Source organism: Stigmatopora argus, chromosome 1 (genome assembly GCF_051989625.1).
Source record: "Stigmatopora argus isolate UIUO_Sarg chromosome 1, RoL_Sarg_1.0, whole genome shotgun sequence".
In the NCBI taxonomy this organism is placed as follows: Eukaryota; Metazoa; Chordata; class Actinopteri; order Syngnathiformes; family Syngnathidae; genus Stigmatopora; species Stigmatopora argus.
Window position 1 is genome coordinate 31,315,852 of NC_135387.1, and position 115,000 is coordinate 31,430,851.

At 51.5% G+C, this 115,000-nt stretch overlaps 14 protein-coding genes across 23 annotated transcripts; 6 read left to right on the plus strand and 8 right to left on the minus strand.

Moving 5' to 3' along the window:
* Positions 1 to 2,080: 2,080 nt before the first annotated feature.
* On the minus strand, positions 2,081 to 9,311 carry LOC144087056 (synaptophysin-like). The gene is made up of 7 exons (XM_077617332.1): positions 9,182 to 9,311; positions 7,289 to 7,354; positions 5,641 to 5,765; positions 5,333 to 5,531; positions 5,052 to 5,243; positions 4,662 to 4,961; positions 2,081 to 2,721 (listed from the first exon to the last, which is right to left on the minus strand). The coding sequence occupies exons 1-6, from the start codon at positions 9,197 to 9,199 to the stop codon at positions 4,674 to 4,676; spliced, it is 888 nt and encodes a 295-aa protein (XP_077473458.1). The 5' UTR covers positions 9,200 to 9,311; the 3' UTR covers positions 2,081 to 2,721; positions 4,662 to 4,673.
* Positions 9,312 to 10,583: 1,272 nt separating this feature from the next.
* LOC144087046 (voltage-dependent L-type calcium channel subunit alpha-1D-like) lies at positions 10,584 to 24,975 on the minus strand. The gene is made up of 46 exons (XM_077617321.1): positions 24,771 to 24,975; positions 23,940 to 24,129; positions 22,969 to 23,074; positions 22,437 to 22,576; positions 22,211 to 22,356; positions 21,927 to 22,079; positions 21,605 to 21,801; positions 21,425 to 21,528; positions 21,208 to 21,350; positions 21,004 to 21,133; positions 20,858 to 20,884; positions 20,618 to 20,778; positions 20,218 to 20,443; positions 19,918 to 20,125; positions 19,704 to 19,824; positions 19,033 to 19,105; positions 18,853 to 18,916; positions 18,717 to 18,774; positions 18,537 to 18,633; positions 18,304 to 18,433; positions 18,169 to 18,228; positions 17,991 to 18,097; positions 17,808 to 17,895; positions 17,633 to 17,740; positions 17,513 to 17,565; positions 17,280 to 17,426; positions 16,992 to 17,193; positions 16,366 to 16,524; positions 16,170 to 16,280; positions 16,009 to 16,092; positions 15,243 to 15,263; positions 15,023 to 15,151; positions 14,877 to 14,942; positions 14,704 to 14,795; positions 14,475 to 14,634; positions 14,136 to 14,263; positions 13,955 to 14,051; positions 13,693 to 13,795; positions 13,480 to 13,581; positions 13,284 to 13,408; positions 12,935 to 13,224; positions 11,997 to 12,209; positions 11,622 to 11,917; positions 11,390 to 11,502; positions 10,965 to 11,300; positions 10,584 to 10,887 (listed from the first exon to the last, which is right to left on the minus strand). The coding sequence occupies exons 1-46, from the start codon at positions 24,787 to 24,789 to the stop codon at positions 10,684 to 10,686; spliced, it is 6,087 nt and encodes a 2,028-aa protein (XP_077473447.1). The 5' UTR covers positions 24,790 to 24,975; the 3' UTR covers positions 10,584 to 10,683.
* An 852-nt stretch (positions 24,976 to 25,827) lies between these two features.
* Positions 25,828 to 28,274, plus strand: LOC144087064 (pancreatic progenitor cell differentiation and proliferation factor B-like). Of its 2 annotated transcripts, none has more exons than XM_077617345.1 (5): positions 25,828 to 26,087; positions 27,144 to 27,258; positions 27,613 to 27,690; positions 27,764 to 27,839; positions 27,947 to 28,274. In XM_077617345.1, the coding sequence occupies exons 2-5, from the start codon at positions 27,204 to 27,206 to the stop codon at positions 28,074 to 28,076; spliced, it is 339 nt and encodes a 112-aa protein (XP_077473471.1). In that variant the 5' UTR covers positions 25,828 to 26,087; positions 27,144 to 27,203; the 3' UTR covers positions 28,077 to 28,274. The 2 variants fall into 2 exon arrangements, with proteins under 2 accessions (XP_077473471.1, XP_077473480.1); XM_077617354.1 differs by lacking the exon at positions 25,828 to 26,087 and adding an exon at positions 26,127 to 26,303.
* A 5,795-nt stretch (positions 28,275 to 34,069) lies between these two features.
* Positions 34,070 to 38,999, minus strand: LOC144070869 (tumor protein D54-like). Of its 2 annotated transcripts, XM_077595367.1 has the most exons (9): positions 38,738 to 38,999; positions 38,154 to 38,221; positions 37,609 to 37,757; positions 37,257 to 37,304; positions 36,340 to 36,441; positions 36,211 to 36,237; positions 34,498 to 34,524; positions 34,369 to 34,417; positions 34,070 to 34,293 (listed from the first exon to the last, which is right to left on the minus strand). In XM_077595367.1, exons 1-9 carry the CDS (start codon positions 38,754 to 38,756, stop codon positions 34,285 to 34,287), a joined length of 498 nt encoding a protein of 165 aa, XP_077451493.1. In that variant the 5' UTR covers positions 38,757 to 38,999; the 3' UTR covers positions 34,070 to 34,284. The 2 variants fall into 2 exon arrangements, with proteins under 2 accessions (XP_077451493.1, XP_077451483.1); XM_077595357.1 differs by having other exon boundaries at positions 34,070 to 34,417.
* A 2,519-nt stretch (positions 39,000 to 41,518) lies between these two features.
* On the minus strand, positions 41,519 to 46,833 carry dnajc5aa (DnaJ (Hsp40) homolog, subfamily C, member 5aa). Its single transcript, XM_077617380.1, has 5 exons — positions 46,664 to 46,833; positions 44,562 to 44,683; positions 43,203 to 43,416; positions 42,958 to 43,129; positions 41,519 to 42,043 (listed from the first exon to the last, which is right to left on the minus strand). The coding sequence occupies exons 2-5, from the start codon at positions 44,669 to 44,671 to the stop codon at positions 41,934 to 41,936; spliced, it is 606 nt and encodes a 201-aa protein (XP_077473506.1). The 5' UTR covers positions 44,672 to 44,683; positions 46,664 to 46,833; the 3' UTR covers positions 41,519 to 41,933.
* A 665-nt stretch (positions 46,834 to 47,498) lies between these two features.
* On the plus strand, positions 47,499 to 51,998 carry LOC144087074 (voltage-gated purine nucleotide uniporter SLC17A9-like). Its single transcript, XM_077617367.1, has 12 exons — positions 47,499 to 47,682; positions 49,018 to 49,215; positions 49,352 to 49,491; positions 49,581 to 49,680; positions 49,801 to 49,925; positions 49,990 to 50,083; positions 50,721 to 50,817; positions 50,903 to 51,025; positions 51,245 to 51,366; positions 51,455 to 51,510; positions 51,633 to 51,662; positions 51,737 to 51,998. The coding sequence occupies exons 1-12, from the start codon at positions 47,621 to 47,623 to the stop codon at positions 51,928 to 51,930; spliced, it is 1,341 nt and encodes a 446-aa protein (XP_077473493.1). The 5' UTR covers positions 47,499 to 47,620; the 3' UTR covers positions 51,931 to 51,998.
* A 587-nt stretch (positions 51,999 to 52,585) lies between these two features.
* LOC144087097 (uncharacterized) lies at positions 52,586 to 59,236 on the plus strand. The gene is made up of 7 exons (XM_077617401.1): positions 52,586 to 53,208; positions 54,158 to 54,428; positions 54,528 to 54,585; positions 54,665 to 54,743; positions 55,707 to 56,149; positions 56,212 to 56,361; positions 57,196 to 59,236. The coding sequence occupies exons 2-7, from the start codon at positions 54,295 to 54,297 to the stop codon at positions 57,661 to 57,663; spliced, it is 1,332 nt and encodes a 443-aa protein (XP_077473527.1). The 5' UTR covers positions 52,586 to 53,208; positions 54,158 to 54,294; the 3' UTR covers positions 57,664 to 59,236.
* pkig (protein kinase (cAMP-dependent, catalytic) inhibitor gamma) lies at positions 52,786 to 90,007 on the plus strand. Of its 2 annotated transcripts, XM_077617478.1 has the most exons (4): positions 52,786 to 52,790; positions 86,323 to 86,357; positions 88,931 to 89,106; positions 89,685 to 90,007. In XM_077617478.1, exons 3-4 carry the CDS (start codon positions 88,959 to 88,961, stop codon positions 89,783 to 89,785), a joined length of 249 nt encoding a protein of 82 aa, XP_077473604.1. In that variant the 5' UTR covers positions 52,786 to 52,790; positions 86,323 to 86,357; positions 88,931 to 88,958; the 3' UTR covers positions 89,786 to 90,007. The 2 variants fall into 2 exon arrangements, with proteins under 2 accessions (XP_077473604.1, XP_077473614.1); XM_077617488.1 differs by lacking the exons at positions 52,786 to 52,790; positions 86,323 to 86,357 and adding an exon at positions 86,633 to 88,310.
* Positions 62,489 to 69,917, minus strand: LOC144087157 (double-strand-break repair protein rad21-like protein 1). 4 transcript variants are annotated; one of them, XM_077617522.1, is made up of 13 exons: positions 69,730 to 69,848; positions 67,780 to 67,958; positions 67,583 to 67,709; positions 67,101 to 67,164; positions 66,853 to 66,929; positions 65,861 to 65,950; positions 65,686 to 65,796; positions 65,469 to 65,543; positions 63,956 to 64,170; positions 63,795 to 63,855; positions 63,514 to 63,737; positions 62,974 to 63,087; positions 62,489 to 62,889 (listed from the first exon to the last, which is right to left on the minus strand). In XM_077617522.1, exons 2-13 carry the CDS (start codon positions 67,930 to 67,932, stop codon positions 62,692 to 62,694), a joined length of 1,509 nt encoding a protein of 502 aa, XP_077473648.1. In that variant the 5' UTR covers positions 67,933 to 67,958; positions 69,730 to 69,848; the 3' UTR covers positions 62,489 to 62,691. The 4 variants fall into 4 exon arrangements, with proteins under 4 accessions (XP_077473648.1, XP_077473655.1, XP_077473640.1 ...); XM_077617529.1 differs by lacking the exon at positions 67,101 to 67,164 and having other exon boundaries at positions 63,649 to 63,737; positions 69,730 to 69,917; XM_077617514.1 differs by lacking the exon at positions 67,101 to 67,164 and having other exon boundaries at positions 69,730 to 69,917.
* Positions 71,397 to 76,057, minus strand: LOC144087152 (EMILIN-3-like). Its single transcript, XM_077617501.1, has 4 exons — positions 75,943 to 76,057; positions 75,711 to 75,833; positions 74,442 to 74,818; positions 71,397 to 73,041 (listed from the first exon to the last, which is right to left on the minus strand). Exons 1-4 carry the CDS (start codon positions 76,053 to 76,055, stop codon positions 71,411 to 71,413), a joined length of 2,244 nt encoding a protein of 747 aa, XP_077473627.1. The 5' UTR covers positions 76,056 to 76,057; the 3' UTR covers positions 71,397 to 71,410.
* Positions 78,984 to 80,921, plus strand: LOC144087132 (sterile alpha motif domain-containing protein 10-like). The gene is made up of 5 exons (XM_077617465.1): positions 78,984 to 79,061; positions 79,134 to 79,330; positions 80,232 to 80,400; positions 80,506 to 80,655; positions 80,738 to 80,921. The coding sequence occupies exons 1-5, from the start codon at positions 79,049 to 79,051 to the stop codon at positions 80,758 to 80,760; spliced, it is 552 nt and encodes a 183-aa protein (XP_077473591.1). The 5' UTR covers positions 78,984 to 79,048; the 3' UTR covers positions 80,761 to 80,921.
* ttpal (tocopherol (alpha) transfer protein-like) lies at positions 81,048 to 85,511 on the plus strand. 4 transcript variants are annotated; one of them, XM_077617439.1, is made up of 5 exons: positions 81,048 to 81,874; positions 83,033 to 83,276; positions 83,615 to 83,808; positions 83,908 to 84,018; positions 85,100 to 85,511. In XM_077617439.1, exons 1-5 carry the CDS (start codon positions 81,707 to 81,709, stop codon positions 85,331 to 85,333), a joined length of 951 nt encoding a protein of 316 aa, XP_077473565.1. In that variant the 5' UTR covers positions 81,048 to 81,706; the 3' UTR covers positions 85,334 to 85,511. The 4 variants fall into 4 exon arrangements, with proteins under 4 accessions (XP_077473565.1, XP_077473571.1, XP_077473555.1 ...); XM_077617445.1 differs by having other exon boundaries at positions 83,033 to 83,253; positions 83,908 to 84,026; XM_077617429.1 differs by having other exon boundaries at positions 83,033 to 83,253.
* A 245-nt stretch (positions 90,008 to 90,252) lies between the features above and the next one.
* Positions 90,253 to 93,370, minus strand: ada (adenosine deaminase). The gene is made up of 11 exons (XM_077617415.1): positions 93,150 to 93,370; positions 92,789 to 92,850; positions 92,577 to 92,699; positions 91,858 to 92,001; positions 91,676 to 91,791; positions 91,397 to 91,521; positions 91,234 to 91,305; positions 91,064 to 91,165; positions 90,928 to 90,995; positions 90,731 to 90,860; positions 90,253 to 90,568 (listed from the first exon to the last, which is right to left on the minus strand). Exons 1-11 carry the CDS (start codon positions 93,195 to 93,197, stop codon positions 90,464 to 90,466), a joined length of 1,095 nt encoding a protein of 364 aa, XP_077473541.1. The 5' UTR covers positions 93,198 to 93,370; the 3' UTR covers positions 90,253 to 90,463.
* A 3,538-nt stretch (positions 93,371 to 96,908) lies between these two features.
* nol4la (nucleolar protein 4-like a) lies at positions 96,909 to 111,588 on the minus strand. The gene is made up of 11 exons (XM_077617389.1): positions 111,214 to 111,588; positions 104,915 to 105,070; positions 101,098 to 101,209; positions 100,794 to 100,903; positions 100,390 to 100,469; positions 99,921 to 100,164; positions 99,678 to 99,860; positions 99,272 to 99,460; positions 99,033 to 99,149; positions 98,798 to 98,957; positions 96,909 to 97,617 (listed from the first exon to the last, which is right to left on the minus strand). Exons 1-11 carry the CDS (start codon positions 111,556 to 111,558, stop codon positions 97,397 to 97,399), a joined length of 1,917 nt encoding a protein of 638 aa, XP_077473515.1. The 5' UTR covers positions 111,559 to 111,588; the 3' UTR covers positions 96,909 to 97,396.
* Positions 111,589 to 115,000: the final 3,412 nt, after the last annotated feature.

The window sequence follows — 115,000 nt, forward strand, 5'->3', positions numbered from 1 at the left end:
GAAAGTGAAGAAAAGCTTCCACTTGAAGAGAATAATTTCAAGTTTATTTCCCGTTGTTTTCGTTTCACACAGAGTAAGAATACAGCGGAACGAACGGTGGATGTTCTCCGCGATACTAACGGTATGTCTACGTACGTACGTCATCCACGATAAACACGGCACGAATCCCCAGGTGTGTCACAAGACGTTGTCATTCACCACTAAGCACAGAGTATATTTCGTTTCATTTCCGCATATTTAGAAGAGCTACACAGAGAGAATCAAAACTGCCCGACAAGGGGGACGAATCAACGGATGGAAAAGAAACGGAGAAGGGGGAAGGGTATGAAAGGGAACGACGTCGGGAGGGCCCAATTAAGCTGATAATAACAATAATAACGATCAATTTTTGCTTTATTATTCCCTTCTGGCTAATTCTGGGGCATTTCTAGCTCACTTCCCCTTCATTTTCTCTTAATTCCTATTGATTCTGGGGCATTTATGTGTCAATTTGGGTGACTTATACATTTTTTGGGGGGGGGCAAACTCCATCTATTTCTTGAACTGGACATTTTTCCTAAATATAAGAGCACATATTTCCAGATCTGAAGGTTGAAGAAGGCTCAGAAACGACTCCATTACCTCAGGGTACTTAGGAGGAACAACTTGGACACCAAGCTTCTGATAACCTTCTATAGAACCAGAGCATCCTGGCGTACTGCATCACAGTGTGGTACGCTGGAAGCACGGCGGCTGACAAAAAGGCCATGCAGAAAGTGATTAACACTGCCCAGAGGATTGTCGGCTGCTCTCTGCCCTCACTGGAAGACATTGCCGGCCCTCGTTACCTCGGCAGAGCCGGGAACATCATAGGGGACCCTTACCGCCCTGGTCACAATCTGTTCCAGCTGCTGCCCTCTGGTAGACGCTATAGGTCCCACAAATAATAATATTATAATAATCTGACATAGGCCCTGTCGTCATCATCAACAACAAAAGCCTACTTGTCATCACACCCAGAAACTGCGTATGACGAAATTGGTGGTGCTTCTTCATAAGCTGCGTTTACTTGGCAAAAGACATAAATAAGTGATAGTTACGGACTTGTAATTTGGCATTCTGCTGTTATGGATACAGGTCACTTACCTCTCACTCTCTTTCACTTACCTTCAGTCAGCCAGTAGGAGGCAGATCTCCACCCAAACATCTTTTCATATTACCTCAGAAGGGAATGTGTGTTGTGTTACCGCAAGTTTAGAGTTCTGATGGATGTGGGGGGAAAAAAACTGTCCTTAAGCCTATTTGTCCGTACTTTGTGGGACCTATAGCGTCTGCCAGAGGGCAGCAGCTGGAACAGATTGTGACCATGGTGGTAAGGGTCCCCTATGATGTTCCTGGCTCTGCTGAGGTAACGAGGGCTGGCAATGTCTTCCAGTGAGGGCAGAGAGCGGCCGACAATCCTCTGGGCAGTGTTAATCACTTTCTGCATGTCCTTTTTGTCTGCCGCCGTGCTTCCGGCGTACCACACTGTGATGCTGTACGCCAGGATGCTCTCTACAGTGGTTCTATAGAAGGTTATCAGAAGCTTGGTGCCCAAGTTGTTCTTCCTAAGTACCCTGAGGAAATGGAGTCGTTTCTGAGCCTTCTTCACCACTGCCGTGATGTTTGTAGACCATGAGAGCTTATCCGTGACGTGGACCCCCAGGAATTTAAAGGACTGGACCCTGTCTACACATACTCCATTTATGAGGAGTGGGGCCAGATCTGTGCCGTGTTTGCGAAAGTCCAGGATTATTTTTTTAGTTTTCGTGGTGTTCGATTGTTCAAAGTACGGACAAATAGGCTTGAGGACAGTTTTTTCCCCCCCACATCCATCAGAACTCGAAATTTGCGGTAACACAACACACATTCCCTTCTGAGGTCATATGAAAAGATGTTTGGGTGGAGATCTGCCTCCTACTGGCTGACTGAAGGTAAGTGAAAGACAGTGAGAGGTAAGTGACCTGTATCCATAACAGCAGAACGCCAAATTACGAGTCCGTAACTATCACTTATTTAGGTCTTTTGCCGAGTAAACGCACCTTGTTGGGAAGCACTACCAATTTCGTCATACGCAGTTTCTGGGTGTGTCATCTTATTTGGGCTCTCCCGGTGGGGATGCTTGGCAAAACTCCCTTTCCTATAATAGGGGCCTCTTGGAAGGATTTTATCCCCGCCTGGAACCGATCCTCCCCGTTCCGTGAGCGCGAATGGACCAAAAACCGGGCGGGGGAAGAAAAAAACCGGGATCCCGGCAAATGATATAGTTCTATTTCTATACAGATAGCATATTAGAGCGTGGATATTTACACAGCACAGACAATACATTCTCTCCAGTCAAATCGAACTAGGTTGTTCCTCCCCGGAAGTAGTCTTATTTTTTTTCCTCTCCAACGCATGAATGTTTTGGTTTTTGTATTCAAGTTTTTCCGGCGCCAGCCGAGGGACGAGCGAGGGACGCCGAGGCCCTCTCGCCGTCCGTCCCCCCCGTCCGTCCGTCGTCTTCTACACTTAAATACATCACGAGAAGAAACATCATGTTACAGCAAAGAGCGCCCCCTGCTCTGCCCATCCCATGCCCCGCCCCTTTCCCTCCCCAAAGCCCGCCCACTCCATTCCACTCCACTCCACTCAAGTCAACTGACATGTACACAAAAGAGACTAAGAGACGAGTGCAGAAACGCCAGCGCCGGCCAACTCGGCCTGCAAAGATGAGCACAAATGAGAAGGTCAAGTCTTTCTTTTTCAACAACAACAAAAAGAGGAGAAGAAAAAAAATCACACACAAATACTTTTGCTGTTGGGGTTATTCTGGATAATATTATAGATGTACAGACACTCCCCTACTTAAGAACGAGTTAGGTTCCGAGCGATTGTTCGTAAGTTGAATTTGTTTGTAAGTTGATTCAGTGCTATATTTTGTATTATAATTTATGTTTAAGGCCTATATAAGTATATTGAAGGTTTATGTAAGTGCATTTGTATGTTTAAGGCTTGTATAAGTAACCTGCATTGGTTTGCACTGAAAAAAACATTTAACGAACGATCGTCGAATGATTCAAGTTGTATTCCCGTGCAACGCTCACCATTTTCTCACGCGCACCAAGCTTTGTTATTATTGCCACTTTCGTTTCAAATAAAATGGCTTGCCTCTTCCTTGCACTACCACCCTCACTAGAAGCCTTTCGCTTTTCACCAACCCTATTGAATAATGGATGCACGGGATATTTCATGATAAAAAGGTTCTTTGCGCACTGGAGATACGTTCACGCACTTCCGCACTGCAACGAACTGGGCAGAGGAAGGTGGATGCTGGGTGAGCTGAGCTCTCACAGCGCCAGGCGTCGTCGGTATTAGTAGCGGAAAGAAGCACTACAAGAAGGAGCCGAAAGAAGCCAGGCTCACAGAACAAAGAAAGTTGTAAAAACATTCAAGTAAAAAGTATAAAGTACAAAGTAAAGGTAAAGAGGAATGTATTAAGAAATATTAAGGGCTGTAAAACACGAAAAACATAAGAATATACAGAGCTACTGTCACTGGCTTCCGTGTGACGGCACCATCTTGGGGAAAAAAAAACCTATGCGCAGACATGTTCGTATGTACCGTTGTTCGTAACTCGAATGTTCGTAAGTAGGGGAGCGTCTGTATGCATTTTAATTACTTTTGTATAAGCAATGTTCCCTCTAAGCTGCGCGCGTGGTGCGCAATTGCGCACTACTCTCGTCTTCTCCGCGCACAGCAAATCATATGGAGCGCACAAAATAAAATCCCTTTTTTTATTTATTTTTTATTTATAGCTGTGAGGCCGACGCGCGAACCGCTCATCCGCCGGGCCACCCATTCATAGATATTAATCATTACATTTTATTATGACTAAATTATTTATGAGTAGTAAACATGCACCTGCTTATGGCAGGTGTGCTACTGGTGTGTGTCCATAGCGAGCAATGATGATGTTGCTCACACCGGTACTCGGTGTGCTCAGGGAGGTTGTCTTTCTGCCCAGACAAACCAAAAATTAGAGGGAACATTGTATAAGAGTGTCTTTAATTTGAGACTGGGGCAAACTCGAGGTCACCCTCCAGGACAGCTGGCTCCAGCTTGTTGACCCTCCAAGGACTGAGATAGACCTCGCAAGCCAGACACCCAGATGCAAGTTCGCAATGAAGATCTGCGAAGGACTCATAAATTGCTTTGACTTGGATGCTGGCAGTTTACCTTCTAAAGAAATGATTATGCTTATACTGCAAATTCTTACGCAGGTGTTTTGGTTTCGATCTAATATGAGCCGTTGTTTTTTGACCTTAAGGGTGTTATTGGGTTAGCTTATCCAATTGTTTTGAATCAGATTCTATTAAATCTTTTGAGTATGTCGCGACTAAATGGAGAGAAGAGCATGCCGCTCTTCAGAATCCTCTTGAACGAAGACGAGTTAGGAGTGATTCTCCTTGCAAGTTGTAACCAGTGTATGTTTAAAGATGTCTTCCCGTTTGATTAAATTCTATTAATAATTAATCCATCATTTTCCTTCGCCCTTAAACCCTCATTCTCAATGGAGAGCGATCAATTAGCTTAGCACGCCTCTCCTGGGGGACGCGGAAGGTGGGAATTTGGGCCCGATCCCGTCAACCCTTGTCACTCACCGTCAGCGGGGCTCACATCTGATTGGAGTAGGAGGTGGGCTGCTGCTCGTAGCCCTGGCCGTACCCGGCGTCCTCGTTGTACCCCCCCTGCTGGCCGTACTCGGGCTGGTACCCCCCCTGGGAGCCGGCGTAGGGGTCCTGCTGCTGCTGTTGTTGCTGCTGCTGGCCGTAGGCGTCGGGGGCCGGTTGCTTCTCCTGCGACGGCACGTACGTCCCGGCGAAGGCCGCCATCCAGCCCGTCTCCTTGAAGACGAACCACAGGTTGCCCAGCCACAGGATCAGGTTGATGAAGCCGAAAGCCTGTGGTTTTTTGGTGGGACGGGGTGGTCGGGGCTCAGGGTCAAGGCTTTGGGTTTGGTTCTCGAACGAACCAGGCCCACGGCCACTCACCACCGAGGTGTTGAGCCCCGAGACCTTGGGGTCGTAGACCTCGCGGCAACGGTTCTCCCGCTCCTCGCAGGCGGCGATCAGGGTGATGACCCGCTCGGGATCGGTCGCCGTCTTCACGTCCGACAAACCCTTGGCCCAGGCGCAGGCCGACACCAGCCACATGAAGGAGAACACCGCCGTCACCGCAAAGTCCTGGCGTGGAAGGGGCGAGGAGTCAGGCTACGGCCGGGGCCCCGCCCCCCGGTTGCCCCCGGTTGTCCCCGGTTGCCCCGCCCACTCACGATCTGCGGGCCCTTGTTGTTCTCGCGGTACTTTTCCAGCACAAAACAGTAGACGGAGAGCGCCGCCATGGAGTAGAGGAAGGAGAAGACGCCGATGGTGACGAAAAACTCGGCCGAGGACGAGTAGTCGCCCACCAGGAAGAGACGCTCGGGGTTGCCGCCTTTGCAGGTGGGCGCGTCAAAGTAAACCTGATGGAGCCTGAAACAACATGTACGTTCTTTTGTGTTTGGAGGCCACGCAAGGGAACATGACGTTTTAGGCCAAAAAGCACAGATGATTTGACCAAAATGTAGTTGACTTGGCCTACCTGAAGGGATATTCGAATTGTACTTCGATGCCCAGGTCGCTCTCCGAGCGGTTTTTACACTCCACGCTCATCTTGAACATGCCCGAGTAACTTCCGCACGTGGAGAAGGCGAAGATGGCGAAAATCTGCCGGCGCAAACACAGACGGACACCCTTAAACATGGGACGTTCCCACTCAAATCAAACCACTTTTTCTGACCAAAATGTACCTTGAAATGAAAATGGACAGTAGGAGACCAACGAAGAAAGAGTGACCCGAAAATGCAAGAAAAAAACAGGAGGGAATGTTATTCTGGGATGTTACTATATAGAGACTGTTGATCTGAGTTGGCAATGAAGATCTACAAGGGACTCATAAATTGCTTTGACTTGGATTCCGGCAGATGGCGATAATCACAGTTGTTTTTTGACCTTAATGGTGTTATTCGGTTAGCTTATGCAATTGTTTGAATCAGATTACATTAAATGTTTTGAGTATGGCGCGACTAAATGGAGAGAAGAGTATGCCGCTCTTCAGAATCTTCTTGAACGAAGACGAGTTATGAGTGATTCTCCTTGCAAGTTGTAGCCAGTGTATGTTTAAAGATGTCTCCTTGTTTGATTAAAGTATATTAATAATAAACCTATCACAAATCAAACCACTTTTTCTGACCAAAATCTACCTTGAAATGAAAATGGACAGTAGGGGACCAACGAAAACAGTGTGACCCGAAAATGCAAGAAAAAAATGGAGGAAATAAGCTCAAAAGTGCAGGAGGTGACCCCAAAATCAACCAAAAAAAATCACCAGTGAACAGAAAGTAACCCCAAAATGCCCTAAAATCACCTGGAAAAGAAAAAAAATGTACAAAAGTGACCCCAAAAATGCACTTAAATAAAGAGGTCGAAAAAAAATTGTAAGTGACCACGGAATTCCCCAAAATGTACAGGAAGGCACCCAAAAAATGACCCGTAAATACCCCACAAATCAACACCAGGTGGCCAAATGAAAAGAAAATGACTACAAAAACGCCGTTAATTCAACAGAAACAAATATTTTTAAAAATGTACAGGTAGGGGTATATGCCAATATGCTCCTAAATGCACAGGAAGTGCTTCCGTGTATGACCCATAATAAACAATGAAAGGTAAACGGCCCAAAACCCAATAGGAAATGATCCAAAAGTTCCAGGAAATGTACCCAAAATGCCCTAAAATCAACATACAAGTTCCAGGAAATGCCATGAAGATGCTCCAAAATGTACAGGAAATGACCAATGAACAGGAAGTGACTACAAAATAACAACCCCCCACCCCCCCAGTCGACGCCGATCCAGGTTAGCTTAGCTCGGAGCTTTGCGGAGACTCGGCAAGTGACACAAAGGCAAAGATAAAACGCGGAAGATTAGACTATTTTTAGCCACGCCCGGCCACACGGACAGGCCGAGCCGATTGGACGGAAAATCCAGCTATTAATCTCGGCCAGGCGCTCGACCATCTGTCAACGAAACCCCCCCTGCCGGCCAAGGTATCGTTTGGCGCGTGGGGCGTCATGACGTCCGCCTCGACCGTCCGTGGCGGCCCATGTGTCAAAGGTCACTCGGTGAGAAAGCGCCAAACGGCGTTGGTTTTTGGTCAGTGGCTGAAACTGAAAGGAGAGAGAGACTTACCCATTGGAGGACTTTGATAAACCCCAAGGGTTGCTTGATTATCGTGAACTGTCCTTGGGCCACCAACTGTCAAACGCAAAAAGGTACAAGTCAGTGGCGTCGCCCTTCAAAATAAGGGTCGTTGTAAGATAAGATTGTAAGATAAGATGACAAAGACGTTTGGCAATTGCTTGTTCATATTGTATCAGTTTTTGTAAGTATAGCAACATCGTAATCACAGAAACTTGAGAGCGATTCATCAGAATTTACCCAAAGTTTGGTCGTTGTCATAGAAACTATACTATACCCTGTTTTCCTATATAAAGACTGACTGTTCATTCGGAGAGAGTTGCAAGGACAACAGATTGTGAGCGTTTCACACCTGTTCGAGCTCTCTCCCCATCCTGCAGTCTGGTAATAAACCCATTTCCTATTAAATTGATCTCACTCTCTCTTAACCTGCTCTCGAAGCGGTTTTTATAGATCTATCAGTCGTCCGACGGCAAACACAAACGATAGACAATTTGAAATCACCAGGCACTACGCCGGGAGGAAGTCGCTCGCCGTGGACGCAGACTTCAAAATAAAAGCATGATTTCTCTGGCTCTCGTTTTGAAGCTGGGGAGCGTGTTTATCGGATGGTGGAGTAGCCAGTTAGGAATCTTCTCTATTTTCATTTCCAATTGTTTTTGTATCCATTTTGGCTGGCCAATTAGGGGGTCTCGGCGCCATTTGTGACCACCAACCCTGACGTGAGATGATCATTTTGTGCTTTGACGTTAAAATATTTCACTCAGCTCCCTCACAGGCACCCTTTTCCAACTTAAGGGGCCCGTTGACACAAATAAATGACTCCCGCCACTGGACCAATCACGTGGCGTCCAATCATCCCGGCGCCGCGATGTCCATAGACTCAGTGACTCGCGTTCATGACGTCCAAGCCGTTTAGACCCGGAGGGCCCCAGCGTGGTTCGGAACGTCGTGACGCCATGGATTTCCCTCCAATATTTTGGCCCCTCCCCGCATCATGGGCCAACGAAGCTGCCGCGGATTTGCTCGTGCACGTGCGCGTGTGCGCTTGACATTCCAATTAGACAAAGCGGCTTAAGTGGCGCAGCAGCCATTTGTCGAAGGCGCCGAAAGAAAAGAGATCGAGCGAGAGAGAGAGGCGATATTTGTCCTTTGGGGGGCGCCATTTTGGGGGGGGGGGGCGCAGGTGAATGCGACAACCGCAGAGTAGGCGCAGCGTCAATCGAGTAAATGGCCGCCTGCCCGCCCACCCGCACGCACGTACTCACGTCCGTCGAAGAGAAAGAAGATGGCCGCTACCCCCCCTCCCCCTTCCCCCCACGGACGATCAAAGACGTCCCACGGCACGAGTTGATCGCTAGCGTCGACGTCCAATCCAATTTGCGCCGGCATCACGTTCGTTCGCTGCCGCCCTCCCACTTGGAACGGATTGGACGTCTGGCGCCGTCAAGGGAGGGGAATGAGTTAAAAAAAATGAGCAGCAGGGGGGGTCATCGGGCCTCGCTAGTCTGCTCGTTGTCCTAGCAACAGCGGGCTAATTGACGTCCCCGCTAATGTCCTTGTGGTGAATCCATTTACACTCGTTTTTTTTTTTAAAACGCTTGGCGTGCACGCGCATCTGTCGCATCTTCACACTGCAGCAGCATCATCACACGCGCGTACGCCAATCACCCCTACGCGCACGCGCCAGGGTGCAAAAGAAATAAATAAATCAATGCTAAATCCCATCCCATCGTATTCTCATGCGAGCGCGCTGCGGCATCCGTCCGGTGGTTTCGACGTGCGTTTACCGACGTACGAGGGAACGTGCACGCGCACGTGAGAGGACATAGCTTCTATTTTGACAGGAATAACCAAAAGAAAAAGGAAAAGAAAAAGGCTCACCTGGTTGACGACATCCATGTTGGCCGCTGACTCGCTTGCTGATAAGAGGATGAGAGGGGCGGGGAGGGAGGCGGATCGACTTCCGGAAGAGCCCGGGGAGGACGACGAGCAAGAGGAAGAGCCGGCCGATGCGTCACGAGCACCTGACGTCACGGGAACTGGTCCAATTGTCACCGTTCTCGTACGGCCGGGGCAGCTAGAGCCGTGAGCCAGTTATCCCTTGGCGGCCATCTTGCGTCAGAGCCATTCGTCAACATAACATTGGAGTCAATGGAGTGTGGACTTTAAAATAAACATATTTTTTAACCAAATTAAAAATATGTTGGTTATGAACGGCATATAATTATATCGCTTATTTCATACGATTATAGCCGTGGAATTCAATGGTGTGTAAAAATCAGTGGTGGTCAGTGCATTTTCTCGTAGCGCCTTCAACGTATCAATCCAACCCTCAAAAACTATTTTTTATGGCTATAAAACCTCTACTGCAGCTACAGCTGCGATACATAAAAAAAAATCAATGCACAAAAATGGGGTAAAATCCACTTCCTAGCAGCATTTAGTGATTAAATACAAACACTGGAGCTTTTCAGATATCAGAACCGGGCCCACAATGGAAATATGATTTCGGAATATAGCCATATTTTACTCACCAAAAATCCTTTTTTAACTGTACACAATATCCATCCTCCTTTCTTTCTTCCTTCTTTTCTATCGCCATCGAAGCTAATGCTAAAGTGGAGTCTGTCCTGTCGTATTTCTGCCATAGTCCGTCTTGAAAATGGCTTTAAATCAACACAACAATATATTTGCTTGTGCAGCTCGCTCCAAATACAGTTTGGTAGCTCTGGCTAATCACTAGCTTGGTGAAAGCGATGACGTGTCCCTACGCCTGCGAGAAGGCATTGTGGTGTTGCCAACTTGAAATCTGATTGGTTAAAGCAACAGTCTTAGCGACGCTTGTTTAATGCAGCAGAGCCCGCAGAACTGATTGTGAAGGCCTTGAGGCAGATTTCTGACCCTGGCAACAAATAATGGCTGAAATGTGATTGGTTAAATGCTTCAATATGAAAACACACATCTGGAAGCAGTGCAAACAGGGGGGAAAGGCAATGAAAGGAAGCTAACAGACCATTTGGAAGTATTGATGGACAAAATAGAATATATGATTCAGATATTTCTTAGGCCAGCAGAGAAGGCTTTGAAGGCCCTGACCTGACGGCCCGTCACTGGTAAAATGACTTCATTCCCTAATTATTTTTTCTATTTGTTTGATTTGGTGGCGTTTTAGGTCCCTTCCTGCTGAATTGGCGGCCGCTGACGTCATTTCCTGTTGATTTTCGGCCGAGCGTCCATGAAGATTTTGTCCGCAAGTTGAAAATTAAAGTGAATGAAAGCGATATTTACAGCAAATCCATTTATTGGTGTCCAAAGGAAATAGAAAAAAATAGGAAATGGACGACAAGTGCTAAGTGCGGCGGGCTAAAAGCACGTTTTAAAAGTCAGTAGGAGACCACGCAGTTCATCTCGTCGGCCAGCTGGTCCTCCAAGGCCGAAACGGGGCCGCCGTTTCGGGCCAGCAGGTCGGCGGCGGCGTTCTCCATCTCGTCCAGGCTCATGTGACACGCCTCGGCGATTTCCCGCTTGGCAAAATTCACAAACTTGGGGTCCTTGGCGTAGATGCCCAATCCCTCCGAGATCAGGATCTGCAAAGGATGCTTTTCTTGTATAATGACGATACACGGTCAGGCATTCCATTCAATCGAAAGACCCCGACACTTACCGACTCCACCAGACTGTCGGCGCTGCCTCGGTCCAGCAAGCCCCGGTCGGGGGGCGGGACCCTCAAGCCGCCGTAGGTGGACGTCCCGTCCCAGTAGCGCGAGCGACGGCCCCCGGCGGGGAGGCTGGCCGAGCCCTCGCCCCACAGAGGCCGACTCAACCCAGTGGATTCGTCCAGCAGGACCATGGGGCTGTAGATCAGCTTGCCCCGCCGCCCGGATGGGGCCGCGAAGCCCGGGGCCGGCGTGCTCCCGGCCGCCACGCGCCGCCGGTTAGCCCACGACGCCGACGACGAGGACGAGGCGCTGCTGGGCCGGGAGTCCAGGCTCTGCTGCGTCTGGGGTCCAAGATCACAAGAGGAACTTTAGCCGAACGGCTGTCTTTTGGGGAGGGTGCGAGATCAAACCGCCGGCCCCTCGGCTTTACCTGGAGGCGGGAGCTGGGTCGAGGGGCGTGGCTCCGATAATTGGGCGGGACGGCCATTTCCTCCACGCTGCTCTGCGGCCTCAGACACTTGAAGTTAAACGCCGGTTTACGGCCTGAAAGGGCAAACGGCAAGCCAAATCAAGGAAAATACAGTTTTTTCCAGGACATCTAAATGTAACGACCGGCGTTAGCATCTAGCGCTCAACACATGCTAGCGATCTCTACGGTTAACCTTTGGGAACGGAGGGCAGAAGCCTCCTCCTGACAAACTTGGCGCCGCCGTGAATTCCGTTGTAGCCGTTGACCACGTCACTTCCGTTGCTAACATCACCTCCGTTACTAACGTCACCTCCGTTGCTAACGTAACTTCCGTTGCCGACGTCTCTCCCGCCGTTTTCCCCGTACGCCGAGTGCCCGTTGACGTCGTAGACGGGCGTGGGGCGGACCCCCGCGTCCTCCGCGGGCGCCGCTTCCGTCTCGTAGATGGGCTCGGGCGGGAGAGGCGAGGCGGGCTCGGCGTACGAGTAGCTACGGGGAGAAAGAACGCTAGCTGAGCCGTCGGCGTGGATGGGCTAGCGCCAAACGTCAGCGATGTACGTCGACTTACAGTGGCTCAAAGGTCACATTTGCAGGCTCTCCCTCGTTGCCGGCGACTTGCTGGGGGGCGACGGGGACGGCAACGGGGATGGGGACAGGGACGGCGACGGCGGCAGGGAAGACGGGGACGGGGACCGCAGGGATGGGGACGGCGACAGAGGCCTCCTGCGCCATCAACTCCAACGTTTCCGGAGGGGGAGGAAGGTTGCTCGCCGAATCCGGCCTGTCAGACACACAATTGTTAAACAGGTGGCGACTTGAAATCCGCATCAGATCCAAAATCCTTAGAGATGGGTTGGGTGTGGCCCGAAAGGGTCCCCCACCAACAGGAAACTACATGGCCCAAAATTCCAAGAAAGTGGTGATGTCAACAGGAAGTGACCTAGAAACGCCCCAAAATCAGTAGCGAGTCAATCCCTATTAAAGTGGGAGATGACCTTCTGTTGATTTGGGGTCACTCGCTATTGGTTTTGAGGCATACCGGGGTCACATCCTTCTAATGTTGGGATCTTTTCCTGGTGAACTGGTTGGCTGACTCTGACTTTGCTCGGACGAGACCCTAACTCAACGGGAAGTGGCCTGGAATTCAAGTTAGGGCTCGCTAGGGTTAGCTAGGGGCTAGCTATGGCTAGCTATGGCTAGCTATGGCTAGCTATGGCTAGTTATGGCTAGCTAGGGCTAGCTATGGCTAGCTAGGGCTAGCTAGGGCTAGCTAGGGCTAGCTAGGGCTGGCTAGGGTTGGCTAGGGTTGGCTAGGGTTGGCCAGGGCTAGCTAGGGCTGGCTAGGGCTGGCTAGGGTTGGCTAGGGTTGGCTAGGGTTGGCCAGGGCTAGCTAGGGCTGGCTAGGGCTGGCTAGGGCTGGCTAGGGCTAGCTTGGGCTAGCTAGGGCTAGCCAGGGCTAGCCAGGGCTAACTAGGTCTAGCTAGGAACTGGCGGATGGCCACCCACCTGCCAGGAAGAAGAACCTCTGACCGGAGCGGTTGTTCCGTCACCACGGGCTCTTCTAGCGAGGGGCCCGGCATCGGGCTGGGTACAGCCTGCGCCGCCTCCACCTCGCCGGCGGTCGTCGGCGCCATTTCCAGCGTTTGGGCCGGCGGCGGGGTGGGGATGGTTCCGATCCCGCCGCCCTCGCCCCCCTCGCTGTGGAAAATGTCGTCGGCGCCCTCTTCGTCTTCCAGGTCGCAGGCCATGGCCAGCCGCATCTCCGGCGCCAGGTCCTGCAGCGTCCGCAGCCCCTGCTGACAGGGCACGGCGCCTTGCCTTCCCGAGTCTTTTGAATCGGCGTGGCGGCGCTCACCTGAAGGGAGGCGGCCTTGTCCTTCTTCTTGGACTTTCTCTCCCTCTCTTTCCTCTTGCGGTATTTCTTAAAGTAGTCCTGAATCAAGAAGCTGGCGTAAATCTTGCCGCACGTCACCTCGTCCCCTGCCGAGGGACGACGCAGTTGGGAATTGGCCGGCGCCGACCACGACCCGGCCGGGACCGCTGCGATCTACCTCGAGGGGGGGGAATGATCTCGTCGATGAGCTTGGGCTTGGTCCGCTTCCACAGTTTCTTGATGATCAGCTTGAGCTCTTCGTTCTGTTGATCGATGGCCCCTGAAAGACAATTGGGGGGACATTGGCGGGGATCAAAAAGAGGGCGGGGTCTCCGTCTGGACAAAAAAAAAAATAGGACTGCACAGTAGAGAGTGCGAGATCAATGACGACCTTCAGTCTTGATCTTGAGCGACGTGCGCACCAGAGCGAAGAGGGTGGCGTTAAAGGTGACCGTCCCGTCCGGGTGCAGCGGCACGTTCATGGAAACCAGCCTCTGAAATGGGGGAAAAAATGGAACAGTTTTAGCTTCAGTTTTTTGGGGGGGCGAAACTGTAAAGACCGGCCCCAAACACGGGCCTATTTTTCAATGACATTGAGACAACCAATGAAGTTCTCAATGGAATCAAGGATGAGGAATGTAAAGTGAAGGTACTTTGCAAGCCACCCGGTGGGGACAAAGTTTCCCGAAACCCAGGGGGGGCTGGATCCGCCGCAGCATGGTCACCACGTCCATGTGCTTGATTCGCCCGCTGCCACAAATCAATCAATCAATATAAGAGACGTCGGGGTGGGTGGTTCTGGCAAAAAGGACCGAAGGGGGGCCGGCTCTTTACGTGGCTTCCGGATCGTAGTCGGACCAAACCCTCTTGAACTCGTCCAGGTGGTGCGTTCCCAGGACGGTCCAGTCGCGGGTCAGGTACTCAAAGTTGTCCATGATGACGGCGATGAACAAATTGATAATCTGGACGGTGGGGAAAAGGAAAGGACGTCTGGTAATCCGGACAATTTGGACCTTGGTGGCAAGGGTTAGGTAACCTGTAACCTGTAACGCTTACACAACGACACTCGTAGACCAAAAGAATAGAAAGAATCTTTCTTTTGTCAGTGCAAAATGTGCTGAAACCAAGCTCAAAACGGGCCAATACCTTTTCTCAATGGATTTGGGGACTCACCAGGTAAGCGCAAAGCATGAAGAAGCTGATAAAGTAGATGTAGGACAGGTTGCTGCCACAGGAGTACTCCTCGCCGGGCTCGGTGTCCGACTCCGGGTCGCAGCGGCGGCCCGGCAGCGCCGCCAGCATGATCTCCTGCCACTGCTCTCCGGTGGCGCACCTGACCAAATGCGGGAGTTGAAAATCTGGGGTGGACAAATGGAAGTCGGCGAAAGAAATGAAGGCTGACCTGAAGAGGACCAAGACCGCCATGAAGAAGGTCTGAAAGTTGCAGTTGCGGTTGATGTGCGTGTCGTCGTCCACGGCCACTTTCCCGAAGGTCTACATTCCGTAACAAGCGTCTCAGCTCAAAAGGTGGTCGATCAAAAGCGCCGGCGACCGATCCCAAACCTCGCCACTTACCTGCATGCCGATGACGGCGTAGATGAAGAAGATCATGGCGATGAGCAGACCCACGTAGGGCAGAGCCTGCAAAGCGGAAAGGAGACTCGGCTCGATGGCCATTTTTTGGGGGGTCGGGGTGGTCAACTCTTCCGTCTTCGCCCAACCTGGAGAGACTTGACAAACGTCCAGAGGAGGGTTCGGATGCCTTCGCCTTTGCTGAGAAGTTTGACCAAGCGCAAGACTCGGAACAGACGGAAGAAGGTGATGGAAACTTTGCCGCTCTCGCCTTTGCCCTGGAAAAAAACAGGAGGAGCCCCCGAGGAGTCCCCAAGGAGCCTTGGACAAAGCCCAGAAGACTTGATGGACGCCTCACCGAGATCTTACCTCGCCGTGACCTCCCCCGCCCTGCCGCCGGCAGTCAAAAGTCAAGGGAGACATCCGGACCGGTCCAGAGCCAGAACCAGAATGGAGAAAGCTCGTTTTAGTCACCCGAGGGCTCGCCAAAGTGGTACTCGGACATTTCGCCGGCGGACGTTTCGCCGAATGGACGTTTCTTCGGACGGACAGTTCGCCGTACGGATGTTCCGCCGAAAAAATTAGTGTTTAATTTATTATTTTATTAAACAAATAAAAGTGGGAATGTTTCTCATTGTGTTGTTTTTTGTCCCGAGGTTGAAAAACATATACACACACACGATCCGGGGGCGGGGCGAACGCGCAAATCCCGTTTCGGCGAAACGTCCGTTCGGCGAAACATCTTTCGGCGAATCGTCCGGTCACGCGCCAAAGTAACCCTTAGACGTCTGGCGCCATCAATGGCGGGCAACCAGTTCACTTGGGGACACTTAAGGGTCACTCCCTGTACATTTGGCAGCCCTTTCTTGATCGGGATTAGGCTTAGGGGCTTCACTTCCTGTTGAGTTCAGGTCATTTTCGGAGGATTTGGGGTCTTTCCGGGATTTTTCTGCATTCATATGTGCCTATTTTCCCTATTTCTGTTCATTTCAAGTCACTCGCCGGCTAACTCTTTGGCCGCCATTGACGGCACGGGACTTCTACTCGACCAGGAGGGGCCGACAAAGGAGGGGCCGACAAAGGAACGGCGGAAGCGATAGTGCGCCCGCCTGACGTCCGAGCGCGCCATACTCACGCTTAACTCAGAGACGGCGATGTCCAACACGCTCCCCACCACGATCAGTGCATCGAAGGAATTCCACGGGTCAATGAAATAATGCTGTGGGGGGCAAAAGGGGGAGGGGGAAAAAGGAATTGGGGCGGGGTCACCGGTGCGAGCGAACGGTCAGGTCTTACGTGCACTCGCAGAGCCAGCAACTTGATGATCATCTCGATGGTGAACACCACGGTGAAGATCATGTTGAGGAGGTCCATGATGGACGTGAAGAGTTTGGACTGCTCGTAATGCTGCCGAGGCACACGCACGGAAGCTGAGGGGGCGTGGCTTGGAGGGAGGGGCGGCGGCGGGGGCGTCATTTTACACCAGACTCACCTGCACGGCCAGCGTGAGCGTGTTCCCCAGAATCAGGACAAACATGACGTACTCGAATTGGCTGGAGTTGATGATCTTCCAGAACTTCAGCTGCGACGGGTTTTTGGGGATGTAGATCTTGATGGGTTGCGCTTTCAGGGCGTAGTACACGCATTGCCGCTGCGCCCACGAAAAAAGAAATAAGAAAAATAAAGTAGCAAACCACTCAAGGCTCATCATCTTGGACGAGGACGAGTCGGGAGTGATTTTCCTTGCAAGTTGGTAGCTAGAATATGCCAAATGATGTCTCTCTGTTTTATTAAAGACTAATTAATAAACCTATCACTTTTGGTCCTTGGAGAGCTGGGGTCAACACACCAAAACGGAATCCGAGCGCTGCGGATCGATATCTGGAAAGAAGTTCCGTGCGCATGGCATCTGATACCCTTTGCGGGCCGGATTATTCGATGCGTCTGGGGCTGCTTCCGTAGCCAGCGCTATTACGGTTCGATAATCATCCATAAATAATATATATATGCCATGCCTGGCTGCGTCTTTAAAACGGTGCGTCCTTTGTGTGTGTAAAATACAGAAATAGCACTCGTTATTGACACTGCGGCTAAAAATACTCAATCATTTTGGCCCACCTGGTTCTTGTTGAGCTCGCAGTTTTTGAACTCGGCCTCCCCTTGCTCCCGGAAGGTGATGATGACGAAGCCCACAAAGATGTTCATCATGAAGAAGGCGATGATGATGATGTAGATGATGAAGAAGATGGAGATTTCCACCCGGTAGTTGTAGATGGGCCCGTGGTTGATGGCGTTGGCGTCCACGGCGCGGTACAGGAGCCTTACGGGTAGGGTGGGCGGTCATGGGCGAGGGTCGGTGCTAAGGCTAGGCTAACTCCTCACGGCGGACGGGCGCACGCCACTTACTGCGGCCAGCCTTCAAAGGTGGAGACGGTAAAGAGCGCCAGCATGCCCATCAGCACGTTGTCAAAGTTGAAGTCGCTGTTTTCCCATACGCGCTCTTTCACCATGGGGTGGTTCATGTCGCCGTCCTTGAACACCACAAACGTCCCCCTGCAGGACAAAGAACCTCTTGCTTGACGGACGGACCGAGCGCCGCCGCGTTGGCTGCCGCCGCGGGAAAGACCGGCGAGACTGACTTGCACTCGTCGGGAGTGTGTTTGGCTTCGTCCGTGCAGCTGTAGAACCGCCCCTGAAAGATGACGGCCATGGTCAGATGGTGGCGAGGACCAGCGTCGCCATCCGACGACCCCACCGACCTTGAAGAGCTGCACGCCGATGCAGGCGAACATGAACTGCAGCAGCGTGGTGACGATGAGGATGTTGCCGATGGTGCGGATGGCCACGAATACGCACTGCACCACGTTCTGCGCCCCAAAACAACGTTCAAACGGGGGGCGTCCTTGGGAAAAGGGCCAAAGACGGGCCACCTACTTTGAGTCCCTTGGCCCGGTTGATGGCGCGGAGGGGTCGCAGGACGCGGAGAACCCGGAGGATCTTCACCACGGAGATGGCGCTGGAGCTGCGAGGGAGCGAGGGCATTTGAATGTAGACGAATGCCAGGAGAAAGAACCAGGACGAGTAAGGTCGGGGAAGGCCCCATCGGAGGCCACTCACTGAAGAAAGAAGGACGTGAGCGAGACGCCGACCACCAGCAAGTCCAGAAGGTTGAAGGCGTTCCTGCAGAAGGAGCCCGAGTGCAGGAAGGCGCCGTACACCGTCATCTGGCAAAGACACCCATCGTTATCCGGCCTCTGATTGAGTAAAACCTGATTCGGATGAAGCCGATCCTCACCTTCAGCACGATCTCCACCGTAAACACCGACGTGAAGACGTAGTCGGCATAGCCCAGCACCTGAAGGGGGCGGGGCACCTCATTTGAGTCTCTGGGGAGGGGCTAAAAAAGAAAAAGGGAGGCGGCCCGGCTCACGATGTTTCGAAAGGAGTGCGACTTGATGGGGTCCTCGGCCGCCAGGGAGATGCTGCTCAGGATGATGAAGACCAGGATGATGTTGGTGAAGTAGGCGTGGTGGATCAGGTTGTGGCAGGCCACCCGCAAGCTGACGGAGGTTAAAGAGCGCCCGACGTGACAAATCGACGCCCATCCGGAGTTAAGCGGGCCCGACGGAGTGGGAAGAAATGAAGGAGACCCTTTGGACTCACCAGTTCTTCTTGCCCAGAATGAAGAAGGAACTCCCGTCGGGGATGGGCACGATCTTCTCTTTGGGCCCAGAGAACTCCGGCTTCAACGGGGCCACTCCTGCCAGGGGGCGGAGCGGGTTAGTGCTTTTTTCCGGTGGGCGGGGCTCGGCCCGGCCACGCCCATCCCGCCGAAGCTCGTACCCTCCAGGCCCTCGATGGCCCTCAGCTCCTCATTCTCCTGCCAGTCTTCGTCCTCGTTCTGCGTAACGAAAAGCCGGCATTATTATTCGACCGTGGAATGACAAAAAGCGAACGAGCGACAAAAAGGAAAACCTACTCCTCCGTCCTCATCCTCTTTCTCGTCTTCGTCGTCCCAGTCTTCGTCATCGTCTTTTTTCTCCCTGGAAAACGAACGGCCGGCCGGCTTGGTGAGAAACGCCGATGGGAAGGTCTCCCTTAAGCTCCGCCCCCCGAGATGGCCTACTCCCCGCCCCCCCCCGGCGAGCCCACCACTCACTCAACTTTCTTCTCGCCGCCGCCCCCGGCCAAATTGTCCACGGCGATGGCCAAGAAGACGTTGAGCAGGATGTCTGAGGACGCCCGGCGTTAAGTCATTGTTGGGGTTATTCCGGATACTATTATAGATGTATGCATTTTTTTAATGACTTTTGTATAAGAGTGTCTTTAATTTGAGACTGGGGCAAACTCGAGGTCACCCTCCTGGCTCCAGTTTGTTGACGTAACACCTCACCGTATCCTCGGCTCCAAGGACTGTTTACTGGGAGATACACCTTGACCCTTTACCCAGATGCAAGATCGCAATGAAGATCTGCAAAGGACTCTTAAATTGCTTGGGCTTGGATTCCGGAGCAGATGGCGATAATCGAATACCCGATATGCGATGATTGTTGCAGTTGTTTTTAACCTCGATGGTGTTATTCGGTTAGCTTATGCAATCGTTTGAATCAGATTACTTTAGATGTTTTGAATTAGGCGCGACTAAATGGACGGAGGAGGACGCCGCTCTTCAGAATCCTCTTGGACGAGGACGAGTCGGGAGTGATTCTCCTTGCAAGTTGTAACCAGTGTATGTTAAAGATGTCTCCCTGTTTGATTAAAATGTATTAATAATAAATCTATCAGTCATCGTAGTCTCGCCCCTCCCCCGCGGACCCAAAAAAAGGATACAGTTGCCGCAGACGAAGAGGATGACAAAGTAGATGCACACCACCATGTTGGGAAAGAGCGGGCCGCCGTAAGCCATGATGCCGTCGTACATGACGGCGTTCCAATCCTCTCCCGTCAGGATCTGGAACCCACGAGGAGTGGCCCGTGAGCGCGCCGGAATTGAAGAAGAAGCGCCTCAAAACAAGGCAACCGACACAAAATGGAGGACGCCCACCTGGAAACAAGTGAGCAATGCCTGAGGGAAGGAGTCGAAGGTGCTCCTCTTCATCTGCGTCTCGTCAAAGTTGAATTTGCCGCCAAAGAGTTGCATGCCCAGCAGCGCGAAGATGATGAGGAAGAGGAAGAGCAGGAGTAGTAGCGAGCAGATGGCTTTCATGGAGTTGAGCAGAGAGTTCACCAAGTCGGACAGGGCGGCCCAGTGTCTGTAGTTAAGAGTCAAAGGTTAGTCGGGGCTAAAAACCGCCAGGGCAGTCGCCAGGCAGATCGCCAGGCAGGTCGCCCTCGGTTCCTTCACCGGGTCATCTTGAAAATCCGGAGCAGGCGGATGCAGCGCAGCACGGCGATGCCGATGGGCGGGATGAACTCCGACTCCACCAGCAAGGTCTCCAGGATGCCACCGCACACCACGAAGCAGTCAAAACGGTTGAAGAGGGCCATGAAGTAGATCTGCAGGCCAAAGGCGTACATCTTCATCAGCATCTCCAGCGTGAAGAGCAGCAGCAGGATCTTATTGGCTCGCTCTAAGGACAACACCGGCGTTTGGGTTCAAGACCGTTCATGGGTCGCTTTCGCTACATTCTCTTTGTCTTGGGGCCGTTTGCGGGTCGCTTTTCACCGGGTCTGGGACAATCCCGACTGGTTTTTCAGGGCCCTTCCCGTGGATCTGAGGAGGCCTTCCCTCGGGTCTTCCCTACCTTGCATTTCCGTCAACCACTTGGGCTGTCCGTAATGTTCGGAGGCGCTGGCCACCGTGTTGAGGAAGACCAGGAGGAGGACCAGCCAGTAGAAGTTGGTGGTCTTGACGGCCACGCGGCAGTTCTTCCTGAAGGTGTGGTTCAGCTGGCACAGTTGGTCGCTGACAAAAACAAAGAAAGTAGCAAATGAGAAGCCAGCGACCTCAGGTGGGTGAGACGGGTTCCTGGCCGAGAACTTACCAGAAGCTGTTGGCCATCATCTTGGCCCTGTCAAACAAAGACCGCCAATGAAAGATCTTCACAAAGGACAGACCTCCGACTCCAGGACCACATTATCTTGCGTTGATTTGGAGACGGCGCTGGGCGCCGCTGGGCGCCATACCCACATGAGAGAAGCGCAGAAGCCGCTATCATCGTCCAGGTAGGCGATGTCATCGTCCGAGTCCGATTCCCCGTCCTCGCTCTGTTTGTACCAGCCGAACTTCTTCATCATCTTCTTCTTGGCGATGGCGGCTCCTTTCCGATGGGCGCCAAAAAGAGAGAGTTAGAGAGAGGCGCGCTTAAGCGCCCCCACCCTGGGGACCACTCACGTTTGTTGCCTTCTTCGTCCACGTCCTCGGCTTCGATGAGCCAGTCCATGTAGCCGATCATGTCCTCCTCCATCTGCTTGCTCTCCTGGGCCTTCTGCAGTTCTCCGCGAGCCACCGCCTTCTCCCTCTCCTTGGAGAATTCTCTGAGGAGGAGGAGGAGCCAATGGACAGTCGCGTCCACCCTGATTGGACAGGGACTTGCGTCCGTCCGACCTACCCGCTCAGCACTCCCAAAACCAGGTTGATGATGAAAAAGGACCCAAAGATGACCAGGGAGACAAAGTAGACCCAGGGGATCCCGTGACCGATGGCGTCGTTCATCTGGGGGAGGAGCCAAGGACGTCGGTCGGGCGCGCCACGTGAGCCGCCGGCGAAGGAGGGAGACGATTGGCGTTACCCAGTAGAGGACGTCGGTCCAGCCTTCCATGGTGATGCACTGGAAGACGGTCAGCATGGCGAAGAAAATGTTGTCGAAATTGGTGATGCCGCCGTTGGGCCCCTCCCACTTGCCCCGGCACTCGCTCCCGTTGTCCGAGCAGAAGCGGCCGCTGCCGGCGAAGGCGCACGGCGACGGGTCGTCCTCCACCATCAAGCCTGCCCGCAAACGGTCCAACCAGAGGTCGTGACATCGTGTCTTGGCGTTATCCAACCCATCGGTGGACCTTTAGAAATGTCCTTTGGCGTTGGCGTGCTGGTTGGCGTGCGTGCCGGCGTCTCACCCGTGCTAGAGAAGAAGCAGGTCTTGTGCATCCTGCCGATGAAAAGCTCCAAGCCGATGATGGCGTAGATGATGATGACGAACATGACCAGCATGCCGATGTGAAGGAGCGGTACCATGGCCTTCATGATGGAATTCAGCACGATCTGTAGACCTGCCCGCCGTCGGCAAAGGGTCACGAAGGGAAGGACTGGGGGACGACAACGGCGAGGGGGGGAAAGGAGGAGGAGGAAAGGCACTGGGCGGGTACTCCGGGAGGTGTTTAAGGAGGAGAAGCAAACCCACTGGGCACTCCGGACACCAATCGGAGAGGTCTCAAGACCCGGAAGGCCCTCAGCGCCTTGACGTCCAGGCCGCCGGGTTTGCCGGCCGCGTGGTGGGCCTCTCCGGGCTTGTGGTCCGTCATGGCCTCCGCGATCACGCTGAACAGCCTGACGGGGACGTCAAAATGGCGGATTAGGAACTCATTTCACCCCTAAGTGACCATGGCGGCAACCGTGGCGGCACCCACCCCACAATGACGATGACAAAGTCCAGCAAGTTCCAACCGCTGCGGATGTAGGCGCTGGGGTGCATGACCAGACCGTAGGCCAGAATCTTGGTAAAAGTCTCGATGGTGAAGATGACCAGGAAGACGTACTCCACTTGCTCCTGAGCGGGCGGAAGCCCAGAGAGTCAACGGTCGTCGCCCCCTTCCAGATGGCGCTGGCGGCCCACTAACCCCTTGAACCCATCCACCGAGCGCTTAAACCCAGCCGGGCCAATCCTTTGAGCCAAACCCGTCGCTTAACTCTTTTGCCGCCGCCCACCGGGCTCGACTCCTTTGTGGACAGCTTTACCCGCGTTTGGGGGACCCCCGCTTCTGTGCGCCGGTGCTACGGGTACTACGTGTAGCGGAAGTAAACGCACTTGCGTGTACCTTGACAAGAAATGTGTATACGTGTGTACTACCTTCTACTGTCGGGTACTTCTATACGTAGCCTAACCCTTGTGAGTACATGCATATAGCTTCGTAGCCTGTGTGAAATTTGGCGAGAACGCACCAGTTGATGGTTGCTGGCGTTGGAGTCATCGTCGGGGTACGGCTTGGTCACGCCCATGGCCACGCAGTTGGCGAAGATGGCCAGGAGGATGAAGATGTCAAAAGGCCTGGACGTGGTGGTTAAGGAAGGCCAGGGATGGATGGACGGACAGAGGGACGGACGGACGGACGGACGGACGGACGGACGGACAGACGGACGGACGGACGGACGGACGGACGGACGGACGGACGGACGGACAGACGGACAGACGGACAGACGGACAGACGGACAGACGGACAGACGGACAGACGGACAGACGGACAGACGGAGAGACGGACGGACGGACGGACGGACGGACGGACGGACGGACGGACGGACGGACGGACGGACGGACAGACGGACAGACGGACGGACGGACGGACGGACGGACGGACGGACAGACGGACAGACGGACAGACGGACAGACGGACAGACGGACAGACGGACAGACGGACAGACGGACAGACGGACAGACGGACAGACGGAGAGACGGACGGACGGACGGACGGACGGACAGACGGACGGACGGACGGACGGACAGACGGACAGACGGACAGACGGACAGACGGACGGACGGGCGGACGGGCGGACAGACGGACAGACGGACAGACGGACGGACAGACGGACAGCAGGGCAGACGGGCAGACAGACGGACAGATGGACAGACGGACGGACGGACGGACGGACGGACGGACGGACAGACAGACAGACCGACAGACGGGCAGACAGACGGACAGACGGACAGACGGACAGACGGACAGACGGACAGACGGACAGACGGACAGACGGACAGACGGACAGACGGACAGACGGACAGACGGACAGACGGACAGACGGACAGACGGACAGACGGACAGACGGACAGACGGACAGACGGACAGACTTGGCTTGGTGGCGGTCCCCCCCCTGTGGGCGGGCCTTTGCATTTGCCCCACCTCCATCCCAAAGGATACTTCCACTCCACCAGCGCCAGCGCCGCCATGCGGATAGGGTTGCTGAGGGTCAGGCAGCAAAGGGCCCGGGGGGCCCGCAGGGCCGATTGGTTGGCCTGCACCGCCTTCTTGGCCCCGCCCCCTCGCTTTTTGGTGGAACCCGTGGAGCCCAGCGTGTCGGACTGGCCTCCGTCGCCCCCCGGGGGGCCATCTGACAAAAAGCGGTGAAAGTCCCGATGGGAGGGCGGAACGTTGCCTTCCCGCTCATTCGCTCGCCCAATCGTTCGCTTCCTGTTGACTTGATTTGGGGGCCCCTCCCGTGCCCCGCCCAATTCCTAACCCGGTCTTGCAGGTCACTTCCTTTTCATCCTGGCTCACGGCCAATTCATTTCCTGTTGAGTCCTGGACCCTACCTGTGGATTTTGGGCCACTTGCTGGGGATTTGGGGATCACTTCCTGTTTATGGGTCCCTTCCTGTTGATTGCAAGTGGTTTCCCACGGACCCCTCAGCACTTTTTGTACTTACTGATGTTTTAGGGCCCCGTCTTGAGTCACTTCCTGTACAATCAATAGAATTTAGAGTATTCTTGCGCCCATTCCGGTTGGTAACTTGTGGTTTAGCATTTCCAGGCCACTTCCTGTTCAATTTGGGTCAGTTCAATCCTCACGTTGAACTGCGAGAGCCGGCGCCCACGTTTCGGCCCCTGAACTATTTCTAAACCTTGACTTTGTGGCCTACGTGAGGCAAAATGTCAAGACCGGTTTCATGGGGTTCAGTGTTTTTTTAATTTTTTGTTATTTAAACCCCCCAAAATAGTCGTACGCTCCATAAAGATAAGCAGGCGGCCTTACCTTTCTTGCCCGCCTCCATGTCTGAAGTTCAGCCCGTCTGCGATGGCCGCGGGGCCCTAAAAGTTGGCGCGGGTGTCGTTGGACGACGTCCGGCGTGTGGCGTCCGGGCGTCCGGCCGTCCGGCGTGCGTCTTGGCGAACGCGGAGGAAGCCAATTTGGTCCCAGGTGCCAAAGAATGAATGGGGCCAAAGCGCAAAGCGGCCGGATTAGAAGGCTTGAGCCGTTTAGGGGGATGAGCGGGGGAAAGCTTCCGCGAGGGGGCGCTCACGTTCCTCATGGCCGGAGGAACGACTTGCTCAAATAGAGTTTTAGCCTCGCCGGTGTGCAGTACTACAAATACTAGGGAACAAACGGCAAGTGGGGCACCTTCACCGACTGTCGGTCCTAAAACGTCCAATTTTCGTTGTCAGCCATTCAGATTCTAATGGATTGAACGTCTGGCTCCGTCTGGGTCAATATGCAGATGATATGACATCGATCAAATAGTCATTTCTAAATAAAACAAGCAAAAAATAAGCTAGTTAGGACTTGATTTGAATGTCTGGACGTTGAATTTGGTGGGGGAAATCACCCCTAGCAAGATGGCCGTGTTTTCAGGATTCTGCCCTCGACTCAAATGAATTTCTCCCTGCATTCGAAGCAGGTCTGCAGCCAGGTAGTGCGCTTTACTCCAACAAATCCACCAGAGGGCGCCAGTGTTCCTTTGGGGAGGCTTCACATGACGTGACACGCATTCACAGGTCATTTATTTGAACCATTTTTGTGCTATTTCAATTGTATACCTACATATATTTCGGATTTTCTCGATATTTTTCATTATATGCATGTTTTTCCCCTTTCACTAGTCCTCTTTTTGTATCATTGTGTATTCCCTTCACGCTTCTGGGGTCAGGGCGGCGCCCTCTGTCGACGAGGCATGGAAAATTCCGGGATTTGAGTTTGCTCGATGGGAGGGTGGGGCAAGGGGGCAGGATGTTTCCGCTAGTGTGGTGAGTTGTTGTGAGTGAGGCACAAGGTCACGTTCCTTCTCTTCGGGCCCGCCTCTCGCTTTTAGCTCCGCCCCCTGAGCGAATAAAAGTATCGGGGCCGCCTCGGTGCGCCAAACATCGTCCCCCGAACGAGACAAGATCATCCATCCATCCGTCCATCCTTCCTTCCGTCCTCCCCTCGCCGACGTCCATCCGTCCTCGAATCCGAACCCTGCAAATGGGTCTTCGAGACCACTGAGAAGAAGCTCTTCTCCTCTCCTCTGCCATCCGAAACCTCGCAGCCAGTCCGCCAGCAGAGAGCCTTTGCCAAGGGTTCCCACCCACAACGGTGAGTACGTACTAGTTTATAGTCGGACCGGATCAGACCGGAGTTTGTTTACGCGCTCACGGAAGAGAAAGAGAAAGCGGACCACTTGGTGGCCTCCAAAATGGAGCGACCGAACAGTTCTTCCAAGAAATAAGAGATAAGATATGTCGTTGGTGGGGCCAGAACGTGAAGTGGCGGCCATTTTAACGCGTTAGGGAGACTTTCAGGAGAGATAGAGTAAGAAGTTTTTCTTCTTCCCCTGTTTAAAATCCACGCTCCCTTCCTTGCGCAAGTACTTCACCGACGGCGACGGCGAAAGACGTCCAATCTGGTGGCCTCGTCGGCGTCTATCGGGCATCTAGGCAAAGACATGTCCTATATATGTTGTTGCCAATGTTTTGGAGCCCCGGGGGCATCGCATCGTTGTGGTGAGGGCGTCAATCGAAGCATGTTGTTCACCAAATGCAAACGTATGCTTCTGTAGTACAAACAGCAGGGAGAGGATTTAAGAATATGTCACGTTACATTCTTTAAATCTTAAAAATACATTTGAAGAGAGTCCCTATGAGTTTATCTTCCCAATTTTCTGAGCTGAAGCGATTTTTTTTCCCTGCTTCCGGCGCAGCGTGCTTTTATTGTGAAAGGTCGGTTTGTTTTCGAAGAGGGCCGCTGATGCTAATCCTGCCGCCATCTGCCCAAGCTCACCTGGTTTAACTTTAAGATTCATCTGCTCCTCCAATCTGTGCAATCCGTGCTATTTTGTAGTCCCAAAAGAGTGTTTTTCCTGGTGTTTTAGGACCATTTGACTTTTACCCCTAAAATTTCCTGATTTGCCACTTTCCTATCGCCCCGATCTAAACAAGAAATAAGCAAAAAAGGTAAGTATCTGGAAATGGCGACCTGGCAATGCTCCAAAAACTACAGGGAGTGTAGAGACTCACACGAGATCCAGGAATGCCCCTAAATTCAACAGGAAGTGACCCGTCAAGCGCCTGAATGAACACCGGAGCTTCTTCAAGCGCCTCAAGATTGTAAAATCTGGATCTGAGTGTGTTTGTCTTCCTTTTTTTATTCCAGGTTGCTGAATTTCATCCATCGTTTTAGCGGTCGGTTTTCCACCTCAAGTCAAGAAAAAAAATGGCAGCCATTCCATCCGGCGGCTCCCTGGTGGCCACTCACGATTACTACAGAAGTAAGTGGCTCGCCTGGGGCTCAAAATGGCGGACAGTATGCTTAAAGGAACTTTGAAAGTGGCCTCGGATTGGCAAAACAAATTAAAATCTTATTTGGGGCGAGGAGAGGAGAATTGGCCGCCTAACCACGCCCACATGTGAAGGACGCCTCAACAACAGTGGCCCAGAATTGCAATTAAAAATAAATCATGGGGGTGTGGCTTGAAAATGCCCCCAAAAGCCAACAGGAAGTTGAAATGGAAAATCAAGAAGGGCCCCGGAGCTAACTTGCGTTTGCTAGCTCAGTATTTCCAGCCGCTATAGCCTGATTGATGGACGGATGGGCGAAATATTAATTGGTAATTTGTTTTCAGGGCGCATAGGCTCCACCTCCAGCAGCAGCTCTTGCAGCAGCGCCGAATACTCGGGAGAGGTCATCCCGCACCACCCCGGTAAGAAGGCGACGTGGTCCCAATCCCGACGACCCGCCCCCTAACGCTCCGATCCTTTCCCTTCCCCATGCAGGACTTCCCAGGCAAGACTCGGGCCACTGGTGGACCTCCTTCTTCTTCGCCAAGCCCGCCGCCGCCGAGAACCAGAAGTAAGTGGTCTCGGGGAAATGGCTACCCCGGGTAGATCTTTCAAACGTCGTTTCTGCGACGGAAAACGTCCCCGTCCTGACTTTTGCGCTCTGTTTTTTTGCGGTAGAAACGGCATCTACGCGGTGGCCAACGGACAGGTGACCTGCGCGGCCCGGGAAATGATCTTCAAGCGGCGGGACTCCGCCCCGTCCGAGCCCGCCGCCCCGCCCCCGGCCGCCGCCTCCTCCTCGTCTTAGAGCCCCCTCCCCTTCCCCTCGGCGCCGACTTGCCGTCGCGTTCCGGACGGAGATGACGGCGCCGAACGACCAACCTTTTTGCTTTTCTCATTTTTTTGCCTGTATGCTTTTATTTGTACGACGACCAAAAAAAAAAAAGTTTTCCATTTCTATGCGATTTGTCAACATGATGCATCCAAATAAAACATGAAAATTATAGCCAGTTTTTTTTCTGTCACATCTGTCGTCGACGTGGTGGTCGGGAAACGGGAATTGGGATCCAATCGCAGGCGAGGAATGGGAGGGAAGTGGAGCTCAAACCAAAACGTTAATAACTTAGGCAGGATTTTTGGAAGATAACCACGACTTAAATATCAAATCACAAAATCAAACCTGACGGGAGGACATGGGGAAACGGTGAATATGAAGCACGGCGTGCTGTGGAAACTTGGCATAGTACATAACAAAGCAGACGATCCGACACTGGCAAAACATTTCGTGTTGTATTAATAGACAAAACAGGAACTAATTCTCAACCGGCAAAACGGCAAGTCAGGGGGGATAAACAAGAGTGGCAACGCGAACATAAGAACCCATGGAGAAAACTATGAACGCTAACACGGGCATTCACGTTGTGTGGGGGAAAAACTATATCCAATCCAGTAGTATATTTCATTTTTTTCCTCCCGGACGGAGTTACATAATGGCCAGATGTTGACATGCGGTGCCGCCCTTCCCTCTCCCCTGAGCAAATGTAGGTCGGCCAGACCGCAATCCGCGGGTGAGCGGGCGGAGTCCCACCCACATTTTCACTTCCCAAAATAAAATCCCAACTATAAAATACAACTTACCCTGACACGTAAGTGCAAGAAGCCATGGTGACAACGTTCCTGCGTCTGTCCGGTTGTCCGCCCATCCCGTCGGTTCCGTTCCTCGCGAAAAAGTCGAACGCCACGGATCCGTTCCAAGCAGGAGCGGCCATGGCGGCCCCGTTCAATTTGAGCGAGTCGTCGTCGTCGTAGCGTGGCCTCCTAAACGAACGGTCGTCACGCCGGTGGAACCCGTGCGACGCTTAGTCCAGGGTAACGCCAACTATTCCACCATGGATGGCTTTGTGTAGACTGCAGGGGTGTCAAACCCTTGGCTTATGGGATGCTCGGTTTTCGTATGTCCAAGGCTTCAAATTCATCAAGGTGGTCTTAAATGGGTCAAAATGGACAAAAGCCGGCACTTCGATCTGAAATAGGTCCAAAAAAGTCTTGGACATCCACGATCTACAGTCCAGGGGTCTCAAAGCGGTCCTCAAAGGGCCGCAGCGGGTGCAGGTTTTCATTCCAACCCAACAAGCGGACATATTGAACAATTGTAATCAGTTGATTGCAGCCAGGTGCTACTTATTTTAGAAGACCCTGATTGGTTAAAATGTCGACACGATCGGTTGAAACAAAAACCAGGACCCACTGCGGCCCTTTGCGGAATTGGATTGAGACACCTGACTGTAGAGCATATGTGTTAAAGCGATTCCACCGAGGGCCGCAGTGGGTCCTGGTCTTTGTTCCAACCGATCCAGTGCCGACAATTTAACCAATCAGGTGTCTTCTAAAGTAAGTAGCACCTGACTTGAATGAACTGATTACACTTGCAAAAGGTATCCTCTTGTTGAGTTGGAATGAAAACCTGCACCCACTGCGGCCCTTTGAGGACCGCTTTGACACCCCTGGTGTAGACTGTGGAAGCCAGTCCAGTCCAAGACTTTATTGGACCGATTTCAGACGTCAGCAATCGAAGCGCCGACTTTTGTCCATTTTGAACCATTTAATTTGGTGAAATTGAAGCGTTGGACATCCGAAAACCAAGCATCCCATAAGCCAAAGCCTCCATATAACAGGGGGCCACACCCCCTAAACTATTTTCCACTGTGTGGAAACTATTTTCCCCTAATTGTAATACAAAGACCTCTAGTAAGTGTAGATTGAATCCAAAATGAAGAAAACGCTTCATCCATTCCTGATTTCAAATGATGGCAACCAAATCTAAGAAGGTATGACATCATATCGACTTTAGTTTTTGGTACTATGGTTAAAACTCCAGGTAGAAATGGCCCCAAATCAACAACCGAGTCCCCCAAAGATAAGGTTAGACTTCCAATTTGTCGCCATGGGGCGAGGACACGGCGCCCGACGGGCGTCCAATCCGTTCGCCCTTGGCGGCGGCCCACGAGCAGCCATAAAAAAGCTTGACCTAGATTTCTCGGCGCGTGCCGGAACGCAGGGAACAGCTGCGAGCCGGAACGCCGACCCCCCCCCCCGCCTCCCCTCGCCCGCCGTGCCCTTTGCCCCAATCATTTCTGGTAAAATCAAGAAAAAGTGGACAAAGTGTAGCGCCCGACTTGTTTGCATTGGAGTTGCCCGCCCGGCCACGTTCTATTCCCGTCCAAAACGGCGGGGTCGCCAAGGTCGGACCGGAGGGGGGGGGCGCCTGTCTTTTCTAGGGGAAAGTTGAACCGGCCCCAAAAGTCTCACATAAACAAAACGTGCTCGTGCCACGTGGAAGAAAAATCAGGTCAGCTAGCTTCCCATACAAGGCTCACCCTCTTCTCTCTTTTAGGGCATAGGAGACCCTGGAAAATTGTCATTGCGGACTGGTATCTGGGGAAAGGGTCCAGGCGTATCTTCCAGTAATCAGTCCTGGAAATGTTAAGTCTCTACCTGGAGCCATCTGTCCTGGAGGGTGACCTCGAGTTTGCCCCGGTCTCAAATTAAACACACTCTTATACAAAAATAATTAAAATGCATACATCTATAATAGTATCCCAGAATAACCCCAACATGGTTCAACTCTGTGTGTCACGTGCACATATACCAGTACTACGTGTACACGTAATTGCAGTGGCGGTCCGTGCATTTTCTCGTAGCGCCTTCAACGAATCAATCCAATCCTCAAAAACTATTTAATGGCTATAAAACCTCTACTGCAGCGACAGCTGCGACACACACAAAAATAATCAATAAATCAATGCACAAAAATGGGGTAAAATCCACTTCCTAGCAGCTTTTCATGATTAAAATACAAATACGGGAGCTTTTGAGACATTACAACCGTGCCAGGGGGGGTGATTTTCCCGGGAAAAGACAGTGTTGAATGTCAATGACCGTACTGGCAAACATTGCCCGAAAATGGGGTAAAATCCAGCCCAAAACAGCATTTATTGATTCAATACAAATACTGGAGCTTTTTAGACATCAGAACCGGGCCCGGAGTAGCAAAAATTGCACTAAAATGGGGTATAATCCACTTCCTAGCAGCATTTAGTGATTAAATACAAACACTAGAGCTTAAATAAGCTGGAAAATTGTCCGTGTCGAGGAATCTCTCGGCGGGCCATACGTTACAACCGAAAAAGGCAAAAAAGCGTATTTTTTCAGCCTCTTGCTGGAAGTGCTTCATCACGCTTTAAACCAGGGGTAGGGAACCTATGGCTCGGGAGCCATATGTGGCTCTTCTGATGGGTACATGTGGCTCTTCGCTAACCTGTGAGGTAAACTACCGTATTTTCACGACTATTCGGCGCATCGTATTTTTAGCCGCAGTGTCAGTAATGAGTGCTATTTCTGTATTTTAAACACACAAAGGACGCACCGTTTTTTAAAGACGCATATATATTATATATTATATATGGATGAACATCGAAATGCATTAGCGCTGGCTACCGGAAGCAGCCTATTTCCGGTTTCCGGTGCGCAGTGACTGCTGGGATATATAGTCCTTGCACGCTACACCCACACGCTAAAAACACGTTTTTAAAAAGGCAACGGAAGCAAGACTGAGTTGGGTTGTACTTTATTTAGACATTTTACAACTTACTCACGTCATCATCACCCACACATCCATCCAAGTCCTCATTTTCCGTGTCTGAATTGAACAATTGTCCAAATGAGTCATCGAAAACGCTGAGTTTTAAACGTTCGTCCAGGCGGCCACAATCCAAACAGTAGCTAGCTGGTAGCTAGCGTAACTAGCCTGACGCTGCCTGCCACCGTTTGTAAAGCTGTATTGATGTCGATGTATACAGGCCACAATCCATTTGCAAATAGTAGCTAGCTAGTAGCTAGCGTAACTTTTCCAACGCTGCTTTCCATGCTTTGTCAAGCTGTATTGATGTCAATGTATACAGGCCACAATCCATTAGCAAATAGTAGCTAGCTGGTAGCTAGCGTAACCTTTCCAACGGTGCTTTCCATGCTTTGTCAAGCTGTATTGATGTCGATGTATACAGGCCACAATCCATTGGGTGTATTGACAAAAGAACTACTACATATCCCAGCAGCCATTGCGCAGTACTTTGTCTACAGGTAAATTAGTAGAGTCGGTGTACCCTATCGACTGATTCATTTCATTTTATCGTGATAACAATTTTAGTATTGGTCCATATATAAAGCGCTCTGGATTATAAGGCGCCCTGTCTATTTTGGAGAAAATTTAAGACCTTTATGTGCGCCTTATAGTCGTGAAAATACGGTACTTGTTTATGGCTCTCTCTGTCAAAAAGGTTCCCGACCTCCGGGCTAAATCAAATCTTTTGGGCAGCTTTTTGGAAAAAGATAATCCCGTCCGGGTTCAGTTCGGCACCCCCCGACGGCAGCCCACTGGAAAACACGCGACTCCGGCCTTATCGCCCGGTTACTGAGTGACAAATCTATGTTTGTCCTCTCGGGGTCGTGGCTTTTTTTAGGCCTCCGTGCGGCACGCTATCATCATTCGGCGAATCCTTGGCACCGTGTGGGTGACCTGCACTCATTTTTGCACCCAGTGCTCTACTTTTTCAAGCTACCCAATCATTTGTGAGGAAAAGAGACCCTGTTTGCTTTTCCTACTTTTGCACATGAGTGGGTTCAATCTGCTTATCCTGACTGACCTGCCATTGATTCTTTCTTTTACGAACACGATGTAAAGAAGTGAGCCTTTCTTCTTAGCATATCTAATTCTAGTAAAATTTAAGTAAAACTCCTGTCAGGGGTCAACTTTTCTCCAAAAGCCCCTTTAGTCAGGGGCCACCTGCACTTCCAATCCCATGGGATTGGACGTCTATTGCCGTCCAAGGCGGTGTAAGAGTTCAATCCGTCCGAGCATTCGGCGTTCTTTTTGGTTTGTAACTTTGTTTATATTTGAAATGATTTTCATAGGGGATTTTTCACCTTTTCCATTCGAATCCGAAATACAGACAGGGAGCTATGTAAAATTTCAGTTGCTTTGGCGCCCTCATGTGGAAGCTTTTGGAATTACACAACCCGGCCAGAACAAAGGTAACAAAAGATTACAACAAAATTAGAATTCAGTTTTGTGTAAAGTTACATTAAACGAAATCTGCCCAATTTTAGTTAGATTAAACACATTTAATTTCTATTAAACCACCAGTTATGTGTGCTTTGTTAATAGATGGCGAATTAGAAGAAATCAAACATTTTTTCCAATCCAATATCCTGTTTTTGGTGTTTTTTCAGAGTGCTGGAACCAATTCATTTGTTTTCCATTCATTTCAATGGAAAACGTCCGCTCGAGTGACGAGAATCTCGTCATACGAGCTCAGTTCCGGAACGGATTAAGCTCGTATCTCGAGGTACCACTGTATTCCTTAATAATATTTCAATTGTGGGCCCGGTTCTGATATCTGAAAAGCTCCAGTGTTTGTATTTAATCACTAAATGCTGCTAGGAAGTGGATTTTTACCCGTTGAAGGCGCTACGAAAAAATGCACGGACCGCCACTGGTATCCATACAGGGGAATGATTGGTCTCCAAATGACCCAAATCTAGTTTTTTGAGCCCCTAAACATAGTTTTTCTTTTTTGCCCCCTCAATTGTATTTACAAGCGTGTTTAATCGATAAAAGTAATCATTGAAAAAAGGTAAAATGATTTCTAAAATATGGATTTATTCATATTTAGTCACTTTCTCAACAAAAATATCCTCTCTTATTTTGCAATTTCATTAAAAAGCAAAGGAAAAAAACAAATGTTTGTCTTATTTGTCTTTTAAAAGTTTTTTTTATTGTTTTTTTTTTAAAATACTAATACTTTTGGAGTGTGGAAATTGTACATTGACGTGATTTCAGCTCCAGAAGAACCGCGTGGAAAATGTCAAATTTGACAGATTATCTGAGCGACGATCATCAAGCGGAGATGGATTTTGGGATGGACTCAAACCTTAACCTTTGACGTTTCTCCCGTCCGTCATCTCCTCTGGAAAGCAAAGACGAGAGCGTCACTTTGGACGCGAATAACGGACGGTCAATGGCGGGCAACCACGGCGTCAACCTTGGCGTTGCCCAGCATTTCCTCAAAAGACTTGAATGTGGACGAGTGTCTGAGAACAAGAAGAAGAAGAAGATTTTAGCGCTCGTTCCGGTGCTAAAACGTTAGCCAAACTAGCAAAAGTGGGCGTACCTCATGGACGGAACGCTCACGTGGTGGCTGCCATGAAAGGAAAAAACAACAACAAAAAAAACACTTCATTGGCAAATATCTGTATCTGTATTCCAAGATGGCGCCGTTCACGTGGGAGCCAGTGGCAGTAGCTCTGTAACACTCTTATGTTTTTCGTGATTTACAGCCCTTCTATCTTTTTTAAAATTGCATTTTAATATTCCTTAATACAGACGCTCCCCTACTTACGAACATTCGAGTTACGAACAACGGTGCATACGAACGTGTCTGTAAATTGCGTTTATGTCGAAAAATTTTGGTAAGTTGGATTTTGTATTTTTTTTTTTCCGAGTAGTGCTTCTTTCCGCCACTAATACCGACGACGCCTGGCGCTGTGATAGCTCAGCTCACCCTGCATCTACCTTCGTCTGCCCAGTTCGTTGCAGTGCGGAAGTGCGTGAACGTATCTCCAGTGCGCAAAGAACATTTTTATCATTCAATATCTCGTGCATCCATTATTCTATAGGGTTGGTGAAAAGCGAAAGGCTTCTATTGAGGGAGGTGCAAGGAAGAGGCAAGCCAATTCAATTGAAACCAAAGTGGCAATAATAATGAAGCTTGATGCGCGTGAGAAAGTGGTGAGCGTTGCACGGGAATACAACTTGAATCGTTCGACCGTCGGTACCATTTCTAAACAGAAAGATGGAGCAGCAGGACCCAAATATTGAACGTTGCACAAAGTTTGCAAATCAATTGAATGATGCCATACAGTGCTACCACATCATTTATGATGAAAAAAGAAAACTGCAATCGTCATTAGATAGCTTCTTTCGGCCACTTTCTAGTAAATCTCTCTCTCTCTAATGTATGTATACAGTACTGTATGTATTCTCTCCATGTTATTAAATGTTTTTTTTCAGTACAAACCAATGCGTGTTACTTATACAAGCCTTAAACATACAAATGCACTTATATAAACCTTCAATATACTTATATAGGCCTTAAACATAAATTATAATACAAAATATAGCACTGAGCAACTTCCGAACAAATTCAACTTATGAACAATCGCTCGGAACCTAACTCGTTCGTAAGTAGGGGAGCGTCTGTACATTCCTTTTTGCTTTTTACTTGAATGTTTTTACAACTTTCCTTCTTCTGTTAGCCTGGCTTCTTTCGGCTACTTCTTTTTTTGGAACCATTCAGCCATGCCTACGCTGTCACACACATGGGACTAGCTAGCTGTTACAATATGAAGGAAGGAGCAACACCTGGGTGCCGCCGGGGATTCGGAGCCGGACAAAAGTGCCGGGAGGAGAGGCGACGCTTCTGACCAACCATTCCATCGTGGGATAAGATGGAAGAGCTGTCGGCGCTTACCAGCAACGGAGTCGAGGGGCTCTACTCTGCTACCGTTGTCTTCAGCCCTACAGACTACTGAGGAACTGTGACTCTGCATATTCTCTACCTCGGTCACAGTCTGCAGAAGTTCCCCATCTTGTGGAAGACTTCCTGTGTGTGCTTCCAGTTTTTGTTTCCATTTTCCAGTTTCCATTGACTTGGATTTGCTTTTGCTTTGTTGTTGTGCGGCCTTTGCGACTGTACTGTCTAACTTATAACTATACCTTTTCTTGCTACTGTCACAATGACATTTCCCGAATACGGGATGAATAAAGTTATCCAATCCAATCCAATGTGCGTGTGGCAAAAAGACGGCGCGGCACGTTAGCTTACCGTGGCGGGCCGGGAAGCGGCAGAGCTCTGGCGAGGCGAATCGGCAAACCGAAAACAGAGACGTAAAAGAGAGACGCCAGCGAGTCACTCGCCGTGACGTGACGCCTCCGGGATTGGGCGGGGCCGTACCTCATCTGCGCCAGCCTCCTGGTGATGGCCACGCCCACGTCGGACAAGGTAGAAGAAGTGACGCGGCCGGCGTGAGCCAGACCTTCCTTGGTCCTCACGCATCTGCCGTGAACCAAAACAGTCCGTTCACCTTCCAAAAAAGCCACGAGACCCGCAAATATTCATTCATCTCCCTCGTAAGATTCCCCGCGCCTATCCTATCCTATCCCGACTGGTCGCCAGTCAGCCGGAGGGCACCAAGAATGCAGTGAAACCCAAAAAAGTGGCCCAAAATGTGCAGCAAGTCTAGCAGGAATGCCCCCAAACCACCAAAAAGTGTCCCAAAACTAGGAACGCCCCGAGACCAATGAGTGTGTTCGCCGTTGTAGTATATTGGTACTATTAGTGCAAAGTTATCACAGCCGTCAACCTGGGTGTATTGACAAAAGGACTATACGTATATCCCAGCAGTCACTGCGCACCGGAAATAGCGTCTGGGGCTGCTTCCGTAGTCAGCGCTATTACGGTTCGATATTCATCCATATATAATATATATATGCCATGCCTGGCTGCGTCTTTAAAACGGTGCGTCCTTTGTGTGTGTCAAATACAGAAATAGCAGTCGTTATTGACACTGTGGGTAAAAATACGATGCCCCGAATAGTCGTGAAAATACGGTACGTCCAATCGCTTCGCTTCCAGTCACGGCGGTTTTTGCGCTCATGGAGCCGATGACACCCGCGAGCAAGGTGGCTCGGAGTTGAGCGCCCCCGAGGCGTCGGCGCCCGCTAATAACCCGCCGTCTAATTCCGGCCGTAAGGCTATTACCGTTGCCGCAATCCCATTGGAGAGGGCCAATGTGGTGTGACGCGCTCCGTCACGCGGGATCAGGGGGAGGGGTCAGGGTTCGGGGTTGGGGAGAAGAAATGACGACTCACGCGTCCGTGTTGCCGATGTCCTCCAGGACCGCCGAGGCCCTCACGTAGCTGAGAAGAGAAAAAAGAATTGTCAGGAGGGAAAACCCACGTGATGAATGACAAGTGACCTGTAAATGACAACAGGAAGTCCCTCCCAAAGGGACCCAAAACCTACGGGAAGTGACCTCTAAATCTCCAGGGAGTCATCCACCATCAATCAACAGGAAGTGACCCGTCAACTCCTCAAAAATCAACAGGAAGTGACCCGTCAATGCCTCTAAAATCAACGGGAAGTGACCCGTCAACGCCTCCAAAATCAACAGGAAGTGACCCGGGACCCAGTGACTCGAAAGGTGATGTCGGCGGGACTCACGCGGAGGACGTGCGCACGTCTTGCCAGCCTTTGGACAGGTTGTGCTTGAGGTTCTCCAGCGGGCCCAAGCCCAGTTGCCTGCGCAGGTCGGCGGCCGACTCCTCCTTGCTCAGCAGCGCCTCCCGGAGGGTCTCGATCTCTTCTTCCGTCTGGGGGATGGATGCACCTTTCCGTTAGCCGTCATACGTTAGCCGTCATCCGTTAGCCGTCATACGTTAGCCGTCATCCGTTAGCCGTCATACGTTAGCCGTCATCCGTTAGCCGTCATACGTTAGCCGTCATACGTTAGCCGTCATACGTTAGCCGTCATACGTTAGCCGTCATACGTTAGCCGTCATACGTTAGCCGTCATACGTTAGCCGTCATACGTTAGCCGTCATACGTGTCATACGTTAGCCGTCATCCGTTAGCCGTCATTCGTTAGCGTCATCCGTTAGCCGTCATCCGTTAGCCGTCATCCGTAAGCCGTCATCCGTAAGCCGTCATACTTAGCCGTCAGCCATTAGCCGTCAGCCATTAGCCGTGGGCCCTCGCTGGCTTCTTACCTTGGCCAATCGGAACCTCAGCTGGTCCGTATCCACGTCGCCGGGCGGGAAAGCGTCGTCTGCCGCACCTTACAAAAGAAACAGAAAAAGCACGCGCGTAGGTCCGCCGGTTTTTAGGGTCAATCAACAACTCCAAAGATTCCCGTTTCGCCGGGATCGCAATCTTTATTCGATTGGACGATTGGTCATCCGACTAATTCATCCTCATCTGTCTTCATTGATCTGTCCGACATTGTTTAATTAAAAAAAAATCGTTTCATTTTTTCAATTAATTCAAAAACAAAGGCAAAAAAGTCAATACTAGCCTCTTTATAATGGGTTTCAAAAGTATTTTTTCTTCTGACTATGTGTAGACATATTTGGACATGAATTGAATCTTAGTCAAAAATAGCATGTGTGTGCATGTTTACTGACATCCTGTCACGCAACGTCAGATGGGGAAAAAAAAACCGGCTCACGCATGCGCCCTACGTACGTGCCTACCTGTTGCACACGCGAACCAGCGCCGGCTATTATAGAATTCTACATGCCAATCACTAATGTTCCCTTTAAAAGTGTGATGAAGGGAGTTTTTTCTTTCTTACCAGGTCCCGCTCGACTCATGACGGCTTTCTTGTTCGGGTTCGGGACAGACAAGTCCGTTGTCCGCTCGTCCGCTGGCTCTGACGCTTGTTTACGTGCGATGAGTTTAGCGCCAGGGGGGCGGGGCTAATGGCCACTCGCCCACGCAGGCTATTCGTGGACATTCATCTCACACGCGCGGTCGACAGATGGAGCCATCGAATTGTCAAATACTTTCTTTGGTCCAAAGTTTGGAGCAAATCCGTTCCTGGGGAGCCGCTGTCATCCAGTTTTATGGCATAACATGCCGTAAAACAGCATAACATGTCGTAAAATAACGTAAACTAGTAAAGGTTACCATATACCAACGTAAAATAGCGGAATGTAGTGAAAACTAGCATGAACTGGCATATGCAAATGCAACCTACATAATGTAAAATAGCATTAAGTTGGGTAAGCGGTTGGTTCGCGGGCCGCTTTAACGTCAACTTGATTTCACGTGGGTCGGACCATTTTAAATGGCCTAAGCTACTGTAAAAGAGTGCAAGATACTATTAGCTAGCGTAAGATACGATAGGCCAGAGTATGAGCTAGCGTAAAGTGGTTTAAAATGGCGTACGATGTTGCCAACTAGCTAGGGTACGATAGCAAAAGCTAGGGTAGCTAGCGTATACTAGTGTTAGACGGTGTAGGGTAGTGAAAACTAGCATAAGCTATCGTAAACGATAGCTTTAGCTAGTGCTAGAGTACGATAGCAAAAACTAGCTTAAACTGGCACACAATAGTATGCGCTAGCATGAGATATCGCCAACTAACAGGGGCAAACTAGGGTATGCTATAAATGGCCTAAGCTACTGTAAAAGAGTGCAAGATACTATTAGCTAGCGTAAGATAGGATAGGCCAGCGTACGAGCTAGCATAAAGTGCTTTAAAATGGCGTACGATGTTGCCAACTAGCTAGGGTACGATAGCAAAAGCTAGGCTAGCTAGCGTATAATAGTGTTAGACGGTGTAGGGTAGCGAAAACTAGCATAAGCTATGGTAAAAGATAGCCTTAGCTAGTGCAAGCTAGCATGGACCAGAGTACGATAGCAAAAGCTAGGGTAGCTAGCGTATATTAGTGTTAGACGGTGTAGGGTGGCGAAAACTAGCATAAGCTATCATAAAAGATAGCCTTAGCTAGTGCAAGCTAGCATGGACCAGAGCTATCTTAAACTGGCATACAATAGTGTGCGCTAGCATGAGATATCGCCAAATAGCAGGGGCAAACTAGCATAGGCTTTAATGGCCTAAGATACTGTAAAAGAGTGCAAGATACTATTAGCAAGCTTAGCGTAAAATAAGATAAGCCAGAGTACGAGCTAGCGTAAAGTGCTTTAAAATGGCGTACGATGTTGCCAACTAGCTAGGGTAAGATAGCATTAGATGGGATAAGCTAGCAGGAGGACCAAAGCTCCCGTGGACTCTTGTGGTCGGAGACAATGGGCCGAGCGGGCCTCGAGCCTGGCGCACTCATCAATAAAAGACACGCCATTCGCCGCCATCCACGGGACCGTTCAGGGAACATTTATTCACCGACAGCAAATGGACTTTTCTTCCAGACGTACGCACGCGCGCACAGACACACGCACACGTACAAATAACCATGCTACAACATATAGAATTTGGCGGTACTTGGCCCGCAGCGTATAGCGGCCTCCCTCGGCTAGCTAGTACGAGTCGATGCTCACGATATACAATAACACTTGAAATGATTTCCCACGTCAACATATGACCCACGTCGAGCTCTCGTCTTCCCCGTGAAAAAGCCACGGACCCGCGGTGGGGGGAACGGGAGGGGGGAGTGGGGTGGTGGTGGTGGGGTCGGAGTACATCTCGGCAAACGTCCACGTGCTTAACTCCTTCGCCGCCGTGCACGCGATAGACGTCAAGTCCGCTCAAAAAAATTAATTAAAAAGGAGTCGGCGACGGAGCCGGAGCTTTTTCAACTTTTTACAGCGGGCTACACGTGAGCGACACTTGAACGGCAAAAGAATGGCGGACAACGCCATTTTTTTTCTTAACAGATATTAGAACGTCAACCGCAAATCAACACAGAAAAGCCCGACATCCCAAAGTAATCAAGGGAGGGGGAAAAAAGCCACTTTAAATGGGGGCGGGGTTCCTTTTTTTTAAATGAAAGAAATAGAAGTACTGGGTTCAATATAAATATTCAATATGTATTCTATATATTATTTTTTAGTATTAGTAAAAATAAATATGATATATTAATGTTATTGACTAGTCAATTAATAATCAACAAAAATAAATAAATAATGAAAAAAAAATACTCAAATAAAAAATATATCATTATTAGTATTTGAACTTTATAATTATGATATATTTAGTATTAGTAAAAATAAATATGATATATTAATGTTATTGACTGGTCAATTAATAATCAACAAAAAAATAATAATTTAAAATAAATAATGAAAAAACAAATACTAATATAAAAAATATATCATTATTAGTATTTGAACTATATAATTATGATATATTTAGTATTTATGTCATATTTACTATTAGTAAAAATAAATATGATATATTAATGTTATTGACTAGTAAATTAATAATCAAGAAAAATAAATTAATTGAAAATAAATAATGAAAAAACAAATACTAATGTAAAAAATATATCATTATTAGTATTGGAACTTTATAATTATGATATGGAATCAAGGAAAAAAATTAAAATCATTATAAAAATAAACGGGAGGCAACAGAGGAACTCAATTTACAAAAATTAAATGAAATGAGAAAAAAATCTGGTGGTCTATCGCCATCGCTGGCGGCCAACGAGTTGGGGAGGGATTGAACCGCGGACATGCGGACCCCGAGCGTGCGCCGTCCGTCCCGTTGAAAAGCCAAAGAGAAGGGATGCACCTCGGGGAGTACCGGCCGGACGGAAGGACGGACGGACGGACGAAGAGGAGAAAATGGGGCGCATGCGACACCCCCAGACGCAAATAGAAAACAAAGCAAAAGGCCAGGATTTCTTTGTGTGTGTGCGCGGGAAAACCAGAACGAAAGGAAGAAAGGAAGGGAGGAAAGAAGGAAGGAAGGAGGAAGAGCCAATCGGAGGCACTTCCCTCCCCATGGGCCGGCCGGCCGGGCGGCCGTTCCCTCTTCCGCGCTGGCTGGCCAAAGACGGACGGACGGACGGACGGACGGACGCTTTTAGTTGAAAGCCGTGTCGGTGCGGTAGGAGTAGTGGCCGTCCGACGTCAGCTGGGTGGTCTCGGTGGCCCCCGCGGTGGGCTGAAGCACGATGGGATCGCCTCCCGCCTCTGCGGGGGAAAACACAGGCGGGAATCTCACCCTCATCTCCTCTTCTGCCCCCGGCCGGCCTAACCGCGCCCACCGCTATAAATGGCCTAAGCTACTGTAAAAGAGGGCAAGGTACTATTAGCTAGCGTAAGATACGATAGGCCAGAGTACGAGCTAGCGTAAAGTGCTATAAAATAGCGTACGATGTTGCCAACTAGCTAGGGTAAGATAAGATAAAACACAATAAGATAGTAACGGGTATAATAAACTAGTGTACGGCCGTGCCAACTTGCTAGTTTACGATAGCAAAAGCTAGGGTAGCTAGCGTATACTAGTGTTAGATGGTGTAGGGTAGCGAAAACTAGCATAAGCTATCGTAAAAGATAGCCTTAGCTAGTGCAAGCTAGCATAGACCAGAGTACAATAGCAAAAGCTAGGGTAGCTAGCGTATACTAGTGTTAGACGGTGTAGGCTAGCGAAAACTAGCATAAGCTATCGTAAAAGATAGCCTTAGCTAGTGCAAGCTAGCATGGACCAGAGTACGATAGCAAAAGCTAGGGTAGCTAGCGTTAGACGGTGTAGGCTAGCGAAAACTAGCATAAGCTATCGTAAAAGATAGTCTTAGCTAGTGCAAGCTAGCATGGACCAGAGTACGATAGCAAAAGCTAGGGTAGCTAGCGTTAGACGGTGTAGGCTAGCGAAAACTAGCATAAGCTATCGTAAAAGATAGTCTTAGCTAGTGCAAGCTAGCATGGACCAGAGTACGATAGCAAAAGCTAGCGTATACTAGTGTTAGACGGTGTAGGGTAGCGAAAACCAGCATAAGATATCATAAAAGATAGCCTTAGCTAGTGCAAGCTAGCATGGCTAGCCGGCCTAACCGCGCCCACCTCCCATTTGGCCCGCCCTCCCGCCTCCCCGCCGGCCTACCCACCCCTCTCGTCGGAGCGCAGCTGCGCCTCCAGGTCCTCCGGCGAGACGTAAAAGTCCTGCTCGTGGCCCTGGCGAGGTCTGGGCTTGCACTTCCCGCAGCAGCAGTTGCAGCAGCAGCACAGGCAGCAGCAAAAGTAGCATCCGGTGGCTAGGCCGCAAACCACGAACAGAGCCTGCACCCCAAGGGGGAAAGAAGAACAAGGTGAGCGTCACGCCGAGCGGGCGAGAAGCCGCCGCTGGACTCACCTTGGCCCACCAGCTGGACAGCACAAAGTAGGTGTTGACGTTCTCCTCGCCAAACTGCTCGGCCACGTAGAGCCCCAGCGAGCCGTACTTGTCGTAAATGTTGCGCTTGGTGGGATCGTTGAGGATGGCGTGGGCGTTGTTGATCTCCTTGAACTTGTCCGCCGCTTCCGGGTTTTCCGGATTCTTGTCCGGGTGGAACTTCAGGGCCAGTTTCCTGACCGGGCCCAAAAGGACGACAAAAGTCAGCCTGGGTACACTATATAGTAGGGTGTGTTGTTTTGTGTGGTTTCTTTTTCTCTACAGGTACCCTGGAGCTGTGGCTCCACCCCTGTCGCAAAGCCTTGCCCAGGCCAACACAGCTGTGACTACTTCCCAATCATCCCTCCTCCAATCAAGATCCACTTCCTGTCCTTATTTAAACCCTTTTTATTTTGCAGGTTGACCCTTGGCTCTTGGCTTCCTTGGTCTTAGTGGTATCAGTGTCGGGCCGTCAGGGCCTTCAAAACCTTCTCTGCTGGCCTAAGAAATATCTGAATCATATATTATATTTTGTCCATCAATACTTATTAAATAATTCCAAATGGTCTGTTAGCTTCCTTTCATTGCTTTCCCCCCTGTTTGCACTGCTTCCAGATGTGTGTTTCCATATTGAAGCATTTAACCAATCACATTTCAGCCATTATTTGTTGCCAGGATCAGAAAACTACCTAAAGGCCTTCACAATCACTTCTGCAGGCTCTGCTGCATTAAACAAGCATCAATAAGACTCCAGTATATGTATTTGTTTGCTGTTTTCGGATGGATTTTACCCCATTTTCGGGCAATGTTTGCCGGTACGCCATTGACGTTCATCGCTGTCTTTACCCGGGAAAATCATTCCCCCCCCCCGGCCCGGTTGTAATGTCTGAAAAGCTCCAGTATTTGTATTTAATCATTAAATACTGCTAGGAAGTGGATTTTACCCCATTTTTGTGCATTGATTTATTGATTATTTTTTATGTGTCGCAGCTGTAGCTGCAGTAGAGGTTTTATAGCCATAAAATAGTTTTGGAGGGTTGGATTGATTCGTTGAAGGCGCTACGAGAAAATGCACGGACCGCCAAGGTTATACGGGATGAATAAAGGAGTCGGATTGGTCAAAGCGTAGCTATTGGTCGGATCAATGGGCCGATCGGCAACAAAGCGTTTAGCGCTCCAAATGCTCCAAATCCTTGATTTAGGCAACCTTTCCCAATAGCCACATTTCACAACCGTGTGTTTTCGCATTCAAAATGGCCCATTTCTATCCACCCTTTAAGTTTTCCAATGGACGGACATTATCTTGCAATAATAAAAGGGTTAACGGAAGGCGGGGCTGACCTGTAGGAGCGCTTGATGTCATCATTGGTGGCCAGCTTTTCCACTCCCAGCACTTGGTAGAGCGACTCGCCAGCGGTGGACAGCGAGCGCTGCCTCTGGTGCTCGGCCATGACGTCCGCGGGCTGTCGACGAACACGTCATGGTGAGCCGCGACCCGTTCGCCACCGCCTACTTATACCTACCGTATTTTCACGACTATAAGGCGCACATAAAAGTCTTAAATGTTCTCCAAAATAGACAGGGCGCCTAATAATCCAGTGCGCCTTATATATGGACCAATACTAAAATTGTTATCACGATAAAATGAAATGAATCAGTGGATAGGGTACACCAACTCTACTATTTTACCTGTGGACAAAGTACTGCGCAATGGCTGCTGGGATATGTAGTAGTTCTTTTGTCAATACACCCAATGGATTGTGGCCTGTATACATCGACCTCAATACAGCTTGACAAAGCATGGAAAGCACCGTTGGAAAGGTTACGCTAGCTACCAGCTCGCTACTATTTGCTAATGGATTGTGGCCTGTATACATTGACATCAATACAGCTTGACAAAGCATGGGAAGCACCGTTGGAAAGGTTACGCTAGCTACCAGCTAGCTACTTTTTGAGAAAGGATTGTGGCCGCCTGGACGAACGTTTAAAACTGAGCGTTTTCGATGACTCATTTGGACAATTGTTCAATTCGGACACGGAAAATGAGGACTTTGATGGATTTGTGGGTGATGATGACGTGAGTAAGTTGGAAAATGGCTAAATAAAGTACAACGCAACTCAGTTTTGCTTCCGTTGCCTTTTTAAGAACGTGTTTTTAGCGTGTGTCCGTATGTTTAAGCTGGTGTATGTTTTGCCGTGCCTGGCTGCGCCTTTAAAAACGGTGCGTCCTTTGTGTGTTTAAAATACAGAAATAGCACTCGTTACTGACACTGCGCCTTTAAATGCGATGCGCCATATAGTCGTGAAAATACGGTAATTAGTTATTTCCTTGTAATGTTGGCCACGTTTGGGGAATTTGGGGCTCGCGAACCTTCCGACATCCTTTCTTGTCATTTTAGGGCGCAACACGGTCACTTCCTGTCGACGTTGACGGCGCCAGACGTCCAATCCGTTGGGAGAGGAGTTCAAACGGCTGCCGGAGAGTTGACTGGAATCGGCAACGGCCGGTCCAGCTCCGCTCTTGATTTACGGCCCCCTCGCGGCAGGCACGCCTGCTTGATATTCCGACTCAATCCCCATTGATGAACATGGGGGCGTGGCCTGCGCCAGCGGGCTTCCTTTGCCTCCTTTGAACCAGTAAGAAAATAAAAGGTCCACTTCCTACCGGCTGCTGAAAAGCACGCTATTTGTCCGGGAGTTTTTCCCCAGGTTAAGGGGTGCCGGAGGTCACTTAGGGTTGATTTGGCCCCGGCCGACATGGCCGTCGCCGCCTTGCTAAGGGCCACGTCAACTCTTTCTTACATTCCCGCTGTCAACGGAAATGGCTACGTGACAAGGAGACCGCCGCTCGATTTCCAAGCGAGTTTTGACGTCAAATTGGACGTCTATGGCTGTCGATGGCAGATGCACCGACTGAATGGTCCTTCAAAGAAACGCAAAGACCATTTGAAAGACGCGTTTTTGGATGCCTCTGCCGCGGATTGAAAGGAGGACGGAGACGTCCCATCCATTGGAAGCGGGAGGTCGGGCTACCTCCGGATAGGACGCCTGTTGCCGTCCACGGCAGACGAGGGAGGAATGAGAGCTAAGGTTTGCTGACGGAGGTGGGTTAGGGGTGGGGGGCGAGGGGGGGGTTTCTGCGTGATCAGGCGAGATGGAAAAGGCCGCGTTGCAGACCGAACGAACGAACGATCGACGACGACGACGACGTCGAAACAACGTCGCCATCCGGAGAAAAGCTACGGCACGGAGGTTTTAATCTCCGCGCCGCACGCCTCCCTCATCTTCATCTTCATCTTCATCGTCATCGTCTCTTCTCCTCCGCTGCAGCATCCATGTTGCGCGCGCAAAGCCTTCCGAGGATGCGATCGAGCGAGCAAAACCGAAAAAGGACGAACGGACGAACGAACAAACGGAAGTGAAACGAGACGGACGGAGCTCACCTTTGAAGGAAGCAAAGAACGTCGGCGTCGGCGTCGGCGTCGGCGTCGGTGGGAAAACGACCAGCAAACGGTGGAGCCAGTGAGCGGACGATGTCGCCTGACTATGGCTGCCGCATCGCCGAGCAAGCCGGCGCAGGCGCAGCCGACCAACCGCGGACGCGAGCCAGGCGAGGCCCCGCCCACGCGAGAGCACCATCATCTTTTGCCATTGGAAATCCATTCAATCCAATTCATTTGAATGCTTTTGTTGTCATAATGACATTTCAAGCTTCACCATAAAGTGCACACATAAATAAGTAGTGCAACATTTAGATATATTAAAAAAGAGGTAAAAAAATGATTAAAGTGATTAGCGACACATGTGAAAGAGTTTCCCCCCCCCCCCCCAAAAACATGGATGGCACTAAGCCAGGGGTGGGGAACCTTTTTGACGAAGAGAGCCACAAACAATTCATATTTTCCAATGTTATTCCTTGTGAGCCATAATACAAATTTAAAAGTCAAAATACATACATGTAAATGAGTGCCTTTTCAATATTTTTTTTGTAATTTCACCACTTTTAAAGTGGAAAAAAATAATATTTTTAAAAGATTCTTATACTGTTGCTAATCAATGAGAGGATGCATTCCAGAAGAGTCTACTACTACAAAAAAAATGAAGATTAAAGCAGTTCTAGATGTAATATCTCAGTTCTGTCACCAGCAATTTCCATATTTTAGCTCACAGGTTAGCAGAGAGCCAGATTCACCCATCAAAAGAGCCACATGTGGCTCCCGAGCCATAGGTTCCCTACCCCTGCACTAAGCGAAAACATGTTTTTCCCAAAAGCAGATGACGAGGGATGCCTTTTGAGTTAAGTCACTCCCACTTCGCTTGACGGCGCTTAGCCCAGCTGTGTTCCGACACGTTTGACGGGTCGGGCGGGACGGGACGGCCGCCACGGTCACGTTCCGCGAATGGCTGACGACGGGAAGGAGCTACGGACGCCTTGCCCGGAGGACCCGCAAGTCTGGTCCAGGTGAGTTAGCAAGCGACACACTTGCTAAAACAAAAGCTAAACTCCGCCTCCTAACTTCAGCTCGCTTCCATTCTGCCAAGTTCAACGGAAAAGAATGTTTTTCCGTCTGTCTGTCTGCCACCAATGACGCTCTTTGGCTGTCCTGGGGCACTTCCTGTACATTTTCACTCACTTCCTGCTCATTTACGTAGGGGGCGTTTCTTTTTTGGCAGCTAGTGCAGGGTTGGGCAAACTTTTCGGCCCGGGGGGGGGCCACATTGACGTTAAAAATTTGACAGGCGGGCCGGCCAGGTCAGCACAAGATACGATACATATAAAAACTGCATCCGTTAACAGTACATATGAAACATAAACAGAAAAAAAGGACTAAAGGAAATGACACAAGCTGTCAATTTTTCCAAAATCACAAAACCGACGGCAGAATTGCTCATGCAGGTCATCCAATGATTTCCTGTATTTTCACCGCAAAAAAAAAAAAAAAAAAAAAAATTAGACAACGTCGGCGGGCCGGATTAAAAGGACTAACGGGCCGCATATGGCCCGCGGGCCATAGTTTGCCCATGTCTGAGCTAGTGGGTGGGCTTGCTTCAAGTTGGATCCATTTCGACTGGGAGGGGCCAATGGAACTAACCAAGCCCTCACCTCCAAATGAGCCCACTTCAACATAGTGCCGTTTCATAGTCACAGGAAGTGATCAAAAATCAACAGGAAGTCGCCCGTAGATACCCCCCAAAATCAACAGGAAGTGACCCACACGTGCCTCCAATTAAATTGAATTTGAGGTGACCAAACGAGCAGCGAGCAGCCCGATGGTGCGAGTGATTAGCGTGTCGACCTCACTGCTCAGGGGTCCTGGGTTCAAACCCAGGTCACATCCATCCGTGTGGTTGGTACCCGGATGATTCGCCTAAAGACGTTTCGCCGACGGACGTTTGACAGATGGACAGGTCGCCGAATGGACGTTCCGCCGAACGGAGGTTTCGCCGAAACGGGATTTGCGCGCTCACCCCTCTTTAGGCGAATCATCCGGTCACGGTGTGGAGTTTGCATGTTCTCCTGGGCCTGCGGCCTCTGGCCCGGAGTCAGCCGGGATAGGCTCCAGCACCCCCCGCGACCCTAATGACGATAAAGCGGTTTGGAAAATGAGATGAGACAAACGAGCAGGGAATCTTTTGGAATTTAGCAGGAAGCGACTCGGACTTGAGCGCCGGTTCGTTGCCCCGCCTCCAAATCCAAGTCGAAGGACTCGAACCCGAGCACGATTTGGACATTTTCTTGATTTACTGTATTTTGGGACCCTGTCAATTGGTCGGATTGGTTTTGACTGGTCGGCAGGGGCGCGGCTCGCCGATGGACGGCGGCGTTGTTCGCCGGCTCCTGCCTGACCTACTGCGGCCGCATGAGCGCCCCCGTGTGCGCGCCGGCCATGGCGGCCGCCTTCGGCTGGAACGACTTCCACACGGGCCTGGCGCTGGGCGCCTTCTTCTGGGGATACGCCGCCACGCAGATCTTGGGAGGTCACGCCAGTGACAAGTAGGTGACGGCCACCGACCAATGCCGAGGCGCGGCAGTTTCCAAACGGCGTGTCGAGGAAGTCGTTGGTCGCCCGCCCTCGCCAATCCAACGGTGGCCAATGAGCGGCCGGGAAATTCGGACCATTCTTTTGCAGATTTGGAGGCGAACGAGTGATCCTCCTGTCGGTGGCGTCGTGGGCGCTGGTGATGGTGGCCACGCCGCTACTGGCCCACCTTGGCTCGCACCCTTTGGCTGTGGTGATGGGGTCCAGGGTCCTGGTGGGAATCCTCCAAGGTGCCGTGGGTCGTTTGGGTGGGCGGCGTGGCTAGCTCGCTCCGGTGCCGCCGGCTGGGAAATGCTAACTGGCGGCGAGCCTTCGGCAGGTGTCTTCTTCCCATCCTTGGCCAGTCTGGTGGCCCGCCGTTCACCGGAAGGGCAAAAGAGCTTCCTGACTAGCGTCTGGCAAAGCGGGTCCTCCATGGGGTAGGTAGACCTTGAACCTTGGCCCCTGGCCCTCGCCAAAAAGCCATCCGCACCCGAGCTGGTCTTGGCTCAGAGGGGGCAGCGGTTGAAGGTGAGGGTGAAATGGTACCCCCCTTGCAGAATCTTGGCGGCGAGCGTGCTGGGTTCGGCCACGGCCGAGCGCTACGGCTGGGAAAGCGTCTTCTACGCCGCGGGCACGCTGTCGGCGCTCTGGGCGCTACTGGTCCAACGCACTCTCCTCAAAGGTAAGGCCAACGTGGCCACTGCCGCCATCGCTGCTGCCGCTCACCCGCCTGCCGGCGTCCGTAGGCCAAGTTTGCGGCGGGCGAAGATGGGGCGCCCCTTCCCGGAGTTCTTCTACCAACACAAGTCTCCTGGAGCTGCTGAGGAAGCCTAGCGTCCGGTAAGGCCACCCACCGCGGCCGCTTTCGTTGATCGTAGGGCCTTTGTGAGGCACTTCCTCTTGGTCTTGGGACATTTGGGGATCCACCTTGCTCGAATTTGGCTCACTTCCTTCATTTAACGGCAGTGGTTCAAGGGAATTCAATCGATCCGACAGCCGTTTCTGGCCACCGTAAAAAATTGCAACTCTCTACGATGCACGGTTTGGACAAAACGTAGCATGAAAATCTTAACATAACCACACACACACCCGCACATTCATCCATAAATCAAGCTTTATAAGGATTATAGACTAAAGTAGGGTTGGCTGAATGCGCATATGATAGTGGTGGGGTTTGGCAGCTCCAACAAGGTTAAGAACCCCTGTTTTAGGGCATGTCCAGGACCCCGCCCCGCTCTTGGTTTTGGGACACCTTTTGCCAGGTTTGGCTCACTTCCTCTCCGTTCTGAGGCATCCCAGTCACATTTGCTCCTGAGCATTTTGGATGATTTGCTGTTGATTTTAAGGGAAAATGGCCCCCTTTACAATGCTACTAATGGCACCATGGTGCTAGACTTGGCTAGGCGTTTGCCTCCCAAGTCCAGACGGAGAGCAGAAAGCAAAAAGGTTTATTTATTTATTGTTTTTCTTTGCCCAGAGCGGCCATCTTGGCTCACATGTGCACCTGCGGCACCTCCTACATCTTGCTGTCCTGGATGCCCACCTACTTTAGCCAAGAACACGGGCGGTCCACGGTAACCGTTCCGTCTCAGCCAGTCCCGTCGCATCCAGTCAGACCCGTCCCCATTGGCGCCCCGTGACCGCGGTCACCTCCGGCAGGTGTGGCAGTACAACGTCCTGCCCTGGGCGGCCGGCGTCCCAGCGGCCCTCTGCGGCGGACGTCTTTCCGACTGGCTCATCGGCCGAGGCTACGGCGTGGCCTTTGTCCGAAAGTCCATGCAGGTGAGCCGCTCCGTCGCCCCACCACGTTGAAATAAAGCCCCCGCTGGCTTGGACCCACCCGTCTTTAAAGGATGTGATTGGAAATGAATGAACCATTACACGGGGACGTTTCATTTCAACGTTTATTTGCCCAAAACGAAGGGATGGCCTTGAATTGAGGGTGGGTTTTTTTTTGCGGGCACGTGAATGACGACACTTTGTCGCTACGGAGCGTTTCAGTGCGTCGCCATGGGCGTGTCGTCCGCTTTTCTCCTGCCGCTGTCCAACTCCGCCCACGTGTCCTTTGCCACGGCAACCGCCTGCATTTCCGCCGCCATGGTCGCCCTGAACTTCACCAGCTGGTAAGTCGGTCAGTCGGTCCGTAACAGGCTGGGGACCAATCTCCAGCGCCCCCCCCCCATGCCCCCGTCTTTCTCTGCCTCCCTCTAGCGGCGTCACCGCCAACGTGCAGGACCTGGCGCCTTCCTGTGCCGGAGCCCTCTACGGTGAGTTTGGCCCAAAAGGGAACGTTTCAATTCTTTTGTCCGAACACGGAAGCATTACAAAAACCCAAACAATGGCATAGAATGCGCTCACCTCCAATCGCTGTTATGCTGTTCCCACGCAGGTGCCATGAACACGCTAGGCGCTCTCACCAGTAGGTATCCCGTCAAACCTGACGGACGTCCGGCGCCGTCCTAGCGGTCCGATTGAGCCCGGCGTTGGGCGCAGGTCTGCTGACGGTGTTGCTGTCGGGCTACTCCCTGGAGGCCAGCGGTTCCTGGACGTCCGTCTTCGCCACGGTCCTGTGGCTCCACGCCGTGGGGCTGGCCGTCTTTCTCTACTTTGGAGATGCTCGACGCGTGGACCTGGACCTCCCGGGTGTCCCACGTGTGGACCTCCTGGACTCCGCTCCTCTCTGTTGAAACATTGGCCACTTGCTCTACACCAAAAGATTTTTTTGGACTACTCGCTTGTTTTAAATAATATGCATAGAATATAATTTTTAAAAGAGCTCCTGATACTACTTTTAACCCAGGGGTGGGCACACCAGTCCTCAAGGGCCGCCGTGGGTGCAGGTTTTTGTTCCAACCGATCCAGCACAGAGAGTTGAATCAATGAGATTTGTGCAGAAAACAAGACGCACCTGACTGCAATCCACTGATTGCACTTGTAGGACACCAGATTGGTGAAATGGTGCCCTCTTGGGATGGGCTTGCAATGAGAACCCACACCCACTGCAGCCCACAGTGGAATAGTATACAATGTTAGGGATCTAGTCTGCACCCCCTTGCCGTCGAAAGCAGTCAACACGTTGATGTTGAAATGAAAAAGTGCGTATGAGCAGCAAAAGTAGAGCCTCTAATACGGAATGTTTGTTTTGAATTGAAAGGAAAACACAGCTATCCGTTATTTTCCTCCATTTTGGAATTGAATTAGACGTCAGTGTGCGTCGGAGAGGATTTGCATCCCAGGTGCTGCCGTCTCTCCTTCTCGGCAGCTGTTCCTCCTCCTCCTCCTCATACAGCAACAGCCGCGTACCTCCGTCCTGGCTCTCATTGGTTGGCTGTCTCGGTCGCGACGAGCGCCATCCGCCGTTAGGTGGCGGCACAACCGTCTGTCGGCAGGCAAGTCCGGTTTTGCGGCGACCGTGGCCACTTCTCACCATGGCGCTCCACCGCCGCTAGAGGGCGCCCGTCCGAAGGCAAAGACGTCGAGTAATCCGGGCAGCGAGCGAGCCGTGGAAGCTTCTTCCCCAGAAGACGCCGTAGCGAGCGGAGAAGAGAGGAGAGGAGACGATGGAGCGAGGGGGCGTGAGGCACGTCGGAGGACAAGACGGACGCTCATTCGGCTAGGACCGGCCGGCCGGCTGCTGGCCCGTCGCAGCCCACCGGGAAAGCCAGACGAGACGAGACCAAAAACGCATCTCTCCGAAGAGGGGACGCCGGATACAATGCGCTGAAAAGGGGAAAGGGGAGCTGCGTGGCTGCCATCGAGAGGAGCCCCGTACCCGTACCTGCATCCACATCTGCACCCGCATCCGTACCTGCAATCCTTCCTTCCCTGTCATTTTCTTTCCTCCACCACGAGAAGGTGCGCGGCTGGACAATGTCAGGCGGCTGCTTGGCTGCCTGGCTGGGTGGAGGCTCGGCTCGGTTCGGGAAGGCGAAGGAAGCTCGGACCTGCTGCCCCTGACTCACTGAGTGAGTAGATTAGACGCGATGCTTTAGCGCAATGCTCCGCGCGTGCCTATCTAGTACGTATACACTCCTGTGTAAGGGGGGGGATGCGTGTGCGTGTGTTGGGGGCATTGATACTGCCTGGCAAGGGCCGGAGCGTCGTCATGTGCGCGCCCCACTCCGACAAAAACATGGATGATTCACGTAGAAAAAAGCTCGCGTGTTTTCTTTGTGCACGTCCACGCTGGTCACGCGTTGACACGTGCGTGCGTGAGTGAGACGGCCACTGCTGCATTGGACGCCCAAAAATAAGGAATCGATCCAAATCAATCAATCCATCCATCAACATTTGCCGTCGCGCACGGGGTTCCCTTTTTTTGGCACCCTCGCTCGACTCTCGCGGGTTCGAACCCATCGACGTCGCTCGACGTCGCTCGACGTCGCTCGACGTTCCGAGCCAAGGGAGGGAGGAGCCAACCGAGGTTGAAAGATGAGCGTTGACAGGCGTTCCTGAATCGCGACACGACCACGATCACGATCATTGAATTGATTTCAATGGATTCCCATAGAATGAAAATGAAGCTCCTCCCACTTTCAACGTATTGGACCCCTGGTCCAGGTCACTTCCTGTGTGTTTTGCCGCCACTTGCGACACATTTGGGTCTTCCTTTTCATTTGCGATATAGTCTGTTGACTTGATATTGACTTAGCTCACTTCCTGCTATGTTTGGGTCGCTTCCCACGATTTACACGTCACTTCCGCTTGACCTTGCCCCGCCCCCAAATCAACAGAAAAAGATGGAAAAAATCAACGGAAGTCGTTTGAAATGGAAGTGACAGAAAAAGAAACAGGAAGACACCAGGAGTGTCCCAAAATGAACAGGAAGTGACCCAATATCAAGAGAGTGTTTGGATCATGTGATCAGTTGCGTCTGATTATTATTTTGTCTTTTAATGGATGTGTCCCCTTCAGGAGTGGACGCTTCCTTTCGCAGATTTTCCCAGGGATCGGATCGCTCTAGCCACCCTAACCCCCAAAAAGTTAAGGCCGAGACCCCCCTCACCCCGCCCGCCACACCCGATCGATCGGCCAGCCGAGGCTCCTCCCACATGGCCTCCATGCAGGACGGGCTGATCTTCGCGGCTCCCCCGTACGGCAAGGTCCTGCTGCTGGGCGTCATCGCCGCCGCCTCGGCCTTCGTCGTCACCATCCTCATCGTGGCGCTCTGCGTGGGCTGCCGCAGGTCGGTTCGTCCTTCCGTTTGTCCGTCCGTCCGTCCGTCCGTCCTCACGTCAGATAGACCGCCCTTCGTTGGACGCGTCCGTTTGTTTCTTTCCCACAGGAAGGGGAAGACGCACCATGTCCCCGGCGAAGGCGGGAAACGTCGCCTGGTGGACGTGGTAAGCCGCCCATTTTCACCTTTGGTGGGGGAACGGTGCCGGGTGGGGGGGACGTTTGACCCAGTCGTCTGCGTTTCAGGGCTTCCTGCGCCGCTCCAAACTGCGCTCCATCACTAAATCTGACACCCACGTGAGCAAAATCAACTGCAACGGCAAAAGTAAGGAGGTTTCTTTCACTTTGCATCTTTCCATGCAACAAATACAGACGCTCCCCTACTTACGAACGAGTTAGGTTCCGAGCAATTGTTCGTAAGTTTAATTTGTTTGTAAGTTGCTCAGTGCTATATTTTGTATTATAATTTATGTTTAAGGCCTATATAAGTATATTGAAGGTTTATATAAGTGCATTTGTATGTTTAAGGCTTGTATAAGTAACACGCATTGGTTTGTACTGAAAAAAAACATTTAATAACATGGAGAGAATACATACAGTACTGTATACATACATTAGAGAGAGAGATTTACTAGAAACTAGCCGAAAGAAGCTATCTAATGACGCTTGAAGTGTTCTTCTTTTTTTCATCATAAATGATGCGGTAGCATTGTATGGCATCATTCAATTGATTTGCAAACTTTGTGCAACGTTCAATATTTGGGTCCTGCTGCTCGATCTTTATGTTTAGAAATGGTAGTGACGGTCGAATGATTCAAGTTGTATTCCCGTGCAACGCTCACCACTTTCTCACGCGCATCAAGCTTCGTTATTATTGCCACTTTGGTTTCAAATGAAATGGCTTGCCTCTTCCTTGCACCTCCCTCACTAGAAGCCTTTCGCTTTTCACCAACCCTATTGAATAATGGATGCACGAGATATTGAATGATAAAAATGTTCTTTGCGCACTGGAGATACGTTCACGCACTTCCGCATTGCAACGAACCGGGCAGAGGAAGAAGGTGAATGCTAGGTGAGCTGAGCTCTCACAGCGCCAGGCGTCGTCGGTATTAGCGGCGGAAAGAAGCACTACTCGGAAAAAGGCGCGCAATACAAAATCCAACTTACCAACATTTTTGGACATAAACGCAATTTGCAGACATGTTCGTATGTACCGTTGTTCGTAACTCGAATGTTCGTAAGTAGGGGAGCGTCTGTATAGAAAAAGCATTTTACTCGGCCTTTCCAGGCCGCCAGCTTCCCCAGATCCCCTCCGAGGACGGCGAGCACACGTACTCGGAAGTGGGCCGGAGCTCGTCGACGGCGGCGGCGCGGAGCGGCGACGAGGCGCTCTACGCCGCGGTGGGCCGAGCCGGCCAGACGGACACGCCGGCCCCCCCGGCCGTCCCGGCCAACACGCCGGCGCCGCCCGACCCGGACGGCGAGGCGGATTTGAGCCCGGTCGAAGCCCAGGTGGCGGCGGCGGCGACGACGGCCGAGTACGCCTGCGTCCGGAAGCAGCGCAAGGCCGACAAGGCGGCGGCGGCGGCGCCGCAGAAGAGGGACAGCGGGACGGACACGGGCGAGGCGACGCGACATCCTCCGCCCTCTCACCCCGCCCCGCCGCACCCTCACAGCGCCAAGCTGCCCCGCAGGAACGCCGAGGCCTTCCACGTTCCCTCCTTCCCGAAGGTGCGTCACGCCGGCTCGCGCCCCTTCGGCGCCGGCCTCACGTCTCGGTGACGCCTCGGCAGGAAGTGATGTTCATGGGCAACGGGGAGCAGTACATCTGGAAGCCCCCGGAGGAGGACGAGGTCGTGGTGGTCCCGGCGCTCCGCCCAAAGGTCCCGGGCCCCCTCGCCGGGTCGCACGCCGCGGACGGAATTCAGCCTTCCGCCGCAGCGGTGAGTGACGACAACGCCGCCGTTGAATTATGGAGTGCGTCCGCTCTCGTAGAAATCTTTTGATTCTACCGCGACCGGGTCATCGCTCGCCGCTAAAGCCCGCTCGTTTGCGCGGTTTGATGCGCGTGGCGTCATCGCCGACCGGAAGGTGAGGCCGTATTTTAGATGGGTCTTTAGAAACGGGAAAACCCGCCATGAGAAATTGGAATTCAAAGAAGGACGGATCGCTATTGGTCATCGCTCCCAGCTAAGGGAAGCTAGCCCAGCACGTAGCACAGGATTTTCATCAGACTAAAGGTCTGTTCACACACATGTGTAGCTTGCATTTCATGCACAAACGGTTTTTTCCCTTGTAGCTTCACATTCAGCTCGTTCATGCGTGTCGGGATGTCCACGGTAAAAGTTAAATGTTCTGAAATTTGTCAGTATATTCTCAAGTAGCTCCCACACACATTTTACATACTTTTACTATGCGAGTGCGCCATCTATCGGGGGAAACGAGGGCATTGCAGGAAAATGAATGAGGTCATTGATTTTTACTATAATTTGGACAACGTCGGCGGGCTGGATTAAAAAGCCTAACAGGCCGTATATGGCCCGCGGGCCGTAGTTTGCCCATGTCTGACGTAGCAGCTAATGTAGCGGCATGAGCCGTACGTAGCTCTCCGATGGCCTTTGTCAAAAATGCTCGCCACCTCGGAAAAAAAAAACGACCGCCTAGGGTCGTTAGTTTGCCAACGGAGCGGATGGCGGCGGCGGCGGCGACCCCGGTGGAGCGCTGCTCCGACGCCGTCTAAACCGGGACAAATGCGACGCGCCCGCCCTCCGTTTCAGGTGGCCGACATGTACTCCAAAGTGTGCAAGAAGAAGAGAGGCGCGGCCGGATCGCCGCCGCCACCGCAGCCGCAGCCGTCCAATCCCGGCTTCAGGACCTTGGGCCGCGACGGTGGCTTCAGCGTGGTGGTCAAGCCGCAGACGTGGGCCCTGCGGGAGGGCCGGCCCCCCGCCGTGGCGGAGGAGGCCCGGGCGGAGCCGCCCTACGCCGAGCCGGACGGCGGCGGCGGCTGGCGACGGGCGGCGGCCAACTCCTGCGGGGCCACCCTGCGCCCCCGGAGGAAGAAGGCGCAGCAGCGGCAGCCCCCCCCGCCGCCGCCCATGCTGCGCCACCTGCCCGCCCAGGCGCTACCGCCGCCCGGCGCCGACGGCCTCTACGAGAGCATCGGCGAGCTGGAGCGCGGCTCCGGCACCACCACCGTCTTCACCTTCAACGACGGCGTGGAGATGTACGTCACCGGGCTCTGAGCCGCCGTCCCCGTCCCCCACACCCCGACCAAAAGACGCCCCGTCCGAACGGGAGCCCCCGCGGCGCCGTGACGCCCCGGCCGGAAAACGCCGTCCTCCGGAGAGCGAAACGGCCCGGCGCCACTCCCTCCTCGCTCACTTCCTTTTTAGTTTTGCAACAGGTCACTCGGGGCCGGCTTCCCGCCCGTTTCCGCCCTGACCTCTGGTCTCTGGATTTTGGGGGAAGGAATCCAAAGACCACCAGCACACAAAAAAGGACAACAATCGGTAGCGATAGCACAACAAAGTAGGCGCACGAATAAGCTCCGCCTCGCCTTAAAACTCATGGGGCTGCCTTTGATCCAGATCCGGGCTTTTGGGTTAGGGTGGCCCGGAAATGCCGCCCCCACGTCAACAGGAAGTGACACCAAATCCTCCGACCTGACCCGACGTCAACAGGAAGCGGCGTGGACGCCCCTCAAAAAGTAGGGTGAGCCGCAAAAGTCAACGGGAAGCCCCACGATATCAACACGAGTCAAGAGGAAGTGACCCGGAAAGGCCCCTCCCCCGCAATCAAGAGAAAGTGACCCAGAAGTGCCTAACCGGGAGTCACCAGGAAGTGAGGCGGAATTGACCCAGAGTGACTTTTACGTGGTTTCTGTTGGAACTCATTCAATAACTTGGAATTAGAGGAAGCACACAGAGTCAGCCGTGATGACTTTGAACCAACTTCAGCTGAAGGAGGGAGTCAGAAAAGCCAGCGCCAGGAGATGTACTAACCTCCAGCCTGACCAGTTTCAATTCCCCAACTGCCCCCAACAGGTCCACCAGTTGACAAAAGGTCATGTGACATAGGTCCAAAGTTTAGGCGGGGAAACTGTGAACAAAGAAATGGACGTGTCATGGTAGATGACGCGCCCCTAACTCATAACGGAAATTTCCGCTAGGCCAGGGGTGTCAAACTCATTTGGCATCGTGGGCCACATACGGTCTAGGGAGATGTCAAGTGGGCCGGACCATCAAAATGATACCATGCTCTGCTATAAATAACCAAAATATCATGCCTTTCCTTTTGTTTTGGTGTAAAGAAGCACAAGAACATTAGGAAAATATTGAAATGTAATGAACAATCCTTTTACAAAACATTTCATGAAACACCTCATATTTCCTTAGACAAATGTGCAATTTACTTTTATCATTCACAAATATGCATTGCAACTGATCCCTCTACTCTTATGGAAAGAGTGTGCCCCTTAGCGGATAATCCATGAATTGCAGCAAATTAAAACTATTAATTCCATGTCTTTTATGCATTTTTTCCACTTTCAAATTATCCTGCGTGCCCGATCGAACCTCCTTGGGGGCCGGTTCCGGCCCGCGGGCCGTATGTTTGAGACCCCTGCTCTACTCTGATGGAAAGAGTGCGCCCCTTAGCGGATAATCCATGAATTGCAGCGAATTAAAAAATATTAATTCCATGTCTTTTATGCATTTTTTTTCCACTTTCAAATTATCCTGCGGGCCTGATCGAACCTCCTTGGGGGCCGGTTCCGGCCCGCGGGCCGTATGTTTGACACCCCTGCGCTAGGCCATGCCAAAATTCTATTCTAGTGACTTCACTAAATAAATTGACTAACAAAAAGCATAAGAATACATTCCATACTCCACAGTTTCTCTGCCGACGGCGTCGAGGGCGGACGATGCGTTTTGCTCGGTGTCGGGCTCTGCCCGCCGCCGTTTTCGGGCCGTAAACGGGGCGGCGACCCGGCGGCGACCGTCAGAAGGAACGGAAATAGCGCAAAGCTCGCGCCGTCTCATCGATGACCTCGGTCTTTCGGTCATTAGCAATTGGACTTTAGCGAGAGAGATGAGGAAACGCAAAACCCGGCCATTATTATTTAGCGATCCCCCACCCATCCACCCTGTAGCCTCCTCCCTTCTACCCTATTCTTATAAATGAGCCCCGAAAAAGGTGACGGAGCTCCCTCAATGATTAATTGCTGAGAATTGGTTCAATTAGCCCGAGTTGACCTAAAAAGAAAAGACCAAGTGCCACCATGATATAACATAAATTTAAAAAAAAGACTCCGTTTCCCCCTTTCCTACCTAGCGACCACCAACAGCATCCCTTTTATTTTGTTTTGAATTCCTCCGACGCTCGTCGCCGTCTGTAAATGAGCAGTTGTACGTTGTCGAGCCCGTCCGGCGCTTTGCCTGCTACGCGTTGCATGATGAGAAAAGAATTAATTTTAAATATGTTGAAAAATGCAGACACTGACAAGTCGTACCTACCTATCTCAATGTTTTGGTTTGTTTTCTGTTCCTATGACTGTTCCCCTCTCTGTGTTCAAATGTTGCAGAAAAAAAAGAAGCGTCACGCAAAATCATTGTGTGATGACGCGCGCGTGTGTGTGTGTGCGTGTGTGTGTGTCTGTTCATGCAATGTGGATGTACATTTCAAAAGAGCAAGAATAATAAAGATATAATCAGTGTCTCAAAAAAAATCTGATCTTTTCCTATAATGTCGTCTTCTGGAACGGGTCATTCTTGTGAAAAGAAAAAGAAAAAGAAAAAGTACCGTATTTTCACGACTATAAGGCGCACTGCATTATAAGGCGCACTCTCAATGAGTGACACATTTAATTTTTTTTTTCTCCATATATAAAGCACACTGGATTATAAGGCGCCCTGTCTATTTTGGAGAAAATGTAAGACTTTTAAGTGCGCCTTAGAGTCGTGAAAATACGGTAAAAGAAAAGCCGTCCCGTACGTTGCTGAGTGTTTTTCCTTTGACTTGGCGCTCGCCAGTGATTTCAAAGATTGTAATGTTTTATATCCAGATTAATATTCATCAAATGTCACTGGACTTTCTACTTTTGTAATAAAGTGGCACTTGAAAACCACAGCGTGGCTTATTCCCCAAACGGAGGAGGGCCTTCACGGAGGAAGACGGCAGCCAAAAACCACCACCAAGGGCAAAGGTCACTCATTTACTCCGCTAAAATACGATAAAAACGACTTTAGACTTTACACTGCTGACCATGTCTATGAAAAAGCAATGGATTGAAAATGGAGCCACTTCCATTGACTGTACAGACGCTCCCCTACTTACGAACATTCGAGTTACGAACAACGGTACATACGAACATGCCTGCAAATTGCATTTATGTCGAAAAATGTTCGTAAGTTCCATTTTGTATTTTTTTCCGAGTAGTACTTCTTTCCGCCGCTAATACCGCCGCCTGGCGCTGTGAGGGCTCAGCTCACCCAGCATCTACCTTCTTCTGCCCAGTTCGTTGCAGTGCGGAAGTGCGTGAACGTATCTCCAGTGCGCTAAGAACATTTTTATCATTCAATATCTCGTGCATCCATTATTCAATAGGGTTGGTGAAAAGCGAAAGGCTTCTATTGAGGGAGTTGCAAGGAAGAGGCAAGCCATTTCATTTGAAATGAGTGGCAATAATAACGAAGCTTGATGCGCGTGAGAAAGTGGTGAGCGTTGCACGGGCATACAACTTGAATAGTTCGACCGTCAGTACCATTTATAAACAGAAAGATGGAGCAGCAGGACCCAAATATTGAATGTTGCACAAAGTTTGCAAATCAATTGAATGATGCCATACAGTGCTACCGCAACATTTATGATGAAAAAAAGAAGAAAACTGCGCAATCGTTATTAGATAGCTTCTTTCGGCCCGTTTCTAGTAAATCTCTCTCTCTCTCTAATGTATGTATACAGTACTGTATGTATTCTCTCCATGTTATTAAATGTTTTTTTCAGTACAAACCAATGCGTGTTACTTATACAAGCCTTAAACATACAAATGCACTTACATAAACCTTCAATATACTTATATCGGCCTTAAACATAAATTATAATACAAAATATATGTCCTGGAGGGTGGCCTCGAATTTGCCCCAGTCTCAAATTAAAGACACTCTTGTACAAAAGTCATTAAAATGCATACATCTATAATATTATCCAGAATAACCCCAACACCAGTCAAATGGCATTGGACGTCCGTCGCCGTCAATGGCAGCCGATGAGTCCATGCCTTTAATAGGACAATATTCTTCTGTTTGGTTTTTCTATCTGGGAGGTGTTTTGTTTTGTTTTGGTTTTTTGGAGGGGGGGGTCTGAGGAGCCGTGCGAACACGCGGGGGGTGGGGCGACGGTGTGTGTGTGTGTGTGTGGGGGGGGGGGGGGGGGGGCGGTTTAATATAGGTCAGCCCTGAAAACAAAAAGCTCGCCGTCCGTCCGTGCTTCCGTCGTCGACATCGCAACGCTTTGCCCAATTTTCATTGGCGGCCTTATCTCCATGGCAACACGCTTAACCTCGAGGCTCGCTCGCTCGCTCGGCTGAGTCTCGGAAGGAAAAGACAAGCACGCACGCGCGAGCGCAGGGAGTCAGATGGCGGTGGAGGAGGCGGGGCGACCTTATGCCTAAATGCGACCCGTCCCGGGTCAGCCGGGATGACATTTAACGCGTGCGGCAACAGCAAGCGACAAATCCAAGAATGCTGACAACGGGGCTTCGCGTTTGATCGAACCTGGTCAACACTGACCCCTGCGGGCCATCAAGTGTACGACACAAAGGCCTTCCTTCAGGAGGAATAAATGACCAATACAATGTTACCTCTACATACGAGCTTAATTCGTTCCGGGACTGAGCTCGTATGTCAATCTTCTCGTAACTCGAACGAACGTTTCCCATTGAAATGAATGGAAAACAAGGTATGATAAAACATACATCATACAAATATGACAAGATTTACAACCAAGGATCAGGGCCTTTTTTCCTCTATAAATATTGGCTCTTGGAACGGATTGCACAAATCAAAGTGCTCCCATCTGAAACATCATTTAATAATTTAACTTTATAAGTGCAACGTCAACAACAACAACTGACACCAAAGTGACCGGTGAATAAATAGAAGAAAGAACTGAGCTTCTAGCGGAAACTCCGGAAGGTCAAAGGTCACCACGGTGACCCTGAATAGTTAACGGAACAGGTGCCAAAGGGCCATTTTCAGGCAGATTTGTTTTTCCTACTGTTGCGGGCGAGTGAAGAAGGCCGGCCTGGGGGTGGCAAAGATGTCCCGGTAGGGGGCGCTCTGGCTCGCAAAGACGGCCCCTCGGTGGCACAGGACCAGGAGAGACAGGAAGGTCGGCGCCACCTCCTCGCGCCCGCGTCCGGACCACAGCGCCGACAGGGGGAGCGCCTCCAACTCCGCCTCGCCTCCGAGCTGCCGCCAGACGGACGGACCACGCTCGTATTGATGACGGCCCTCCCACAAAAAGTGGCCTTGGCGGAACGGCGACATTCTCACCTGCAGGAATTCCAGCAGCGGCAGGTACGCTTCATTTTCCATCGACGACTCCGCCCCCGATTCTGGGCCGCACGGTGACGACTCCGCCACAGAGTCTGCTCCGTTCGCCAAAGACTGCAACGTGACGCGGGGAAGGCGCGTCAGAGCTGTAAATATAGTCTAGTTCGACGTAATGTGTTGGATTTACTATGGGATGTTTCTATATGTTTTGTACGCATTTTTAATACCGTATTTTCACGACTATAAGGCGCACTTAAAAGTCTTACATTTTCTCCAAAATAGACAGGGCGCCTTATAATCCAGTGCGCCTTATATATGGAAAGAAAATTTAAATGTGTCATTCATTGAGGGTCTATTTTGGAGAAAATGTAAGACTTTTAAGTGCGCCTTATAGTCGTGAAAATACGGAAAATATTACTAATAATGATTTAATGGAATTAATCATTATTCTATCATAATGCTAACGTAGCGACGAGGTTGAAAAAGGAGGGCGCGGGGAGAGCAAGGAAAAGGGGGGTAAAAAGTTTGGAGCCGAGCCACCTGAGCGCCCGACTCCCGGACAGACGGCCAATCCCCCGACGGAAGCTGGCCCGGGTCCGACTCCTGCCAGAAAGATAGCCCGGGGGAGGAGCCGCCAGCCCGACGAGTGGAAAGGCCTGGCCCTTTAGGGCTTACTCGCCACGGTTCCTCCAGGTGGCGCCAATCGTCTGAACGCGGGAGGTCCGGGGACCCATCCCAGAGGCTCTCCAAGCCCCCGTCACCGGCTGCCGACGAAGGAAATGGTAGACCTGGTGGGAGCCCGAGGCGAGCGGGTGTTCTACCTCGGGGATGACCGCGCCACGTCTTCTCCGTCCTCGGCGGGACGGCGTCTTTGGGAAAATCCTGGGGGCGACATTCGACCGGTACCGTTCAGTCGCCCCTTTTCACAAGCCGGCGAGGAAAGAAAGCGGCGTTTGTTGCGAGAAGGGATGGATGGGCGTACCTCCAGAATCTCGGTGGGTAGAAAACGGGAGCAGGGTCGCGTCAGCAGTTCTAGGGCCGAGGTCGTCCGTTTCCGGCGAGCGGGGCCGAGAGGCGGCGGCTCCACGACCAGGTCCGAGTCGTCGCCCAGCTGCAGTCGCATGGCTTCGTCCGACAGGGTGGTGACGAGGTCCGTCGTCACCTTGCACTTGCGCCTTCCCCTCTTTTTTGCACCGGCTGAAAGAAGCGAGAGAAGCCACGTCATGTCATACCTTCAAATTTGACAGTGTCAAACGTCTGGTAGAGTACAGACACTCATGTTACGGTGCAAAAGCACTCAAGGAATACAGTCATGTTATAGCACAAAATGATTGGCTGGCTGCTGCCGATCCACCTTCAAATCAAATCAAAAGCCTTTATTGTCATCATACACAGCTGAGTACAGACGCTCCACTACTTACGAACATCCGAGTTATGAACAACGGTACATACAAACATGTCTGCAAATTGCGTTTATGTCGAAAAATGTTGGTAAGTTAGATTTTGTATTGCGCGCCTTTTTCCGAGTAGTGCTTCTTTTCGCCGCTAATACCGACGACGCCTGGCGCTGTGAGAGCTCAGCTCACCTAGCATCCACCTTCCTCTGCCCAGTTCATTGCAATGCGTGAATGTATCTCCAGTGCGCAAAGAACCTTTTTCATTTTTATCATTAAATATCTCGTGCATCCATTATTCAATATGGTTGGTGAAAAGCGAAAGGCTTCTCGTGAGGGAGGTGCAAGGAAGAGGCAAGCCATTTCATTTGAAACGAGTGGCAATAATAACGAAGCTTGATGCGCATGAGAAAGTGGTGAGCGTTGCACGGGAATACAACTTGAATCGTTCGACCGTCAGTACCATTTATAAACATAAAGATGGAGCAGCAGGACCCAAATATTGAATGTTGCACAAAGGTTGCAAATCAATTGAATGATGCCATACAGTGCTACCGCATCATTTATGATGAAAAAAAGAAAACTGCAATTGTCATTAGATAGCTTCTTTCGGCCACTTTCTAGTAAATCTCTCTCTCTAATGTATGTATACAGTACTGTATGTATTCTCTCCATTTTATTAAATGTTTTTGTTAGTACAAACCAATGCTGGTTACTTATACAAGCCTTTAACATACAAATGCACTTATATAAACCTTTAATATACTTATATAGGCCTTAAACATAAATTATAATACAAAATATAACACTGAGCAACTTACGAACAAATTCACCTTACGAACAATCGCTCGGAACCTAACTCGTTCGTAAGTAGGGGAGCGTCTGTATAACGAAATCGGTGAGCCTGGTCTGATGCATTCGCCACAATTCCTCTTTATGGGAGGCGACGGGTCGACCGCTTGCAAAAATGCCGCAAAACGCTGACGACCGCACTATCCAAAGAAGGCTTTTGAGCGGCATGAAGCCGGACTGGCGTGCGACCTCTCTCAATCCAGAAAAAAGAAGTCCATTTGAAAAGGACTAGATAAAAGCGGCACTTACGCGCGTCAGGCACCAGGGGAAGGAAAGGCACCGGGCTGGGGGGCCGTCCCTTGGCCACATCTCCTCCGTCGACACCTGGAGCGCAAACGGACGGAACGTCTCCGGCGAGAGGCGACGGATGGGCCGCTGGCAAAACGCCGCTCTCCCTCCTCCAACGGGTCGGACGCCCGCCGGCGACGACCTCCTGACAACGCAGGACGGAAGCGGAAATACTGACCTTTCGGGGCTCCGTCCAAAACGGCCTCCGGGAAGAGGGAGGCGTCCGGACGGCACGTTCGCTCGGGATCCTCCGAGTCCCAACCTCGGACCTCCACGCTCGTCAGGAAGTCTGCGGGGTGGAAGAGCGCCACCCTGAGCGGCGGGTCCTCGGAAGGTGCCGCTCGGAGACCCACCCAGACAGCGGTCCAGTCCGCTGTCCTCGTCCCCAAAAAAGTCCTGCGCTTGACCGGCGTCGAGGAAACTCTCATCATGGTACGTAGCGCCTGCGCCCAAATGCAAAGGTCAAGTACCGTATTTTCACGACTATATGGCGCATCGCATTTAAAGGCGCAGTGTCAGTAACGAGTGCTATTTCTGTATTTTAAACACACAAAGCATGCACCGTTTTTTAAAACGGATATATATTATATATGGATGAACATCGAAACGCAATAGCACTAGCTACCGGAAGTAGCCTATTTCCGGTGCGCAGTGACTGCTGGGAAATAGAGTTCTTGCACGCTACAGCCACACGCTAAAAACACGTTTTTAAAAAGGCAACGGAAGCAAAACTGAGTAGGGTTGTACTTTATTTAGACATTTTACAATGTATACTCACGTCAACATCACCCACAAATCCATCAAAGTCCTCATTTTCTGTGTCCGAATTAAACAATTGCCCAAATGAGTCTTCCAAAACGCCGGGTCCAGCGGTTGTAGTTCTTAAGCCTCCGGGAATGACGGCAAGCTCCGAGTTAATATATATAATATATATATATATATATATAGTTCGCAGTCTAAGTCTGAATGCTCCGTTGAAGCCAACATCTAGCGGCAGAATTTCTTTTGTAAATACAGCCGAAATGACGGCCAGCACCAAATTGGTGTGGTCGCCGTCATACTAACTGTATTGAAGAACTGGGTGCATTAAGAACTCTATATCCCAGCAGTCACTGCGCAGTACTTTATCTACGGGAAATAGTAGAGTCTGAGGCTGCTTGGCGTAGTTGTCCTATCAACTGATTAATTTTATTTTATCGTGATAACAATTTTAGTATTGGTCCATATATAAAGCGCACTGGATTATACGGCGCCGTGTCTATTTTGGAGAAAATTTTAGACTTTTATGTGCGCCTTATAGTCGTGAAAATACGGTAAGCATATTGAAATGATACTTTGCTCCTACCTGAAACTTCTTTCAGGGTGATTTCCTCCGGGCAACTTTGGTGTTGTGTATAGAAATCCACGGGTCCGTGCTCGCCGCTAAATCAAAAACAGAATCGATAAGAAATCAAGTAGCATCCAGTGCTCGCGGTAGGTCGGAAAAGAAGAACATCTATAGGAAAGACGGACGTCCAAACGATTTGGACCGGAAGGGCTGGCATTCCAAATGGCTTGGACGTCTGTCAGGGAGTTGGAAGTGACGAGAAGTACCTTAAGTCTTGCAAAAAAGACAAATCATCCATGGAGTGGTTTTCTTCCACGCAGATTTCAAGCTCTTCATTAGAATTGGAAAAAAACATTTTGTATAGCTGTTTTAACCCCTAGCAATTGAAACTTGCATTTTCTCAGCTGCTTCATACGAGATACAAAATAAAAATCAGGACCCAAATTTGGATATCATCTTCATTCCTTGATTATTTTACTCTGAAAAAAGAGGTACCGTATTTTCACGACTATAAGGCGCACCGCATTATAAGGCGCACCCTCAATGAATGACACATTTAAATTTTCTTTCCATATATAAAGCACACTGGATTATAAGGCGCCCTGTCTATTTTGGAGAAAATGTAAGACTTTTAAGTGCGCCTTATAGTCGTGAAAATACGGTATGTATGACGTTCTGGGCAGTAATAGCTAAAGTCTCTGTTTTTTGGGGTCACTCTCTAATTTTGGGTTGCATTCCAACGGCTTACCTGGCCGAAATGAGACCTGGAGTACCGCCAGGGCTTGGCTGCAGTCTGTCAGGAGATATTTGACTTTTCTGGAGAAGATCTGAGCCACGCCAAGGAGCAAAGAGCCGGAAATGCGCAAGCCGAACATCTGTGGAGAGACCGCAAATGACTCGGCGCTCCGAGAAAGAAGGCCGGCGGATCTCGTCCAGGGCCTCCACCTGCGGGGAAGTTACGATATCTTCCACGGCCGTGCCCAGATCGCATTGAACGACGTGGGTGGTGGTGAGCTTCTGCTTCCAGTGGACTGACAACCAGATGGCGTGAAGACTTTGAAACTTGGACAAGAGGTGAGGAGTCCAGAAGTTGAGCATCTTGCCGCGGTAATAGCGTCCGTCCCCTGTGAAACAACCAAGATACACGTTAAAAGTTAGCTTACGAAGAAATCGCTTTGCCGCGCCCCGTACAAAACTCATACAAAATTCTCGTCTTACGGCGGAAATTGTGATCGAATAATTCGCCCGTGATGCGGTCAAAATTTCGTGATGTGACCAAGCCAGGTCTTTTTTGCATATCTTTCGTGTATAACAATATTTACGAGCACGGAACGATTAATTCAGATGAGTTTCTCCTAAGACCAGGAAACGCGCAACGCGCATGCAAAAAGAGGGCTTTCTGGGTAATGAAGTACACTGGTGCACACAACACCCATAGGCAATGGCAACCTTTCTCAGAATAAAACTTCATTACCCACAATCAATACGTGGGTAAGCTCAACTATTGTATTTCCTGTTATTCTTTCTAAGGAAAGAAGCTACCGCGATCGTTCTTTAAAGACTATTTCTCGTTGGCAAGGGGTCGTGCGTTATCCTATTGTGAGGACACTTGTGTGCATCATTTTGGGAATATTTTGAAGGGAATAGTACAACAGCAAACAGTCCATCGATAGCGAACGTGAGGGTGGAGGCGTGGCAAACAGCCAACCCGGCCAGAACCAAGGTAACAAAAGATTACAACAAAATTAGAATTCAGTTTTGTGTAAAGTTACATTAAACGTATGTTTGAGTGTCTGTATATATTAATCCAAGTTAATTTAAATTAGTTTGTTCCGTTTACGAGTGCGTTGTCGTGGAAAAAAAACGAACCCCCCCACACGCCCCCAAACGTCTCTGTCTCCCGTCGGCGAAATCTGCCCAATTTTAGTTAGATTAAACACATTTTATTACTATTAAACCACTAGTTATGTGTTACTTTGTTAATAGATGGCGAATTAGAAGAAATAAAACATTTTTTCCAATCCAATATCCTGTTTTGGGTGTTTTTTCAGAGGGCTGGAACGAATTCATTTGTTTTCCATTCATTTCAATGGAAAACGTCCGCTCGAGTGACGAGAATCTCGTCATACGAGCTCAGTTCCGGAACGGATTAAGCTCGTATCTCGAGGTACCACTGTATTCTCTTCTTGCAAGAATTAAACAAAGATGTGACTTCAGATGCCTCTTTTAATGTGAATTTGGAAACACCTAAGGATTATTCCAACAAAACGCTTGGCATTGAAGACCATGTTTCGGTGCCATTGACGTCATCACACCGTATGACGGCGGTTTGACTTTAAGAAAATAAATCTTAATATGTGACAAACTGGACAAAATATACAGTGTAGAAGAGAGTCGAAAACTGAGTTTGAAACAATAGACAACACCAAATGGCAAAATAACAGAGTCAACCAGAATACACAAAAAGAAAATGCAGTAAGCGTTTGTTACGAAATATGTTGACGAAGAATTGGAAGCGGCAATTAGCTACCACAGGTGACAAAATGGCGGATTCAACAGCTGTAGCGAAATAGTTCAAAATAAGTGACGACACTAAGCCGACTTAAAAACACTGACCGTCAAATAACGTAACCATGTGGAAAAGGTTGTCTGGCATCATATTGTGACCTATAACGTAAACATTTAGCCAGTAAAACGAGTTTAAATGACGCGCTTCGGTCGGCAAAGTGACATCTTTAGATGAAGCTAAGCTAGTAATAAGGATTGCTTGTGATGAATTCATTAAGCAAGCGAAACTGCGGGCTTAAACACTAGTTTAGACAGGTACCGAAACCGTAAAACGGCCACTTAATATAATTTAGCGTTTGAAAGAGAGAGGTTTGCAAGTGAAATTACCTCTCAGTTGAAATTCCCGCTTGTAGAGTGACGTAGAGAAAGAACGACTTTCGCAATGTGGCTTGTGGGGAAACAACAAACATACAAAAACTTTCTTTTTTGTATTAGTTTATTATTTTATTATTTTTCGAAATGTATATGGACTATTCACATTTGTTCTTGTTTTGTATCTTTGTGAATTAAAAATAAAATAAAATAAAAAACAAAGACTTCCTGTAGCCATTTAGGTCAATGTTTGGCTGGTAGCCCTGTTCTTCTTTTATGCAGATTCGTCTCACAATCTTCGACACGTAATACACGATGAAATATATACATTTTCTGATCATTAATAAAGTAAAAAATTAATATCTTTGCACTGTTTCGTAAACCCAATCCGAGAATAATTAAAATTAAACAATTGAACCCCCTCGTGCACAAAACTCAGTTTAAGTAGTGACACAAATAAATAAAATAAACACTTTCCCCTCCCAAAGCCCCGTGAGTAATTAAATTAAAATGTGAATAGACTTTTGAAAAGATATCCACTGTAGTGAATATTTTATTTCAAACTAAATAAATAGCAATAAAAAAATGGGATGGCCTTAAAAAAATCCTAATATTAATCACGAAGATTCTTTGACATGCAACCGTATATTGTTCGAACCAAGGGAAGACGCTCAGAGTATAACATGTCAACATTTTAAAATAACATCACTTCAATGCCATTGACGCTGATAGACGTCCAATGGTGTGGCTCTTAAAAAACGTCCGATCCATTTGAAACGGAAGGTCCGGCAGGCCTCCCTCTTAAAATCAATTGTCTGTCTATTGTCCACATTGGCAAATTTATTGCCATTTTAATACTAATCTCACCTCATTAGAATTAGTACTAGAAAACTAGAAAATGCAATGCCAGGTAAATTCTCTGAGGTCACTTCCTGTTGATTTTAGGGCATTTTCAGTTCCCTTACTGTGGATTAAGTGTCATTTTAGGGTGAAGTCCTGTTGATATCGGGGTCACTTCCTGTTGATTTTGTGGCTTCTCCGGATCGCTACCTCTTGACGCAGGTCACTTTATTGTGGATTTTGGGAGGCTGTTCACGGCACACTTCCATTTCAGGTGGCGAGCTTTAAATGTTAAGCAATTCCCGCGACACTTCGACTTCATTTTGGAACATTTCCTTTTGACACAGGTCAACTTTTATGGCATTTTGTAGTTGATTTCCGGAATCTTGGATACCAGTCATGTGGTGATAGTCAATGTTCCCTCTAAGCTGCGCGCGTGCGCAATTGCGCACTACTCTCGTCTTCTCTGCGCACACAGTAAATCATATGGAGCGCACAAAATAAAATCCCCCTTTTTTTTTATAGCTGTGAGGCCGACGCGTGAACCACTCATTCGCCGGGCCGCCCATTCATAGATATTAATCATTACATTTTATTATGACTAAATCATTTATGTGTAGTAGACATGCACCTGCTATCACTGATAGTCCAAATGGATTTTGGAGCATTTCCCTATGAGGTATTTGCTATTTCTATTTTGGGCGATTTGTATCTCGCTTTCTGATAATATGAAGCCACTTCCCGGGACATTTGCCGCTAGCCCCGAAGCGACAAACCCGGTTGGACTTCAAGCGCCGTCAATTACAGTCGGTCGGAGCGAATCGGAAAACCTGACAAAGCAAAACGGCCACGCCCACTACTCTGAGGCAAAAGTGTCCCCGCGCGGCGACCCGGGCGCCGTACTCGGCGTCGCCGAGTCGTCTTTGGCGACGCAGTCACCCGTCGGCTCTTTGAGCTCCGCCTCTCCCCCGACCTTCTCCAGATCTCGGGCCAAGCCAGCCAACGCCTGGCGGAGGTCCCCGGGGCGAGCCGCCGCCTCGCAGCGGTCCTCGGCGCGAGCGAGGCGCCCGCCGACCTCCGCCGCTTCCCGGCGCGCCCCTTCCGCGGCGTCCCGGCACCCCCGGACCCTCTCGAAGAGGCGTCTCCCGCTTTCCCGGAGCTCCCCTTTGAGGCGAGTGAGTTTGCGCTCCCTGGCGCCCAGCATGGAAGCCTGGCGCCCCGCCAGGCGGACCAGGCCCTTCATCTGGTCGGCCAGACGCGACTCGCTCTCGTGCCGGGAGCCGTTGAGCAGGACCACCCGCTGGACCAGCGAGCCCAGGGACCCTTCCAGACCCCGCAGGGCGCGCTGGACCCGGCCCACGTCCCGGCCCAGGCCGGCCAGACGGCCCGCGTCCCTCCCCTGGCCGGCCGGCCCTCCCGCCTCCCGCCCCGGGCCACGTTGTCCTCCTCGCCCGAGCCGCCGCTCGTCCGCCGACCGGGGCGAGGGGGTGTCGGAGCGGGAAGACCAACAGAGCGTTTCCAGGTGGCCCAGCCGTTTTTGCACTCTGTCCACCTCCGTCTCCAGCCTGTCCCGCAGGGACTCCAAGTCGGCGTCCGGCGCGGGAACGGCGCGGCCCTCCAGGAGCGCCGAGACGCTGGCGTTCCTCAGCTCCTCCAAAGCCGCCAGAAGACCTTCCTCCGGTTCCCTCAGCCCGCCGTCCATTCCGGCCTCTGGGGAGACGGGGTTAGGGTTAGGGCCCGGCCCCCCGGTTGGGCTGTCCAAGAATCGGAGGCGTCCCTCCAGCATGCCTTCCACATGGTCTTTGTGGTCTCCGAGCTCCACTCTCAGGTGTTCCTGGGAGCGATTGAGGCCCGCCAGCGCCGTCTCCAGCGCGAGCAGCCGCCGGCTCAGTCCGCCCACCTCGGCGCAGCGGCTCTCGGCGCCGTCCAAACGAGCAAGGCGCTCGCGTAGACGCTCTGTCTCCGAGCTCAGGTCGCCGGTCCGTTCCGCCAGGGCCTCCCGCGCCCGCTCCCGCTCTCTGCCACTCTCCCGCCGACAGTGACGGCGCACGTCTTCCGCCCTCTCGCGGCAGCGACCCTCGACGCCCTCCGCCCGCTTCTCCAAGGCGTCCAAAATCTCCGTCCTGGCCGCGGCCAATCTGGCGTCCAGGAGCCGCTCCGTCTCCCGGCCGGGGACGGCCCGCGGCTCCGCCGTCTCGGGTAGCGGGCGGCCCCCCAGCCCTTCCGGCCGGGCGTCGGGTTCCGCCGGAGAGACGTCCGAGGCGCCGGCCGGGGGCGGGGCCCCGGGGATCTCGGCGAGGCCGACGGCGGCGGAGGTCGACGGCAAGGCCGACAGCGTCCACTCGGCGTCCTCCCTCAGCGAGGCTCGCAGGCTGTCCTCTAACCCGCCCACCGTCCCCTTCAGGGTCTCCAAACTCCGCTTCAGGCGCCGGATGTCCTCCTCCATCCCGCAGATCCTCTCCTCCGTCTCGCCGTCTGCCGTCGACTCTAAAAAGCCAAGTGTTGACGGCTCAGTCATCGTATACGTGACGGATATACGTGGGGCGGTGTCCAAACTACAGCCACTTTTTAATGGATGTTGAATGAGTACCCCTAACCCTGAGTACATCATGTGGAAATCCTTAGTGGTACCCCTACTTACCAATGTGTCTACCTGGCAAACATATTCAGCTCATGAAAGCCTCGGTTCCAAGCGACCAAAAACCGTCCAAGTTACGAAAGGGAAATATGGTCAGGTTTATATTCAAATACACGCTCCGTATCAAGTATTTGCATCACGGAGAAATGTGGAGTATGGAATGTATTCTTATGCTTTTTATTAGTCAATAGGTTTATTTAGTGTAGTCACTAGAATAGAATTTTGCATGGCCTAGTGGAAATTTCCATCATGACACCTATTAGTTAGGGGTGCCTCATCTACCATGACACGCCCATTTCTTTGTTCTCATTTTCCCGCCTAAAGTTTGTACCTATGTCACATGACCTTTGTTCAATCAAACTGAGGCAGCCAGGAATTGAAACTGGTCAGGCTGGAGGTTAGTACATCTACTGGCGCTGGCTACTCTGACTTCCTCCTTCAGCTGAAGCTAGATAAAAGTCATCACGGCTGACTCTGTGTGCTTCCTCTAATTCAAAGTTATTGAATGTTTATGAATTAGTTCCAACAAGAAAGACGTAGCTTCCCTCCCGCACCTTTCCACAAATGTGCTATGTGAGAAGTGCCATCGGTGTGAAAGCAACTCTAGCACCACGATATTATTATTATTATTATTATTATTATTATTATTATTATTATTAATATTATTATTGTTGTTATTATTATTGTTGTTATTGTTATTATTATTATTGTTATTATTATTGTTATTATTATTATTATCATTATTATTATTGTTATTATTATTATTACTATTGTTATTATTATTATTGTTATTATTAATATTATTATTATTGTTGTTGTTATTATTATTGTTATTATTTTATTGTTGTTATTATTATTATTGTTGTTATTATTGTTATTATTATTATTGTTATTATCATTATTATTATCACCATCATTATTATTATCATCATTATTATCATTATCATCATTATCATCATCATCATCATTATTATCATTATCATCATTAATATTATTACTATTACTATTACTATTACTACTACTACTAGTACTAGTAGTACTAGTACTACTACTACTAATACTACTAAAAACCCTACTACTACTAATACTACTACTACTAATACTACTACTACTAATACTACTACTACTACTACTACTAATACTACTACTACTACTACTACTACTACTACTACTACTACTACTACTAATACTATTATTATTATTATTATAAAAAACAGTTACAGAAAGATATGAAGTGCTTTGGGTTTACCTCTGGTGTCTTCGGCGACGGCCCAGTGGCGCCCCCCGCGCTCCTCCTCCCGCTCGCCAACCTCTGCTGGAAAGGCCGAAAAGGAAGGCGGCGGTCCAAAGTGGGGCGCGGGGAAAACGCCCGGCGCCACGGCAGAACGCCCCCGGGCCCCGTTCCAGGGGTGGGCCGGGACGAAAGGGGGGAAGGGCCGGCCCCCGCGCGCCGGGACGAAAGGGTCGAAGGGCGGGCCACGGAACGGCGGCCCGCTTTTGACGGAGGCGGGTCCCTCCGCCTCCTCCGCGCAGCCGGCGCCGGAGTAGCCGGGACAGCAGCGCCACTCCAACGCCGTCACCGTCTTGTGGCCCACCTTGTACACGGGTTTGGAAAGCAGACGGTACCTGGCGACCAGGGAGAAAAGCGCCACCGGCCACTCAACCGGCGCCGAAAGAGGCAAAGCGACCCCGTTACATGGAAATACAGACGCTCCCCTACTTACGAACGAGTTAGCTTCCGAGCGATTGTTCATAAGTTGAATTTGTTCGTAAGTTGCTCAGTGCTATATTTTGTATTATAATTTATGTTTAAGGCCTATATAAGGATATTGAAGGTTTATATAAGCGCATTTGTATGTTTAAGGCTTGTATAAGTAACACGCATTGGTTTGTACTGAAAAAAAAACATTTAATAAAATGGAGATAATACATACAGTACTGTATAGAGAGAGAGAGAGATTTACTAGAAACTGGCCGAAAGAAGCTATCTAATGACGATTGCAGTTTTCTTCTTTTTTTCATCATAAATGATGCGGTAGCACTGTATGGCATCATTCAATTGATTTGCAAACTTTGTGCAACGTTCAATATTTGGGTCCTGCTGCTCCATCTTTATGTTTAGAAATGGTACCGATGGTCGAAGGATTTAAGTTGTATTCCCGTGCAACGCTCACCACTTTCTCACGCGCATCAAGCTTCTTTATTATTGCCACTTTGGTTTCAAATGAAATGGCTTGCCTCTTCCTTGCACTACCGTCCTCACTAGAAGCCTTTCGCTTTTCACCAACCCTATTGAATAATGGATGCACGAGATATTTAATGATAAAAATGAAAAAGGTTCTTTGCGCACTGGCGATACGTCACGCACTTACGCAACCTACGCAACTTACACAACAAAATCGAACTTACGAACATTTTTCGACATAAACGCAATTTGCAGACATGTTCGTATGTACCGTTGTTCGTAACTCGAATGTTCGTAAGTAGGGGAGCGTCTGTAAATCATAAAGTCACTCACGTAAGAGTCGGGCATTTTGGGTGCCAGGAACACCGGCGGTTGTACTCGGCTTTGACGTAGGGCAGCGTTCCGTCCCGCAAAGTGAACGACAGCGTCTTTTCCAGCACGTAGGCGCAGTGGTTCCTTTTCCAAAAGGGAGGGAAAGGGTTCAAGGGGGTGACGGAGGGAGTCGGGTCCAGAGGCGAACACCCGGCCGGGAACCAAATAGGCGCTGGCTCCTCCGCTTACTCACCCGTGCCTGCCCGTTCCGTAGCGGCGTTCGCCGGCAGGCCAGCGCTTGGCGTCCGCCGAGGACAAAAGCAGCGTGGACGCCGCCGCCGCCAAAAGCACGGCCAGCAAATTCATGACGCTGCCCAAAAAATGGAGTGTCCCCGGTCAGGGCGCCACTATAAGGAGCGCCAATTTACATAGCTCCTCCCCGATGTGACACCGCGGTGCGACCCAACGGGCGCCATTAGCCCTGGGCTAATATTTGGAAAATGGGCCGTATTTTGGGAAGGGGGCGTGGCTCTTCAGCTACAAAATGGACATAAAGGAAACCTGATTTTTTTTCTCGGCGTGCGTTTTGTTCGCCGCTAGGCAACGACCGCCAAAAAAGCGAAAAAAAAAGCGATCAATCCATTTGTTCAAAAAATGCTCAAGTAAACGTCATTAAAAATAACCGAAATCATCGACAAATCCATCGTAAATCGGGATTTTCTGTTATGGTCATAGTTTCATTGAGGAAGTTGTTGAAAAGACTCATTTGGACTAGCGTATTTTCACGACTATAAGGCGCACATAAAAGTCTTCAATTTTCTCCAAAATAGACAGGGCGCCTAATAATCCAGTGCGCTTTATATATGGGCCAATACTAAAATTGTTATCACGATAAAATAAAATGAATCAGTGGATAGGGTACACCGACTCTACTATTTTACCTGTAGACAAAGTAGTGCACAGTGACTGATGGGATATGTAGTAGTTCTTTTGTCAATACACTCAATGGATTGTGGCCTGTATACATCGACATCAATACAGCTTGACGAAGCATGGAAAGCACCGTTGGAAAAGTTACGCTAGCTACCAGCTAGCTACTATTTGCGAATGGATTGTGGCCTGTATACATCGACATCAATACAGCTTGACGAAGCATGGAAAGCACCGTTGGAAAAGTTACGCTAGCTACCAGCTAGCTACTATTTGCGAATGGATTGTGGCCTGTATACATCGACATCAACACAGCATGACGAAGCATGGAAAGCACCGTTGGAAAAGTTACGCTAGCTACTAGAAAGCACCGTTGGAAAAGTTACGCTAGCTACTAGAAAGCACCGTTGGAAAAGTTATGCTAGCTACTATCTAGCTACTAGAAAGCACCGTTGGAAAAGTTACACTAGCTACGAGCTAGCTACTATTTGCGAATGGATTGTGGCCTGGACATCGACATCAACACAGCTTTAAGAAGCGTGGAAGGCAGCGCTGGGATAGTTACGCTAGCTACTAGCTAGCTACTATTTGCGAATGGAATGTGGCCGCCTGGACGAACGTATTAAAGTCAGCATTTTCGATGACTCATTTGGACAATTGTTCAATTCAGACACGGAAAATGAGGACTTTGATGGATTTGTGGGTGATGATGACGTGAGTATACATTGTAAAATGTCTAAATAAAGTACAACCCAACTCAGTTTTGCTTCTGTTGCCTTTTTAAAAAACATGTTTTTAGCGTGTGGGTGTAGCGTGCAAGAACTATATATCCCAGCAGTCACTGCGCACGGAAATAGGCTGCTTCCGGTAGCCAGCGCTAGCTATTGCGGTTAGATATTCATATATAATATATAACATATATGCGTCTAAAAAAACGGTGCGTCTTTTGTGTGTTTAAAATACAGAAATAGCACTCGTTACTGACACTGCGGCTAAAAATACGATGCGCCATATAGTCGTGAAAATACGGTATTTGAGAATGGGCAGTTGACTAGCCACCGATTAAGGGCGGCCCCCGCCCTTCGAGCCCGACCCTAAGCCCCTCCACCGACCCCCCATTTCTGTCGAGTCTTTATTTGTTCCAGACCGTGGAGGTTTATCGCGAAGCGCTTCGGGCCGCGCGCCGACGTGTCACGTCCAATCGGAGGCACCGGTCCCGCCCGACCTTCTTCATTCGCACCCTCTCGAAATGGATTGGCCAAATATTGGCAGGCAATAAAAGGTCAAGTGTTCATTGAATGGCGGTGCGGAAACGCCCCTCATGCCTGACGCACATGCTACGCCAAAGTCGCCAAGAAATTATAAAGTAAGGATGGGCCAAGTTATTTCCCCTGGCAAGCAGCTGAAATGACTTTGACGGCCTTGATTTAGAGGCCAAAAAATCAGCCCGATGAAAACAAAGCGAGAGCGAGACGCACACATGACACCCAGGGGTGACGTTTACATTTGACGTTGACGCGTTCGGAGGCCTTTGCGCATCTGGAACGCACACCCGCCGGACGCTCTGAGCCGGCTTCTTTTTCTCCTTATTCTCCTTCTTCTTCTCCTTCCCCTTCCTCCCCTTCCTCCCCTTCCTCCCCTTCCTCCCCTTCCTCCCCTTCCTCCCCCCCCCCCCCCCCCCCCCCCCCTCTTTGAAACCAAAGTGGCAATAATAAAGAAGCTTGATGCGGGTGAGAAAATGGTGAGCGTTGCACAGGCATACAACTTGAATAGTTCAACGATCGTTCGTTAAATGTTTTTTTCAGTACAAACCAATGCAGGTTACTTCTACAAGCCTTAAACATACAAATGCACTTATGTAAACCTTCAATATACTTATATAGGCCTTAAACATAAATTATCATACAAAATATAGCATTGAATCAACTTAGGAACAAATTCAACTTATGAACAATCGCTGGGAACCTAACTCGTTCGTAAGTAGGGGAGCGTCTGTATTTGCGGTGACTTCTTGTTCATTTGGGCTCACGTCCTTTTCATTTTGGAGCATGGCTAGCTCACTTACCAATCATTTTCTATTCCTCTCGGGTTAGGGGTTCATAGGGTTAACCCTGGCCGTCCGCGCCGGCAAGTCGACGGCGAGGTCAGTTTGGCCGTCGCTACGTCCGGCGACAACGACAAAGGAGGCTAACACGTGCTCCTTTTGCTCGCGACACCCTCGGGCTCTGCTTTAGTTGCGAGGAGGACCTCCTTTGTCACTCCACGCTGGTTTCTGCCCTAATTATGGCTCGCCCGAGCCCCGGGCCGCACTCTCCGAAAAGTGCCCCATGTCACGTGGAGAAAAAGAGAGAGAGAGAGAGCGGGTCGGCGCTGCAAAGAGGACGCGGGACACCGTCCGTCCACCCGGTCCCACGCGGCGCGGGAGCGGCATGGCGTTGGACGGTAGGCGTCCGTCGTCCGGGCTCCTCTGGCGTTGGGGAAAGCCTGACCCACGCGTGGCCACCATCTCCGCAGCGGCGTCCAGTTTCAGTTTCTGCCAGCCAGCCGCCGAGTACCGGGCGCCACCCGACCAGCGGAAACGGCACCCCGGCGCCCGGACGGGGAGCAACCTGACCTGGCACGACGGACGGGGCCGCGGGGTGGCCGCCGCGGAGGCGGAGCCGGGTTGCTCCGTCAAGCTGCTGCGCCGGCCCGGCTCCGAGGCCCGTCAGGTAACCCCCGTCCGTACACAACTGTACACAATATCCATCCTCCTTTCTTTCATCCTTCTTTTCTATCGCCATCGAAGCTAACGATGAAAGTGGAGCCTGTCCTGTCGTATTTCCGGCATAGTCCGTCTTGAAAATGGCTTTAAATCAACACAACAATATATTTGCTTGTCCAGCTAAGTTAACGCACTGAAAGTGGCGCACGCACCATTTTCCCGGCTGTAACAGGCTTGCTAGCTTCGGAGTTGACCGCTCTTTCTTAATGATGTCAATTTTTTTCTGGAAAAGTCCGTCTGGGAAATAGCTTTGTGAGCAAATCTGCAACCAAATCCATTTGTTTTTGCCTCTGTCGGCCATTGTGGGTGGAGTTTGCCATCTCTGGCTGCCTCACTATGGCTTTGGCCCGCCTACTAGCCAATCATAGTTGGTGAAAGCAATGACGTATCTCAGCCAGCAAAATGCCAATGGCTGCGAAAAAGTATTGTGGGGTTGCCAACTCGAAATCTGATTGGTTAAAAGCAACAGTCTTGTTTAATGCAGCAGAGCCCGCAGAACTGATTGTGAAGGCTTTGAGGCAGATTTCTGATCCTGGCAACAAATAATGGCTGAAATGTGATTGGTTAAATGCTTCAATATGAAAATACACATCTGGAAGCAGTGCAAACAGGGGGGAAAAGCAATGAAAGGAAGCTAACCGGCAATTTGGAATTATTTCATAAGTATTGATAGACAAAATATAACATATGATTCAGATATTTCTTAGGCCAGCAGAGAAGGCCTCGAAGGCCCTGACGGCCCGCCACTGCTAAAATCCCTCGGGCACATTTGACGCCCGTCCAAATCCTTCCTTCCCGCTCGTGTGTTTTCCGGAGCCAAACCTTGCCGTTTTGGTGCTGTGGCTCAGTATCGGCGCGACGACAACTACGGCGCGTACAACAGCAGCCCCGCGCAGTTGAGCCGGGCCCGGCCGGCGGTGCTGTGGACGCAGCAGGACGTGTGCGGCTGGCTCAAAAAACACTGCCCTCACCACTACCTGGTCCTGGTGGAGGTCTTCTCCCATCACGCCATCACAGGTAGCCAGGAGAACGCCGGGGGCGGGGGCAGTGGCAATGAAATGTACAAAAAAAAAAAAGTGAAATCGGCTCCGGCCGGCTCCGACTCCGTTCTGACGGCGTCAGGCCGGGCGCTGCTCCGTCTGGACGGCGACAAGCTGAAGAGGATGGGCCTGGTGCAGGAAGCGCTGAGGCGCCAGCTACTCCAGCAGCTTCTTCAGCTCCAACTCCGCGAGGAAGGACGCCACCTGCGCCTGCTGGACGCGGGGCCCTCGGGTGAGGCCAGGAGAGCGCCAGGCGCCCGCCCGCCGGACGGATGCTCGCCTTTTACGCCCAAACGCCCTCTCGTCTTTGGCAGGTTTCGCCGGGAACAGGCCGTGAAGGGGCAGATTTCCGGCGCCCTCTCCGGACGAGTCGTCCCCAAGCAATCGCTCCTCTCGTCATCGATGCCTCGTCGTTTCTGGACGTTGGGACTTTGGGTTCATGCCCAACTTGGATTACAAGCTTTAAATTTAAAGCTAAAGGCCACGCTGACGTGTCAACCTTTTCTCTTTTTAATGTCCCGTTTAACTGGCTGACTCTTTTCTGCTTTCGCTGTCTTCCAAGGAGACAAATATGTTGTATTTAATTTTCTCCAGCACGAGCAATATGACACGTCCTTTCGAGCTCTGTGGTTTCCAGTTAGCTGAGATCATAGATGGCCTCTGTAAAAGGGTAGTTGCAAGATGGTGACCTTGCGATTGATATTGTTTTAGGGTAGATAAAAAAAATGCATCTATCAAAAACACTAAAATGATCTGTAAACAGAGAACGCATCCGCTTTCATCAAGATTTAAGATGTCATGTGCACACAAACAGCTTGGTTTAGGATCTCTCTGAAAATCCACAATTTAAAGACTTAAAGTCGATGAATTGAAAAGAAGTAATAAGAAGTTCTCTGACGCAAGATGGCCGCCAACGACGTTGCTCGCGCGCAGATGGGATGCGATGGTTTCCGGGCAAAACAGACGCGCAAATCAGGTGACGTCTATTAGCCAATGGGAGGGGTTACTTTTTCGACCCGGAAGTGAGTTGAGCCCCACGCTCACTCGCTAGCTAGCGATTGTTGTTATTGTGTGGGGAGTTGGCCTTTTTCCCGACAGGTCGACCGAGCGGACACAGAGACGCAGACGGAGGCGGAGGCCTTGTCTGCCAGCCCCCGCCCCAATAGCGCCTCCTTCCAGGCTGACGCAATTTGAGTCATGGAGTCGGTGGAGTGACGTGCTGCCAGCAAGCGAGCGAACTTTAAGCAACATTAGCATTATCAGCATTAGCATTAGCGAGGCCAATGGGCGAGTCGGCGTGCGTGGGCTCGAGCTGGTTGCCCGGCCCCCCGCCGCCCGTGTACGCGTGCACGCTGAGCCCCGAGCTGGTGGCCAAGGCGCGGGAGGAGCTCCAGGAGAAGCCCGAGTGGCGTCTTCGAGATGCGCAAGCCCTGCGAGACATGATCCTCAAGGTGTCCGTCCGACTCGCAAAACAAATTCCCCATCAAACGCCCTTCACTTTCCCACCTGCCTATTGACGATTTCAATGACTCAGCAGATTTGACTCATATTGCTATACTATTACGATTGGATTGTTGTTGATTTATTTTTTACGGTTTGATTACCACTTTATATTTCTCCGTCAACTTTTTTCTATGTTTATTTACTCAAACTTCCGTTCATTACATTGGGGTTGTGTATATAAATGTATATAACAGTTTTTTTTCGTTTCGTGTTTATTTTAGCCTGTACAGACGCTCCCCTACTTACGAACGAGTTAGGTTCTGATCGATTGTTCATAGAAGAAGCTATCTAATGACGATTGCAGTTTTCTTTTTTTCCATCATAAATGATGCGGTAGCACTGTATGGCATCATTCAATTGATTTGCAAACTTTGTGCAACGTTCAATATTTGGGTCCTGCTGCTTGATCTTTATGTTTATAAATGGTACCGACGGTCGAACTTTTCAAGTTGTATTCGCATGCAACGCTCACCATTTTCTCACCCGCATCAAGCTTTTTTATTATTGCCACTTTGGTTTCAAATGAAATGGCTTGGCTCTTCCTTGCACCTCCCTCACTAGAAGCCTTTCGCTTTTCACCAACCATATTGAATAATGGATGCACGAGATATTTAATGATAAAAATGTTCTTTGCGCACTGGAGATACGTTCACGCACTTCTGCATTGCAACGAACTGGGCAGAGGAAGGTGGATGCTAGGTGAGCTGAGCTATCACAGCGCCAGGCGTCGTCGGTATTAGCGGCGGAAAGAAGCACTACTCGGAAAAAGGCGCGCAATACAAAATTGAACTTACGAACATTTTTCGACAAACGCAATTTGCAGACATGTTCGTATGTACCGTTGTTCGTAACTCGAATGTTCGTAAGTAGGGGAGGGTCTGTATATAACATTGTTTTTTTCGTTTCGTGTTTATTTTAGTCTGTATTCGTTTGTTTTTATTTGAACATTCATCTGTTGGGGAGTTTTTACAATCCACCTTTTTAAATTCACCTTGAAGTTTTCATTTGTTTTTTAATGAGCAAAGACCGCAATTTTTGAAATTTGAACGTGTCCGGATGCCTCCCGTGGCGTTTCCGCCGATCATCAGCGTTTCGTTTGGCTTCAGGAGCAGCCGGATCTGCAGACTCGTCTGGACGACGCTTTCCTCCTGCGCTTCCTGCGGGCCAGGAAGTTCGACTACGACCGCGCCCTGCGCCTCTTGCTCAACTACCACGCGGGACGGACGGCCTGGCCCGAGGTCTTCCGGGGGCTCCGGCCGTCCGCCGTCAAGCACGTGCTGGACGCCGGCTTTCTCACCGTTCTGCCGCGGCCCGACCCCGACGGGAGGTACATCCTCTGTCTACGTCCAGGTGGGCATTCCGTGCTCGCCCCCTTTTCGAATTCCGTGCGGAGCGGGAGGCGCCGGGGCGACAAACGTCCTTTCCCCAAAAATGTTGGAATAATTCACTAGAAAGACGGATGGGGGTGCTTTGCCCACCCCAGGTCTAGTAGCAAAGCATCCCCGCTCCTTTGGGCCTTGCCTAATAAGGCCTTGAGTTCAAATCTACGGGGATTTGGCGCCTTCGTGTGGCTGGGTTAGGGTTTTCAGAAATTTACCGATCGCTATGGAGGTGGCAAAATGAAATTTGGCCCCCTAAAAATGGAGCATTCATTCCAATCTTGATTTCTTTGACGGTATCGAACGCAGGCAGATGGAAGGCGGAACATTACCCCTTCGTGGACAACGTGAGGGCGGTGTACCTCACCCTGGAGAAGCTGGTGCAGGCGGAGGCCACGCAGGTCAACGGCGTCGTGGTCTTGGCCGACTACAGCGGCGTGGGCGTGTCGCAGGCCTCCGACCCGGGGCCTTTCCTGGCCAAGAAGGTGGTGGCCGTCCTTCAGGTGGGACGAGGGCCGTGGGTTGGCTTTCGGGGCGGTGGCTTTTGGGCGGGCTGACCTTTGCTTTTGCCCGACCGAATGGGCGCTTTGCGGCACGCGCAGGACGGCTTCCCGGTGCGCATCAAGGCCGTCCACGTGGTCAACGAGCCCCGCATTTTCAAAGGCATCTTTGCGCTGATCAAGCCCTTCCTGAAGGAGAAGATGGCCCAGCGGGTGAGTCAGTGAGTGCCTGGCGTCATCAGACCATGTCCCACTTCTTGCATATATGTACCGTATTTTCACGACTATATGGTGCATCACATTTAAAGGCGCAGCGTCAGTAACGAGTGCTATTTCTGTATTTTAAACACAAAGGATGCACCGTTTTTTTAGACGCATATATGTTATATATTATATATGAATATCTAACCGTAATAGCGCTGGCTACCGGAAGCAGCCTATTTCCGGTTTCCGGTGCGCAGTGACTGCTGGGAAATAGAGTTCTTGCACGCTACACCCACACGCTAAAAACACGTTTTTAAAAAGGCAACGGAAGGAAAACTGAGTTCGGTTGTACTTTATTTAGCCATTTTACAACTTACTCATGTCATCATCACCCACAAATCCATCAAAGTCCTCATTTTCCGTGTCCCAATTGAACAAATGCCCAAATGAGTCATCGAAAACGCTGAGTTTTATACGTTCGTCCAGGCGGCCATAATCCAGTCGCCAATAGTAGCTAGCTGGTAACTAGCATAACTTTTCCAACTGTGCTTTCCATGCTTTGTCAAGCTGTATTGATGTCGATGTATACAGGCCACAATCCATTCGTAAATAGTAGCTAGCTGGTAGCTAGCGTAACTTTTCCAACGGCAAGCTGTATTGATGTCAATGTATACAGGCCACAATCCATTGGGTGTATTGACAAAAGAACTACTACATATCCCAGCAGTCACTGCGCAGTACTTTGTCTACAGGTAAAAATAGTAGAGTCGGTGTACCCTATCAACTGATTCATTTTATTTTATCGTGATAACAATTTTAGTATTGGTCCATATATAAAGCGCACTGGATTATTAGGCGCCCTGTCTATTTTGGAGAAAATTTCAGACTTTTATGTGCGCCTTATAGTCGTGAAAATACAGTATTTTGCCGCACTGTTTTCCCCATTTTTAATCCATGAAATTGGTAATGTTTGCCTTTGCCAGGTCCTGTAAGGTCACATTGGGCAAAAAATCAATACAATTGTCAACCCGGAGACATTTGAATGAATTGAAAAGTGCGTGAGATAAGATTTTTTTTCTTCTTGGGGCAGTACACGCTCCACAGCTCGGACCTGCGCTCGCTGCACCGACAGATCCCTCCCTCGGTCCTGCCCGAGGAGTACGGCGGCGTGGCCACGGCGACGGCGGACGCGCGCTCCTGGTCCGACCTGCTAATGGACTCGGAGGAGGACTTGGCCGCCGAGTTCTGCCGGCCCCCGGAGGAGGCGCCCGAGGACCGGCGCCAGTTCAGGGGGCCGCGCTCGCAACTCTACTCCTGTTACTGACTCCCCTCGCCTCGCCATACTATGTTAATCGCCATACTATGCCGGCCGGAAAAACTCTCACTTGGCCAAATCTGGACGACGACAACGATAGATACTATGGACAAACCTGTGAGCTGTGCCAAAATGCTTGAGAAAGAGACAGAAGAGCCGCTTTGATTAAAAACATATCTATCGCTCATTCAGTGTGAAGAATATGACATATTTGACTCATTCATTTTGTTGTAGCTATTTCATTTTGATATATTACCACTGTAGGAGTAAAACCACTGTCTTAACTCGATTACAATGAGCAAAAGGTCTCTCGTTGATCCTCCCCCCCCCCCTAGCAACAGTGTAATTATGTAGTTAAAATAATTCCGAGACTTTTTGTACTTTAAGTGTTGAAAGGACCCCAAAATACCCACACAATAAAAAAATATTATAGTTAAAGTGGCGCCACAGGGCTAACGTGACGCTCCTATTGGTGCGTTCGGGACTCGGCGGTTTCCATATTTTTGCTCACGTTAACGTAGAGCCGTACGCACCCATGAGAAGAGCCACATGTGGCTCCCGAGCCATAGGTTCCCTACCCCTGGTTTAAACCATGGTTATATTTGGATCATGACGGCCACTAAAAGTATCGCGATGTGTCGATTGGGCGCGGGCGGGCAGCCCCAATGAGGATCCTCCTTCCTTTTTGTTTTTGTTTCCAACGAGAGAGAAGAGAACAGCTGTTGGAGCAAGAGCTTTTCCCGACCTCTTGTCAGTGAGTGAACGAGCGAGCGCGTGCGTGTGTGCGTGCTCGCGCTCGCCTTAGTACGTCGTTCGCTCATTTGACGGCAGCCCAGTTCAGCTGTGTTCGGCTCGGCTCGGCTCGACTCGGCTCATCTCGGCTCGACGTCCGTTCGGGCTTCCTTTGGCTAGCTTCGACTTGAGCGGGAAAGGAGGGAAAAGACGAGGGAGCGAGTCCATGCCGGAGGGACAGCGGGGTCCTCGGAACAAGCGGAGAAGAGGAGGAGGAGGAGGAGGAGGCCTGGACACCAAGGTGAGTTAGTCCTTGTTTTGCCGCTCGCTCGCTCGCCTTTCGGGGGGAAGCGGTCGCACTCAAGTCGCTCGGGCTCTTTTGTTTCCTTCCGCCTCCGCAATCGTGGCTGGCTGGCCGAGTGACGTCGTTTTAATTGAGAGACGTCCGCTACCGCTAGCTTAGCTCCAGCCGAACCGAACCGAGCCGAGCCGAGCCTCCATTCCATCCGCGCGCGCTCCTTCTTTTTCGGGGAGGGGGGCTCGAGCGAGTAGGAAAGGGGGCGACTTGGGGGAAGCACCGAGCCAGCGAAGGGCAGCCATTGGTAGGGAACAACCCACGACCCCCCACACACACACGCACATCATCTCCAACCGACGATGGCGAAGCTGCCTAATATGGAAAAGATGTCGCTTACCGACTGACTGACTGACTGACTCTCCCGCACGGACAAACTGTTGCACATGTCCAAGTGCTCAGATGCCCATTTGTATCGTGCGGCATAAAAGGTGACGCCAAGGGCAGGCGGGCAAAGGGGCCTCCTCGCTTGGTCCCGCCTGGCAGACAGACGCAGGCTCAAGACCGCGACGGAGGCTCAAAGACCGGGGGTGGGAAGCCGGCTCGTCTCGCGCCCCACCAAATGTTTGGGGCACGAGCGCGGGGGGGTCCCGACCAAAACAGTCCGAGAAGCTTGAGTTCAGCCTGTTGCGTGGCTGGCTTTCAACGCTAGACGGAGCCCCGACCACCACCAGACGTCTTGAAACGGTGGACCGTCTCACATTTCTGGGATAGAGAAAGAACCAATCTCAGGCCATCGCCGTCAAATATGAGAGCTGACGTCGAGCGATGGCGTTTTGCCCACGGCCAAAGTTTCCCGTCGTCCCCGACGAGTCGCCGCTTCCCAAGGGAAAGGAAGGCCTCGGCCCTCCGAGTCACGTGCATCGGGGCCGTCCAAACAAACGCCCGGTCGGCAGAACGCCGAGGCGTTCCGATCGACCGCTCGGGTCGGCTAGGTCCACCTTCTGCCGCCCAAAATCTTGGAATATTTACCCCTCCCCCCGTTTTTTTGGTCAAACAAACCATTCCCTCTAGATCAGTGGTTCCCAAACTGGGGGGCGTGCCCCCCTAGGGAGGCGTAAAGAGAATTCAAGGGGGGCGTGAAGTCATCTGCTAAAAAAATGCTTAAATAGATTATAAGAATAATACAATCAAAGAACAAATATCTGCCATTAAATACATGCAAAATATAATTATAGCAGTCACTCTGACGGTCCAACCCGTTTTCTATTAACAGAGATCTGTTTTCCTGAAAAATGCTAAGAAATAAATGCAATAAAATAAAATAAGTTCGCCCAGTGCTCGTAGATATATTGTTATACACAAAAGAGATGCAAAAAAGACAGTGTCATGGCCACCTGGCTTGGTCGCATCACGAAATTTTGATCATATCTCGGGCGAATTATTCGATCGAAATGTCCGTCGTAAGACGAGAATATTGTATGACGAGCGGTCGTATGATTGTCATTTCCCCTTTGATTGAAATAAAAAAGGCAAAGTTTAGGGTTGACCAGAAAATTGTCCACATGGATCGCTAGCGCTCATTTGGTAACGCGCCACAGCCGACGCATTTCCCCGCTCGGCCCGTCGCCGCGGCCAAAGGCGACCACGACGGCGGCGCGCGTGTTTCCCGGCCGTTTTTATCCCGCCTGCGCGGAAGGACGGTGCGTAAGCAAATCAGGCAAAGTGGCCACCTGCTCCCCGCCGGCCCTCCCCTCTCTTGACGAGCTCGGGCGTATAAATAGAAGCCGGCGCTCGAATTAACTCGGCAAAGCCTGCCGGTCAAAACCAAAGGGGCAAATCTTCAGCGGCCGGGAAATGTCCGTCGGAGGCGAGTCTGCGCTCCGGCCGGATCTTTGGTGAACGCCACGGTGGTCCGGTGGTGGGCCGCTGAGGTCAAAGGTCGGTGGACCAAACTCGGTGAGAAATGAAGAATGGGATCGTCGCTAAACCCGGAGGGAGAGAGGGAGGGCTAACTCGGCAGCGCGGGGGGCGCGATGGGGCCTTTGTCGTCAACATTCCCCCAGGGGTCACGTTGTGACTTTTTGAAAGCATTTTCAGCAGCGCACCCCAATCAATTGATGCGCTAACCCGCACACGAGCGGCCCATTCCCCAAAGCCGTTCTTGATTTTTAAAAAGTATCTATACAGACGCTCCCCTACTTACGAACGAGTTAGGTTCCGAGCGATTGTTCGTAAGTTGCTCAGTGCTATATTTTGTATTATAATTTATGTTTAAGGCCTATATAAGTATATTGAAGGTTTATATAAGTGCATTTGTATGTTTAAGGCTTGTATAAGTAACACGCATTGGTTTGTACTGAAAAAAACATTTAATAACATGGAGAGAATACATACAGTACTGTATACATACATTAGAGAGAGAGAGAGAGATTGACTAGAAAGTGTTGAGGGTTAGGGAGCATTTGAAGCAAAAGTAACAATTAGCAGAGCCTGTAAACCAAAATATACCGCTTGGGGGCGGCATTTGAATGAAAAGTAACCATTTGCCAACCGTCTGTCCGTCCGTCTGCGGGCAGGTGTAATGAGAGCGCCGGTCACGGACAGATGATGGACGTGGAGACGTCGTACTCGGACTTCATCAACTGCGATCGCAGCGGGCGCAGGAACGCCGTTCCCGACATCGCCGGCAAGGGCAAAGCGGACGCCGCCGCCGCCGCCCAGGAAATGGCCGGCGGGGACTCCAAAGACGCAGGTGGGTCACCGGACGGCTCGGCCTCCTTTGGCGCCCCGCCGCCGATCTCTTACATGCCGCTCCGATTTTTCCAGCCTAGCGCTCTGCAGACGGCACGTTAGCATCTTTTGCCTCCCCGTGCTCTGCCGGAATCGTGTTTAGAAAAAAATATACGCGCCCACAAATCGTCGGTGTCTTGTGACTGTCGCGGCTCGGTCCGCGTGATTGCTAAAGACAAGGAGGTTGTGGGGGGAAGTTTAGCCACAATCTGGGTCCCAAACATGGGCACTTTTATTGAAAAGAGTGCTTGTGTTGGAACTGGTCCTGGGCGGTTCTGGTAGGTATTTTTACCCAGGAATTGTGTCTCATATGTGGGTAGATGTATATTGAAATGGCCTTCCTTCCAAACTAGCTTAACCCTAAACATTACCAGTCACCGTAACGGCAGCGGAAGCGCGTTCCGCTCGACGGCGCCGTGACGCCTTGCCGTCGACGGGCGTATTTCCCGATAAAAGCTTGCTTTTGGGCGTAGGGCTACCAGCGCGTGAAAGCCTGGCTTTTTCTCCGTTTCTAATGGGGCTCACATTTGCTTTTGTCAGGCCAGCCCGAGGCACCTTCGGCGGCGCCCGAGGCCCAGGGATCTGCCAGTCAAGAGGGTCAGGACGAGGGCGGCGGTGGCGACGACGACGGAGCGTCCTAAACGGAGGCCGGGCGGCCGTGGAAGACCGACGCTATGGACGTTTCCGCAGTTTCAGCGTGTCCTTTCTTTGTATTCTCCTCTGTCAGCATTGTCTTTTTCAATACCCGCCCCCCTTACATTTCCATCCAAGCTCGGCGTACGGACTCTATTTATTGCTAACTGTTCCGTGATAACTTTGTGATAGCCATTTTCATTGTGTAATAAAAAGCAAAAAAAATATAATCAGATGGAAGTGAAGATCAGCCTTTTGGCGACAGACTTTTCCCAAAGCGCTTTGCCCGCCGCCACCCGAAATGGCCTCACCTTTAACACTCTTCCGCACCAGATTTCATCCTTGTTAAATGGACGGTGAGCGCGCTACTGCCCCCCACTGAGCCAATGTGCAATGACACTTGATTCTTGTAAAAGTATGTTTCTCCAAGTCAGCTATTGGAGAAGCCCCGCGCTAAATTCATCTCGCAATTCAGTCGACGGCGCAATCAACTGTTTTATTGAGACGAGCCGAATCGGCGGACATTGACGGCGGTAGCGCGCCGCCTGCCGATTCGGCGTGGTCATTCCAAAGCGTCGCTGGCAGTGAAGGTGCGGGGCGCAGCTTTCTTTTCTCCCAGGGCGCGGCTGCCGTTTCCGTCGGCTCGGGGCAAGGGTCGCGCTGGCCGGCCCCGCCTTGGGCGAAGGTCAAAAGGGCGTGCTCCTCGTCATGCCGTAGGCCCGGTAGAGTCGGAGCAGGAGCTCCCTCTTCTCCGGCTCGGGTAAGAAGGAAGACGCTGCCGAACAAATGTTCTGCAAAACAACGCACCCACTTTTAGCCGTTAAAAACAAACATTTACATGTAAATTTTTCTGATTTTTTTTTTAATTTCAACCCCTCCCCCCCCAAAAAAGTGTTCGATTTTTATTTCTAACTAAAAGTACACTCGACAACGGAAGCCAACGTCTGACCGACCAGTCTCCGGAATTCCTGGCGGGTGAAGCCCATGTGGCGGCACGCCACGCCGTAGTCCAGCTGCAGCGTGGAGTCGAAGATCAGAGGGTCGTCCGTGTTCAGCGAGTAGTTGGCCTTGTCCTTCCTCAACCTGCGCAAAAGGACCCGCCCGGGTCAAGCCTCGCCAATCGCCGCCCGCCGAGCCGGCGCTCCCTCACGTGACGGCCGGATGCTCGCTGAAGTCGCCGGCGCAGGCGCCCGTCAGCCTGCTGGAGATGGGACACACCTGCCGAGCGCACGGCAATCTGGCCTAACCCCGTTGACTTGGCTCCCTTTGAATTTCACGCGGGCTACCTCAAAGTGCATGTTGGCGGCCAACAGTCGGGCATAAAGCTCCGGGTCTTCCAGGGCCCTGTAGCCGTGGCCCACGCGCTCGGCCTTCAGCACCTCCACGGCCTGCGAGCACATTGGGCGAGGCCTCAAAGGACATCCGCCACGGCCCCAGAGGAAGGCGCTCCCCGTACCTCCTTGACCACGGACGGCGGGCCCACTTCGCCCGCGTGGACCGTCCGGCGGATCCCGCAGCGCGCCGCTTCCTGCGGACGCAAGGCCGACATGCCGGAGCCCCGCGCTAGCCGACGTGCCGGGACGCCCGCGCTAGCCGACATGGCGGAGAGGAGAGCTCACCTGGTAGGCCCGCGCGTGGCCCGGGTAGGCCTGGCAGTCCAGCGACTCATCGCCCGCCAGGTCGATGGCCACCACTCCCTCGTGGCGGTACTTCTTGCACAGTTCCACCACGCTCGCCGACCAGCCTGCGCCGGGGTCAGTTTTTGCGGAATTAGCTTTCTTTCCATAGCACTTCAAAGTCCACCGCTTTAAAACAGCCGCCGGTGAGTAACGGATCCGCTTTCGGCATTCGGCGCCAAGGCCGAGCTCCTTATCTAATCTGATTGGGCGGCGGATTACTTGGCATGTGGCGCATGCAGCACAGAATGGAACGGACTTTGACCCGGAAGGCCCTCTCGCCGTCGCTCAGGCCGCGGCTGACCAGTCGGACCACCTCGTCCGGGCTCAGGTCTCCCCTGGACGGCGGGGCGGAAAGCCGTGAGGCGGGGCCCGGCGGGGGCGGCTGCGACGAGGCGCCCTACTCGGCCTGGTCCCACGGAAGGGGGTCCACGTCGGCGTTGGCCAGGAGGTGGGGGCTGTATCGGACCTCGGCGTAAATCACGCCCTGCCGGGCTTTGTCCTCCACGAACTCGTAGGCGATCCTCCGGATGGCGTCTCTGTCTCCACTGGCCCGAGAGAGAGAGAGGAAAGAAAAGAACCTCGGTCAACGGACGGGCCCGGCAGTTACCGTATTTTCACGACTATAAGGCGCGCATAAAAGTCAAAAAAAATCTCCAAAATAGACAGGGCGCCTTATAATCCAGTGCGCTTTATATATGGACCAAATCAAAAATTGTTATCACGATAAAATACAATAAATCCGTCGATAGGACAACTACGGAAAGCAGCCCCCGACTCTACTATTTTCCCGTAGATAAAGTACTGCGCAGTGACTGCTGGGATATAGAGTTCTTAATACACCCAGTTCTTCGATACAGTTAGTATGATGGCGAGCACACTAATTTGGTGCTGGCCGTCATTTCGGCTGTTTTTACAAAAGAAATCCTACCGCTAAATGTTGGCGTCAACAGAGCATTCAAAGGTAGACTGTAAACTATGTATATTATATTTAATAACTGGGAGCTTGCCGTCATTCCCGGAGGCTTAAGAACTACAACCGCGGGACCCGGCGTTTGGGAAGACTCATTTGGGATATATGGTACTTTCCGGCAGGGAAAGGTAAGGGTTAGGGTGAGCTCACGCGATGATGTGCATGTAGATGGCAAATTTGGCCAGGAAGCCGGTGAGGGAGGCCGGCTCCCGAAGGACCAGCAGTCGCCGCAACTCCTCGGGCGTGTCGGCCGGCGGACGGATCCCCCGTCTCCTGTCGGCGGCATTAAAGAGGTCGGTCACCCGGGAGGACGTCCGTCCGTCGGACGGGTCGGGGTCTTTCTCTCTTGCGCGCCTCCTCACCTGGCCACGTCGATGATGGTTTGCGCTCGGACGGCTCCATCCAGATGAACGTGGAGTTCCACCTGAGGACACCGGCGGCGGGGGGGATGACTAACGTGAAATGAGTTCAAAAAGATTGCAAGGTGGTCGTTGGTGTTTTGGACGACGATAGACGTCCGATTCAGGAAGACGGCTGAGGAATGATCTACTTTTCGACCGACTTAAAAACCAATGCGATCGAACGTTGGGGACGGAACTTGCCGTCTCATTTCCATACCGGCGGACAGCGCAAAAAGCAGCCTTTGTTCCCTCGCTCGCTTGCTCAAGGGGGCGTCAGTCAGTCGCTTTGGGATTTTTCTCGCCTCGCACGGCCGGTCCTTACCTTGGGCTCGTCGAAGACTTCCGGCCGCTGGCAACCCACCTCAGACATGCCGCTGCCTCAGAGAACAGAAGAGAAGAGAAGAGAAGAGAAAGAAACGCAGACAGAGAAAGAGAAAGAGAGAGAGAGAAGGCCACTTTGAGCAAAGTCGCTTTTCAGGTACGCCAGCCCACTTCCTGCTTTCAAAATTGCACACATCAGCGAAGTCCGGCAGCCGGTCGCGCCCCTCCCCTTCCCCGCCCACCTTGCTTTGTGCAGGAGCAGCAAGAAACACGTCACGTCATTCCGTCCCATCACTCAAGGCTATTCGTTCATCGGGTTTATGGCACACACGCGCCACTCCCATCCCAGCATGGGCAAATGATTTACACATTTAGAGTTCCCCAAAAAAATGCATAGTTATAACTTTGTTCCAAGTCCAATTTAGCGGGGAACCACGTTCAAGAGCATCTTTTGACGTTTCAAGGAGACCTTATTCCAAATTAGACTCCGTAAGGATACATTTTGAAGGTGGATTTAGGGCAAACTACGGCCCGCGGGCCTAATACGGCCCGTTAGGCTTTTTAATCTGGCCCGCCGACATTGTCCAAATTATAGTAAAAATCATGACCTCATTCATTTCACTGCAATACCCTCGTTTCCCCAATAGATAGCGCGCTAGTCTAGAAAAAGTATGTCAATGTGTGTGGGAGCTCAAACAGGAGATGAGTTCATTATTGTAGCGACTTGAAAATACTGACATTTGTGAACATTGAACTTTTACTGTGGACATCCTGACACGTGAATGAGCTGAATGTGAAGCTACAAGAGAAAAAAAAGTTTGTGCATGAAATACAAGCAAACCTTCCTTCCTTTTTTTCTCTTTATGTTTCGTATGTACTGTTGAAGGATGCCGTTTTTTTATATGTATCGTATCTTGTGCTGACCCGGCCCGTCTGTCAAATTTTTAAAGTCAATGTGCCCCCCCCCCCCGGCCAAAAAGTGTGCTCAACCCTGATTTAGGGTCACCCCCCCCCCGCCCCTCCTTTTCACATGAAACAAATAAGAAAGGAAAAGTCTTTTTTTTTCTTTTTTCTTTTTTGTATTTCCACATAGAATCATAAATATCCATACTTATAAACACTCCACGAACTGTAAAACTTTGCAAAGACAATGAGAAATGTACAAAAGAATAGACATCTCCATAGAAACGTTGAGGGTGATCGGAGCGGGCGCGGCCACGTCATCTGACGGCCGTTCGGGTTCAGTTCGGGGAGCCGGACGACTTCCTGAGCTTTATGGCTTCCCCGTAAAGGCCGGGCGGGAGTGGAAAGGAACGGAAAGGAAAGGAAAGGAAAGGGAGGGGAATGGCTTCATTTACCTTAGCGGGCGTTTTCCCCCGGCGCTTTAGGGCCTCGTTTCTTCGGCGCCCTTCGTCAATGGCCGCCCCCGTTTCGACATCAGACTCTCTCACCACCCGCCACCAACAAATCGAAAAAAGGAATCCTAACCATCCCACTGGTAGTCAAGTGAAATAGGCTCCAACCCCCCCGCATACATTTTCCCCCCCGAAAAGTGCGCATATTTTGCCAGCCTCTCCGGGATTTGGAGTTTTTTTTCTGGCCCAATGTAGACGACGACGGGGAGCGTTTTTCTTTTGCGACCCGCTCTTTTTTTTGTGCACGGACGGGTAGTCGGAATGGGCGGGGCCGCTTTAAGCCGTCGCTGGGACCGTCTGTCCTCGAGAAAACCACATTTTGAAAAACTGTACATGTAAACATCACACTTTCACTGAGTCCAAAACGGGCAGACGGGAGGGAGGGAGGGTGCCTGGATGGGAGGGGGGGTACCAAGTTTGAGCCCCTGCCCCCGCCACCACCGCTGTGCACAGAGCTACAGTCTTCTTCTTCTTCTTCTTCTTCTCAGTGCAGGAGAGGCAAATGAAATGAATGACAATAGCATTACAGAGCACCACCAAATGAGAAGTTGAAACAGGCAAGGGCTTTTTTTTTCTTCTTCTTCTTCTTCATCTTCGTAACCCCCCCAAAAAGAACCATTGAAAACAGCTTTGATCACTCTTTGTACAGCTATACAGTACACGCACGGTATTATCTGAGCACTTGAGCCACCCGCAAGCTACCGGGGCGGGGCACATTTTCAGCAACGGCCAGAGACTAGGACGGCCCACGGAAGCAAAAACCACCAAATGGTACGACGGACATCCAAGGGAGCCGGCTAGCGTGCTAGCCGGCAGGCGTGGCGCGGCATCGGGTGCTCGCGGGCTGTCCGTTTAGACGACGGCCGGGAAAAAAACAAAGGAAACAAAAGCCTGCATGTCACAAGGACTTCTGGTGGACGCTCATATTCTACCCCCCAAAAAAATCCACCCTAAAACCAAGTGCCCCATGGAAGAACTCACACGCCCCCCCCCCGCAAAACTCTTCCAAAGCATCCTACAGTTCACAAACATTTACCTGACAGTCACAAAAGCTCTTCCACAAAATAATGAAGAAAACATCTCACATGTAAAAAAAAAAAAACTCTCTTGTACCACCAAGTTCTCACATGAATGGAAAAACATCTACGGCTCACACGGACAAAAGTTCTCATCTTTTAAAATCCCCAAATATCTATTTAAAAAAAACATTAAATCTATGCCCCCCCCCCAAAAAAAACACATTTTCTCGGATTAAAGTGGATAAGAATTCTTATCCTTAACCCTAAAAACGAGGTTGCGGCATACTGCAATGCCCACCAAAAACCAGGGGCATGACCTAAAAGGCAATTGAGTCGCCACCTAGCGGCAGGCACCAACATTTAGCTCTCCCAAAAATCTCTTATCCATCAGCGAGCCGAAAACCCACGCGTGGCACGATACCTGAAGTTGGTGTTTGCTGAGGAGGCGCTGCCACGCAGCCCAAACCATTTTTCCGTTTCATTTTGGTCCAGCCTCGTGCACGGAGAGAAACCGGGTGTCCAAGTCCCGGCCCCGGGGCCCATTGAGACCCGCACTACCGGTTTTGGCGCTCCCCTTTCTTTTTGACATCCAAGGGTGGTCACCACCGTGCCCCTTTCTCACGGGCTGGCGAGAAAGAAGGGAATGCACGTGTGTAAAATCATCAAAAGGGGGAAAAAAATCATTGTATTCATAAGAATAAGAAAATATTTGAAATCCCATTCATAGGCTCTCATTGATTGGTGGTGATTTTAGCTGGCACGTGCTCATGGCATCTTGTTTGAACCCTCAAACCAGCAATTGGCCCCTCCCTCATGCTACCTGGGCTCTAGTTCCAGGGAGCCAGCGTGCTGGTCCGCCGAGCGCCTCCTAGGGGCCCGATGCGGAACGTCCTCTTTTTGTTATTGTTGTTTTTTGTTTGTTTTTTCATCCTGAGCTATAAAGTGCTTCCCAAGTAATTTTGCTTCCCGGAGTCGGACGCCTCTCCGGGACGTCAAACAACACGTGAACGCGGCGAGGGGAGGTCGGCGCCGACGTCATTTTGACGGCGTACGACGGCAAAGCGATCGCGGCGGTTTGACCGTTTGATTCCGCGCTTCTTTCGCTCACCACTAGAGGGAGCCCTTGTTCGAGAACCACCGCTCTGTCGTTTGGCTAGAGGAGATTTGTTTTTGTGCTAAGGTGTGCGCCGTCTGAGATTCCTTTCAATCGGCGCCCGACGCTTACGTCTGGCGTCTTTGCTCTCGCCGTCGGGGGTGTTAGCCCGCATTAGCGTTGTACAAACATCAAAAGGAGCGGCTTCGTTTATCCGGCCTCGTCGGGACAGTCCGTCTGCCTTGTAAACCGAGCGCCACGCCGCCCGTCAACGATTGTCGCTCGCCTCGTTCGGGGCGGCGCCGTCCGTCTACCGACGTCCGCCGTGGAGGAGTAGATTTTTTGGGGTGGGGGGTCTAGGGTATGCGCGTTGGGGGCCGGGCGATCCCTCACGTTAATAGGAAATCACTTGGCCTTTCCGGGTCCCTACAGCGGAAGGAAGGCTATTCCAATGTCGGCGCCAACTCACCCTTTAGGGAGCAAAAAGCAGCATATTTGCTTGTCAATATTAGCCCGGATTGCAGCACACAACTAGCGATAAAGTGGTGTTGTTTTCATTGTTTTGGACACGCAGGCTGACCCACACCTGACTTCCTGAGACCAACGAGAGAAGACGGAGGTCCGGTGGGGGGGGGGGAAGAAGGAAGGCGCGCGTAAACGGCGGACGCGACGGCTACCTCGAGTAGAAAAGCCGAACCCCCGCCCGCACCCTCCCTCCCGCTCAGTTCTGCTGCAGGATGAGGTTCTCCAGTTCGTCGGCCGAGCGCAGCAGGAAGGCGGCCGACTCCCTGTAGCCGGCGATCAGCTGCCTGACCGCCGTCACTTCGGGGGGACTGAGCTGGGCCGAGGCTCCCCCGCCCCCGCCGCCGCCGCCACCCTGCCCGTAAGCGCCGGGCGACGAGGCGTCCGTCGCCGCCGACTTCATGCTCAGGTCGGTGGGACCTGCGGAGAGACAAAAAAACGCCGCCGTGATTTTGCCGGAAAATGTGCCCGCTTCAGATCATGCTCGCGCGGGCCAAAATAACGGTCGCTAAAACCTGTGGAACGCTCTCAAAATCAGTTAGTGGGCATTGGGCGCAGTCGCTTGTTTTATCTTTCTGTCATCGTTAAAATGAAAGAAAAAAAAACAATACAGACGCTCCCCTACTTACGAACGAGTTCGGTTCCGAGCGATTGTTCATAAGTTGAATTTGTCCGTAAGTTGCTCACTGCTATATTTTGTATTATAATTTATGTTTAAGGCCAATATAAGTATATTGAAGGTTTATATAAGTGCATTTGTATGTTTAAGGCTTGTATAAGTGACACGCATTGGTTAGTACTGAAAAAACATTTAATAACATGGAGAGAATACATACAGTACTGTATACATACATTAGAGAGATTTACTAGAAAGTGGCCGAAAGAAGCTATCTAATGACGATTGCAGTTTTCTTTTTTTTCTTCATAAATGATGCAGTAGCACTGTATGGCATCATTCAATGATTCATTGATTTGCAAACTTTGTGCAACGTTCAATATTTGGGTCCTGCTGCTCGATCTTTATGTTTAGAAATGGTACTGACGGTCGAACGATTCAATGCCCGTGCAACGCTCACCACTTTCTCATGCGCATCAAGGTTCGTTATTATTGCCACTCGTTTCAAATGAAATGGCTTGCCTCTTCCTTGCACCTCCCTCAATAGAAGCCTTTCGCTTTTCACCAACCATATTGAATAATGGATGCACGAGATATTTAATGATAAAAAGGTTCTTTGCGCACAGGAGATACGTTCACGCACTTCCGCACTGCAACGAACTGGGCAGAGCAAGGTGGATGCTAGGTGAGCTGAGCCCTCACAAAGCCAGGCATCGGTATTAGCAGCGGAAAGAAGCACTACTCGGAAAAAGGCGCAATACAAAATCGGACTTACGAACATTTTTGGACATAAACGCAATTTGCAGACACGTTCGTATGCACCGTTGTTCGTAACTGGAATGTTCGTAAGTAGGGGAGCGTCTGTAGTCGTCCCATCCGCCGGAAGGGCAAAGAAACGCCGAGTCACTCGGGAGTCGACTTGCCCACCCCCACTCAAAAGGATCCCGCTTTTGTGGGTGGTCAAGGGAAAGGCCAAGGACTTACCGTTGCTCTGCGGCGCGACGGCGCAGCCCTGGCGGTCGGCGGGCGCCGGGCCGTACGCTCGCGGGTTGTAGTTGAGGCCGCCATTGGCGTAGAGCCCGTCTTGGGCGAAAGCCGAGACGGCCGCGGGGGCGTCCCGCTCCGCCGGGGCGTCCGCCTCGTCCTGGGGGGAGACGTGCCTTTAGCGGGAGCCGGCCGGCCGGCGGGCGGGCGGGCGGAGGACCGGGCCGAGGCTTACCGCCGGGTAGATGTCCAGGCGCATTCTCTTGGCGGCGTTGCGGGTCTCGCTGTCGCAGGCCGCCGCCAGGATGTTTTCGGCCAAGGCGGAGGTCAGGTGAGGGGGCGTCGGTCGGATCTGACGGCCACACCAAAGCGTCGGACTCTTGCGAGAAAAAGCCAGGAGGCCCCCTAACCCTAACCCAAACGACGACCTCCCCACCACCACAGTTAGCCAAAATAGGGAATGAGGGAGGGCACCTCCAGACCGCTCTTTTTCATGCGCCGGCAAGATTTGAGGTAGGTGCGAATGCGCTTGCGCGAGCGCTCCTGGAACTCGGGGAACTGCCGGCCGCACGATTCCATGATGGCCTGGATCTTCTCCTTGGGCTGCTTGGAGATGGGCACCATGCGGTCCAGATTCTCGTCCACGAACAGACGCACAAACATCTGACGTACAAAGTAGGAAGACAGGAAAGATTTGATATAGCCAAAATTGGCCCTTCAAAATAAGAAACGTTTTTGGAACCAAAAAAATCATCTCATGAAAAGAAAAAAAACCTTTGTTTCTCCGCTTGGGTTGCCAGCCAAGTGCAGAAAAGTACTTCCATCAAATAAAAAAAATAAAAAGAAACAACCACCAAATCATGAAAAGAAAGGGACTAACGTTAAAGGCTTTCAGCCTCTCCGGGTCCATTCCCTCGGCGTCGTTGAGTTTGTCGCCGTCGTCGTCGTGATCGTCCTCGTCCTCGTCCCCCGCCGCCAGCGCCGCCCCGCGGCCGGAGCTCAGGTCCTCGGCACCCCCGTCGCCCTCCGTCCCGCTCGGGTCGTAGCCGTACGCCGTCGGCGACTGCCGGGCGGCCGCCGTCAACGCCCGTCCGCCGGATTGCCGGCGGGTTAGCGCCCTTACCTTGGCGTACGGGCTTTTCGGAGGACGCTTCCCGCCGGGCTCCGCCGGCGAGAACCGGTCCGGCGGCGTCGATGCGGCGCTCGGGCGGAGCGGCGGCCGGCGCCGCTCCAAGGCGCCGCTGAAGTCCAGGGGTACGCCCGAGCCGTTCTCGCTCCGCTCCCCGTACGGGCCTTCGTGGGGCCACGTGTCCCCGCCGCCCCCGCCGCCCCCGCTGCTGCTCTCCGAAGAGACGTCGTCCCCTGCGCCCGCGGGAGAAGACCGGCTCAAGTTATTTTGGACATCGCCGGGCCAGCGACATTTATTATGGCCGGAAAACCTCGGCGTGCCCCAAAAAAGCCCCTTTTTGGGCCAAATTGAACGAGAGCCCGCATCACGTGTATTTTGTCACAGGTTTTGGACGGCGTCAAGCGCGTGGACGACACGCACAGAGAGAGCTGACTCTATCCCCGGCGGCGGAGGGCGGCTCTCACCGTCTTCTTCCTTGATGACGGGCGGCGGGCCGTCGGGAGGGGCGGGCGCGCCGTCCTCGCTGCTGACCGACGAGTCATCCTGGACGCCAGAGACACACACAACAAGGTCGACTCCGTCACGGACGGCCATGGGGAAGTCTAAACGTCCGAGGAAACGGTCACCGACGCCGAGGGAATGTCGCGCGATGTCGCCGGGCGGCTAGGCGTCCGCTAGTCAAACGCCGCCCTCCAGGTCGTAGGGAGCGGGGTCAGGCTAGGCCTGACCTAAGCCTAAAATGCCCTAAAATGTCGCCGTCGGGCCGCGCCGAGAAACGGCGCCGAGAAGTCCACTCCTGCCCGAGTTTTGGACCGACCCTAACGCGGTCCCTCCCCCCGACCTCACCTCGTTCCTTGGCCTACCTACCCTGTGGGTGGCAGTCATGCACTGCAGCTTCATCTGCTTCAGGTAGGTGGCCGTCAACGGCATGTTGTAGTCAATCAACTCCGGCGCCAGCGACGTCGGACGGTCGTTTTCTGACGAGGAAAGACAATGCCCAATGTCTTTTCCCCGGGCTCCTCGCTCTTCCGGCGGTTCGGACGACGTCCCATCCGTTGGAAGCGGGGGGGGGGGGGGGGGGGGGGCGCAAAGGACGGCCCCTCCCGCTCCCGGCGGGTCGGACGTGGACTCAAGTGCCGTACGCTTAAGACAAAATACGAGGCGGCGTTACCTTTGAACTCGGCCGCGCTGGGGTTGATGTGCATCCTCTTTTGACACTCGCCGCAGCTCATGAGGAAGCGGGTCACCGCCTCTCGCGGCAGGAAGGCGTAGGTCTCTGCGATCTGGCCATCACCACAAAAAAAAAACAGAGCGCCGATGCGGGGTGCTCAGGGTTAGCTGGGAAGGGCTCCGACCCTCACCCTGCCGCAGAGTCCCAGAAAGTCTCCCTTGCGATTGGACCTTTCTGGCCGCGAGCGTCCAAACACGCGCCGCCGTGTCGTCGCTAGACGAAACGTGCTCAGCGCGTTAGCGTCTATTCTAGCAAGCGTCGATGACGGGAAGGGGTGGACAGTCGGCGCGGACGCGCCTGCACAATCCGAGTGACGAGCGGGGCGGCTTTTTCAAGCCTTATTTGGTGTACGCTAGACATTTCTCAGGGTCATCAGGGACCGTCTTTACTTGGGGCCCGTCCAAACGGTGGCTCATTTTGATGCGACCTTATAGTCACGTCAATGTTTGGAATGCGAAACGGGCCGTTTAAGCCGAGTCCCGGGCCGAGCCGGCCCCGGTCGGGCCGGCCGGAGCGTCGCACGGCGGCCACCCCCACTGCCCTTCTCCTCCCGGCGCTTCCCTGGAAAAGGCGACCTTCACGAGAGCGGGCAGAGACGGCGGGGGCGCCGGCCCCCGGCGGGCCCGGCCACCCCCCGCCGCCGCCGCCCCGCCCCCTCCGCACATGGGAGCCCCCGGAGGCAGCCGAGGGAGAGGGAAAGGCCACGCGGATGAAGGAGCTCCCAGAAGGCCACGCTGACAGTTCCATATTCGGCCCGGCTCCGCCCCGCCCCCTCCCTCCCTCCCTCAAAAGGATGGGCGCGATGAGACGTGACAGGACCTCTCCTACGGGGCGGGAATGGCCGTCATTTGCTTTTCGGTCCTTCCCTCGGTGCCGTCGGGGCGGGAGCGCGTGCGCCGGTCCGCGTGCGCCGGTCCGCTCCCGCCGGTCCGCTCCCGCTGGTCTGCTCCCGCCGACCCGGATGGGCCGCGCCGGCTAGCCCAGGCGTCCCGCACGCCACGATGAACAAAGGAGGTGGTTCTTCCGCCCTCTTTGTTCCGCGAGCGGACGGGTTTGCGGCGCCTTATTCGTCACCAAACGAAGGCGCGACTTTCAGATGGTCGGCGTCGTACGGCTTTATTGACCTGAAAATGCTCCCACAGCTCTTTGTGGAAGGCGTCTCTCCTCAATACTGCCTCCTTCCAATGGACTTTCCCATACATATAGGCTGAAGCTACACTGCATGTTTTCATGTAGAAGAAACAACAACAACAACAACCACCCAAAATATTGACTAATAATGGAAAGCAGTGGCGGACCGTCAGGGCCTGCAAGACCTTCTCTGCCGGCCTAAAAAAATATGGGAATCACAGACTGATGTTAATGATGTTTTGTCTATGAATACTTATGAAATAATTCCAAATTGTCTGTCAGCTTCCTTTCATTGCTTTTCCCCTGCTTGCGCTGCTTCCACATGTGTGTTTTCATATTGAAGCATCTAACGGATTCTAACCCAAGGGTGTCAAACTTGGGTTGGTTCACGGGCCGCATTAACGTCAACTCCATTTCATGTGGGCCGGACCATTTTAGACCTAATATCTAGATGTCTTTTATTTTTTTAAAATTGGATTAAAAGAACTGTAGCAAAAGCCCCAAATAGTCCATTTTTTATAGATCTAAAGCAATGTCTACCTTTGAGCTTTTTTTTCTTAGTAATGGAAAATTTCTTTTAATCATGTTTTTTTTTTTTTCAAATGGAAATAAAATAGTTTCTTAAAGTGGAAAATGGAAAATACAGACGCTCCCCTACTTACGAACATTCAACTTACGAACAACGGTACATACGAACATGTCTGCAAATTGCGTTGAAGTCCAAAAATGTTCGCAAGTCCAATTTTGTATTTCGCCCCTTTTTCGGAGTAGTACTTCTTTCCGCCGCTAATACCGACGCCTGGCGCTGTGAGAGCTCAGCTCACCCAGCATCTACCTTCTTCTTCTTCGTTGCAATGCGGAAGTGCGTGAATGTATCTCCAGTGTGCAAAGAACCTTTTTCATTTGTATCATTAAATATCTCATGCATCCAATATTGAATATGGTTGGTAAAAAGCTAAAGGCTTCTATTGAGGGAGTTGCAAGGAAGAGGCAAGCCATTTCATTTGAAACATTTGAACATTTTCAGCACTAAATCGAATAAAAACGTGTGCCGGAAATCCGACAGGACAGGCTCAACTTTCAGTATTAGCTTCGATGCCGATAGAAAAGAAGGAGGATGGATTTTGGTGAGTAAAATATGGCTATATTCCTAAATAATATTTCAATTGTATGAGGTTATTATTGATGCTTTTTTTAATGTGTCGCAGCTGTAGCTGCAGTGGAGGTTTTATAGCCATCAAATAGTTTTTGAGGGTTGGATGGATTCAGACATTGTTAGGAAATTCACGGACCGCCGCTGATGGAAAGATTGTAGACCAGGAAAAAGTGTCAATATTGAAAGTATTTCAATGTATTCATTGAATCGATTAATATTGAATGAATCAATATCAACATATATCCATAAAATGCTGTTTTCTTTCTTCTGGGAGAAATGCTCTTTTTATCTAAAAATGTCTCTCTTGATATTTTTTGACATGATAGTATTATATATTCACTCTCCCTTTTATTTTTTCATTCAAAAATCGGATTCCTTGAACTCTTTAGCGAGCCACCTCATGGTGTAGAAGGTAGGGTTAGGGCAGACATGGGCAAACTACGGCCCGCGGGCCATATGCGGCCCGTTAGGCCTTTTAATCCGGCCCGCCGACGTTGTCCAAATTATTATTATTTTTTTTAATGCGGTCAAAATACAGGAAAACATTGGATGACCTGCATGAGTAATTCTGCCGTCGGTTTTGTGATTTAGGAAAAATTGACAGCTGGTGTCATGTTGGTGTTCTCACAAGACCCGGAAAGGGTTCCACGGGAGTTGCCGTTGGAACGGATTGATCTCCAATGTGACAAGTTCAACTCCCTGAAAGTCTCTTGCGTTTTAGGCTTCATGAAGTGCAGCCAAATTTCCAAACATCCAGAAGATGGCACAGAGGATTCTGCTGTTATTTGCCTCGACATGTGTGTGTGTGTGAACAGACCTTTAGTCGGATGAAAACCAAGAAAGCACCCCATAAATCCCACATGAGTGATAATACTTTAGTCCTTTTTTTCTGTTAACTTTCATATGTACTGTTAACGGATGCAGTTTTTTAGATGTATCGTATCTTGTGCTGACCCGGCCCACCCGCCTGTCAAATTTTTAAAGTCAATGTGCCCCCCCCCCCCCCGGGCCCAAAAGTTTGCCCAACCCTGGGTTAGGGGGTAGGGTGCTGCCTTGGGTGCGGGCCGGCGCCGCCTCCATTCCCGTTGCGGGCAGTAGGATTGTGAGCGGGGATGAACCTTTGTCGCTTTGTGTGCCCTATGACCGACTGGCGACCAGTCTAGGGTGTATTAGTCTCCCTTTCGCCCAAAGTCAGCTGGGGTAGGCTCTGGAAAACCCCTGCGACCCTTACGAGGATGAGTGGTACGGAAGAGCAATGAATCAAATCTTTAGCCCGTTGACAGAAAAAGGAAAAGGGTAAATATTGTCTTTTGAATGAGCCAGCATCGGCCGGTAAATGCTGGGTTAGTGAGTGAGTGAGTGAGTGAGTGAGAGTGAGTGAGTGAGTGAGTGAGTGAGTGAGTGAATCAATGAGTGAGCGAGTGTGAGGGAATCAACAAGGTAGGATAGCCAGAGAGAATTTGGACTGACCGCTTTGTAGGTCTTCTTCTGGCCGGCATGTTTGGGCGGACGGCCGGGATCGGCGCCGATCTCCACGTGCATGGCGTAGATGATGTCAAAGAAGTCTTCCACCACGGCCACGCGTTTCAACGACGAGTTGTCCTGGCTCGGGTTGCCGTCCGAACACTGAAAAGGCACACACGGAAGAGACAATAGATTGCGTGGGCTCGCCGTCCCCAATTGTTTTGCTCCGGTTCCCGCCCGTTTTCCCGTTTTCCCGCTTGGCCCACGGACGGCGTCGGTCCTTTCATAGAATCCCTTCTTAAGAGAGCCCGCGACATGGCGGAAGGCGCACCTAGCGACCCGAGAGGGGAGGTAGGTCAGATGTGGGTGCGATAGGGGAACACCAACCACGTCGGTCACGTGAAGACGTCATTAGGAGAACATGACCATTGACTATTCTCTTTCTGGCCGTGGGTCTCGACTGGGTAGGAAGCCTTTGAACGCCGGTGACGGGCAGGGGGGGGAGGGGAGCGTGGGGTCCCGGCCCACGGGCGGACGACCGGGGCGACGGCAGGAGCTTTCTTTTCCCGACCCTTTGCCCAGCTGTGTAAAAATAACCCAGTGGAAGAGCCAAGAGAGCCTCTGCCTGCCTCCATAAAGCCAACCCCCCACCCCCCTCCCGCCCGCCTCTCGCCACCTCCGGCGGCCGTCCCGCCTCCCGCGCCGCTGACCCCGTCGCCATAGAAACTGCCGCCGATTCCTCCCGGGCAGGTGCGCCGGGCAAAGGGTCACGTGAGCGCGATCGCCGGGACCACGTACTCACGTGGCATCTCGCCTGCCGGCTTGGGCCACTTCAAACCCCAAGCCCCCCCCCCCCCACCCTCCCGGGCACCCGTCCCTTTGCGACCTCGACGTGCGTGCCGCCCGTAAAGGGACGGGCGAGCCACGGCGGAGACGTCGCGCGGGGGTTAGCGCTCCCCGCCATCGGGGGGGCCCTCGAGAGCGGCCGGCCGATACCGTGCCGTTAACTGCCGACGGTCTACGTCCCGTTCTTATTACTTCCGGGAAGTGGCTTGGAATTGCCCCCCAAGCAACCGGAAGGGAACCCGGGACGTCCAATCCGTTCCAACTGGGAGGGGTGATCATATGCTGTCGAGCCCAATGAGGGCGCTGGCGAGTAAATTGGCCCCCGTATGTGGAGCTAAGATAAGTTGCGAAAGTTGAAGAGCGTTTCCTTTCGTTGACATTTTGCCGGCCGGCCAGCGGTTTCTTGCGCCTCCCATTGCGCCCTTCCTCCCTCCCTCCCTCCCTCCCCCCTCCCGTTCACTCTTGGTCTCCTCTCGCTCGGGCTCTCCCGAGTGCGAGGTAACGACGGTTGCCACGGCAACTAAAACCAGCTCACAGAGTGGGCTTGTTTTAATCCGGCCCGCTCTCTCCGTCTCTCTCTCTTTCTCTCTTTCTCACTCTCGTCTCTCCTTCCCGGCCGGCCACTCTCTCGCTCGCTCGCTCACTCGCTCGCTCACTCACTCGCCATGCCCCGTCAGCGCAGGGCAAGACACAAGGCTAATAAATGCAACGATAAGAATCCCGGGCCGGCCGGGCCCCGTCAACGCCGCCGTATTCTGGCCAGAAACGACGGCGACACGTCCGTTCGGGCCGGATTGGGCTAATCTCTTTTCTCCGAGTGCGCATTGCACCCAATTTTGATCCTGCCCCAAAATGCCTCTCTTAGGCTTTTTTTTTTTGCATTTCCGTAAAGCCCATTTTGAGTAGCTCTTCTTTTTCCCGTGCACTTTTTGGCCGAGCGTTCCCGTGGGCCCTCTTGAGATTTGGCCCCTCAAATCCACCATTGTGTCCATCTAGACAATAGAGGCCCATTTCAAATGTTCCAAATGCTACCGGTTGGACAGTTTTGTTCCAATTGGCCCAAGCGTTGACGAAATCGAGGCCGCATAAACGTGACGGGGCTGTTTATAACGAACGCGTATGTTTGCGTGCAATGTCGGGTTTTTGTTCCAGCCGTCGCGGCCCTGGATCTTCCTCCCGGTAGGGTGGCGTAGATGAGCCTTCACGTGGTGGGAGATGTCCCCGATGCCCAGCCATGGTGGGGCTTCACCCCAGGACACGTGGCGTTCTTTGCTTTCCCCGGCAGCCCAGTGCCCATCCTCCTCTTCTTTCTCCTCCTCGTTCTCGCCGGCTCCCCGTCCCGCCACAAAGCGCTCGGTTGCTAGGAGACTGGAGGCTGGGAGCGGGCCGCTCGGCCTCTCCCTAGCCGGAGCGCCAGCCCGAGCGAGCGAGCGCCCGACCGCCCGCCCGCCTTCCCGCCCCCAACCCCGCCGGCGCTCTGCCGCGCACAACAGAGGGCGGACCGACGGTCCCGCCCGGGGCCCACGAGAACGGCGGAATCGGACGGGCGAGCTGGGCAAGCCGCGTTTGCGGTTGCTTCCGGATCACTTGCGGTCCCTTCCTTTTTATTTGGCATCGCTTCCCGTTGACATTGGGTCAATTCCGGCTCACTTCCTGTCGGTTTATGTTCCGTTTCAGGCCCGTCGAGCCTATCGCGTCCGATTACGAGCGGCAGGCAATTGGTGGCCAGCCAATATGGCCTTTGATTATTATTTCATTTTTTTTAACTTGGCCTTTTTCGTCCTCCTCTTTTCACGAGGCGGTCCTTGACCCAAAGGGTTAGGGTTAGCCTTAGCCCAATGCTAACCCAAAAGAAAGGCCACGGCCGACCGAGGCGACCGGTCTCGATGTCCCCGGTCAAGGAGAGACGGCCGGGGAACACCGAGACCGCGTTGGAGCCAAAAACGAAAGCGTCCCGCCATAACGCCTCGCTCGCTAACCGCGCCGGTGGAAGGACGCCACTTTTTGGAGTCCTTGCACTCGCCGTCCGTTGGATTGGCAACAATTCTGTGGGAAAAGGCCTCTGAAATTTGGAAGGCGAAGATTCACGAGACCATTTCCGCCAAGTGGCGGAAGCTTTTGCGATGACGGCGGAGGCGCGCCGCAGGGGATTATCGTCGTCGACTTGGAGACGTGTGTGGGTGAGTGTGTTAGGAGCGCAAGGGGGGAGGGGAGGGAAAAGAAGGGTTAGGGGAGGGGAGGGGAGGCAAGGGAGGAGGCCCCCGGGCCAGTTAAAAATGGTGTTAATTTCTGTTCCTATGGGGAAGCAAAGAAGGGTCTCTCCATGGCAACAGAGAGGGTGCCGAAGGGAGGAAACGACGACCCCCCACCCCTCTCACGCACGCACGCCCGCCCGTCCGTTCGTCCGTCGTGGCCGCGCATTGTCGATATGGCTGGCGCTCATATCATCAAATGTGCCCCAAAACAAAGCTAAAAAGGTGTGTGTCTCCCATCGCCCTAGCCCCGCCCACTCCGAGCGTCCCTGGCAGTGAGTGAGTCACCCGTTAACTGCTCACTTCCCGACGATGGGCACTTCCTATTGAGACGAGGGATTTGACGGGTCACTTCCTATTCATTTTCAGGCATTCTCCGATCACTTCCTTTCCATTAGCGTGACATCGTGTCAATTTTGAGGGGAATGACTCCCAAAATGATGACTTCCTCTTCATTTGGGGTCACTTTCTATTCATCTGAGGGCATGGCAGGCCACCTCCTGCTCATTTTGGCCTCACTTCCAGTTGATTTGGGAGCATTTGGAGCTTACATCCTGTTCTTTTGGGGTCCTGTCCTGCTCATTTTGGGGCACCTTGCTTTTTTTGAGGCTCTAAAATACTGATATCATTGCTTGGCAGTGGAAAACTGGAAAATGTTTTAGTCAAATTTGGCAGAACAGTACATTGTCGGTTCCGACTGTGTTCGCCCCGCCACGTAGCATGTTGGAAAATCAGCCCGAATGTCAAGAGAAGCGGCCAACGGGCACGACGGCAAGCGGCGACGAAAGCAATTCTAACGAGCTGGTCCCACATGGCGACGATTCCTCCGCAAATACCCCGAGCGGCAAACGGGCAGCTGAAAGCCGCTAATCGCAGCGGGTTACGGTTTGGTTGGCATGGCAACTAAAAGCAACAGCTCCCTACATAGATCCATCCTTTTTGCGCTCATTTTTGCCCGGAACGCTTTTTTTGGGAGCCGGTCCGGAACCGCATCATTTTGGGGGGAAAGTGCTAATCCGAACATAACGAGAGCTAAACGAGGTGGCTATTCTGTACGCGTGAAGACGAGACGCCCGCGGCCAGAAAAATGGACGGCGAGGAGAGGACAGAAGCTTCTGGAAGGAGTCGCCGGAACCCCCCTTTGTCCCGTCGCGCACTGACGCCGCCTTGTGTGCCCAGAGAGAAGAAAGACCCTCTGTGCGCGTGAGGACGGCGCCGGCCGGCCGGCCACCCGGCCGGCCGTCATTTGACGCCCCTCTAACCCCCCGCCACGCACACACAAACTTGGCACGGTCCGGGAGCAGCTGTGGCTCGCCGTCCGACGGTCCCGGGACGCGCCTCGCGATACTAGATGACGTGGCGCCGAGAGCAGGACTGCACCTGGACAGGACCGGACCGGACCGAGATTTTAGGTGTGGAGACCGCCAAATTCTTGAGAAATAAATGCCGTGCCCTGCACCGCGTGACGTGAAAATTGTCCTGATACTATAAATTGCCATTTCCGGAGAAATTGCTGGGGGAAATCGGTGAGCCGATAAATGTCCGAAAACGGATGAATGTTTTGCTCCAGGTCACTTGTGCTTATTTCATATTAGGACATTTTAGGACATTTCTTGCCGACTTTCTCTCTTCTCAGTTTCAGTGTTATTAATGGTCATTCATTGGCCCCCTCTCAATCCAAATGAATCGGACACATACAACCGTCAATTGGGTTAGGGTTAGTCCTCCCAGTTGAAGTCCATTTTCACATCTATCATTGTCAATCAATCAACCACTTTCCCCGCAGCATATATTAACAAGGTTCACGTAGGGTGCTGGAGCCTATCCCAGCCAACTACGGGCACCAGGCGGTGGGACACCCTGAATCGGTGGCCAGTCAATGGCAGGGCACGAGGAGACAAAGGACAACCATAAACACTCACGCTCATAACTAGGGGCAATCTACAGTGTTTAACTAGCTAGCTAAACCGGAGTACCCGGAGAAAACTAACGCATAGCCCGGGGACAACCTGCAAACTCCCATCTGTAATCTTACCCTCGGTCCCACAACAGTCAGGCTGACGCGCTAACCAATGGGCCTCTGTAGTCAATGAGTTCATTTTGGGTCAAATCCTTATGCATTTTTAGGGTACCTAGAACACTTTCTGTTGGGTTCGGGTGACACCCTGGATGAAGCATTCTGGGGTCACTTCCTGTACAAGATTTTTGTGTGTGTGTGTGGGTCACTGTGCAAAGAATTCCGCTGCGGTGCCAAACTTATCCCCAAATTCATGGTTTGTGCCTCCAAATTTAACATAAAAGAGCAAAAATATGCTCATTACCCAAATTCGAGATCAAGTGCCTCAAAATATACAGGTTGTTCCCCCAAAATTCAGTGTTTCAAAATAAAACAAGGACTTTAAGAAGTGGTGCCTCAAATAAAGAGGCGGTGGCCCCTATATTCAACAGGAAGTTGGCCAAATTGAAATGAAAGTGCCTCAAAATGAAACGGTACCGGCCCCAGACTTCCTGCCAAATAGGAAGTCTGCTTAAACGAGCAGGTAGCGAGCGCCCCCAAATTCATCAGGTAGTCGTGACATTTCAAAAAAAGCGCCCCTAAATTCACCAGTTAGTCCTTCGAATAAAGACGTCGGGTCTCCGAGTTGAACAGTTATTGGCTAAGTTAGTCAAATTTCAAAAGAAATAAGTGTCCCAAAAAGAAGTGATGTAAATCAACCAGCCATATCAACGGCAAGTGCCCCAAAACAAAGACGGCAAGCGCAAGGACAGGCGTCGCAGTCACCATCCATTTCAAGTGGACGGCGATCGACGTTCAATCTAACGGGACGGGACGTAAAAATGGCGGCGTCGGCCGGGACGTGTTGCTCAGACGGGCTGGCACCGACCTTTGATTATCGCACGCCGCGACTTGAGCTCTAGCGCATGCTTTTGTTGTCGGGCGCCCCCAAATGAGAGCTCGCGGGACGGCTAAATGGGCCGTGGGATTGCGGCGAATCGCGCACCGTCCGGTGCGACGTGGCCCGGCCCGGCAGGCAGCGGCGTTGCCATGGCAGCGTGGATGAGAGCGCACGGGGCCGCGGCCGAGCCACGCTCGCAGCGAGGCACGCGCGCACGCGCCCAGGCGGGCAGGCGGGCAAGCGGGCGGGCAGCCGCCGGACAAAGTGGCCGGCCGCGCGTGAAAAAGGAAGTTGCGTGGACGGACTTTACCGTGGACTTGACGGGGACGTAGAGGACGGGCTTGCCCGGAGCTCCCTTCTTGTTGTTGTGCTCTCCCAGCACGCCGGCGCCCACCTGAAATCCTTTGGACTTGACCCAGAATTTGAATTTGGCGTTAATGTGGCTGTTGTCCTGCACGTACACGCCGTCCGCCTCGTCGTTTTGCAACAGGGTCTGCATGATTTTATTGTATTTCCGCCGCGTGACGGTCTTGGTCTTGCCGGAGTCCCCGTAAGTGCGCAGGCACCAGTCCTGAAATTCGCCGAACATCTCCGCCTCGGACGCCAGCGGACTCGGTTTGGGCGCATCCGCGCACACCGCCTTCCTGCTTGCCATGGCGAAGCCCTGACACCCAACCCCCCCAGTAACCGCCCCCCACCCCCAGCCCCTACCACTACCACCTCTCTCTCTCTTTCTCTTCTCTCTCTCTCCCTCCCCTTTCTCTCTCTCTCTCTCTCTCTCTCCCTCCCCTTTCTCTCTCTATCTCTCTCCCTCCCTCTCCCTTTCTCTCTCTGTCTCTCTCTTTCTCTTCTCTCCCTCTGTCTCCCCCTTTCTCTCTCCCTCCTTCTCCCTGTTAATAAAGAGCACACTTGAGCTGTGGCTTCCTGCTCTCCCTCCCCCAAAAGCACCCCCCCCCCACCACCACCCCCGCCGTCGTCCCGTCTCGGTTGGGCTTCCGAGACTGGGTAGCCCCTTCTGCTCCGCTTCACTACGCTCCAGTCGGGTCCGGTCCGGTCCGGACCGCAGCACACCTGTTTGCAGCTGTCCCGCCCGGTGCTAAACAGCACTCACAAGAATGGTGAGCTGAAGCAAAGGGAAGGATAACCGGGGGCGGGGGGGGGGTTCTCTCCCCTTCGTCCCTTTCTCTCTCTCTCTCTCCCTCTCCCTCTCTCTCTCTCTCTCTCTCTCTCTCTCCCTCTCTCTCTCTCTCTCTCTCTCTCTCTCTCTCCCGCTCCCCCCTCTCTCTCTCCCGCTCCCCCCCTCTCTCTCTCTTCTCTCTCTACGTCCGTCCTACACCGGGGCGGTCATCTCTTTCCCACCTGTGTCTAAAACCTTGTGGAGTTCAGACAAAAGAAACCAGACGTCGCTTTCGGTTTCCGTCGACCTACTTCCGGCTGGCCGACCGGCCGAGGGGACTCTGCAAAAAGATGCCTCCTCCGCCTCCTCCTCCTTCCTCCTCCTCCTCCTCCTCCTCCTCCTCCTCCTCCTCCTCCTCCTCCTCCTCCTCCTCCTCCTCACACCTGTTTGAATGGCATCTACGCCTCTTTGCCTCCAACCTCCGCGTGCGGCATCCATCGTCGATCGCATGCTACATACGATTCGGAACAAGTGAATGTCTCCCCCGAAAAAGGAGCCGCTACATCACATTTCGAGTCGTGTTGGCCACAACCTTTGCTGTGTACAAGTATTATAACACATGGTTGCATTTGTTTCAAATGATGATAAATTCTTCTGAATCAATGCTCATTTACAATCATGGAATCTGAAAAAGACAACACGATAACAAAATAAAGACTCAGTGATGCCCCCACTGTCACCTTGTTTATTTTAATTTGATTTTATTTGATTTTTGAAGCGCACCGGATGGCGAGGATATGGGTCCCGTTTATTTCAAGGGGGAGGAAAGGCTGTGAATTGTGATCTTTCCGTGACATTGACGACGCTCGACGTCCAATCCACGCTCTCGCCAATGAGTTGACATGAGCGCGGGGGGAGGGGGGTCGTCCCGTCCCGTTGTGCAACAAAGCGCGGCGTACGCGCGAGTGAGCGAGAGAGCGAGAGAGCGAGAGAGCAAGAGAGCGAGAGAGTGCCTTTGTTTTACGGCGGAGAAGGAAGTGAGAGAAACGCCTGATTTTGCAATCGAACATCCGAAACGGGGCGAGTCAAAGCTCCAACCGTAGATTTTGGCTGCTGGTCCCGCCGCGCCACAAAGCACCATCTCTCTCTCTTTCTGTCTCTCGCTCTCTCTTTCTCTCTCTCGCTCTCTCTTTCTCTCTCTCTTTCTCTCTCTCTCGCTTTTTCCCTTCACTTGCGACGTGGCCAGCCAGTTAGCCAGTCATCCAGTCAGCCTCCGAATGGGACATTTGACAAGAGTTGCATAGGAGCATTCTTTGTGTACAGGACGTCTTAACGTTGCAACATGTGGCTTCGAGAGACAGGCAGGGAACAGAAAAAAAACCACAACAAAAACAGCCCCCTCTTTTGGATTTACTTTCAACTCAAAGACTTGCTTCTATTGTTTGGCCTCGCATTTCATGTCACATCAATACAAAGAAAGTATAAACTGTATGAGAAATAGTGTGAGAAGATATCAAATTAGCCCAACCTTCTGTCCCATGCCGGCCCAAGGTAGCTATTTGAATAATCAAGTGTACCGTCACGTCGGCTCCCAGGTCGGCGGCCCCCGAGCTCAGCCTGCCAGTTGCGCGCGACTCCTCCGGGCTCCAGCCGAGACGACCGCCGTTGCCATGGCAGCGGCTCGGCAGAGGCTCGGCAGAGGCTGAGCCGCGCGAGCGGGACGCCCCGTCCGTCCGTCCGTCCGTCTGTCCTTGTGTCGTGGCAGGGCAAATGGACCGAAAGCCCCCGGCCGCCCAACGCGCTACTTCTTTGGATCTCATCGGTATTTTCTCATGACGGTCTTCCGCGTCTCGTGAAGAAGCTCACAATTTACAGGATGACGGTGCATCTGTCACAAAATATAGCCTCTGTGATATCGTCTCCTGCAAAAGAAGAACCTAAAGAGAAGCTGGGTGGGGGGGTATAAGTGGCAGCGGTGGCGGCAGCAGCCCAAACAGCAGCAGCAACTGCAGAAGCCAAAGCAAAAGCAGCAGCAGCAGCAGGCCGCCAGCAAAGCGGGGCGAAGAATCAAAGTGACGCGGAGCCGCCGGCGCGGAAGACAAAGTGGGATGAGCGAGGGCCGCCCGGCCGGACGGTCGGCCTCCGGTGCAGCCTTTCCTTTCTGCCTCACCCGCAGATGTCATTTGGTATCATTCCCGGCGCAAATCTCCCCACGTCAAACGTTGGTTTTCAACCCTATCTTCCAAACCCAGGCTCCCCTTCAATTTTGCCGCTAACCTTCCCATTCCCAGTTTTTGGACAAAAACATGCCCCTTTCAAATCTTTCAAATCTTCCTTTTCCTCAAGTTTTTCCATCCCATTTACACAATTCCCACCTCCAAAACTGGAACCCAACACCTACAAATTGAAGCACACAAAAGCTATCTGGCAGATTGTGGCCAAAACGCTCATTTCTGCCAAAATTTCAGAGAGAAAAAAACTTACCTATACAGGCTTCCAATGCCTCCATACATTTTCACTGACACATTCAACATTCCAAAAAGCCCGGGAAGTGACCAAGAATTGCGATCAAATCTACAGGAAGTCAACCAAAATCAATAGAGAGTGACAAAGTGGCCAAAGCGAGTAAGGAAGTGAGCCGCCAGCAATAGGGAGCAACACAGATGCCCCCATATCAACAGAAAGTGAGACACCGTCTTTCTGGAGCACAAGAAAGAAAGAAATGAACATGCGAACCCAATTTTATTTTCTTGTTCAAACGTAACAAGCCTTTTCTATCATACACATATAAGATGTTGTTTCTCACGTCTGTGTCGAACTCATGACGCTAGATAGACTTCCCTCTAACCCTCGGGCAACGTTTCCCCGCTCTAACGGGCCTTCCGGGAGACGCCACGTGTCCTCTTGGCGGGCCGCGCCGAGCCGGGCGGGTGAGCTCTTTGTGTCCAACTCCTCTCATCGCACCCCGGCGGCCAGCCGC

Bases quoted from the DNA above. Each gene is read 5' to 3' on its own strand.
- LOC144087056 (XM_077617332.1), bottom strand. The intron at 5,532-5,640 runs GTAGGCCAAGTC...ATGTTGTTTCAG, and splicing joins CAATTCGAATATCCCTTCAG to GCTCCATCAGGTTTACTTTG. The intron at 4,962-5,051 runs GTGAGTGGCCGT...AAAAAACCACAG, and splicing joins CGGGGCTCAACACCTCGGTG to GCTTTCGGCTTCATCAACCT.
- LOC144087046 (XM_077617321.1), bottom strand. The intron at 17,427-17,512 runs GTCAGTCTCGCC...TTTGTCCTGCAG, and splicing joins CACACTCCCGACGAGTGCAA to GGGGACGTTTGTGGTGTTCA. The intron at 12,210-12,934 runs GTGGGTGGCCAT...TGTGTCTGACAG, and splicing joins GAGGTTCTTCTTCCTGGCAG to GCCGGATTCGGCGAGCAACC.
- LOC144087064 (XM_077617345.1), top strand. From the start codon at position 27,204: ATGGCAGCCATTCCATCCGGCGGCTCCCTGGTGGCCACTCACGATTAC. The intron at 27,259-27,612 runs GTAAGTGGCTCG...ATTTGTTTTCAG, and splicing joins CACTCACGATTACTACAGAA to GGCGCATAGGCTCCACCTCC. The intron at 27,691-27,763 runs GTAAGAAGGCGA...TTCCCCATGCAG, and splicing joins GGTCATCCCGCACCACCCCG to GACTTCCCAGGCAAGACTCG.
- LOC144070869 (XM_077595357.1), bottom strand. The intron at 37,305-37,608 runs GTGAGTCCCGCC...TTCTCTTCTCAG, and splicing joins GACGTGCGCACGTCCTCCGC to CTACGTGAGGGCCTCGGCGG. The intron at 34,525-36,210 runs GTAAGCTAACGT...CTTTCATGGCAG, and splicing joins CCGCTTCCCGGCCCGCCACG to CCACCACGTGAGCGTTCCGT.
- dnajc5aa (XM_077617380.1), bottom strand. From the start codon at position 44,671: ATGGCCGAGCACCAGAGGCAGCGCTCGCTGTCCACCGCTGGCGAGTCG. The intron at 43,417-44,561 runs GTCAGCCCCGCC...GGGCCCGGTCAG, and splicing joins GACATCAAGCGCTCCTACAG to GAAACTGGCCCTGAAGTTCC. The intron at 42,044-42,957 runs GTGGGTAGGCCG...TTTCCCCCGCAG, and splicing joins GCTGCGCTCCGACGAGAGGG to AGGCGGGAGGCGATCCCATC.
- LOC144087074 (XM_077617367.1), top strand. From the start codon at position 47,621: ATGGCTGACGACGGGAAGGAGCTACGGACGCCTTGCCCGGAGGACCCG. The intron at 49,492-49,580 runs GTGCCGTGGGTC...AGCCTTCGGCAG, and splicing joins CCTGGTGGGAATCCTCCAAG to GTGTCTTCTTCCCATCCTTG. The intron at 51,511-51,632 runs GTGAGTTTGGCC...GTTCCCACGCAG, and splicing joins CTGTGCCGGAGCCCTCTACG to GTGCCATGAACACGCTAGGC.
- LOC144087097 (XM_077617401.1), top strand. From the start codon at position 54,295: ATGGCCTCCATGCAGGACGGGCTGATCTTCGCGGCTCCCCCGTACGGC. The intron at 54,429-54,527 runs GTCGGTTCGTCC...TCTTTCCCACAG, and splicing joins CTCTGCGTGGGCTGCCGCAG to GAAGGGGAAGACGCACCATG. The intron at 54,744-55,706 runs GTAAGGAGGTTT...CGGCCTTTCCAG, and splicing joins AATCAACTGCAACGGCAAAA to GCCGCCAGCTTCCCCAGATC.
- LOC144087157 (XM_077617514.1), bottom strand. From the start codon at position 69,812: ATGTTTGTTGTTTCCCCACAAGCCACATTGCGAAAGTCGTTCTTTCTC. The intron at 67,959-69,729 runs GTAATTTCACTT...GTTGTTTCACAG, and splicing joins GCGGGAATTTCAACTGAGAG to GGGACGGACGCTATTACCGC. The intron at 63,856-63,955 runs GTACGCCCATCC...TGTCGCCCCCAG, and splicing joins TACCCACCGAGATTCTGGAG to GATTTTCCCAAAGACGCCGT.
- LOC144087152 (XM_077617501.1), bottom strand. From the start codon at position 76,055: ATGAATTTGCTGGCCGTGCTTTTGGCGGCGGCGGCGTCCACGCTGCTT. The intron at 74,819-75,710 runs GTGAGTGACTTT...CCTGGTCGCCAG, and splicing joins CCAAAATGCCCGACTCTTAC to GTACCGTCTGCTTTCCAAAC. The intron at 73,042-74,441 runs GTAAACCCAAAG...TTGGCTTTTTAG, and splicing joins CGTCGCCGAAGACACCAGAG to AGTCGACGGCAGACGGCGAG.
- LOC144087132 (XM_077617465.1), top strand. The intron at 80,401-80,505 runs GTAGCCAGGAGA...TGACGGCGTCAG, and splicing joins CTCCCATCACGCCATCACAG to GCCGGGCGCTGCTCCGTCTG. The intron at 80,656-80,737 runs GTGAGGCCAGGA...CGTCTTTGGCAG, and splicing joins GCTGGACGCGGGGCCCTCGG to GTTTCGCCGGGAACAGGCCG.
- ttpal (XM_077617429.1), top strand. From the start codon at position 81,707: ATGGGCGAGTCGGCGTGCGTGGGCTCGAGCTGGTTGCCCGGCCCCCCG. The intron at 83,254-83,614 runs GTACATCCTCTG...TATCGAACGCAG, and splicing joins CGGCCCGACCCCGACGGGAG to GCAGATGGAAGGCGGAACAT. The intron at 84,019-85,099 runs GTGAGTCAGTGA...TTCTTGGGGCAG, and splicing joins AGGAGAAGATGGCCCAGCGG to TACACGCTCCACAGCTCGGA.
- pkig (XM_077617478.1), top strand. From the start codon at position 88,959: ATGATGGACGTGGAGACGTCGTACTCGGACTTCATCAACTGCGATCGC. The intron at 89,107-89,684 runs GTGGGTCACCGG...TGCTTTTGTCAG, and splicing joins CGGGGACTCCAAAGACGCAG to GCCAGCCCGAGGCACCTTCG.
- ada (XM_077617415.1), bottom strand. From the start codon at position 93,197: ATGTCTGAGGTGGGTTGCCAGCGGCCGGAAGTCTTCGACGAGCCCAAG. The intron at 92,851-93,149 runs GTAAGGACCGGC...CGGTGTCCTCAG, and splicing joins AAGTCTTCGACGAGCCCAAG to GTGGAACTCCACGTTCATCT. The intron at 92,002-92,576 runs GTGAGCTCACCC...CTCTCGGGCCAG, and splicing joins ATCTACATGCACATCATCGC to TGGAGACAGAGACGCCATCC.
- nol4la (XM_077617389.1), bottom strand. From the start codon at position 111,558: ATGGCAAGCAGGAAGGCGGTGTGCGCGGATGCGCCCAAACCGAGTCCG. The intron at 105,071-111,213 runs GTAAAGTCCGTC...GTGCCTTTTCAG, and splicing joins ACGTCCCCGTCAAGTCCACG to TGTTCGGACGGCAACCCGAG. The intron at 98,958-99,032 runs GTAAGCCTCGGC...GTCTCCCCCCAG, and splicing joins GCCTGGACATCTACCCGGCG to GACGAGGCGGACGCCCCGGC.